Source organism: Sceloporus occidentalis, unplaced genomic scaffold (genome assembly GCF_023333645.1).
Source record: "Sceloporus occidentalis isolate IW3139 unplaced genomic scaffold, rSceOcc1.0.p SCAF_30, whole genome shotgun sequence".
Lineage (NCBI taxonomy): Eukaryota > Metazoa > Chordata > Lepidosauria > Squamata > Phrynosomatidae > Sceloporus > Sceloporus occidentalis.
Window position 1 is genome coordinate 9,939,913 of NW_028317010.1, and position 120,946 is coordinate 10,060,858.

General features: G+C 40.5%; 3 protein-coding genes across 5 annotated transcripts; 2 read left to right on the top strand and 1 right to left on the bottom strand.

Annotated features, from left to right (window-relative positions):
• The first annotated feature begins 27,933 nt into the window (after positions 1-27,933).
• Positions 27,934-45,613, top strand: LOC149299023 (multiple inositol polyphosphate phosphatase 1-like). Its single transcript, XM_089486830.1, has 7 exons — positions 27,934-27,985; positions 30,408-30,453; positions 30,593-31,128; positions 32,093-32,290; positions 32,916-33,016; positions 33,227-33,360; positions 45,214-45,613. The coding sequence occupies exons 1-7, from the start codon at positions 27,934-27,936 to the stop codon at positions 45,611-45,613; spliced, it is 1,467 nt and encodes a 488-aa protein (XP_089342956.1).
• A 7,996-nt stretch (positions 45,614-53,609) lies between these two features.
• On the top strand, positions 53,610-84,967 carry LOC149299024 (bifunctional 3'-phosphoadenosine 5'-phosphosulfate synthase 2-like). The gene is made up of 13 exons (XM_089486831.1): positions 53,610-53,676; positions 54,108-54,229; positions 70,349-70,466; positions 71,723-71,958; positions 72,995-73,133; positions 74,021-74,139; positions 74,524-74,637; positions 74,823-74,934; positions 78,445-78,650; positions 79,434-79,569; positions 81,346-81,614; positions 83,552-83,781; positions 84,826-84,967. Exons 1-13 carry the CDS (start codon positions 53,610-53,612, stop codon positions 84,965-84,967), a joined length of 2,010 nt encoding a protein of 669 aa, XP_089342957.1.
• A 6,927-nt stretch (positions 84,968-91,894) lies between these two features.
• Positions 91,895-99,518, bottom strand: LOC149299025 (outer mitochondrial transmembrane helix translocase-like). Of its 3 annotated transcripts, XM_089486932.1 has the most exons (10): positions 99,357-99,518; positions 98,179-98,277; positions 97,294-97,414; positions 95,914-96,114; positions 94,074-94,180; positions 93,777-93,866; positions 93,185-93,235; positions 92,706-92,826; positions 92,644-92,659; positions 91,895-92,012 (listed from the first exon to the last, which is right to left on the bottom strand). In XM_089486932.1, the coding sequence occupies exons 1-10, from the start codon at positions 99,516-99,518 to the stop codon at positions 91,895-91,897; spliced, it is 1,086 nt and encodes a 361-aa protein (XP_089343058.1). The 3 variants fall into 3 exon arrangements, with proteins under 3 accessions (XP_089343058.1, XP_089343057.1, XP_089343059.1); XM_089486931.1 differs by lacking the exon at positions 92,644-92,659 and having other exon boundaries at positions 92,693-92,826; XM_089486933.1 differs by lacking the exons at positions 92,644-92,659; positions 93,777-93,866 and having other exon boundaries at positions 92,693-92,826.
• Positions 99,519-120,946: the final 21,428 nt, after the last annotated feature.

Sequence of the window (120,946 nt, forward strand, 5' to 3'; positions counted from 1 at the left end):
CCGTGTGGCGCTTCCGCGTCGCTTGCAGGCATCGAACACTCGATCGCCGCTGCATGTCCACGGAGGCTGTTTACATTACCTCCCCTCGCAGAAGTAACACAGGCAGGAGGTTTTGTTTGGTTGCCATCTTACCTGCTCTCCCGCCATTGGCTCTATTTAAACTTCCTGGTCCTATGTTTCCTTGCCCGTTCAACGAGTCCATATTATTGTTCTCAGGGTGTTAGTGTTGCTAGTACTTTCTGATTGATTTCCACGTGTACCAGACCTCGGCTTTCGTTCTTCTGACCTTGATCCTGCGCTGCCCGTTCCGACCTTGGCTATTGTTCTTTGACTTCGCTCCTGTGCTGCCTGCCTCGATCCCGGCTTGTTTATCGGATATTCTCGCCATTCCTGCATCGTGGGTCCATCACCTGTGGTGCCTGATCCGGCGTAACACATACAGAACAGTCGCAAATGCCTCGTCATGACAACAGACTTTTCTAAACAGATGTCAGAGAGTCAGATAAGAACATTCATATCTACTGGATTTATATCCTTTACAAAATGTTTAAAGGTCACCCTAGTTCTGTGCCTTATTAACTATTACTGCATAGATACAGAATACATGGTGTGCGTTGACCAATGATTGTCGATGGAATTATGAAGCCTTGTTGTTGAAGGCATACTGAAAGCTTTGACAAATTGGCCAAGTCGTTTGCAACAAACTGTGATGCACGGTGTATTCTGACACCTATCAGAACCAGCATTAACTTTTTCTGCAATTTGACCTACAGTAGCTTCGGATTTGACCACACCGGCCCCCACATGCATCAATGAGCCTCGGCCACCCATGACCCTGTCGCTGGTTCACTGCTTTTCCTTTCTTGGACCACTTTTGTTACTGACCTTTACACACCGGGAACATCCCACAAGAGCTGCAGTTTTGGAGATTCTCTGACCCAGTTGTCTAGCCATCACAATTTGGCCCCTTGTCAAAGTCGCTCAGATCCTTACACTTGCCCATTTTTCTAACACAACAACTTTGAGGACGGAATGTTCACTTGCTGCCTGATATATCCCCCACTGACAGGTGCCATGATAAGAAGATTTTCGGTGTCATTCACTTCACCTGTCAGTGGTCATGATGTTATAGCTGTTTTGATAAAGAGAGCTTCATTGCAGAATGATATATTTTCAGTCTTGTTATTTCTCAATTGTCGGGTCTATTGTTTCATGGCATGTTGTGGCTGGTAAGCATCTAGTTTGGTAGGTTAGCAGTTATGTCTGGTGGCTCAGAAAGAAGGTCATAACCAGAAGTAAGGACAGAATTAGTACTAATAACCTGCTGTTGAATGATGAGACAAAGCGAAGGACACTTGTATCCGCAGGATAGAAGCAGAGACACTGTAATAATGAATCCTTCTAAAGGATCTATCATCACAGCTAACCTCACAGAGCACTACATTTCCATTCACGATTTTAGTCTTCCAGTTTTGACAGATACCCAAAGTTAAGAGGTTCAAGACTAATGGAAGTGTTGCTGCCTGCATGGAAATGTATACAAAGAGGTTGCCGCTACTAACAATGATCTGAACGAGAAGGTAGAGCTTCACTACAGGTGACCAAGCAGTCACAAGAGCTTATCAAGGTAAAAAAGACAAAGGGTGGTAAGTGCAGAATAAGATAAAAGTTATATATAATAAATAAGATGCACTGCAAATTATAACGTAAAGGGACAGTTTAGGGTCCCTGGCACCCCCCACTATAGAACAGTGCGTAATAATGTACTACAAAATGAAAATAAAGCACCTACTGGACCTAGAAGATGCAGTCCTGCTGCAGCAGCTGCCCTCCTCCTCCATGATCGGACATTTATTGCGATTGATTGGCTGCTTGAAGCAAGGGGCAAAAACATATCGTGGCTGTTTTTCTTTGACCATTACTGTATAATACAGTATGGCAATGACCGCAGACCTGGAGGCTGCCATTGTTGTCAGTCACGTAACATTTTTGAGTTGCAAGGGTCTGTTTTGGTGAGAATGAATGGATTTTAGCATGCGCACACAGCACGTCAAGCTGACGGTAATGTAAGTGCTGCACCATCCAAGGTAATAGCGGCACATCCACCCCCTGCTGATCATTTCAAGAGCTTAAGCCACAGAACAGTTCATTAAGGGTATCAATCAGGATACCCTGGGCTAATTAAAATCTTGGAGTGATAAAGGTTAACATTTGACAATCCAGTAAGATCTGCTTAAACAGTTTAATTACTATTATAAACAACCTTCAAGTTCATGATAATTAATATATCCCTCTGATGGACGTGACCTGCGGCATTTAGAATTGGCCTTTTGTAGATACTGTCACCGGCTAGTAAAGTGCCTGTGTGTGCCGACAACGTTTGGTACACGATATCTGAAATGAAGCCTTCCTTGTGTGAAATTGGTTTTGATACTGACTTTCTTGGGAGAGTTGAAAAGTTCAGGAACAAAGAAGCTCTGTTAAGTGCGCCATCAGCTGGGTTTTGAAACGCATAATCTTGGTTTAATGTTAAGGGGGGGGGGAAGTGTTTCTAAATCAGCTGGGAATTTGAATTAACCACTCTAATACCACAAAAATTCTCTATTGTACCCAGCGAGGTCAGATCCTTAGCTGTCAAAACTTATACTCTCAGGCTTCATCACTGCTGCAAGATGTATGTTTAATAACCATAGGGATTATAACAAAGTGATGTTGGTGCAAAGTCTCAAAAGGGCTTATTTGAACATAGCAGCTAAAAGAATGGCCCAAAAGCAGGTCAATGATGAAAAAGTGAAACTTTCAACCACAATCACTTTTAATGCGCGATCGTGTCCTTTAAAAATATATTGGGTATCTTGGGTTGGATGACAAGGCATGTGGCTCCCTAGGACTTTTCATGGGGTGGGTCAACATCAAAACAAATATAGGATGCATATAACATATCCCAATATTTCAGGTGCCCAGACATGGACACCTTTGTTGGACGTGTGACTAGATGTAGGCAATGCAGGGGCCTGACGCAAGAGGCCAAGGTTGGAGTACGAGTCTGGGCAGGACCTTACTTGGAGAGTTACCTAGCGGCACTCAGCTCAGAGCATCATCTGGTGGCCACGTTAGGGGAACTGAAGATCTGTGCTGCGACAGCTTAGACATCCATCATAATTACAGCTTCCCGTGCCGGTCAAGGGAGATCAGAGGACCTCATCAACCACTCCATAATATCGTCTGTCTGCAAACACGACTTAGGACTGTCCTGCATACAAAACGTACGCTTCGGAAAGTATATGATAATACCTTCCCCCTTATGTTATTTCTGCTGTTCCCTACAGAGACCACACAGATCAGCAAGATATGTAATGTTATGCATAACAAGGAGTCCTAAGGATTTAACCCACACCGTGAACTTTTTTCCCCAAAGGGTGAAACTGAATTTAACGTATTATCCGTAACCCCATGAACCCTTCTGCACGTTTCTCCACATCTTACATCACAACTGCGGAATTTGCCTTCAGCAACACTGACCTATGCTTCATGTCCATATAAATTCATCGTCACCAAAATCAGGAATCTGCACTCACTCCCCACAGGAACTCAGGTGCTTAGCTGTGCCAGGAAGGGCCAACTTGATAAAGACCTCATCGTGAGGTCGAAACGTTGTTGGTCGTCTCTTCCAATAAATCTGCCTGATGGAACCCATGAGTGCCTGGAGCCTTTTTCTATTTTCATATAAATTCATCGACACGCTAATATTATTATGGGCCGTATAAAACCAAGACTAAGTCTACATTTCCTCGAATACGTAACATAGAGCATTTTGTGAGTACCAGCGAGGCTTCAGCCATGGAGAGATGACATTTCATCTACGCTAGTCTAGTCAGGTGAAACTACACCTTTAATTACAAGATCCCTGAATAATTCATCACGCCAGACAGTTCTTAAGTACTGTGGTACACGTAATACGGAAAATGTGATTTTCTGTTAAAATCTTTTCTTTACTCTTTCAGAATATGATACAGGGAACAGAGACATTTTTAGCGGATATGATCTCTAGATTGTAAGCCTATTTGAGTAGGACCCTCCTCACCCTATTTTGTCTCATTGTTATTTTATATACTACTTGTCATGTCATGTTTACCAATTGTACGGCATTGCGGAATACGACGGCGCTATATAAAACAATAAATAATAATAATAGCTGAGTTGTTCCTCAATGGTAACCAGGCATTACCAACCAGAAGACGGATAACCACATAGTTTACAAGTAAACTCCAAGTCACTGATTGAAATCGGTGTCCTAACACAACTTCCCCAAAAACAACCACTATTAACCTTTACACGACTTCTGCTCCATTGTTTCATTTGTTCACTTTGTTCTAAGAAACTGTAGATCCTTTAAGGAAAGGAAGCGCACTGAATTATAAATGAAGTTATTCAGCAATCGTGAATAAATAAAGCTCGGCCTCTGTTGGGATGCCTGGTACCAAGGAGAGACAAGAGATGTCTGTCAAACACGGTTTTTACCACCTATTGTACAAACATACAGGGCTTCTTATCTAGGCAGATAGCACCATTCAAATATTCCCGCACCATGGGACAAAGGGAACTTGTATTAATTAGAAAAGGCACGCGGATAAAATCAGGAGGCACGCCGGCGCTCGAAAAAGGCTTGTTTTTTAATATACTGAAATACTGACTCCAATTTTAATTAGCCAATTGACGAGAAATAATAACCCCTTTATAATATGTTAATTATGCTGATTGCGATGTACATTTACGACAATACTTATGCAATCAAGCGATGGAACCTGAATAACACCCGCAGACTGGTTCTTCCAGAAATAGCTTGGGTGTGATTATCACCTAGCCTGTTCTAGATAACAGCGAAAAACTAACAAACTTCAGCTACAAAATGTAGAATTACAAGATTCTTAGAATTTCACTTTATTTATATTGCGCCGACAGATTCCGTAACGCTATTAAAATAAGAGGAGAATACCAAAATTATACAAAATTAACAAAAACATACAAAAGTAACACATACTTGTACATAATAGAGGATTCCACTTTTGTGAGCCTACAATCTATTAAGAGGTTAATGGGGAAATGGGATGGAAGGTAAGCGACTGCTTTGTGAAGAGATAAAACTTTTTGCCGAATGTAACACTTTGCAGTATTAGAAGTATCATTCCTATTGTCCTTAAAGACAACCGGTCCTTTCACGGAAATAATTCTGGAATCATGAGAATTTTTGCTTTTTTTCAGAATTGTTCTGGGAATGCTTAATTGTCACGTGACAAAAAAAAGCAGGCTGATGACACAAAAACTAATATGGAAATCATATAGAACATTTGCAAAAATGAATGTAAAAACTAATGTATTTTGTTACTTTTTGAAAAGCAAATAATATTAACAAAGATTATTATGTCTACTGGTGTTTCCCAAGTCCAGATCCTTGACACAAGAGTTGAAAATATCCCAAAATAAAGTAGAAAGAAACAGGAGAAGACGTTAGGATCTTGTTTACACCCCAGCAGCTGTAATCAGTGTGAGCGCTGAGCGAGAGTAATGTTACTGGACGTCATGCTTCATCATACAGTGCCACCAGCAGGAGTCCCGCTGTCCATACATCTCCGCACACATATCAGAGGGGAAGAAGGCCGTTCTCCCGAACTTAGAAAGAAAACTGTTTACAAAATACCTAAAGCCACATTTTGAAAACAAGAATAAAGTTAATTTAACTCGAACCCAAAGCTGGAAAACCAACTACCGTATTTGCTAGATTATAAGACGAGTTTTTTCCAGAGCAAATGCTTTGAAAAATACCCCTCATCTTATAATCGGGGTCGTCTTATAATCAGACCTCAAATAGGTCTGACTATGAGACGACTTAGATATAGATGCCCCGCAGCTGCAGGGGACCTGGATCCTCCTGTCTCCCCCCGCCCCACTTACCGGTACTTCTGTGTCCCCGGTGTGTAGCTGGGGCAGCGTGTAGATGTCTACGCGATTCGCGTAGACAACTTCCGCTGCAGCAGGAAGGAGGTGTGGCTAGCAGCGGGGGTTGTCTGCATCCATCATGCAGACCTTCCCCGGCTGTCAGAGATCAGAGTTCCCCGCACCGGTGCCGGTGCCTCACCGGTGCGGGGAACTCTGATCTCTGACTGTCGGGGAAGGTCTGCGCGATAGACGCAGACAACCCCCGCTGCTAGCCACGCCTCCTTCCGGCTGCAGCGTAAGTGCGTGGGATCTACACGCTGCCCCGGCTACATGACAGGGAAGTCAGAAGCACCGGTAAGTTGGGGGGGGGGGGCGGGGGAGTATTAAATGGGGGGCATAAGGCATTTCTGGAGGCAGAGTGCTCTGTGAAATGCCTTTTAACCCCCTTAATGCCACTCTGCCTCCAGAAATGCCTTTTTAACCCTCTATACACCACTCTGCCTCCTGAATGCCTTAAACCTCCCTATATGCCACTCTTCCCCATAATATGCCTTTTAACCCTCTAAATGCCAGAGTGGCATTTAGGGGTATAAGGCATTTCTGGAGGCAGAGTGGCACATAGGGGGTCAAAAGGCATATCATGGGGCACAGTGGCATATAGGGTTAAAAGGCATATCATGGGGCACAGTGGCATTTAGAGGGTTAAAAGGCATATCATGGGGCACAGTGGCATATAGGGGGTATAAGGCATTTCTGGGGCAGATGTGCATAACTGGGGGGCAGGTTGGAAAATAGAAGGAAATAAAACCAAAATATTTTTCTCAATCATAGCTTTTATTAAAAAAAAATAGTTTAGAGGAATTAACATTTACTGGTAAAACTTTTAGGTTTTTTAAACTATAGGGTCGTCTTATATTCAGGCTTTTTCTTTTTTTCCTAAATTAATATTCAGATTTGGGGGGTCGTCTTATAATCAGGGTCGTCTTATAATCGAGCAAATACGGTATATTCGCTTTTGTAACTGCCCATCACAATCATACATCCCAACAGCCGAGTTGCTGCGGTGCCTAAACGTTTCCACTTTCCAATAAATAATATCACTTAAAATGTGAACTGAAGAAAAAAAACAATTAAGATATATATATATATATAATTTTTTAATGGTACATGTCCATTCATGGGTTACTTTTTGGAGTGGTTGAAAGCTGTAAGCTACTGCTGCCCTGTCCCCAGACATGTCACCCAATGCCTATGCCTGGCCTATACTAAGGAGGTCATTAAACATGTCGCCGGTATTAGCTCTACTTGGTCCAGAGTGGAAATGAATACACATTAAACACAAGACCCGTGCCTCGCCTTGGCCAGAAACCAGTAAGTCCACGCAAAGGCGCTGACATCTAAATGCCGTCTGGTATAAACAGATGAACAGGCAACAGTGAGCGTGTAATAATTCACGCTGAATTATTAACGCGCCTGCTGAAAGCCAGAGCTCTCCCCATTAGTACTATAAAAGGAAGCACTCGCCGGGAGTGGGAGAGCGGAGTGCTGCGGCTTTGTGAATTACAGATAAAAATATTCGACCTGTCAGGATACCTTTAATGGTGACTGCAAACGCTCAATGAGACGTGGGGATATATCAAAGCATGAGAAAAGCAGTAACTGTGGATCTCTTCCATGTGTGTTCTTTCACCCTACAATAGCGAGATTCTATTTCATTCATTTTATTTTATTCTATTATTTAATTGCTTACAAACAGAGCTGAGGATACCCTTATATTAACACCTAGTGAAGCTCCAGATACATTGTGCAGCGAGGAAGAAAGCGCGTAGTCCAGATGTAGAAATTAAAGGAGCAGAGACACCTGCTATGGGTGGGGAGCAGAGCTACATGGCGGGATATCAGAGATAATATATATAAGAACCTACAATTCAGATAATCCGTAGCCTCCCATTTAATCTCATTGTCCCCTACATCTTGTTCTATCCTTTCTCTTTTATATCCCATGCCTCCCAACTGTCCTGCTTTGCGCGGCACAGTCACAATTTTGCCACTCCCACTTTTGGAGACATAGGTAGAGCTCGGCATGGGTAGAAGTTTGGGAGTATGACATTCCCTATCATACTTTAGAAACATATCACAATGATGATTTACTGGATCACTGTATTTTTCACAGAGTACATAAATACTATCATGCCATACACCCCCAAAAAAAGACTGAAGAATGGCGGACTAGAACATTTATCTTTCTTATTTCTGGCGCTGTAGAAATCTTTGATGCTTTTCCAAATTAATCTGTTCATGGTTCATGAGTACAGAGCCCCGTTCCTCAGAAAAGGGTATTATAGTAGAGCAGTTTAAAGCCCTTAGGAGAAAACGCAGCTATCAGAAATCCTGCGGTTCCTTTCCTTGACTTGGACAATGGGGAATCTTTGCGTACAGCATACATCTTTATCGCTGAACAATAAATCCTATTAAACCGTGAACCAGAACTTTAAACAGCTAAACGTGATAGGAAACCTTTCCTCGCTGGATTCATTTGCACAACACAGTCTCTTCTATGGCAACAATGACATAAAAAGAAAAGTTTACTAGACTGGAGGATTCTGGGTAAAAAAAACTATTTATACTATTAGTTAAGGTTATGGTTAAGGTTATGGGTACGGTAACATGCTACTTAATTATCTCATAATTCTGGGCAAAAAAGTTTGAAACAATCTATCCAGCAATAGGATGTACAGAAATAATCGTACAAATCTCAGAAACTGAGGAAGGTCCCCAAACCAAAACAACGAGCTCTGAATTTGCTTTTGAATTTCATTGTTTTTTTCACTCTCACCCACACTTTCATTCACTCTCTCAAGAGTTCTTTGAATGTGCCAACCGTTTCCCTGTACCGGTCTTCTTGCCTCACAGCTCAGTGTCTTCTCTTCCATCTTCTTGTTCTTCTGTCTTCTTTCTTTGCCCGCTGCTTGTTGTTTCTTCTTTCGCCATCTTTCTCGACTGATGGAACGGGGGGGAGAGGCTGTCCCTGTGGCTCCACCGTTATGTGGACGTGCAGGGAGAGGCCATTAAATGCAGTTCGATTCAAAGAGAAAGAGAGGTGCGAAAATGCTTCTCTTTCTTAGTATATCCTTCTATATTATGCTGCCCTCCCGGTGAACTTATGCAAAATGGGTCCAACCTTTTGTGTGAGAGAATGAGAGTGAGTGAGAGAGAGTGCGGGTGCGTGAGGGAGTGAATGAGGGCGAGTGACAGATTTAGTTTACGGATGTAAAAAGGCCTCTAATTTTTATCCGAACCGAAAGGGCAGAAAACAAAATTTGTTGTCCATTTGCACAAGTCTACTACTAATTGCACTGGTTCAGCGGATTCCTGTTCTGCCGGCCTCTTAAGGGACAGCGCGATAACAAATGAATTGTTATAATTCTTTTGGTTATTTGGCTCTATAATGCGTAATTATTTTGGTGCTTTCAGTTAATTTACTAAAATCTGCATGGTGCCGTATTGCATTTTTAGAGCCCTAGTGCCCATGAAACAGGCTGTTCCCCCACAGACAATGTTTTCTAGTCCACCCTGTCTCCTGCATATATGCACCGATGGATAGAGCAAGTACATGCACATCATAATCCAACCTAGATTTAAGCAGCAGCTAAGATCTTTGATGTGGTTACCATAGTAACAACCCAATTCAATTTTCCCACATTTATGCAAAGCTTTAGGTCTATTCAGTCTTTTCAATAGGATGCCAGAAAGTTGGATCGCTAGTCTCCATAACCAGTACGAACAAGAACACGTGCAAATGGGGCAAAAATGATTCAGAAAAAATTTTCAGTCAGTTTTTGGTTCATTTGTTTTGGACAACGATTTTCGTTCCCTGTCCATTCGGTTCAGCCAAAAATTTGGGGGCATTTTTTTTACTTGGAAACGGTATTTGTTACCCAGTGCCTACATTTACTCTCACTCTCTTGCGCTCTCACACTCTCATCTTCTCTAAATGTTTCCCTACCTCCTCTGTCGACCACTTCCGCCTCTGCTGACCACTTCCACATCTTGTTCTTCATCATCTTTAATCCGCTATCTTCGTCCGAATCTCCACGGATTTTTTCGGGGCTTCGTAGGAATCACCAAATTTACCAAAATTCGGGAAATTTGCAATTTGTACAAATCCGAATGCACAAGTCTACTAGGAACATCTGGAATACTGTCAGATGCTGCGTAAAGAGTTAGTGGCAAAATGAGGAATAAGGTTTTTAGCCTGGAGACTTAAACCTTTGTCACAAATTTGGGTTAAAAATATGCACTTATGTTTTCTTTTTAATTCTAAAGATAAAGCTTTCAGAATTACTCAAAACAAGGGTTTCTTTTCTAGTGTTACGTCACTTTCAATGTCAGAACAATACTCTTATATCTCCCATGGCTTTGAAGGACCATACATTGTTCTCTACCATACTACAGTGAAATTATAGTGAGGACCCATTTAAGGACCGCAGTTGGCCCGTTCTGTAAAAGGACCACTAACCAACATGCTGCAGAGCCCAGCCTGTAGAACGCAAAGGTAACCCTCTGAGAACCATCTATGGCATTTGACCAGTGTCCAAGCCTAAAGCGCACACTGCAGACACATCCTGCGTGCATTGACAACTTTAATAAGATGCCCTGGGTGTACTCATATTACAACATGAAAAATAAAAAAAATAATAAACTTCATTATCCAGATGTGAAATCCATCACGTTTCCAGCTTTCCAATTCCCGTCAAAGCTTATCCACAGCATTAACGATACGAGGCTGTCTGAAGCTGCAGCTTTTTCATTTGCTCAGAAAGGCTGCAAGAAATGGTACGAGTTCCCTATAGGGATGTCGATAAGATCTCAGCGGGACCTGATAACCGCAAGTATGAAATACATAGCAACTCAGGAGAGAACTAGGATCCAAAGGGAGCCTGAAGAGCTTTACTCTTTCATGGAGAGCTGTCATCCGATATCAAGATTATCCCTGCACCGGCTAGAAAGGGTATCGCTATTCAAAACACTGAACGCTCCTTCTGTGTGTCAATTAAAATCACCAATCCCCTAGAATCTCATCTAAGAAAAGAAGTGGGCAATTTGCGTATGGTTGCGTATAAGCAATATATTCATGTTCATGCATATTTACGTATATATACACATCAAAATTTGTATATATTTGCTACACGGAATATCAGATCAACTCTAATCCATGATATGATTAACATAGCGGCCGCACAAAACCCAGGCGTCAGGGGCCACCATGGTGACTAGGAAGCCATGTTCACCTGGTCTCACCTGCTGGACACATTCATTTCTCTGCTGGGAGGTGGGGGCTCAGAATGGTCACATGACATGATGTCACATGACTCCACAATAATAACATAAAGTATATTATATATATAGAAATATAGAACAAGAGCCAGCCATAAGCAGAAAAGGTCACTTTCTTGTTCTTGTTCACTAGAAGCTGCTCGAATTAGGAGGTAAGATGAAGACTCACCTTCATCACATCATCTGCGTGTGCTTTGTAGGAGTCCGTCTTCAAGACATTTCTGACTTGGCCAAAAGGCAACTTGTTGTCCTCGGTACAGTTATTGTCCTACAATTAAAAATCACAGAAGATCAATGTTATAATTATTATTTATTCATTCGATTAAATATGCATTACTTCATGAGAGAAAAATTATTTACCCCGGCTGGAGGTGAGTATACCACGTGCCCTACATGCTAAACACACGTGGGGTAATTCTGCAGAACGCCCCCATATTTTTGCAAGGGTAATATCATAAAAAAATCACAAGAACAATTTGATAGATTCTGTTAGAACTCAACTCCACTATATCCACTAACCCATAGGTGAGGCCGCCTCCTAGCATGGAGTGTACTCCATTGGCAAAGCAAACAAACAGACCAGTTCCCTTCCTCCAATCAGAGGAGAGGATTTGCTCTGCCATTTTGCAGAAGTTCACAGTGAGGTTACTTTGGCAAAAGGGTGGAGACTCCAGGCACACCCTCTCTTCTTCCTCCAATCAGGGAGAGGATTTGCCTAGAAGCTCCGCCATTTTGCAGAAGTTCACAGTGAGGTTACTTTGGCAAAAGGGTGGAGAATCCAGGCACATAAAAACGTCACCACCATGCATGGATGAAGGGGAAGTCCTGCGGAAAAGACGTATTTTAGAATCTTTGAGTCTTTAATACAGTATTGCATGCTATAAGAAATTGGTTTTATCTAATTTTGTTCCAATAAACTTTTCTGCGTCATTAAAAAGTTTCAAATATACTCATTCTCTTTCCTTTAATGTGAGAATATACCTTTTAATTAACCCATGCAAGCACGCATCCCTGCACCACGAGTTAACCCTGCCGTGTTTCAGCTATGAAATTTCACACGCGTGTTCTCAAGCTGGAAGACCTTATCCGAACTACAGCTCAGGCACAGGGTGCACAGAAGAGAAGATCACACGCAAAACACAGTCAGTCCAAAGTTGAATCCTACTGAGTGTCACGGTCGCTGACAAGAGGGATCTATATCCTCCAGAGTGTAAGCTTAGGGACCCTAATTTATCGCTTTGTCACGGTCTGTCAGTTCTAGATTTGTCAGCCCCTCAAATAGTAGAAGAACTTGGTAAATTGTTGCCGCTATATAAGTAAAAGATAATAATGTAGATGTATATGTAGACTGGAACAGGTTATCTGTCGGAGGGATCTAGAATAGTACACAAATGTGTCATCGTGATCACATAGGGAAAAGTCATTGCATGCAAGATGACCGGATTTGTGTGGAATTCAGTAGGAAAGCCGTTCGCCTTTACAGCGTGAATATTTCTCTCCACTTGACAAACATGATTAATATGCCAATTACCAAAGCCTCTGTTTTGTGATTTCCCCGTCGCCGCCTGCGGACTTCACTGCAAAACCCATCACCGCTGCTCATGCTTTCCACCTAAACACATCAATAGCCACTGCTAGAATCTCTCGCTTTGCCTTCAAAAATGTTCTGGAGCTTTTAACCAAATCAATAAATATCCGCAGACTAATTTCTGTTCAAAGTTTAGATTAACGTCCCATACGGCGCTTAACCGTTTCCTAACAGAATCATCTGCATGGACATTTTCTTTCTGGGATGAAGTTAACCCCTTAACGACAATCCACGTACATGTAAGGGCTGCCGTTAAATAGCTGCATCACCGCGATCGTCGGCTTTGCAGCATCCACGGAAGCCTCACAAGTGAGGCTGACCGTGGATCCGGGAAGGAAAGCCCTCCCCGGAAGAAAAATGGCCGTTGTATAGAGGCATGTCAGTAACACCACCCCCCTACCCCGATCACCTTGTGATTGCTCCGTGGACGGCAACGTCATTCACAGGATGGCATTAACAATTAACAATAGAAAATGAGTTCACAGAGGGTCTATCCAGGTACTGCATCCAACCATGCAAGGTCAATGGAGCCCAGCTCACTAATGAGAGAGAGAAAAAAAAATTTTGTTCAAAAATGTTTAAAAAAAAAAATATGGTAACATGAAAAAGTTTTTAATAAGCAAGTCCTAAAATTCTTTATCTTTACAAAAATTCCAGCATGGAAACAGTTAAAATATTGGCATTACAAATGCCCATAGAGTGTCTCGTATTAAAAAATGCATGAGTGGATGGGGTAAATTGAATTGGCCGGGTTCAAAGATGTCCCAAATATGGGACATCGGGGCAGTAGGATCAGATGTCTAAATGGCATAAAAATACACACCTCACAAAGGTGGCCTTTTACCTCCCAAATAACCCAACAAACCCATGCATGTGGGGGTATCACTGCGCTCAGGAGAGGTTACTGAACACATATTGGGGTGTTGTTTGACACGGACGTATACCAGGAGCGATAATTTCATACCTGAAGTACAACATGTGTGAAAAAAATACAAAAAAAAATGTACTACCATAAAGTTTCACAAAGGCTGGTGGTAAAATGGAAAGTGCATGGAAAGAGTTAAAATACCAGCATTTCAAATACCTTGGGGTGTCTAGTTTTTAAAAATATATGATTTGATGGGGTAAATTGCATTGGCCGGCTTTAAAGATACCCGAAATGGCACATGGGGGGCAGAATTAACAGATTTGGAAAAAAAAGGTTTTGAAATAGCAAAACGCTACCTGCACTTATTGCCCCATAACGTGCAGAAAAAAGCAAAAAAACATAAAAACATTGGGTATTTCTAAATTCAGGACAAATATTAGAATCTATTTAGCAGGTTTTTTAATTCGTTTTTGCAGATGAGTAAAAGTTTTTTGTTTAAAAAGTGAGAAAAAGTAATGTTTTAACAAAAAATCCCCATATTTTATATTTTTTTTATAGTAAATTAGATGATATGATAAAAATAATGGTATCTAAAGAAAGCCCTGTTTGTCCTGAAAAAAGACGATATATAATATGAAATGAAGAAAGAAGAAAATCACAGCTAAAACAGCAACACTGAAAAATGTTAAAAGAGCCATTGTCCCGCAATATACTACGAGTAAAAACCCCTATTGTCCTTAAGGGGTTATGTTATATGAAAGCTGAGCGATATAAATAATAACAAAAATAAGTAATTTCGCGTCTGAATGATCAGTCCCTGGCCCTTGCTCTGATTTGCAGCAATTATAGGCAGTTCTCTTATTAACTGCGCACAGCCGTGATAAACGCAGCATTTCTATTAATCAAACTTCTTAATGCAGGTTATTAGACAAAAAGTTTAAACGCTACAGGAAGAGATGCAGAATGTGCTGGATGTCATAAGTCTATTACCTTTTATCTGTCCTCTCGAGCAAATCCCCTGGTGAGCAATGGGCAGAAAATATACAAAAACATTAAAAAAATATGAATTTATTTTTATTTATTTTTTAAATGCCAATATTTTATTTCAATTATTTAAAGTACATATAGCTTTTTTGTTTGTTTTTTTAAAAAAAAGAATGTTAATGTTCTTTAATTTAAAAAAAAAAGTTGCTATAGTAAAGCTGAAATTTGTGGCAAAATATGGCAAAACTAGAATATCGAACACATTTACCCCTCTGGCGTTCCCTCTGTTCTCCTCTCCCACCCTTACCAAGGCTGCCTGAGCCAATCAACAACAAGCAGCAACTTAACAGAAGGGGAGAGACCCCTTAAGAGAAGTAACCGTTGGTTAGATCAGGAGAACGGGTTAAGACGGCGGCTCATGGTATCCATATTGCTTATTTTAATTTGTAAACACCATTTATTAGCAAACTGAACAGTAACATAGTAACATAGTTCATAAGGTTGAAAAAAGACCAAAGTCCATCAAGTTCAACCTATATACATATTGTGTCCCTACTGTGTTGATCCAGAGGAAGGCAAAAAAACCCTTATGAAGCAGATGCCAATTGCCCCATACCAGGGGGAATATTCCTTCCCGACTCCAAATATGGCAATCAGAATAAATCCCTGGATCAACGTTCTGTCCCTATTAATCTAATATCCATAACTTGTAATATTATTGCTTTCAAGAAACACGTCCAGGCTCCTTTTGAACTCTTTTATTGAGTTTACCATCACCACTTCCTCTGGCAGAGAGTTCCATAATCTCACCGCTCTTACTGTAAAGAACCCCCGTCTGTGCTGGTGTAGAAACCTTCTTTCCTCCAGCCGTAGAGGATGTCCCCTTGTTATAGATACAGTCCTGGGTAGAAATAGGTCCTGGGAGTGATCTCTGTACTGCCCCCTTATATATTTATACATAGTTATTAAATCCCCCCTAAGCCGTCTTTTTTCCAAACTAAATAACCCTAATTCTGATAATCTTTCTGGGTACTGTAGTCCTCCCATTCCCCTTATTACTCTGGTTGCCCGTCTTTGAACCCTCTCCAGCTCCACTATATCTTTCTTGTACACTGGTGCCCAGTACTGTACACAGTATTCCATGTGTGGTCTGACTAGTGACTTGTACAGTGGTAGAATTATTTCCTTGTCGTGGGCATCTATGCCCCTTTTGATGCACCCCATGATTTTATTTGCCTTAGCAGCAGCTGCCTGACACTGGTCGCTACAGGTAAATTTACTGTTAACTAAAACTCCTAAGTCCTTTTCCATGTCAGTAAAAGGTAAGATTTGGAGTACCTGGTAGAATTGGACCAAGGAGCAAGAAAATACTACCAGAATATATATATATTTAACCCATTGCCTCCTCTGTGTTTACTCATTGAGTGAAGCAACTCATCTTTTTAATGCATATGGTAGGTGAGTGCAGCCTCACATGTGTCACAGCCAATCAGTGTTGAGAAACATGGGACCACAAGTGGCACTGGGGCTGCAGCTTCTCCTGAAGGAGGTTTAATGCGGTATCAGATAATAATCGGATGCTGATTACTAATTCAGCTTTCCAGCCGGCACAGTCCATGAATCCCAAGGCCCAGATCCGTCACAAGATTAATATTCTCTGCAAACCAGCGTTAAAAAGCTTAATCACGTTTTAGCTCTACAAATTTAGGCCAGTGTTTCCATACAACATGACGGGGTGACAACCAAAATCTTTCCTTATGCAGAATCCTTGTTCACAATCCGGAAGTTATTAGCAATCAAACCAACCATCGTAAAAATGCCAAAGTGTCAACTACACAGCGTTAAAAAGTGGACCTAAACATTGGACACCTTTTCCCCCGAACAACTGTAATCGCTATGGCAGTAAAGTCAACATACTGTATCATCTTATGGTTACAATATAATTTCTAATGTATTTTAATATTAACTAGCAATTTAATAAGAAAATATGACCAAAGTTTCCACTCCAAATGCAGAGACAATAATAACAATAATAATAATATTACAAGTTTACATTTCCTAATTCCTTTCTTCTGATCTGCAAAAAAGAACCTAGGACCCGGCCTATCTGCAAGGTTTCTGCGGGGTGGCATGTATAATAAATAAGACGCCACTTGAATCAGAGATGAATGGAGCTGCCAGGAGTGAACACCCTGGGGCCACAGTTATAAAAAGGGACCTAAACTTACAATGGCTGATCGCGTTTATTCAATAAACCATTCATTCTTAAAGGGACTCCCAGGTAGCCCCTAAACAAAGACTGTGTATTCTTCATAAGTTCTTTCACATGCAGCGTTCAAAGCTGGGGAAAAGGAGAAAACATTTACTTGCCTTATGGAGAAGCTGCAGCTTCCCGCATCTGCAATGGTCTGAAGCAGCCAATCAGTGGCAGGAAAGCACTCTCAATGAAAGAAGAGGGAGAGCAATCTCCACACATGCGCACAGGGGTTCCCTACTCGGAGTATTCGCCGACTCAGTTCCTATGCTATATAATGTAGAACCTCTTCGCTCTGAAGAAGCACATTGGTCTCTATGGGTAATCTGGCTATAGATGCAGCATAGACTATATATATGTGTATATATATATATGTATGTATATATATATATAATGCAGATCTGAGTCGGTGCAAAGGCCACTGAGGATGTATTTAATAACCGATAAGTTCCCCAGGCTCCTTACTAGAGACATAATTGATAAATCTAGAGAGACTTTAGTGCTTGCATTACTGTCGTCAACATACCATAAAACGGCACGAAACGTGTTCAGCCGTCACAAATCTCACATGGCTGACGACAACGGCAGCCTCCGGGTCTGCAGATACAGAAAAAATTAGACAAAGCCTTGTTTTTGGCTATCCTAACATTACTTTACCCAGCATTGCATTTTATGTTCAAGGAGATTTCTTTTCTTCCATGGGACTCAACTGTCTGATGAGCAAGACTATAACACAGGGGGGTCGACGGATATGGTTGGGATCTAGGAGCACTACATATAATGAGTATACATAGAGGGGGAAACGCATGCCTGCTGCTTTGATACGGCGAGTACACACATATATATATATATATATATACCCACGGTATTGTAAAACTAAAGTAACAGAGGCTTAGATGAAATGTAAGGAAGTTCTGGAACCACTTCCCAGCAGAAGTGGTAGAGGTAACACATTAAGTATTGTGACTATAAGACAAGATCAAGGACTGATTAAGGTTTAAGTCTTTGAATCGGGAAGAACGGGCAGACTAGATGCGCCGAGCGATTCTCATCCGCCGTGATATTCTGTGTTTCTGTACTCGATCTAACGTGTTCATGCCCTTCGTTGCTATAATGTCCCTCCACGGCGTACAGATCTGTAATGTATACCTTAGCGTGTGCTCCTTCATCCTGGACGGACTCCAACAACCCTGGAGTACTAACACCGTGCTGTTTGGATTTCTCCCCAGGGATGGCTGCGCGCATGCATGTGACGGGCACGATACACTCCAATAAAAGGCCCATTAGACGCATTAAAGCGGCTGTTCCACTTACACAAAACATCAACACACTGCCAAGCAAAATCTCTTTAGCAGATCTGTCACGGTACTCCTTGCTCTGAAGGTTTAATCACAGAAAAATACATTTTAAGAAGCTTTTTCCCATATCCGTCTGCTTTAGTGTCTCGGGACAATTAAGTATCCCTGGCAAAAAGTTTGAATAAGGCAACAACCTTAAAAGGGGGCCCTCCAGTGGCCCAGGCAAAAAACATGCATATCAATGTACTTTGTATGTCCTTTAATAAATATTCTTCAAGCCTAGGTTATAAAATAAGCCCTTATCGCCAGGAGAAGCTGCAGCTTCAGAGCTGCAGAACAACCCCTCCTCTCTCTGCGTCCCGACGTTTTGTTTTTAAAGCAGCCAATCGGTAACACGAAAGGGCTCCGTAAAAACACATTTTATATAAAGCAAAGATTAAATAATGTTAACCCTATCAAGCAAAGACAATAAACATAAGATTCGGCATGGCTGAATTCTCATACGGTTGCTATGGCGACTGTGTGTTTCATTCCACATGTAACATACCTCCACACGGCTTAAACGTCAGGTGTTGATAAAATACATATTTCGCCAGCGTTCGGCTTGTTAGGACGCCAAGAATTAGCTGGCCGTTTGTCAAATTACACCTGAACTTTACACAAGTGATCATGGATGAAAGGTAACATGTTACACACAAGACGTAGTTACAATGTGATCGGCAGGGCCACCAGAACACGCATCCACCGAAGACACTGGCGGGAAGCATCCGGTACCGACTGCAGTCCATCAAACACTTTGCATGCCAATCACCTCCGTGGCACCGTATGGTAAGATGTTCTGCAGCTGCTTGGGTTACACGACTGACTCATAGGGCAACCATACATCATACGCAAAAATTCCAAACAGGGAGAAATACAGCGAGGCGGCTCTATACGATCTATAGGGGCTGGACCTATAGAATGAGTACATTATAGCATAACGAAGTTCCAGCAGCAGGTGCTGTAAATGCAGAAACGCACACAAGCAGCCAGGTACCCGGAGAGGGGGTGCGACCACTGATGGTGGCCTGGCGTCTGGGCCAGGCCAGGGTTCCTCACCTCCTCCCCAGGCGCGGGGCAGCTGTCAGTCTACGTGCCCCGGAGGCAGGCGGTGTGTTACTAGCAGGGGGCAGAATCTGGGCATGAGCGGCTGGCACTGACCTGTAACCACCACCGGCAGCCCGGATCATGGTGCCACCTGCCCCCGGCATGTATCCGGGACGGATGAGCAGGGATGCTGGCAGCATAGCACCGCCGAGGGGCTGATCACACCGCGGGCACTTCTGTGCTACTCACTTGTTTCCCCGGGCCGGAAGGTTACAGGTCCTCGTTGGGATCCGGCTGATGAAGAGCTGCGGGCTTTAGCGCTCCTAACGGGATTGGTGATGGAGAAGTGAAAGTGTCCCAAGCGGCCTGATGGGCTGGTCGGTAAACGGATTTCTCCCAGGGCTTCCCGGAGAGTGGGCGGGATGAGGGCGTCAAGATCTCGGCTGCCCACAATTCACAGCGTTACTATTACACGGGGAGACTCCGTGATGACAGCCGTAAGAGCCGCCGAGGGGGAGGTCTGCTGCCACCTAGCGGACAGCATCACTAACTGCACACACCGGAGACGGACCAGCACACGGTATACGGAGCTCCCATCCGCTCACTAACATAACGGACACTAAATACTACCGAGAACATGAAGGAGCTGCATGACATCATTTATTAACACATTCTGCGTAAAGCCAAAACATACCAGGCAGTGTAGAAAGCTAACGTGCTTACAGCATATACAGAACATTGAGGCTGCATTATATGTAAGGGACCTAGGTCATCAGATACCCATCCTGCTGATAGCAATGATAGATCGGACACTAACACCAGATCAACCGTCCGCAATATTTACTATTGAAACAGTAACACATTTTCCAAAGTGTGGCAATATATTGCCACGTTAAATATTCATTCATTCCCTATTGGTCTTTAAGAGTCAAAGAAGTCAAAAGGTATAATTTCCTAGTGACTGATGAAAAGCTAATAAAAGTTACTAATTGATAAAGATAAAAAACCAAAGCATTTTGACACCTCAGGAATTAGAACAGAAATATAATTCTGTTATTCCATTTACATTGTTTACAAACAAACACATTAAGACATTCTAGGGACAAACGGATCATTTTATTCTAAAGATTTCATATTAAAGTTGAATACAAAAATATATTAAATAATGATGTTTTAAACATAAATATTGATCATAAGTCTTGGTGCAATGGGCACAGTCCTCAAAGTAGTCATGTAGCAGTTGGAATGTATTTAATTACGGTTTATCTTCATACGTAAAGGAAGACAAACGCTGCTGCTGCTTATCTTGTTAAACCATTTCGCTGTAAACTCCGCATCAGACGGCATTTGGAACGATGTTAGGGCCAGGGTGCTTTTTGTGTCAATTTGCCCCTCTTCTCTCAATCCCTCTGGTGATAGATCTTCACTCATCAGCTAAAGAAAGAATAAATTAAGCCTTTCAATCCACAAGAAGCATTTTTTTTTTTTTTTTTAGGAAAGTCCATACAAAACACTAAGATGTTTTATCCATACATTTTGAGTCAGTTTTACGAATATTGAGAAAGTCGTGTGAAATACAGCAAAAAGTAATGGATCCAGTGAATGCTTAATTACATTTTCCTTGAACATTTTGCTTAATGCCAGAAGCACACCTGTGTGGATGTGATATATATATATATATATATATATATATATATATATATAAATAAATAATATTTGCGATTATGTATTATTTAACAATAGTAGGTTTTTTTTGCTACTAGTTACGGGAAAGAAAATGAGCAAGTTTGGAAAAGATGATTTCTTTATCGACTAACTGAACTGCATTAGATTCCCCTCTTTCAAGGCTACAAGGTGTTTTACGAAAAAGACACTCAAAAGCTTGCCGATGTAATTCAGTTAGGCAATAAAGTTAACATGTTTAAAAAGTTTGTTTATTAGCAGGGAGATCATTAACTTCTGGGAACAGGTTGGCCATCAGGTAAATATACAAATTCCAGGAATTTTACTCGCCTGCTACCTGCAACCTACTTCCCATTTCAAAACTCACTACACACAATACACACATAAGTTACACTTTAACCCCTTAAGGACCGGGCTCATTTTTCGTTTTGTACCCTGTGGGACCGAGGCTGTTTTGACACTTTTGTGGTGCTTGTGTTCAGCTGTAATTTTCTCCTCACCCATTTAGTGTACCCACATAAGTTATATATTGTTTTTTTCAGGACAAGATGGGCTTTCTTCAGATACCATTATTTTGATCATATCATCTTATTTACTATAAAAAAAATAAAAAAAACATGGTGAAAAATTGAAAAAAAAACACATTTTATGACTTTTATTTGAAAAATCTTTTACTCACCTAAAAAAGCAAGTAAAAAAACTAGCTAAATAGATTCTACTACTTGTCCTGAGTTTAGAAATACCCAATGTTTTTATGTTTTTTTGCTGTTTTTTGTAAGTTATAGGGCAATAAGTACAAGCAGCGTTTTATGATTTCCAAATCTTTTTTAACAAATCTGGTCAGTCTGCCTCCATCTCCTCTTTGGAACATCTTTGAAGCCGGTTAACTCAATTTAACCCATTCAAACCATATATTTTTGAAAACTAGACACCCCAGGGTATTCCAAATGCTATTTTAACCCTTTCCATGCACCAATTATACAACTACACTTTGTCAAACTTTGTAATAGTAATTTTTTTTATTTTTTTTCCCACACAAATTGTACTTTAGTTATAGATATACAGGTGCTGGTATATGTCACTGTCAAACAACACCCCAATATGTGTTCAGCAACATCTCCTGAGTACAGCGATACCCCACATGCATGGGTTTGTCAGATTGTTTGGCTGGTAAAAGGCTACTTTTGGGGCATGCGTAATTCAGGTGGTCATTTGGTCATTGTGCCTCCCTCTCCTCTTTGGAATATCTTTGAAGCCGGTTAACTCAATTTAACCCATTCAAACCATATATTTTTTAAAACTAGACACCCCAGGGTATTCCAAATGCTGTTATTTTAACCCTTTCCATGCACCAATTATACAACTACACTTTGTCAAACTTTGTAATAGTAATTTTTTTTATTTTTTTTTCCACACAAATTGTATTTTAGTTATAGATATACAGGTCCTGGTATATGCCACTGTCAAACAACACCCCAATGTGTGTTCAGGAACATCTCCTGAGTGCAGTGATACCCGACATGCATGGGTTTGTCGGGTTGTTTCAGATTTAAAATGCCACATTTGGGAAGTGCGCTTTTTTTCTCCATTTTGGTCAGTCTGTACCTATGCCCTATCTTTGAGCTAGGCCACTCCAATTTACCCCATCAGCCATTTTTTTTATATATTAGACACCCCTTGGGTATTTGAAGTGCTTTTATTTTAACTCTTTGTTGAGATTTTTGAGAAATTTTAGCACTTGCTCAAAATAATAAACTTTATTTTTTAATTTTATTTTATTTTTTTAATACTTTTTTTATATTTTTTTTTTACACATTTTGCTGGTACTGGATGGTTCATCTAGTGACATCACTGCATAATTATTTTTAAATGTTAGCACATTTTTTTTTAATTTTTTTTTCCATTTTTTATTTTTTTTTATTTTTTTTGAATATTTTACTAATCACATAGTGATTAGAAAGCTGGGCTCCATTGACTTGCATGGTTGAATGCAGTACCTGTATTCAACCAGCAAGTGGAGCCAGTTCTCTAGAGGGTCTGGAGACCCTCTAGCGAACTTTTTCGTCTTTATTGTTTTATTTCCCGGGCCGCCGCCATCTTGCTTGATGGCGAAGATCACCGGCAGCGGCGGCTGTGACCGCTCTCCGGAGCGGTCACAGCCCACCCAGAGGTAAGTGTTTGGTGTCGCTGGATGCCTCCTGATCGAGGCATTCCAGCGACACCATTTAAGTTTTTTAAACGCTTTTAAAACGGGCGTCCGCCGCCATACAATGTATGGCGGCTGTTAACGCCCCGGGGAGGGGCCAGACATGGCCGCCGATCTCGGCCTTTCTGAATGCCTCGACATCGAGGCATTGCAGCAAGGCCGTTTAAGCGAAGAAAGTGATCCTTGATCACTTTCTAAGCTTATTTAATTTTTTGACGGTTCAGGACCGTCAAAGGTCATTTAGTGACCTTCTTGTTATGACGGTCCTGAACCGGCAAAGGTCGCGAAGGGGTTAACCAGCAAGATCAAACACACAGATGCCACCTGGTTACCTAGAAAATATAATTTCCTTATAATTACATATTATTGAACTTCCGAACAGGCCTGATTTTCTTGCATAAAGCAAAACAATGAGTGTGTGTGTGTGGGGGGGGGGGGTCGGTTGCTTCTCACCTCAGCATCGACAAAGCTGGTAATAAAAAACAGTTTATTGATTTGTCTGGTAATTTATCAACTTCAAAGAAAAAGGCAGCTTTCAAGCTTTGTCCTTGGCATGAAAATGATTTAACAGCAGAAGCTGTCCTCAGCCTTAGGGTCACGGGGGTTTATGGTTTGCTCTCACTAGACTAGACTGTGCTTGAGAAAGAGGTAGCCATACCCACAACAGGAGCCTATAAACCAGAAGCACAACTCCGAGGACCAGAAGAAAAAAAAAAACCTGCATTCTTTTTTCCCCCTTAGGCTAGGTTTCCACTTGGGTTTTTTTAGCTAAAAACGCCCATAAAAACGCCAATAGCGCCACCTGGCGTTTTTTTAGTGGAAAAACGCAGCAGCCAGATGTAAGCTGTTCTTCAATAGGAAATCGCAGAATGCCATATCCACTTGGCGTTTTTTTAGTCCTCTTTGGCGTTTTTCTGCTTTTTTGGGCTCTGTGGCAGTTTTTCAAAATCGCAGCATGTTGACAAGGAAATCTTGGCGTTTTTCTCCAATAGAAGTCTATGGGAGAGAAAAAACGCCATGAAAAAGCCATGTGGGTTTTGCCTTGGCGTTTTTTATGGCGGTTTTTTTCCACAGTTACAATGCAGAGGATGGACCCAGTATCTGTGTGTCCTACGAGAAATAGGCTGGAAACAAACAGTTTCACACAAAACAAAGTTCATATTGAATTCTACACCATTTGGAACAAACATGCCATTAAAAACAAACCAACGGGATCCTGCCTGCCAAAAGCAACAGCAAACAATTTGTACCATCATTTGGGGCCAATCTTCCTAGAGGAGCAGACATTCGGAATAAAGCACGCCTTACAAACCACAGAAAAGTGACAAAAGGGTCCGCCGGGGTGTTTAAGTAGAACTCTACCAAGTAAATGACATCAGGGGGCAGATACTTGCCATTTATCCTAATCCCTTTTAGCTGGGTGAAACTTCTAACTTGTAAAGGCTGGAAAAACTGCCTAAGGTCGAAAAAAGCAATTTCCACAGAAAGGCTAAAACGCCAGAAAAAACTCCAGAAAAAAACGCCAAAACGCAGGAAAATGCAGTGGCAGTTTTCTTGGCGTTTTTCATCAAGAAAAAAAACGCAGGACAAAAACCCAAGTGGAAACCTAGCCTTAAAGATGCATGAGCTAGAGTTTACAGACAGAACACAATAGGCTTAGGCACTAGTTAACAGGGGAGCTGTGGTTTTTTGCACCTTTACTTCACTATATATTATGAGGGTCCAACCCCTGTTTCCGCTGTAGGAAGAGCTTGATTGACCCAGTTCTATAGGTAAATAAGCGGGGTTTCTTCCAAACGTCTCCTCCCTGAATGATGCATTTTACAGGGCCAACTCAGACTTTCTTCATAATCAGAACCCTACCATAATAAAACATAAGGCAGTCTGCAAAATAACTTACTTCACTAATTAACATTTGGGTTTCCACTTGTAGTCCAAGCATGTTCAACTGCTTTCCAATGTGCAGCTGAGCCGTCACATTTTTATCCAGTACAAAAGACGTTTGTTGAGGCTGTATCAGCTGCAAGAGAAGTCTAAAATAAAAAGCAAGATAAATATTTCTGCCTATTTATAAATACATGTTACTGTCCTTAGCATTGTATAGTTCTGTGCTATATGTTTTTCTTGAAGTTTTAATTGAACGTACACATTTGTTTTTTTGCAGGAGTGGTGAATAAGAATAATTGTTACCTTGCTCGGATGAAAGATGCACTTGCATTAATCCATAGTTGTTCTCTTCCTAATGCTGTGGATGTAAGTGTGGCCATTGCAGATTCACCGGTATGCCCTTGGAGCTGCGAATCTACTCCTTGATCAAATGCACCCATTCTACTAAACAAAGCTATGAAGCACGGCTGTTCTTCACTGCCCTCCTCAGCAGCAGGTGTGCAATTGTTCTCTCTATTAAAATTGTTAAAGTTCTGTGAAGTTTTGTCATCTAACACGGCAACATAAAGCCTCATGTAGAAATCTGCCAGCCTTTTCCAGATCCAAGGATTAAATGGGTGCAAGGAGACCAACTGCTGTAAACAGGATAGCGTTTTATCCAAATCCCCTAAATGGCTGTAAACTGTTATCTGTAGGTTCAGGGCACAAGTCAAGTGATCTGTGTTGCTTACAACTTTCTTCTAAAATAAAAAACAAACTTTAGGTCAACTTTTTTTTTATTTAGAAATTATGTTTAACATGTCTGAAACCTCCCAATTTTAGGAAATTGTGTTCTTGAGTGTGAAAAACAGCATCAAAACACATTCTGTTGATTCCAGACTACATGAGCAGTACTGTGATTTAAATCCTGAAGAGACTGCTCAATAATCATGCTAGCACATCTTTCTAAATAATACATTGTAACATGGGTTCTTTATATAAACACTTTACCAGTGTTTCAGAGATCTGTCGTGCTTCGGTATATCTTCTCAGGTGAAGCAAGCAGCGTGCTTGGCTCTCCTGGACATCTCTTCTCATGGCAGCATTGGTCCCTGGCAATACCATGATACAGTTCTGATATTCATCCAAAGCCTTCTATGAAAGAAAAAAAAATAATGAAATTTTAGCAGCCTCTGAATCTCCATCCTTAATATGCTATATTGCTAAATAAATGTAAAGCCATATCAGTAATTATTGTAGCTATTGCCATCTTCCCATATTTTGCATCTAACTATTCCAAATTGTATACATATGGCAGACATACTAAGCTCTTACATATACAGACCAGCATGTTTCACACTAATTATATATATTTATTACGAGTGGACGCAATGCCTGCACTGATATATCGCCGGCTTTAAGTTATACACTCAGTCTAGTACCTGAACATCGATACCGAGCCATACTTCATGTTTCATTTAAAGTAACTGGAAGCTATTGCAATCCACCTAACAGTTTGATGTTTTGTACACAAAGGGGGTTATTCACACACAGGAGAGTTGTCAGTGGAGCTTACAGGAGAGTTGTGGTTTTTGCGCTCTCACTTCAGTATTCATTATGATGGTTACCAACATGAAAGAATTAGCTGGCCCTATATAATGTTTGATTCAATGGGGGAGGAGACTGGAGAACACTCACTGATTTAACTATACATTATAAAGGGCCAGCATTAATCATCCTGCAGCAAAAGCTCACTGTGGTTGGCTCTTCAAAAACATAGTGAGTAAGTTGAAACCATAACGCTCCTAGAAACGGTGCCTTTAGTGAATTCACCCCAAAGACTACACCTAACACGTATGCCGGAGCGACGCTAAATACATTTTAGATACACATAGATTTTACATGTTACAAAAACATAAAATGCTATCCAGCAGTAAAATAAGTTGGGATGCAATGTGACGTTAATAATGGATTAAAAAGGATGTACCTGATAGTCTTCCTGTTTATATGCCAGGTCTCCTCGGAATTTCAGTACTGTAGTAATCTCGGTGCAATCAGCACTGTTTATGTGTTTGTTAAACCACTGTGAATAAAGCATATTCAAAAAAAAGTTATTGAAAATTTTGCAGTACATTCTGAAACAAATTAGGTGCCAAAAACAGACTTGGAAAAGGTTGGTTGTGGTGTTTTGGGGTTTTTTTTTTAGCTGAAATCGTTATTATTTACTTAATTGATGTTTTTGTTAGAATATAGTTTAAGTTAGGATATGTTATATTTCAAAGCATACTACTGCCGGTCATTGGACAGCACATTAAACACATGTATTGCAAAATATCCTAATAATGAACAGACTACTGGCTCCCAAATCTCACAGGACTCCTCGTACATTTAATACCAGGAGTAGATTAACAATCAGAGCCACGATACCCCTTCCACATACTAAAACATGATTTATATTCCAGACGTGGCAGCCCCAAACTTGAATTGCAAAAGTTCCACATAATTCGCGTGTCACAGAAAACAGCCCCGGACCTGCGGCTCGCATTGTCGGGCGGTGTAAGGTGTCCCAGATTGTGGCACCCGCTCCCTTGTCTCTGAAAACACCGAGTCCTCGAAGCAGCAGCCTGGAAATTCCATATCGAACCCGTAAAGACTTGGTGGTCCGCCACGAAATAATGCCACCGCGGAAACATTGTAAGCGCCCCAAACGTTCCGCTGGCTCAACGCTACGCGCATACGTACTACATTTTTTACGTTCTTGTAGGCGCCTTCTGGTTTTGGATGCGCAGGCGCAGTGGTAATGCCGAGGCGCTGTTCTTAGCGCGCATGCGTACGACCTGTATGGAGAAAGTTGTGGACATGATAGTGCAGCACACAGGTTAGACCCTCTTGATAGCCACACAGTCAGTGTGATCCGCATTCCAGCTCATTCTTCTGGCCTGCGATGGTGCACGATTCAGCGAGACAATTACACGGTTAGAAGAGATCCATGGTCCGGTATGGGGGAAAAATGCCATTTTTAAATGTATTTATATTTCTGTTGGAATTGGAGTTATAATTGTAGTGACAATTTGTACTCTTTGCATGTAAGCTGTAGTATTCTATAATTTACGGTGCATTCCGCATGTATGTCATTACAGAACTAACCTAAAACACACACAAAAGGCTATTTAAAGTTTTGTGTAATTTAGTGTAACAGAAAATGATTATAATTATTATGTTATTTATATAGCATCAATGTACTTTGTATCGAAAGCTTACGGGCAGGGCCCTCTTTATCTGATGTATGGGCTTGTCTGTCAGTTCCTTTTCTCCTACGCCTTGAATATATGTGTTATAAGGAGCGCTGCGTAAATTGTCGGCGCTATATCAATAAAATGTAATAATAAAGCATGGTTGCCATGGTGCTGATCCTATTGGAATTGTGTCATATTTGAATATGTTATTCATTTGCATGATCTACAATCTAGCAGGGCAATAAACACAGAGGAGAATGCATACTAACCCCTTAATGACAAAGCCCGTACATGTACGGGCTCAAAATGCATTGTTTTCAATGGGTTTAGGGACCCCCCACTGTCCTTAAGGGGCTAAAGGTGTAATCAGGAACTTACTTTGCTTAGTGTTGGCGCAGCCTCTTACTATCCCAAATATAATAATAAACGGATATGTGTATGGTGTAGATGTATGGTTATGGTGACTGGCGTTGATCTGTATAGACATAAATACACCTGTGTTATAAAAAAATATAAGAAGAACTCGATAAGCTACTTTGATCGTAGTAAAAGCCCCCTGGTTCATCCAACTTTTTTTTGGCACAAATGGGCCGCTTTTTAAAGTGATTCTGGTGAAAATAGCTTTTATTACCATAGCAATTGTCTCATTTACTATTTTATTGGTAGTCAGATTAACAAATTGGAAGGGGATCCTATTATTTTAAAGGCTAATAATATTATCAATAATAATACCGTATTGGCTCGGATATAGGCCGCACCCTAAAAGTTTGGTGCTTTTTTAAAGAAAAAGTTTTTTTAATAGATATGCTGCCACTCTGTCCCGTCCCCCCGAGATATGCTGCCACTCCGTCCCCCCCCCCCGACTTACCAGAGCAGACTCCCGAGTGTCTTGCGGGGCCGACGGGGGACATCTACGCAATACAACTTCCAGTGCCGGCACTCAGCGGATGTGCCGGCACCAGAAGTTGTATACGCATATTGCGTAGAGTCTGGTAAGTCTTGGGGCAGAGGTAAAACGCATCGTGCGGACGTTCACCGGCTGCGGCGATGCGCGTAAACAACCTCCGCTGCCGGCCCCTCTGCACGATGTGCTTTAACAATCTCCCTTGCCGGGACTCTCCTCGTGGGAATTCCCGGCAAGGGAGATTGTTAAAGCACATCGTGCAGACGTGCCGGCAGCGAAGGTTGTTTACGCGCGCGTCGCCGCAGCCGGTGAACGCCTGCGCAATGCGCTTAGACAATCTAAGGCTGAGCGTATCGGGGAGTAGGATGCAGGTCCCCTGCACCGCTGCGGGGGATCTGTATCCTAACCCCCGCTGCCTGCCCGGTGCCCGGAACTGCATGTCCCGGGCGTCGGGCGCTAGACCCCAAATATAGGCCCCAAACTTAAAGTGGGGGGGAAAGTGCGGCCTATATTCGGGCCAATATGGTAATTGAGTTTTTCTTTGTTTTATTTATACTTTCCTACTCAATATATTAACACTTAATGAATTTTTTTATTACATAATCATTTACTCATATAAGTATCTGGTATTTCTGTGGGGTCATTTCATAATGTACACTATTGTCTGCTTAACTCACAAGCAGAGTATATCACGATACAAGGGATCCCTTCCGTTGTTCTCGTCATTACAGCGGTGGATGTTGGACGTGGTATGGTGCTGTTTGATCGTTTTGGTTGTTTCATTGGCATAACAATATGGTTTTGAGGAAGGTCTCATAAACTTTTTGGTGGTACCTACATCTCTCTTTTGGCCAAAACCTTGGACTGGGCTAACTGGCTGTACAGTATAGTATCCAAACTTCTTACAGATGCTCAACGAAAGAATCGACTTCTCTCTAATTAGCTGTATTCTATAGTGAGGCACAAAAACATCCCTAAGAACCCCCTCCAGATGACTTTCATTTCCTGAACTTCCATAACATTTGTGGAATGTCTTTGCTATAGTACCTTCCATCCCACCACAACATGGTCAGTATTTCTTCTCAATTCAGGGTGTATGTACCAGATTGTCCAGTAGGTAATATTCTGTGTTGAATGCTAACATTTTATTTCCTCTGCAGGGTGTCGAGTGATCACAGGAAAACTGAACAACCAATACTGGTTCTGGTATAATAAGTAGTACCGTCAAAGACTTTTCGGGTACTCTTTCTGAGATTGTCATCATGAGCTTTGCATTCAGCACATACAGAAGATGTGCACCAAAGGCCGTTCAGATGCTTCTCATTTCTGTGACTTGGTTCTGCAGTGGAGGACACACTTGTTTAATCAGTCAGTCCCCTAGTCTAGCCTCTTACTTTGGAACCAAAACCAGGTATGAAGAAGTAAATCAATTTCTCCTGGAGAATCCAATTCTAGTTAACAGAAAGCAAGATCTTTTGCCTGACACATGCACACCTCTCAAGATCGTATCTGTAATCAGACACGGGACAAGGTATCCAACCAAAAACCAAATAAAAAAGATGAAGAAAATGTACAGTTTGATTCAGAAGTATGGCGGTGATGGGTCAGAGCTAGCCGGAGAGCTTCAGAAATGGGATATGTGGTATGAAGATTGGATGGATGGACAGCTGGTGAAAAAGGGAGAGCAAGATATGAAGAATCTGGCGATAAGGTTGGCCACTCTCTTCCCCTCGCTCTTCACCGCTGACAAGTTCAAGAATTGCAAAATGTCATTCCTGACCAGCTCAAAGCATAGATGTGTAGATAGCACAAAAGCCTTTATTAGCGGACTTGAACATGGTTATTTTGGCTTTCCTCAAAACTCTGACACTGAAATGGAAGGTAAATCATTTATTTTGAATATTTTGTTAAATTTTACTATACCTAATGTATTCTTATTTTGGTGTGATAACACAATATCTTGTTGTGGCTGCATTTGATTAGCATCACTAGAAAACTTTGCCAAAGTATTCACTCTAGGACTGTCATCATACCAGACAATGGAATATTCCTGCTGATTGCTAGACATTTCGTTGCAGAATTGTTCTTTATACATGCATACATCCATATGTATTAAAACTACAGTTATATACCTAAATATATGTACATATAGTAAAGTGATAGACAAAGTTTAATTGTCCCTTTAAGACGTGTAACTGCAGCAAGGGCTTGTAAATGGTGTATTGACTCTACCTGGTATGCAGCTCAACCCAGTAATGAGTTGTTAGACTACTGTGGACACTGGGCTGATGCCAAGGGAGATAGCATGGGAGAGGCTAAATTAGGACACAGGTAAGCAGTGCCTTGTACATTGTGGGTTTCATTAACTTAAATTGTCCATGTTTCTTCTGAACGCGGCATCTGTGAGATGAAGTGCTCTACATCCTTGTGAGGGTTCTTACCTGAGCCAACTCCATTGTGTTTCACGAGGTGATATGGGAAACGTTTAAATTCCCTCTGAAGCCCATTGTTTCCTGTTGATTTGGAAGTGAGATTGGGTTTTTATCGGGTTGATCTTGTACCACAAATTGAAGGAAACCAATTATAATATAGCTGCACAAAGCTAACACAATACAAAATGTATATTCTATTTTTGGTTGGTCCTGTTTTTTCCTCCTTAAATTTTGGTGACATCTAATATTTGACAGTAAATATAGCATGGACCCTGTCCGTCTACCTTTTATGCTTCTAAACATTTCTGCTGCATAATAAAAATATTATCCATATACATTAAAGCAATGGGAAATGAACAAATTAATCTTTGATCTGCGTCATATAACAGCGTAAGTTGCTTTTGCTTTGTCAGATGTGCCCTGTAGAGAACCACTCATCAACGACACACTGATGCGTTTTTTTGACCATTGTGAGAAGTTTGTGGTCCAAGTAGAAGACAACGACACAGCGATGCATGAACTGGACAAATTTAAGCAGGGTCCAGAAATGATGAATGTTATTCGCAAAATCTCAGCTCACCTGAATGTTCCCGAACGTGAGCTAAGCGCAGGTACAGTGCATGTCGATTATTGGCCCTTTCTGCTGCTTTAACTACTTTTCTTCATTGTTCTGTCCTGGCAATGAACCGGTCACCCCAGGACGGTTTGTATCGGCCCTGTATAAGTATTGGTTGAATAAGCTGAGTGTGAGCATTTTGGGATGGGGGGGTATGTATTAAAAATGATTCAAGTGCAAAGTGTGAAAAAGTAGTCTCAGCACCATAGCAACCACTCAAATGTTCCCGTCAGGGTTACTACAGTAATATGATCACTTTTTAAATGGTAATTTCTTTATACATAACCCACATTATATAGTAATGAAGGGCCAGTTTTCACAGGCAATGTTATAAAGGGATCACTTTTTATTGATTTGCATATAAATATGGCTCTTTTTCGATAGCGTAGCTGTTGCTTTTGCTGTTCATGTCACCGATACTTCCACATCAGCCCTCAAGAACATCACTATCTATCAGTTTCCTAGAAGTATGTATAATTCTTCTCTTTTCTTTTTTCTAAGCCATCGGTTCTCAAGTAAAACTGTTACCACTGACCTCAAAGTGTCTTCTTCAGCTGCCCACGATACGCTGGCGTTTTACTGATACTCCGAGCTAACGCTTTGGTTGTTATTGATTACAGATTTAATTCAAGTGGCCTTTTTCACTTGCTCGTTTGAACTGGCCATTAACAATGTCGCGGACTCTCCGTGGTGTAAATTGTTTGATGAAGAAGATGGAAAGGTGAGTGTTGAGCTTCATATCGAAAGTACAGCTCATCTTATATAAACGTTCCTAAGGCGGCATTGTTTATAGGATAAAGGTGGTGTAATATTTAGAGCATCTGATATTTTGATTATGCATTCATGTTTACGAGGCTGTTTAAGGCAATACTGCGTTTCTGTGAACTTTTTATGAGTCAAATGATTTTGTGTGTCTTTTTTCTTTCCCTAGGTCCTAGAATATCTTAATGATTTGAAACAGTACTGGAAACGTGGGTACGGATTTGATATTAACACCAGATCCAGCTGTAACTTATTTCAGCATATCATCAAACATTTAGATGCTGCAGTCGCTGAAAGCAAAAGGTAACGCAAAGCTTCAACTGATGAGCTGGTTTGTAGAGTTTAATCCAATTCTGAGGAGATTGAGAAGTAGAATTGTCACTGATGTTGAATCCACCACCGAAAATGAACAATCATGTGTGCTTATTATTATTACTAGCGTAAATGTCCATCATTTAAATATATGCACGTTTACTCTTCTCTTTTTCTTTTCTCTCCCTTGCTTTCCCTCTTTTTCCCCACTTTCTTTTTTATGTCTCTCCTTTTCTTTATCTCCCACTTTCTTTCTTTCTCCTCCTTTCTTTCTCCTCCTATCTTTTTTTCTTAAGTTCTTTCTCCTCCTTTCTTTCTCCCTCACAATCTCCACCTCTTTCTTTTATCTCTTTGACTTTATATCACTCAATTCTTCAGTCTCTCCCCCTCCTTCTGTCCCTTATCTTCTATTTCCCTCTCTCTCTCGTCCTCTCTATTTCTTTGTTGGTTAGTTCTGCTGGTGTAATAAGGGGGTAGAGTCACACCAAAGGAGGCAGGAAGGTGCAGGTCAAGATGGAAGGCCTGTGTATGAACAGAGGGGGCAGGAAGGTGCTGGGAGGATAAGCGGGAGAGAGGGAGCAGACAGACAGGGAGGGCAGCAGTAGATACTTGTCCTTGTGGGAGTTGTAATGCTGGGTGAGACAGGGACCAATCAGAGTGCAGCATGTGCTTTTGGATTAGACTTTACTTTAATCCCCGCCTGGTGTGAGCAAACTGCCATGGTAACAAAGCTTTTTTTATATATATATATATATGTTTTTCAGTTAGCGCTAACCAAATGTATATCCAGGGTTGTGGGCTTTGCCTTTTGGTTAAGGGGGAGACTCCCCCTTAAAGACTTTGCTGGGTCTTATTAGATGGTGAGTTCCATGGTCAAAACCACATGCAAGGCCCTGAGTGGACAGGGGGTGGCTTTTATCACTCGGTTACTCCCTTGTTGGCATGTTTTTGCAGTCGTTGTGCAGGCCCATTAGGAAGAGACACGTGCGATGTGGAGGCACAGATGTGACTTCTTCCCGGTCACCCTTCAGAGTTTTTTTGCAAACTGCAGCAGTTGCTCCACTTCGGTCTGCTGATGATTTGTTCCCTATAAAATAAGTAGGCAATTTGATTGTGTCAGAAACTCACTTCATGTATATACCATGGGAGTAGCTTTCTTGGCTTCTGCCTGATTATTTCCCCCCATAGTTATCGGTCCCCATTGTAGACTCGTTGATTGTTGATGATCGGCTGAGACAGCACTTGTAAGAATTGGGGAGGACGAAGGAGAGAACTTCGGGATGGGAAATTCATTGGTCATTGGTGGCTGTCACACAAGCTCCCATGAGATGAACTTTTTAAAGATATCCAAAACAATTGCAACTAAAAAACCAAAATAATAAGAAGATCCGGGTATGTTTAGTAAATTAATTTAGTTGGACTCAAAGCTTTGGGTCCCACATAAGGTGTGTTATTGCGCTTTAATAAACATTGATGCATATGTAAACAGGGAGGGTTGTGTATTTATTATTAGATTTGGGTTTTATTGCTTATGCATAAAATGTGTTAATTAATTTATATCGTCAGCGCTTGAGTAATTGGCAGCAGTCCAGCGAAGTAATAAAGTATCCGATCTCATCTGTCCTGGGTAATTAGCTTTTTCCCTGATGAGATGTATACTCAGTTGATGTAAATACAGAAGCAAATTATTGTCTGGGATAATCACAGCTGGCATTTCTAGTCTGATTAAATTAGCAACCCCCCCAAAACTTGTTGCCTCTAACGGTAAGCAATACAATTATATCACATAAGTACATTTATTTAACACCGTGCGCTCCACACCATGATGCTAAATATAAGGAACAAACATACTATTGCATGCTAAATGACTAGTATCATCTATATAAAAGTGCCTTACTGTATATGAAATAATAGAGGAAAGGAAATAAAGATAGGAATTTATGAAACAAAACCTTTCTATTTTATGCTTTTGTTTCTGCTGCAGTAAATTAAAAAGTTACACTTTCAGTGAAGACATTTTATTTTATTTTCATTAGAGTATAAATATAAAATTACTTCTGCGTCTTCATTTTACGGCTGCAATCTCCATATAAAATCTCCCGGGTTAGAGGCCCATGAACAATCTGCCAAAACAAGTCATGAATCTGCTTGATGGTAGGGATCCAGTGCCATCTAAAGGGTGATGGCAATTCAAGGGTAGGTTGGGGCAGGTTAGAATTCTTCTTTATCCATCCAAAATGATCAAGCAGGGCTTACCCAAAGTGACCTTTAGCATTGGGCCATCCACCTCTGGTGGATCATATAGCATAGGAATGCATGGCCCTATGGTGGTAGCACCGCACCTTGCACAAAGTAGGAGCAGGCGCAAACCCCAGTGCCGAACAGGGTTAGATACGTTCTTGAACGTGTAAATATAAGCTAAAAGATTAGTTGGGGCTTCATATCGAGCGGTGGAGGGAAGATACCACATTGGCTGAACTTTCTGGCAGCTTCATTGGTAGAGCTTAACTTTGAATCCGAACAACTAAATGCAGTAACGCTTACTGTGTAATAAATGAAAGTACTGCGCTGGTTATATGTGTTGAATTTTACACTTAAAGCTTATTTACGTGTCAGTGCTTATTTTGATAGTACTGAGATGTGATTTAAAAAGTCAAGGCAAACATGCGTATAAATCTTTAGCGATCCGAGGCATGCACTATGTAACAGTGTAACACAAGGGGGCAGCACAGACGATCTCTGTAGCATTATATACCCCATTCAATACATTTATACAACTGCGTGGCCTCTTAAAACCCACTCATTACTAGTTCTCAGAGGTGAACTTTTTCTTTATGAGCAGGTGCATCATAGGGACGTGAGGCAGGTGTGTGTGTATGAGAGGCTAGGGGAGGTGGTCCCTTCCTAAATATCTAAATGGATAATCTGTAACGGATAAAGTACGCACATGAGAGTAGCGGCAGTGGTCAGGCATCAGTGTCTCTAGCAATTGCTTGAGTACGTTCCTTCTAGTTGAAATAGTACTTGTTAACTTATTGCATGGACTGCAGGCACAGAACCCCAACTGCCTTAGAGTCACATTCATACTAGATTTTAAAACTTGTTGGCTTTTATCACCTCTGGTTTCACCTTGTGGCTCCTGACTAAGTGTTCCTTCATCTACCACTTTACTGCAGTTGTCACTAAACTTCAAATACACTCTTTCCAGTGATACATACTCCTCCAGGGTAATGCAAACTCATTTTATTTCACAATACACAAAGTGCATCACAGGGTACACAGTATCTTCTGATACCTGCCTATCTTCCTTCCTTCATATCTGAATATTGTCTTATGATTTTACTTTTTACTCCTTTATATCTCTAACTGGATCAGTAACGGCAGCTGTAAGAATTGCCTGCACGCTGCAGATAAGCCCTAGCTCACAGATCTCATAGAGATGTTTCAGACATTGTGCCTTCCACGTGATCGTAAGGTTCAGTCTTGTATACAAACATAACCTCTTAGTAGCTAGAAAAAAGACACGTGTGTTATTGACCCCGTGTAAAGATGTTTGGAACAAGATACATTTTGAAATGTATAGATATATATAGATATTTGAACAAACTGAGGGTCTGGTAGCCTGAAGGTCTCTCCTACTTTCCTGGGAGGTGGCCTGGAGTTGAGCAGGGGCAGGAGCCATGTGGGGGAATGGCTTCTGACAGGTACGAGAAGAAGGTGATGGAAATTAGTGTTTTAACCCCAAATATCTAATGACTGCCCCATAGACCCTGTGATCAGCTACCCCATGACAATTACTGAGAACTTCCAGGGAGGGCAAATTGTAAGTTTCAAATAAAGTTTACAAGACAACGTATTTTTGCTTTAATTGGTTTATTATGATAGCTTGGCACTGTATTGTTTGACCCTCGTAGTGGTAAAGAGTTGAGAACAGTATCGCAAAGTTCAGGAAGAAAACTTCAACTGATGGTTAAACCGGTTGTCAAGTGAAATAAAATCTTTTGCCTTATTATAATTGTACTGGAAGAATTTAGTTGTCAATTGTCCTGACAAACAAAACATTTTGTCCTTTTACTGTGTTATATGAGTTCGTAAGAACACAGAAACTCCAAATAAACTTTCAGTTATTTGTAAAGGTCAGCTTGCGTTGGGAGTGAACTTTGAAACCAAAATATTTTTGCAGGAGAAAGGCAACTCTGTTTAAGTATAAAGTTTAAGAGGTTTATTCACATGCTTTTCCCCATACAAGATTATCAATTGATTATATTAAATTATGTAATTCCAGATTTATTCAGTAAAATGTAAGATGAAATATTGAATCATACGACATCAACAATACATTATGTCAAAGCTTTTAGAATAAATGATTTTCTTAAGCAAAAAACATGTATTTTTAATTATCAATTATAATAATTTTTGAGCAGATTTTGAGTTGGATCTTTGTTGTAATGGTCAGGCGTCCTGATTCTTTTCTGCATATAGTGAACCTTTTTCTTCTGGCCTTTGACCTCCTGCTTATACAGTAGTTCACCATCTTCAGGTCAGTGTTTTGTGAATGTTGTTCAGTAGCGTACATCTGGACTTGAGATAGCCAGCGCAGAATGATTTTGGGATTCTACCAAGAAAATCAACAACAGTGAACTTTCTGGGAATTACCAGCATTACAAGCTGGTGTCCAAACTTCTTCTGGGTTTGAGCCATTGCTTTTTTTTTTGTTTGTTTTTTAAAGCTGATTTCTCAACTAATCTGTACTGAGTTGGAATGGAATTGTTACCTAGGTTGGGTCATACTATTATCTAATCATATGCATAATATAAGCAGTATTTGTACAATGAATTTGAATGGATGTCTTTTTGTTAAGTGCCATCTCGTCTCACAACTACAGGGATGGATCAATCATGGGCCAAAAGGGGGCAGTTCCAGGGGGCTACGGCTATAGTGGTTGGGGGACCCACACCCAGAGCAGAGTAAGGCTACAGAGATACCTTTCCCCAGAGACTATTTTGATCACTTAATTGACTTCCTTAATGCAGAACCAGATTTACAATTTATTTATTATCCATCCTCTAATCGTTCAGTGACAATATGTAATTTATAACCTAGCATGACCTAGAGACAACCATTTAATAAAAAGGCACTCTCTTGAAAGGGGAAGTCAGTGAAGGCTGAATACAGGTGGTAACGTTGCTCGTAAAAATTTGAACACATGCCAACCCCTCCAGAAACCTCCTATACCCAATCAGCCACCCCTCATTGTCAATGAGGCAGTGCCCCGAGGAAGTCCTAAGGGACAAAATTAATTGGCTGGATTTGTACACTCGAGGACACCATAGTCTGCTGCCAACAACTTGGTGCCAGATACCACAGCACACCTTCAGAGGTCTAGTGGAGTCCATGCCTCGACAGGTTGAGGCGGTTTTAGTGGCCAAACGGGGGCCGACAAAATATTAGGCAGGTGGTCATAATGTTATGGCTGATTGGTGTACATTGACAGTTATGCTCATATACACTTATAAGTAGACCGTACACCTGTAAATGATACCATCAAGTGGTTGTTTGAATGCTATGCAATTTACTGTGTTAAACTGCATAATCATAATTACAAATTAAGATTGTGTGTGAAAAAAATCTGGTTCTCAGATACTTGTAGAAGAAACGAGGAAATGAAACAAAGTATATCTGTATAATTATTATTCTGCATTGATTAACTATTAACCCCAATAAATTGTGTTAAGAATGCTATTGAACATAGAACGGAGCACTGATGAGATAACTGTAAGTTTACAGATAGCTATTGGAACACAGTAGTATAAACAATGCTATTTCTCAATTGTGTATGAGTACAAATGTGTTGGGAACGACGCATGGACTTAGGGGCAGGAGCAGAGGGGCAAATTGGATATGGAGCAGGAGGAGGAAGGGAGATAACACTGGGGCATGGAGAGTGGGTATTTGGAGAGGTGATGATCACCATTGGGTAGCAGTTTCAGGGGGCTGCAGCCCCTCTGTCACATAACTTGTGAGAAATTGCTGTATTGGGTGATCAGGGTCCCCAGATTGCCACTGCTGCATGAGCCAGTTGGACAGATCAGATATCTCCTAGTCGGCATAGCCTCCATAGTGAATGTTTTGCATGGCGCACATTATTAAAATACAGCACACCGAGATATGACATCATATCCTGGTGATCATAGAGGATGGTGGCCCCAGAGATTAGTGATGTGGTGAGGGTGGCTAAGAAGCACATGGCAAAGGGTTTATATCACATGGTACCAATACTCTTCACCATAATCACATGTCTGCTTTGAGACTCTAACAAATAAAGGTAACCGGCTTTTGATGATGTAACAGTTGTCTCGCTAAGGTAGACAAGTTTAAAGAGCGCATGTGAAAGCTAATCAATATTAGACTTGACTTTTCCGTAACCTTGACACGGAAATGGCTGAAGTTGTTTTTCAACCACGTTTCTAACTGAATTCTAAAGTACCCTAAAGGGGAAAATGCATTAAGCCAGCAATAAAATGAATGAAAATAATTCCATGCTGCATGTGTATAGGTAGATGATGGTTTTTATACCTAGAACTGAAATGTGGAGCCAGATTTTTTGTAGTAAAGGTATACGACAGAGTTGCCTACCCCAGATGATGTTAAGTTCTATGCAGCAAAGAGCTGTATTCTCCATGATGCTTCACATCAGTTCCAGCTAGTGCTGTTCAAGCCCACAAGTAACGTTCATTCCTACTCATGTCCCCACTCACCTTCCACCAATACACATCTTATGGATTTTCTTAATATTTTTCGGTAAAGAACTGCATGACACCCCAGATATTTGTACCTAGAGGTGCCTGGAAAGTTTTCTGTTTTTTTTTTGTCTTATTTCTTGTTTGTTTGACAATAAAATAAAATATTTTCAAAGTGGTAGGCAAGTTGTGTAAATCAAATTATACAAACCGCCATTTTAATTCCAGGTTGTAATGCAACAAAACTGTAATGCACTGTAGCACTATAAAACAAGAACTTGTCAGTACAATTGCTCAAGTAATCGGTACATGCAGATATCGTCTTTAAGAAAATAACGTGATGTGACTGTGAAGGCGACTTCTTGCGTAATGCGTTATAATATTGATGTATTTATGATCATAATGGGCCATTAATTACAGCAGATATCTGTGTCTTTGCAGTGCTTGTATCAGGTTTTTCCGGTTGCTTACACAACATAATACTGAATGAAATGTATTTTTGTATGTATATAGCTGAGTCATGATGGAAATGCATTTGCTCGGTAGCAAGTGAACTTTGTAACAAATCAAATTAAGGGAATGGGGAATAGTTTTACAAGTAAGCTTAAATGAGATGATTGATATCTTAATAGACCAGCAAATGAACTCTGTTCATAATACAATACATATCGTGCTGTAGTTTCACACCTAGGTACCTGAGGTTTCAAACCCAAAGTTACATATAATGGGACCATGGATGGCGATCTGTTAGCTACTAAGATTAGGCTGGGCCACTTCGCCCCTTCTTGGATTAGAAGTGAAGTTGGAGGGTTTAATGGACACTCCAGTGCCCCATGCAGATCCACCAATGAAGAATGCATATTAAAGAAGTTTGTATGCGACCAAACACATCTCCTGTAAGCAAGGGGACCGGGGCAGGGAAAGAGAGTGGAAGGGGGAAATGGAAAAGGGGCATTCTGCTGTCATGTGTATTAAAGTAAATCTGATGGTCCCTTTAAAATGGTTCTGGAATCTCAATATTTATGGGTTTACAATAAAAAAAATTAGAGTTATGCCTTATGAAAGACATCCTCTGAGTTTCTATCTAAGTAGTCCTGGGAGCTTGCAGTCCAACGCATATCAGTTAGCCAATAAATGAATAAATGAATGACTTTTCCTGTTTGATGCAGAGTCATGCATGGACCCGTGATATCTACGCTCATATATTCTTTCCACGCGTGCAATCTTTACATTTTATTAACTGCAGTGAAAACAAGAAGCACTGGGGCAAAATCTCTCCATACCTCATTCCTGAGGCCAAAGATTACTAAATCTACCAATTAAAAATATTATTAATTATTATTCACCCCCCCTCCCCCCAAAAAAAGAAAATAATGCAACTGAGGATGAACTGGTATTGGTATATGTATTTCTTAATTAATAGAACATTTGTCAGTTCTGAGAATAACTAATATTAGCAAAAAGGCGAATGAATCTGGTCCGACTCACACAGCTGCTTTTATTTGCTTTGATTAACATGAATAATCAACACAATTTGTGGCATATTAAGGACTTAAGTATTTAAAACGCACTTTCTTTTTTTTCCAATATTTATTTATATTTACTTCTCTCTCTCCAAGCTTTGTACTGTATTAATCCAAGAGTTGTGCTTATAGTATGAATCATTAATAACCTTATCACTTATTATTACTATTAATGAGCCTTCATATAAAATCCAACATATCATGTAACGGTAAAAAAAAAATAAAAATCAACGGCAATAAATTGTTTTACAACCTCAAGTTTTAAACTTTTCCCTTCAATTATATGAAATTACTAACTATCGTGTCTTACTTTTGGACTCTCCAATGCTTACTGTAGAAATATTTGTTCCTTCCGGTTTCTGTGCTCGTCGGCCATCATCATACTTCTTGATCTTCTCGGACAGACTTGATTACTGACTGCTGACTTATTATTCACACCAGACTGAACTTAAATTGCAAATTACAATACATCATTTTGAGGTCATCGTGTAGGTCCCATAAGCTTTGGAGACTTCAGAGGTCTTTTCTTCAGATGGAATTCCATGAGAAGAAGAGTCCTCTAAGGTCATGATTACTTAAGTGACTCTTCATCTTTTTCTATGTTGGCCCAATAAAAGTTATCAGAATAAACACAAAATCTTGATATTCATTCTTTACAGAAAGGGAGGGTATGACTGTAAAGCTAGATTAGGGATCACATGTAGCAGGTCTCTTCTAAAGATATATATATATACAGTTATTATTTTGATGTGTGCATTCTATATATATATATATATATATCTTTAGAAGATATATATATATACAGTTATTATTTTGGTGTGTGCATTCTATATTCTTGTGTTGTTTTAACATCTGGTATGTTAAAATGAATGCTATTTTGAAGGCAAGCAGTGGTCAAAAATCCTTGACTAGATACCATACTTTTGTCTTTTCCATAACTATATTTAATGCATGATCACCTTGTGCACAGGTACAAATTCCAGTTTTGTTACATTGAGCATGTTCTAGGGTTCATACCTGACATAAAGATAGAGCCATGTGTTTTATTACATGTCATTAAGTATTAGGTCAGTCCAGTTATCAATATCTGTTAAGATTGGAATATATAGTTATATAGGCTGAAAAAAGACATGCGTCCATCAAGTTCAGCCTTTCCTATATCTGTTAATTTGTTGCTGTTGATCCAAAAGAAGGCAAAAAACCCCAGTTTGGCTCTTTCCAATTTTGCACTAACCAGGGAAAAAATTCCTTCTTGACCCCAAGATTTCTCCTTGGATCAATAAGCTGTTTCCCCATAATTAAAGATTATATCCCCGAATATTATGTTTTTCCAAGTATCCATCCAGTTGCAGTTTAAACGTCTGTACAGACGCCGATAAAACTACCTCTGCAGGCAGAGAATTCCACATCCTTATTGTCCTTACTGTAAAAAACCCTTTCCTCTTCTTTAGACTAAATCTCCTTTCTTCCAGTCTGAACACATGACCACGTGTCCTATGCATAGTCCTGTTTATGAACAGATTTCCACACAATGGTTTGTATTGGCCCTGAATAAATCTATATAAATATCTATATCATTATCTATTAAAAAATGTAAAGACATTCTTTATAACTGTAGTAATTTGTATATACAGTTCTATCTTGTTCATATTGGCAGAAGACACTAAAATCAGAAGTGTTTTTCCCTCAAACATTTATACATGAAAAAGAAAACACTTTGTGTCTACAGCATAAGAAATACGAGGCTTGAGTCAATGACCTGACTAATTCTAGTCGCAGTCAGAAAATACAGAGCGGTCGGTGTGTACACGGTATTTACCAAGTCAGAGCTCCTGACTAAAGGCAAATGATCTACCATCCTCAGCCAAGATGCACATAAGCAGTACGCCGTCTATCACGTTATTACATGTCCGCCATGAGAACGGAAAACCACTTAAGCACCAATTAGATTGAAGGAAACCTCATTTACGTGCGCCGGTTGTCATGGGAGATGCCGATGCAGCTAACTGGGATGGGATACTTGCACTTGCATACATTCCATATAATCTATATAAAGAATTGTGTTAGGGGTGTGGTTAGCATCCGGGGGGCGGGTCCTTATATGCTGCTAATGTAATTTAGGTTCTAGGACGAGCGTACCTCCCAACATTCCTGGGAGTAAGAGGGATGCGGGATCATGGTTAGTGGTTCCATCCACCTCACAACATATTGAAGCAGAGCTCCGGAATACGCTGCCCCACATGGGAGATCTGATTGGGGTCTCTGCAAAATAGTTTCTACAGCTTGTTAAGGCGGTGCGGAGAAATCTACTGATCTGCCCAACCAGTCCATAATTACTACTGCCCACGAAAGCGTGACTGTCACATGCAGAACTATACGGTTGGGAGGTATTAAGGAAGAGTAATATATCATAAGTCCTCGGTATGATTTCTGAACATATGTACAGCAAAAAATCTGGGCTCCTGGTTAAGAGGATATCAGGTGAGGATTTAGGGACAGGGGGTTCGGGCCCTAAGCCCTTTTCCTAAAGAGAGTCCTCTACTACGTACAACTTGGGAGACGTGCATTAGAGAACTCTTAGGTCACCACTGATCTTAGAAGCACAGGACAGGGAAGAAAGTGTAACAACCGGGCGTTTCAATGTAACAGTCATCTCCCTCCCAAGTAGTGGAAGCAAAAAGTATATGTTATTAACCCCTTCATCGTGCAGTACAGTGCATTGCATTGCTATGGAAACCTGAAACGTTCCATTGTTATGACATTACATGAGAGTCTGATGTGAACTTACAGTGCTCCCTGTTCTTTTGTTAACTCTGATGTAAGATGATCCTGATTCAACTTCAGTTCATTATAACCACAGTGTTCTGAGTTCAATAAGCTGTTTGTGTAAAGACGTTCCCACGTGTATATTTATTTTCTTGTGTTTATTTGCTTATGATCGGCAGCAGGGAATGGTAAATAATAGTGATCAAACAAATCACTTGCTTAAAATCACTACTCGCCTTAAAGAGCCTAATATTTAAATTCTCAACTTTTTTTAAGGTGCTGTTCCACTTTGACAAATCATCCATTGCATTCTCTAGTATGTGAAATAACTCTTAAAATGTTTTATTCTATGGTTTAATCACATAAAAATAACGCAGAAGCTTTTTAAAATAAATTATTGGTATTATTCTACAACAACCTTTCACTGCGTGCTTTTGTGTCACGTGACAATTAACTGTTCCCACTACCTTTCTGTTTGGACCCAAGGTGCTTGCATTCGTGCGAAGAGGGATTTGAGTGCCTGTGCAGTCCAACCAGAGCCAAATGTGCTTTAGGGGCTTTGATTATATAATACTGGAAGAATAAGTGTCCTCTATTTCAGTTTGATGACGGTACAGTGGCGTATTTTTTAAGTGCGCTGACGGCTTAGAGAGCGAACACACTGCGCAGCTTGTACTTAAGTACCAACAAGACTTCCGTAGAGTAGAATTAGTCCAAAAAATGGATGTAATGCTCGTTCTCTGTTTACAGAATCATTGATTATCAACCTACTGTCGAATGCAGAATACTGCAGTGACATTGTATGTGTTTTCCAGGTCCCAACAAATTTCCACCCCAGTGGTAATGCAGTTCGGACATGCAGAGACACTTTTGCCACTGCTCGCTCTCATGGGTCTGTTTAAGGACGAGGAGCCCCTCACTGCCGATAGCTTCAGGTCACAGAGCGATAGGAAGTTTCGCAGCGGCCAGATAGTACCCTACGCTTCCAACCTGGTGTTTGTGTTGTATCACTGTGAGTTGGCGAAGACTCCTCAGGAAGAGTTCCAAGTCCAGATGCTGCTGAATGAGAACCTTCTTCCGTTTCCTCACTCACACGAGTCTGTCTGTCTTTATGAAGACCTGAAGAAGCAGTACGGCCACCTCCTCGATTACTGCCATGTTAAAGAAGAGTGCGATTTATTTAAAGCTATGCATGCTTCGGAGGATGAGCTTTGAAATGCAGATTAACTTGTTGCTGTGTGATTGCAGAACAAAAAATGTTATAATGTGTGTAATTTTACTTTCTTTGGTCATATCCCAGCTCTACCTTAAATGAATAGCTTACTAATTATAGAGGCTCAAATCATTAGTGGATCTGGCAACATATATGACCATGGGGGAAAAGGGTACCTTTTAAGCTCTACTTCTCCTAGATGTGAGAAAATAAGACCTAATAAGAAAAAAAATGAAACACTATAAAATGTATATTTGCTTTTCCCAATCACATAGACACAGATTATTGAGAATGCTCTAATCTATTATTAAAAAGAACTGTATAAAATATACCATGTGTAGGGCAAAAAAAAAAAGAAAATATAACTTTCAGGTAAAATTGTTAATTTTGTTTACTGGTGGAACATCGGGTATTCATTTAACCTTTATTGCCTCGTACAGCTAAACTCAGAATTGAAAACAGTGACCAAATATATTTATACAGAAACTTTAAGCACATTTTAGCAAACGACAGCATCAATATATAGAAAGAAAAGATAAGATACGCTTGGAAGGAGCTGCTACTGGTTTCCTTGAATAAAATTAGGAATAGGATAAGTAAGAATCGATGGTTTACATCTCATTCGCTTGCAGATATTCTAGATATTTTTTCAGTTTAATTGAGGGCATAAAGCTGCAGAATTCTTCATCCTTAAATTTAAAGGGGTAATTCATCAGGGTAAACCTTTACCAAAATATTTTAGGTCGTACAAAATGGGTTTCTAATTTTTTTTTTTTTTGTCCTTAATTATCAGACCGTATTATATGTTGTTCCAAGCTTTAATTTAATTTTCTCTTTAATAATGGGCAATTATGCCAGCAAGTGTGATTTTGTAAAACACAAAGGACCATTAGCCCAAATTATATTCCGCAGGTGCAAAATCATTACTACCTTTTGAAGTGGAGAGCTGCGCATGACCTGCTAGGGTTTGACCCCATCTAAGCGATCTCCTGCCTGGCAGACGTCGTACCCGCGCTCCCTTTGAAAAGCTGATCTGGTAATTTTATGGGAGCTAATGACCTTCCCTGTTTTTATATTTCGCAATGCAATGATTATTATTATTATTATCGCAGCGGCACGGAAGTCAGGGATTTCCAATGCACTCACTTGGTAATTATTTTACACGCATACGTTTTGCCTTTACACTATGCACTTCGCTACGTGCGAGTCCTGAAGACGTTTGGGTAGTGAACAACTCCCACAAACCACAATGTACAATCTTTATAGAGAGATTTGCATACCAAACATACCATGTGAAATGTGTTCTTACAACATAATGTGATATAATTTACAAGTATTACTCTTCCTATCCAAAAATAACTTGTTTGGATGTTCAATGCAAACTACAAAAAATTCTCTAAAGCACTGAAATTATTATTATTATTGTTATTATTATGTTTAAAATGGGTATTGGAGATGGTGCTTTAAACATCTTGAAATGCTGTTTCAGTTTGTTGTGATTTTTGTGAAAGGTTTTTTTTTTTTAAATTGTTATATTTAATAAAGTATGAATTTTGTGCCTCACTTATTCCAGATGTTACAGTTTAAATTTTGCACTTTTCACACCGTTATGATCAGAATGGATTATTCTAACTGGTTGGAGAAAAGAGACGCACATCAGACTGGATTCAGATCAGATGCGCAGTTTAAATATTGGGCATTCTCCATTAATACCTACTAGGTCGTATTCAGGATCATTTTATGACCAACCCAAACAACTGGCTACGTAAAGGCTGGAATCCAAAAATACTAACGCAGCCTCAACAACAGAGAGTAATGGTAGATAACAAATGCAAAAGGGTTATGATGCGGTTCCCTAATCAAAATTAGGTACCGTAGACCACATGCTAATGACTGCAACTACACCTTAACCTTGTACGGTAACCGAGTCACAAAATTGTAGCAGCCAGCACTTCAAAAATCAGCTAAAAATATATTTGTCACTTTTCCTAAATTCTACATTTCACAGTTCTGTTCACTGATTAAATCTAATGGTATTTATAGAGTAAAAAAGGAAAAAATGCGCATGAATTACGAGCACACCTTGCATACCTGATGAAAGGTATCTAAGGTTCTGATTGTTGTTTATTGATTCAGGCAGCCTTTGTAAAGTTGAGCTTAGGTGAAGGTGGATAACATCCAGACAGGAAATGAATAGTGCTGACCCTGCCACAGGCTGCCACCAGTGTGAGCCTCTAACCTCTAAGCACCTTCCTAACGCTGTCAATCTGAACATTCAATCCATTACAACAAACAACTGTTCTTTTTGTTTTACGTGGACACGTTGAGTCACTTTATACAACCGTTAAGCATGAACTAGGTATAGCTGCTGTTAATCATTACTTTAGACATAAATGCCAATTACCGTGAGAACAAATGTTCATTTTGGAAAGGATTCATTTTACCCTTATTCACTAATGTCGTGGTAAAAGCGAGGAAAAGCAGCACCCCGCCAGGTGTCCGTGGAAGTAAGCCATGGCCGCAAGTCACACTTCCAACAGAAGAGGAACTCATTGATTTATTTGGACCCTCTCAATAAGAATGATTGGAACATCCATCTAAAAACAAGGATTGGCAAGCATATAAATAACATCAGGAAGGGGTACAAGAAATGGAGACCCATGAGGCTCGAGTTTTGTGGTCATTAGTCACGTAGCACAAAACTGGAGGCAACTGTCTTTTCTGCTTTACCACACTTTACTGGATTGGGGAGGCTGATACAGTCATTCAAGGCCTAAGACAGCACGTCCAAGGAGACGTCAGCCCCTTTGGCACATTACCGAGCAAGATTGCCCTTATAAGTGATGGGCGCCTTGGTGCGCCACTTTCAATAAGGCCGTTGTACTATAGGGGGTTTGTGGCTAGCTGTGGCATTTTTTCTCCTATGCCGCCTGCCATTCTGAGAGTTGGAGCACAAGACATCATGTCCCAGGGTCCAGTACGAGGACATGAGCCACTTAGTGCGGTTACATTGTTACTGATTCTAAGACATTAAACACATTAAATTAGAAACGTTTGGCATGCTACGTTCATATGCCTGCAATATTATTCCATTGTTGGAGGCGCAGCATTAATCTGATTAAAGCCAAACGCCCGTCAAAAGCATTGCCAAGAAGAAACCTTGTTACCTGTTCATGGCCGTACATACCTACAGCTGGTTCCTAACAGGATGCGGATAATTGGAGCTGCTTTAATGGACGATTAAAGACAATGGATAGCATTTTTCTTATTCATTTTTTTTTTCTACATCGTTAACCTTTGTGGGGTGGCAGTGTTTTTGTAAATCATACTCCAAAGGTCCCTTGAGTGATTCCTGCAATTTTATCAAATGTATGGATCTAATAGATATTGAAACAGTTCCCATATTGTTCTAGATTTTTATCAGTACTGAAACAGCGCTGCTTGTTAACCTGCTTTTTATCTCAACTTCACTGAACAAACATTCTTATTAACAGAATTTGATCCTGATCAATATAGGCCAGGTCAGCATTTCTCATCTTTTTTTTCCCCATTATGTAGGTGACCACATTCAAAGTTTTTTTCCCCCATTATGTAGATGACCACATTCAAAGCGGCCGCCCGGCTGAGAAGTTCAAAGCAGCCATCATGCGGCTGTAAGACCGGCGTTGGCGGTTCATCCTATAATCAATAAAATCGATTCAACTAATCGATAATGAAATTCGTTTTGCAACGATTTTCATTATCGATTATTATCGATTTTATCGATTACTTGTTGCAGCCCAAACACAGAGTAGTACATCCAGAAATAATGTGTGAAATCATTAATTCCACGATCTTCACCTTGAAAAGAAATTGTGTTAAGTGCCCTTTTAAACATCTTGCTGAGTGTAACTTGTGCGTTCCATGGCCTCCAGCTGGCCAAACAGACATAGCAGCCTCTGTTGGGAACCCGCGGCCACCTACTGTGGTCCTCATAATTTACAGCTCCCTGATCTTGTGTCCTCTTACAGCCTCTGCAACCTCAATATTCATTCATATAACTGCCTTGCGCATTACCTGTACATCCCGAATTCTAACATCTTTATCTGTAATTATGTCTGGCAAGGGCAAGCATTTTCCAGGCACATCCGTGTCATACATAAAACAAAATGATGAATTTTGCCATTTACCTTTTCTACACCTTTTTAAACTTTCAGCAAGAAATACTTTACATTCAACACTAAATAGTACACTGTAAAGTCTTTCAAAGAAAATGTATACTTTAATTTTAATGAAACCATAGCCAATTTTATGTTCATTCAAACAGTTTACATACAGTATATCACAACCTAATGTTTCATTCATGGCAGTGGTCCTGAAGAAAAGTGAATTCTTTGTGTATTTTATATGTTATTACAACAAGGAGTCTTTCATTCGGCGATACTCCGTCTAGTGGTTTCAAAGGTTTATTCTTCATAAAAAATTATACAAAATAACACTAATTCCAGTTGCAATAGACTTAGCCCTTCTTATATTCCTCAGAATCTACTATCATTTAGCATCTACTCAAGAGTTGTAATTAAACAAAATAGCTTCAATATTCTATTAAAATAGACTCAGGACCGTGTCTGTGAGAGTATGACACTTGGGCTTGAATGTGGATGGGACATCGAGACACTGATCAAATGCCAGGGGGGTTTTATGGATATACTTGATAGAGCAATTATTATTATCCATAGTATTAGAAATGATACTAGACAGGGTTGTCCTCTATTCCCTCTCCTTTTTATTATATATGTAGTGCCCCTAGCTATAAACATAAGAAATAATGGTAGGATTAAGGGTTTTCCCATCAGAAAGACTTTAATTATTTGGGAATTAAAATATATAGGAATATTAGTAGGATCATGGAGATAAGCTTTTTGATTTTAATTAGACAAACTAGTAAATCTTTAAAAGAATGGAAACAAAACCAAATTTAATGGTGGGAAACGATAAACGTCCATAAATCCTATGAGCTTCCTAAATGGAATTTTGCCAAAGACTGGTTAAATATAATGCACGCTAGCTTTTGTTAAATTTGTTTGGAAAGGGTAAACACCTCTTATTAGTCTCCAGTGTCTGGCACATAAAATAGGACAAGGGGCTTTGGTTTTCCCGAGTATTAGACAACACTATGAAGCCAATATCATCTTCCATGTTTATATGATGCCGTTAGATGTCTCCAGACCTAAGGGGTTGTATAGTATAGAATTTGAAACTTGTATGTATAGAATTTGACTTTATATGTATAGGACAACAATAGTAGTATGTGCCTCAAAAGAATTGACAGATCAAATTATCTCACTGTGGTATCAAATCATAAAAGTGGATAATAAATTATATTTTTTATAGAAAAATATTGAGTTTTGGACAAATGGAAGAATAGGACTATTAACTATATTAACTTTTGATGTATTTTGATATTAAACCTTTTCCCCAATTAATACAGGAATATCAAGTGCTGAACTTGGAGGTATTTAATTACCTGAGGGTTAGCCCCACCTGATGCAAAGACCTCCCTCCGAGGCCAGTATACACAGGCTACAGAATATGAGTATGAGAGATACTGCCAAGGAAAACCAGTGGCAAACATTTCTACACTCAGTACAACCTTTTATCACAGCCGATAGGTGGTAAAGCAACTAATTACCGCATTATTGGAACTCAATCAGATCAATGGTAGCATTCATTGAAATCAGGTATGCAGATGACCTTTATAACAACTATACAGCTTCTTATCCACAAACCAAAAAAAACATAGACTTTGCCTCTCAACTACCTTTCATGCAGCTGTAAATTCCCTCTTGTACATTGTTCCTTGTGTTTGTGTGAAGCCTATATGAGACTTTACATTTTGTTCATCTTATTCTTCTGTTTCTGGGGTTCACTAAGTGGACATCATTCCTCGTGTCCCAACAGGCAAATATTAGAACGTGCTTTTAACTTTGTCCCACTAGCATATTTCCTGTTCTTCCAGATCATATCGGGTTAACGGCATCTCCAAAACAGTTTAAAACCATTTTAAAGTGATAAAATCAATGTGCCTGCTACATACAGCCCTTAGTTGTTTACTGTATGTAAGTTCATATGTTACGGAACCAGCCCACCTGAGAACAGGCTTAGTAGTTTGCCCTCCGGTAAGTTCCCACTCAGGAGCATGTTAAATGTTTTTGTGCCATTATATAATTAACCCCATGGATTGATTCAGTAAAAACGGAATCTTACCAGATCAATCAGCACCATCCTTCTCTACAAGCTCTCCAGAGGTTAGCGCTGACAGTGCCATCCTTGCTCACTATGCCTGAAGGGCTACTTACTATGTGGCCTGTGAAGTTCAATTGAGTACCTATGAGAAGGAGTAACTTTGGTCCTCTCGCCTTAACACTGACAATGGTTTGGAGCCCCCAGATGTGGTCTGAGACCCCCTTAATGGTGATCTCTCAGTGAGGCATATACCATGATGCACTCGGTGATGGGACTGGTATCACTGGTCTGGCCTGTGGTTGGCAGGTGATGGAGTTTTGATAATGCAGTCATGGTCTAGAGACAATTTGTCTTTTTTCATGTTTGCATGTTTTACTTTGTTTGTGCATTTGCTTTTTTTCATTGGATATGTTTGATACTGTTTTCATTTACTGGAAATGCTGCAGTCCAGTTGTAGATTTTCTAGTCATTTTCTGGTAGGAGAGGTGGTCTTCTGGCCATCACCTCCCCTTGAAGACTCGGTGGTTCCCCTATTTTGAGTTGGACCAAGAAGTTCTAGAAAACAAAAGAAGGGGGAAGAGTTGCAGGAAGATTGGAGACCCTGTTTCCACTGTGACCTTACTCAAGCACTACCACTCCACTTCTTACTCTATGACTGTAAACACAACACCTCTGACTTCAGAATAAGTGTGCATCAATGGTGCTGTAAATGAAGAGCGAAGTGCATGCAGTGAATAAATCCTGAAAAGACACACTGGGAAGGAATCTAAAGAACAATCTGTATTCTGCTCCAGAGAACCTGGAAAAGGTTGAGAAGCGTAATTCTCTTGTTTCAGGAATCTCCTCTTCACTCCCCCTGATGTAGGTGCGATATACCCAAGGTATGCCAGTGGAAGGAGGTCAAAATGTGGTCACCGACTACTACTGATCCCTCTACTCCCCCAAGTATGAAAGACTGGTCTGCTGCAGATAGATTTCTACCAGCGAAGCTATTAATCCCACAGGCAAAGCAACAACGGAGGATTTTTATCGCCATTTCTTTTATGGTATTACACCTCAGGCTTTAGAGAAAAATTAGAAAGGTTCTGCTAGATGTCAACGGTTCCTTCTCTTTGGAGGTCATCCAGGGAGGACATTCAACCCTCCTACTGGTCTTTTGGGGCCACCTATCACTATGTGGGGATCCAGAAGAAAAAAGAGGGCATGTGGTGCACCGTGACCTGACATCTTCACAAGTGAATATAAAACTAAATGCATCTCATGCCAGAATACATTTCCCAGCACTATTATCCTAAAAACAGCCAACAGGCGGATTTCCTACCTTATGTTACAGAGGCGGAAGCCATTCTACTATAGCTTCTGGCTATAGCCTACAACTCACATCATGCTCTGCCAGCACTCCATAGGTATTTTATATATATGCCTCTACCGGCAAATACATACAAAGTCACTCCTGCCTTTATAACAATATATATATCATTCACTGGCTGCAACAGTCCTGAACACTCACTATCCTAATCCAGGGCAAACCACCAACTCTCCCGCTGGGAGTTGTAGTCCCGGTATTTGTTATATCAGAGAGGACATCAGCCGTGCAGGAAATGGAGTAAAATTTCCCCATCGAGGAAATAAACCTTAAACTTTTTAACCCTTGCCTGGAATCGTTTTGCAATAATGGTCTCTAGACATCTGAGGGATGAGGTCATCGCCTTGTACGTGACTCCAGATGTCCGGGTGATTCCGAGTTCGTAGGGGGCCGAGTATATGATCGAAATGCCGGCTCTGCACCGATCGGGCATTTACCTTTTGGGACTCTCATCACAACGAAACGACTTAGAGGGTAAAAACCCGAATAAAAGACAATGAAAAGAAGTCAGGTGAGTTCAAGAATTCCGAGAGGGGCGGAAGAATGCCAGGCAGGGAGGAGCGCGGTGTGTGTGTGTTAAAGGGAGTCCAGTTTCAGGCCCCGCCCCTTCTCGATGCCGATTCGCACTGTGTGCCAGAGACCTCTGCGCTGTCACCCTGTCTCCGAGTTCCAGGGCATTGACCTGAAATGGTTAAACGAGGGGCGGGGACAGGGGAGGCGAGAGGCTGGTCCGGGGAGTTAGCTACGTGTCTCCCTCGCCTTTAATACCTCGTCCCGCTGCCCCGGCTGGATCCTCGCACAGGTCTCCGAGTACCGGCGCCGACTCTAAATCCGCTCCTGCCATCATGTCCAAGACGGTACGAGACTCCCTCACACCTCTCCTCTGATCTTTCACATTCTTCTAGCACCTCTCCCAGGCAGCGATCACCAAACTCCCCAGCTGGCCCCTGGGAGCTCCCTGGGACTGACATCCAGGCAGAAGGTGGGGATCGCCTCAGCTGCTGCAGAACTCTTTGTAAAGCTGCCTGTGAGTTCTGGGGGGGACCAAGGATTGACAGCTTTGCGTCCCAGGAGTTCTTGCAGCATCTGATGACCTCCCTGCTGCTTCCTGACTGCCTCCTCCATCCTCAGACACTGTGTGATCCCAACAAATTCCTGTAAGATTCTCTCCCTGACCCCCCCCCCCCCCCACACACACACACAAAACTCCTGTAAAGTACTTAAGGGAAGTGTATGAGCTTCTCCATAAGTGTCTTTATAGTGTTAATCGTAATGATACCCTGAGCACCCCTTCTAACCCTTTGTATGCCAGATATATGGATGTAGATAGGTGTAATAAATCTGTAAATATTTAATGCTATATTAATATATTATGTTTTACTAAACTATTAGTTCACTATGCAGAATACTTTAATAGATGTTTTGTTGATTAAATACTTGTTACATTTGTTATTTTTTTATATTTAATTTTTATTTTTTATCTTACTGGTTTAGATTATGATTTTTGGTTACGGTTCAATAATTTATTTTTCTTACAGCATATATAGGTTGTTTATACTACAGCATATATATATATATATAGTAATCTTTAACAATCATTGAAACGGGAGAAAAGATTCAAAATTTGGCATAATGTAAAAAAGTTACCTATTTTTCTGTTTGATATGCTCTTGGTAAACATATTTCTTTTTTAAGTAATATTGCTAATATCCAGAATCCCAAATGTTACATAGAGCTCAGAACTTGGATACTTTTAGATGTTTGACAGTTTTAGTCCAGGTTAAAAGGCAAAGTAAATATCGCTACCTGTCACTTTGTTGACAAAGAGGGCAGACAAGATGTGAAATTCACTTTCAAGGGTGTTTGCACAAAAAGTACTCAAGATACAAGTTTGAGCTTTACAAGAATCTGAGCTAATAGTATAAAGTATTTTTTAAAGAAAAATCCAGTTTAGATTTTCCCATCTCCAATCGCATGGGGCTTTAGTGTTCCCCGAGCAGCTGAGTTTCTTCTGACAGTCCAGACGGGTATGAGGTCAATAAAGTTAAAGGAGATTAATGGATTAATTAATCCAAAAATATGCAGACTGCGTTCCTCAACAGAGGAATATAAGAGGAACAGCTGGATGCCTAGAGCATTTGGGGTTATAAATATGGATCTCTAGAACATCTGGGGTTATGAATAGGGATCTCTAGAACATTTGGGGTTATGAATAGGGATCTCTAGAACATTTGGGGTTATGAATAGGGATCTCTAGAACATTTGGGGTTATGAATAGGGATCTCTAGAACATTTGGGGTTATGAATAGGGATCTCTAGAACATTTGGGGTTATGAATAGGGATCTCTAGAACATTTGGGGTTATGAATAGGGATCTCTAGAACATTTGGGGTTATACATAGGGATCTCTAGAACATTTGGGGTTATGGATAGGGATCTCTAGAACATTTGGGGTTATACATAGGGATCTCTAGAACATTTGGGGTTATGAATAGGGATCTCTAGAACATTTGGGGTTATCAATATGGATCTCTAGAACATCTGGGGTTAAAAATAGGGATCTCTAGAACATCTGGGGTTATGAATAGGGATCTCTAGAACATTTGGGGTTATGAATAGGGATCTCTAGAACATTTGGGGTTATGAATAGGGATCTCTAGAACATTTGGGGTTATACATAGGGATCTCTGGAACATTTGGGGTTATGAATAGGGATCTCTAGAACTTCTGGGGTTATGAATAGGGATCTCTAGAACATTTGGGGTCATACATAGGGACCTCTAGAATATTTGGAGTTATACATAGAACATCTGGTGCAAGTGGTAAAAATGAGGCAGTCTTCAGGAAAGCTCACTTTAGTTACTATGGTGATTACACCAATTTTGGCTGCACTTGCACTTAACTCCAAGTGATTTCTTCATTCTCCAGCTGGGTTCCACTATAAATAAATTATGTTAATCAGGTAATCCTGTTATCAGCCCTTTACCCCAAAAATACCTCCAGTAATTACTCCCTCAGAATTGCTTGGAGCCTACTTACAAATGATGGGTTATTATATAAGTATATGTATCATATTATTATGTAAGTATAAGTACTGGTATACTGGTATACTGGTGTATAAACACACGTCTTTGTGTCCTTGATTTTTTTTCTATGTTGCTTCCGTAGAGGTTACTAAGACCATCGTTACTTAACTACTAATCAAACTTAGCTTCTGTTCTGAGAGATGTCATTCTTTATTGTAATAAAATTACTTATAGTGTTAATTATCATTAATTAAGGAGGCACAGAAGGTATAGAATTAAAAAATATATATGTTTTGACTTTTTAAGTGTTCTTTCAGTGTACCCATATTGATGGTGTGGGTTGTGCCGTCTGCCGCTACATCATGTTTATCCTGGCAGTCGAATTTTCCATTACTGTAACATAGCTTAAGGATAATATGGTTGTAATTACCGTATTGTGAAGGTGTGACCACACTTCCAAATTGATTGAGGCACTAATAAAATTTGGCCGTTTTAAAGGGACACCCTGTGTCCTAGACAGCCTCTTGAAGAAGGAATGCTTATTAAAGTACTTCGTAAGTGCTTTTATATGCATTTATTAAACCTGCCCCCAAATGACTTCCCTTTAGGAGAAGCTGCAGCTGTAGAGCTGCAGTGGAATGCCTTCTCTGGGGTCTGATGTTTTGTGCTGCTGAATGGCTTCTTAAACCTCCTAAGCCAGCGCTGGAGATGACTGGCACCGAGTATACCACGTAGCAGAAGATGTGGTCAACCAAATACCTCTTGCTTGGGAAACAGCTGGGGGGGGGGGGCCGGGGGGAAATAGCCAAATGCATATTAGAGGATTTACTGTGAACATTTCAACGAACCACTCCGCTTTTATAGTATTCAAGGGCATATGATGGCCGCTGGGTACATTGGTGATTCTTTTTTTGGTTTGCTTGTATGCCATGACTTCACTACATGTGTGGATCACAGATAAAGTGACTTACTCAAGGTCAAAGCCAATGTCATGTTGTAAGGATCAGTTTAGTAGAGTCAGAGATCAGTTAATGATTCACCCAACGTTGTACACGTGGGATATCTTATTACTTATTTCTGTAGAATTATAACTTCAGGTAATGCAAGCTTTTCACAATTTAAACAAAAGGAAGATACTGTATTCCAAATTCCATCCTTATGACTCTAGACACCAATTTGGGATCATGCTTCCTACTCCGAACAGCAGGGAGTCGGAGGAATAGCTACACGTTTCTCTATTGGGTTTTGGGACACTTAACAGTGGTTGTTATCTTTTTTATTTGTTTTCCACAACATAACAATGACTCTGTTAGGCGGCTCAGATGACAGCGGCTGATAAAGAAGTGAGACTGTTGGGTATAAGGTATAGATGAGGAGAGAACAGTCTATGCTTAACAAGATGCTAATTTGCAGTATGCTTAGAGTTATCTGGGATTATGTGCTTTAGATTACAGAAACCCAAGTTTGCCTATAGTGTGCTTGGTCCCTAGCTAAAGAGAAGCATGTGTTCAGAATTTGTAACTCTGGACAGCTTTATCATATGTTGTGGATGGCATTAGCCTTTAGAGCTGCTTCTAGAAGACATGTCCTTGCACCCACCCTATTTGGGCTCAAGCCAGGCTTTAGTCTGACCTTTGGCTTGGCCTAATTCAAATGAGGAGTGAAAATAGAGCCGTCTAGAACACCTTCTTCCCTTTCCATTCTTGGGTCCTTGTCCAAGTCTGGGAGAGTGCTCGTTGGGAGCCTCCGTGTCTGGTGGACGAGTGCAGCTCGTTGAGCCTGAGTTAGAGGTCTGGGTGAACCTTATCATGTGCTTTACTTGGCAAACTTGTAGCTACTTGGTGGCCCCTCACATTTCATTCCATCTAACAGAAGAGCATGGCTTTCTACTAAAAGTATCTATCATGCCACTTTCCTCTAATGTCATTCTTTCTCCTTTTTACCTACCTGCATTCAGATTTGGCTAAGAAACCAAATTAAAATTATCATTATAAAAACACCCTCCTTTATTTCAAATAATTTTAAGCATACAAAGATACTTGGTAAGAAGTTGGCTACTCGGGACATTTATGCCAGTATTGGACACGTTCTCCGTGAAAGGCTCACTGTCTCTTGTGCAATTAAATAAAAAGGAGCACAGAGGACGCATACAACTTTCCATTACTTCTCATGAATTGGTTTCCCCACCTAACCATATTTCTCACATTGCGAGGAAGATCTGTGTAAGACTGCGAGCCTCCCAGTACGTCATGTCTCCCACTAATCTGTGGCCAAGAGGTATGTTGGGAGATCATCGGTTGTAAAATATACTTTCCCATTATAAGTGATTTAACCCTTCTGTTCTAGTGGGTTATTCGCCACTAGATTTTATTTCATAGCTCGTTTCTATGATATACAGGGGTGTAAGTATAACTTGTGTGTAGGGCTATGGAGAGCAGACACATCACTTAACCGGGGGGGTTTCTTGAAGTGTCAAGGACAACGCATTGGAGTATTTGCTTGGATACCAGCATACCATTGTTTAATGACATTTTGGATTAGACTGTCCCTTCATTAAAGCAAACAATTGAATAGAGTTATTTCCAGTTTGCTTGTTTGCTTAATTGTACTTAATTTTATAAATAGGCTTAGAAATTCTGTTCTTGAAGCGAATGGTAGCTTGACCCTGTTTGTTCCAGAAGCGAATCGAAATTCAAGGGATTATACAGTGATTAGCAGAAGAATTCAGGAATGAATGGTTTATACAGCGGCCTTCCAATGAATGAACTGCATTCTAGATTTAATCTTCTTCTTTTTATAAAAGAGCTTTTATCTTAAGGGTTTGGGGCAAAGAAATAGGAAACCATCATTTTGTGCAGAAGTAGGAAGCCATATGGACGCAGATGTGCCAATAAGAGTATCTTATATTGCATCATGCCATGTTGAATGCTGTGTCATTTGGGTGTTGATGATGTCATCCAAGGGTGTCACCGTCACATCTGGCACAGTACAGATTGAATGACTACGCCTCCCAGGGTAATAAAGTTAACCTTTAAACTCTATAAACAGTGGAAAGGTTGTGAATGGCTTTATAAATCTTTATGAATAGTTACTAGCACATACACTGCCTATATCTAAACTCTAGATCAAATTTTCACATATATTGTTCCCAGCCTGTTTCATCAGTTGACAGATGGGATTATTCATAGTCATGTAAACACGCCACTGTCTAATGTAAAGAGTCCAAGGATTTATTAATTTATGAACAGAGCTGGGCGAAAAATGTAATTTTCACCATAACATTGATGAGCACAAAAAGGGGCAGAAAAATCACATCTGTCATGATGTAACAAGTGGTCACAGGACATAAGTGTGGATGGAAACTGTCTTTGCTCTGTGACGGTGTCTATTTGGTGCAAAGCAACAGATTTTTTTTACATTCAGATTCCTTATTGATTTGATTTTTTTTAATTTTTATATAAAAAAGAGCCCCTTTAGGTAGGTGGTGGGGTACTTAGTATTTTGGTAACGGTCCCATTTCCTTCTGTTTTTTTTTTTAGTTTTATTCTTTAAATTAATTATTTGCTTTCTAGGAAGTGATACAGAGAGGTCAGTATGTATTCATGATTCAAATGTTCTGCCACGTCACATAGATTACAATATTCTGTCTGCCAAGCGTATCATTTTCATTAAATATGCCCGTGTAATGGGGTACTCTAGTGGGCATAACGCTAATAAATTCTGTAGGTACATACGCTAGCGCTCAAAAGTTTGGGGTCACTGAGCTGTTTTCACAGAAAACAAGGATCTTTCTAGCTGTGACATAATTGCAAAAAGGTTTTTATATTTTTTATATGGAATTTTTATATATAAAGTATATAAATATATATATATATTATTTAGCATTGTAAATGCTACATTGAGACCTGGATCCCTGAAGACTCAGCTTTTAGGACTTTAGCAGCTCCCTTCTTTTAAAGGTCCTGCCCTCTCCCCAGGGCCGGCCCAAGGCAAAATGCCACCTGGGGCGAATTTTAAAATGCCGGCCCCCCCCTTATCTACCCTTCCTCTCCCCCCACCCCCTGTATTTACCTTTCAGCAGTCCTGCGGCGAGTCTCCCTGTTCGGTATCGGTGCCGGCTTGTAATGCTGAGCGCCGGAAATCTTCCGGCACTCAGCATTACAAGCCGAAGCCCGCACCGAGACCGAACCGAGACCGAACAGGAAGACTCGCCGCTTTTAAAAAAAAAAAAGGGGGCTTGGGGCCTGGAGCGGGAGCCCCACTCGGCTCCATTGTCGGGCCGGCCCTGCCTCTCCCCTTAACTTCTAAGACGCTCCTCAGCAGATGTGACCATTAAAGAGCTCAGCTATCCCATCGTATCTCCCATTTTACTGCATACGTGTGTTTATGTATTAAGTAATGGGATCCAGCAGCGGTTGGGCAACTTCTTCTTGTCCAACTGCGGTACGGGAGCTGGGAGTGTATTGGAGGCATTGAGATTAAGCAGTGTGAAAAGAGCTCACACAGCGAGGTTTATTTCCATGGACACTGACCCATTGTTTAGACCCAAATCCGAGGGTAGAATTCCCTCCACACTCCTCTAGCTTGTCTATCAAGGAGCTTGGTTCACGTTTACAGCGAGGCCTTCACAGAGTGCTTACAAAAAGGACCATTGAGTTCTCGCTCGAAAAAAACAGCGCTAGAAACCACGCCTGGAACCCTGCCAGTCTATCCTTTCTTGAATAGGTCTGTTTGTTACTAAATTCTAGCCATTGGTCTACTCTGCCTTGGTTGGGTAAACTGTCTCTCCCGTGTATTACTCAGACCGTCTAACAAACATTAAGGAAAAAAGACGTGCTCTATTCTCGTTAATGATCGTTAGCTACACGTTGTCTGGCTATTGTAACCTTTTTGAGAACCCTATTGATTGAATGCTGCATTTTTTTTCGTCTTTCTGGCATTTTGAAACACACAGCATGCCCATGAGAACTAAAAATGTGACAGATTATTTCAGTCACAGGAATTAGGAGTCATTATACTTCAAAGGGGCAGTTGATACCTGTAATTGCCTTCCAGCAGATGTAGTGAAGGCTAATACAGTAAAGTAGATTGTAAGTTTGTCTGAGCAGGGCCCTCCTTACCTGATGTTTCTGTAAGTCAAATTTGTATTTAAGGGAAAAGATATACTACGTAGCCTTTTCTACCCGTGTGTATAAATCACATGTGTAGCACACGCTGTAAATGCTACCAGATTATCTCTACATTCTGTTCAAAGGGTGAAATAGAGAAGGTGTTTCCTTTAACGAGCGTAAATATATTTCAGTGAGCTCTGTGTATGCCGCACATCATGACATGAGCTGGGAGAAGCTTGTAAAGACACATTATTAATAATAGTTCCATAAAGGTTAAAGACAATAATCTCTCCAAACCTCATATGATATTATAGAAAGACACAAAAGCACAATTTAATCAGAGACAAGATGAGACATGAATGGGAAGTACAAGACAAATCTTCTCTTTAGGAGGAACCCAACATTCCAGCGTTCTTTTGTTTTTTGAAGGTTGAGGTTGCGCTTCCTGATGTACCATAAAGAAAGGGTGCTGGTGCTACTTGCCGAGGTGACATTGCAGCCACAGTGGACCAGGGTTCCCAATCTTCTTCTGGGATCGCCTTGGGAATATGTGGTCCCTTCCCTCCTTAGCCAGAGGGAGGGCTGGCTCTTCTAGGTCCCTCACTGAAGAGGGGATCTTCTGAAGCCTTCAAGGAAAGGTGGCAGCTAAAAATGCACAGCCCCCACCCAAAAAAAATTAACTTCAGTGATCTATCCAATGCCTAGCATTCTAAAAATGGAATTCCACCAGCAACTAGCTGCATAGTCTCGTCAAGACACATTGACGGGACTATGCACTTACCAGCTTCATATACAAATGCATGCATGTGCCCCAGCACAGAGATACCACTAGTGAGCAGCACCCTAATGGACATAACTGGGGCTCTGAGAACACCAAGCTTCAACGCATTCTTAAAGGACAAATGCTCCCTCTCTCTCCCTCTCAACCTTTCCCTCTCCCTCTCTCTCCATAAAGCCAATAAGTAAACCCAACATCCCAACTGATACAGCCACTAGAGACCCTGAGAGATATATAATTACATGGTATGTCTTGGCACAATCAGCAAAGAGTTTCTTGTTAATTTGCGTATTTTAGAAGACGCTATGAGCCATCCTCAAGAGTCATAGGATATTTCAGAAGTGGGTCTCCTTTGCTTCTTTGTAGAGTATGTAGTAGCACATTGCTGATACCAATAGAGGTTAAAGGGTTTGGGCATACTGTATCCTGAGCTCCATTAGTGTGATACGGTGATAGTTGTTTTGTTTATGATATAGTCTGTTCTTAGCTATACATCTTCAAGGAAAGGCGGTAGTAGTGGGGATAAGGAAAACATCAGTTATTCGGTGCATATAACTGTCTCTACTGAATTCTTACTAAATACGATTAGATTGTTAGTTTACATAGTTGTGTTGCATATGTATACTCTGTATATATATATATATATATATATATATATATATATATATATATATATGTTGGCGATATATAAATAAAAGATAATAATAATAATATAATGCCATATGAGTTATATGAGTTACCGTTTTGAGCTGTAAGAGGAAACCAACCTACACAGAAGTCCCGAGGGTCTGTAATTAAAAATGCCGAAAAAGGCTATCTGCACAGAAGCTGGCTAACATAGAGGCAGTGAAAGGACTTCTTTTTTCCTGTAAATCACTAAAATGTTAGCGTTATTTAGTTTCTTAAACGCTCCTTTTAATTGCTCATTGCATGAATAGATGATAGGCAGCCAAGCGAAATGGAGAGTGTATATTTTTGGCGCCGGGGGAAAGTTAGGACGTGATGCCTCTGCGTTTTATGAATGAGACAGACAAACATGGCTTGTTCTAGGGAGGAAAGCGGAGACCCCCTTTCTACTTCCTCCTGCCACATCATCACCAGCCTGACGTGTACCGGTTTCAAGCTGAATCCACAGTAGCCAATACATATTCCGAACATTTGCAGAATTTAAGAGCCAGCTTAAAGCTTTTAGTAGCCATTGGACATTTAAATCTATATGCACAGTGTATTTGTTTCTCGCTGTGGCATGTAAGGTGTTAATAGAGCTTTTTTAGACAATGTTAGAAAAAAGGAAGTTTGAAATTACTGACGTATATTAAAATACATTCAATGTTGTTTTATAGCAATCACACTTTGGGTAAATTCTGTATGCCCCATGACATTTTGTGTATCTTTTTTTATATATATTGTAACTTTCGTGTATAGTATATGTAATAATAATTGACTATATTCACCAGCACCAGAAAGTGACAAAACATCTAATTACTGATTTATTTACTGATCTGTTTATTAGATGTCATCCCGATCATAACATATTAATCATCATTTGGATTGCAGTACGTCTGCTATATGGATTCCAGTTACGGAGCCCACGTGCGGAAAGCTATAATTATCTCATAAATGATTATCCCACATATATTTACATGGGTGGCTATGTATAGGGGCGTTCACACATTTCTAGGTTGCCACTATAAATACTTTAATGATGTACATCAAACATTGATGAATATTCATGTGAAGCTAAAACTGGATCTAGGACATACTGAAAGGGCATTTGCGCAAGAGAAACTGGGTGTCAGGTGCCCAAAATGCATGGATCAAGCTTGATGACTCAATTTACATACAAGAAGCTGGCTGTATAGTGTGATTGTGTGGTGGTTATATTGTTTTGGATGATAGATAAGTGGATGCATGGGATAGGCATATGGCTCCTGAATCTTCATCCAGGGACCAATGACCGATTAAGGTCTGAGTCTTTACATCAGGATAAAATGGGCAGACCGGGCGGGTTTTTATCTCCTGTCTATGTATCTAGGAATCCTGGGCGCAGTATATTGCATGCGACTCATGCGAAAATGCTACAAAATAGTGAATTTTCAGCATGGGAGATATATTCTAGGAAAGTTGCGAGCCATGCCAACATTAAAGTGTCAATGGCACATGATTCGAACACAGCCATAGCACAAGCCCATTCTAAAATGCCTTAAAGACTTATAATTATAACCAGGTTTTTCCTCGTATACAGGATGTATAGGAGCGTTTCATGTGTTTTATTGGAAGATACTAGCTATTAACCCTTCGGTGGGATTGCATGCTGTCATGGGCTTCTGTGATGGATTATCGGGTACAATAACCATTAATACAGCAGATCTGGTTAGCTTTTCATGTAATTACTTTCTCGGTTCTAGCCGCTATTATAAAAGGGAAGCTGAATTGAATCAAATATAATCAAGGCGATGGTTTTATTGTCAGGTGAAATGCTGTTAAACTTTCCCCGCTGTAACCGATGTACAGAAAAGCGTATCAGCGTGAAAATTGTGTTTGAGTGACTCAGACTGAGCCCTATGCGTGTAGAAGCTCAATAATTTAGGTTTATTAAATAAATATTGGTATAAACGCACTTAATATTAAAAACTCTGGTGTGAGAGAAGAATGGTGTTTTTTTCACTACAGAAATACAGATTTTGTGGAGTTACTTTTGCCCGTGAATTTTCGAGAGTCCCAAAAGCTAAATAATTAATTAATGGATGAATTTGTGCTTCCCAGTAACAAAAGGTCTTGCAGAGTTCATTTGGTTTTAGAAACTTTTCCTAGGGGGGTCTACTCTCTACGCACATTGCATTCATAAAAATGCTCTGATTCTTTGAATGATTCACAGTCCAGAAGAGATAGAAGATGAGGAGTAATGAGTAGCTGCAAAGTGTCCTAAAAGTGCCTATTCTGCTAAAATGTAAACTTTTATAATTCCTAGATCCCTTTTCAGTTGACGCAACTGCAGGTACTGAGAGGTTGTTGCCATTGAAAGAAAAAAATGTGTGTTAAAAGTATTTGTGTTGCGGTTACGCAACTAAACCTTCAGAGAAAGGTTTATTTGCTCAGTACACTGGAGAGCGTGGTTAATGTTATGCGTTAGTGGAACAGCACCTTTAAATGCAGAAGTAGCTGTAGCCGCTGGCCTTGTAACAAAACAAATTGTGTAGCAAAAGTACTCAAGTTGCCATTTTTGTCTACAGCGCTAAAAAAAATAATTGGTAACGTTATTACAGATTTCACAAACATGCAATTTAATGTTAACGCGATATTGGGGAGAGGGGGTAGCTTTCTTTATGGCTTTACCGGTGATTGTAATATACATTGTTTGCCTGTACAACATACAAGGATAACAGTCACTCCAGACCATTTCAGATTTTTAAACATCATGCCTAGTCTTGTGTTGATCTCAGTTGTAGTATTTTGAATTTACAACATTGTTTTAGAACTTTCGCCTGTTTACGGAGCTGTATTGACAGTCCTTCCGAATGCATTGTAAAAGCAGATATTTGGAATTCCGCTGCGATAGTTACAAATAACTCATTTTAACCCCTACATTCCGAAAGAATTGCTCAGTTTCAGTTGATTGATGTAGAACATTTAAATTTGGGTGTTTTAAAACTTAGAATAACAAATTATAATGTGTGTATATATACATACATACATATATATATATATATATATATATATAATGATTATAATTCATGTATACGTTAACAGTAACACTGTAGGTATTAATTATACAAAAATGACTGGAATGTGTGTTGCGTCCCATAGGGCTATAAACAAATAAGAGTAACGCTGGTCCTATTTTCACATTACATGCATATTGGAGCCCATCTTGCATTGATTCGGTTCATTTTACTATATTCAAATGAGTGCAGGTATTCTTTATTATTGGATCATTTAACTCCGCCCCCAGCGATCACTACTGAAAGCAGGGGGCATTTGTCAGTACGCTCCTTGCACATGCTCAGTAGAACTCCCATTGGAATGTAAGGGAGAAGCACCAACCAAGCGCATGTATCTGAACACCAATGTTCTGCTTGCATAGAATCCCAAGATTTACATGCTAATGCTTCCTGGATCCAGTTTAGGCAATCTGGGGAGGAAATAAATGTGACCGAAGAGAATGAGACAGTAAAGAAGCCAATTTACATACGGTAAAATATAATTCGAATGACTTATGGCGTTGAGAAATAGGATGCTAGGAAGACCACACCTGCTTTTAGCTGGAGATGCCTATAAATCAAAATGTAACCAGAAAGAAAGTGAGCATTTTATGATTCATTTTCACAACAGATCAATAAACTTCAGTCAAATTCTACGAGTACTTTGGTTGTTATCATTGGAACTGATAATATAATGCATAAGAGATACTCAGTCTAGTATAATTATCCTTAACCTATTTTTTCTGCTGCGTTTTAACCTATATGCCAATTTATCATCCACCTCGTCGAACACAATATTGGGACATCAGTCTTTTTATTATTATGTACAAAACAAATTTAGACTGAGTAGAATTATAGGTCACGATTCATATGAAAAATAAGTACGTTGACTGTATAAAAGAAGACCTCACTGTGTCCTACTATGGAAAATAATATTACTAGCCTCGGAGAAGAACAGGAAATTTGTATCTGGGCTGCAGTTGGATGTACTAATGGAGATTTTCCCTCTATAACCCAGAAAAAAAAGATACAACCAAGTAGGGACTTAAAAAGGGGAAGCTTTTATTAAAAATATTTTTAAGGAGAGTGTGTGAGAGACCCCCTGAGTGTGTAGGAACAGGATAATTGGCCCCGCTGCCTGCAGGTAGACGGTGTGGTACATCTACAAGGACTACCAACATCACCAGACGTAGATGCCAGCTTAGGTCACTAACAGATATTATATTGAGGCCTGTTGTAAATAATGGCGACTGGCCTGTAGGAAAATGTTGCGGATGGACAGGACAGTTTTACCTTCTTAGGCCCAATTTGTAGGTTCTTTCTAGATAGATTAGACATGTATCAACACTATAATTGCAAACCCTGCAAAGTTATGATAGTTAGAGAAACGCGGGTTTCCTCTCAGAATTGTTAGAGCAAAAGCATCAGGGGAGCCGCTCAATGCTCCTCAAATGAATGGAAAACGCAACTGTTCCCTAGTTACTCCGCGTATGGCTGCCGGTGGGAGCCATTGTCGGCTGAAATTGGGAGCCCACAGGTTGCTTCTGTTATCCTGTTATGTAGACGTGTAAATGGATATTGTTGAGTGTATTTGTGTTGCTGGGTTGTGTTTGGGGCTCACTTTTCTTGTTTTAGTTCTGGAAATAGGGATATTAGTCAGCACTTATGCCTCTGACTCCATGAGTCTCAGACTGGAATTAAAATGAATTAAAGTTGACTGTACCCCAGGGTTACATTGTAGGGGAACCAATGCAATTTACTTGGAATAAGGTTATGACTTACCCCACCAGGTATACTCCACAGGAAAGGCTAAGATGGCCGTGTAGAATAAGTAAGAAACTAGAGGTCTGCAGGATCCGGTCTGGGGTTCCTATGGGGCCTGCATCAGGTGCTGGGCATTAAAACCCCCTGGAGCCTGTCGATCAAAGAGACTGTTGTGGGAAGAAGTTCCCCTGAGCTCCCATGGCAAGGAGAGGCCCCGAAGACGACCATCCCTGAGCCAAGTGAGGCCTGGACCTGTGTGTGCTGTCTGGGGGAGGTTTTCCAGAGCCTGGCTTAGCTGGGTCTGGCTTGGAGGTCTATTTAGTTGGTGTTTAGGCCGATCAGTCTGGGCCAGCATAGTATAGTTAGAGAGATGCCAATTGGGGGCTAGGTTGTTTCTTTTATGGTTCGGTTTTGGTGGGTTTTGTTTTAGCAGTTGAATAAATCACTGTTTGCTACAAGTCAGTGTTTCTGAGCTGTATTGCCCTAGAGGACTGTGCTGAAAATCCCTATGTGTGACACAATATATTTATTGAAATGTCATGCAATTTTCAGAAATGAGGTCAGACCCAGAGAGCTCGTGGATATAGCTATATGTGACAAACTTGCTATGAAGCAGATATATACATTACCCTACTGATCGCCCTCGGGCATATAACCTGACATTGGTGTTCTGCAGGTTATTTCATTTTTTTCCCCCCGCAGCTTGAAGCTAATAACACGTACGGCGGTACATACGTACATAAACACTCAAATCCAGGGTGCGTCATTGAGGATTAATTTCACACCTGCACACCATTTACCATTCATTCATTCTCACAAAGTCCCTGAACAAACAATTAAATTGGGCTGTCCAGCTACTGTCCATGCCCCATTGCTTGAATTTGTATTGTTTTGTTAAAAATGTTCATATTAATGGTTCATTGGATACATTATACCTGCAGTGCTCCTAATTAAGTTAACCAATAACGCGTGAAAGGTTGAGTAAATAAAGCAGCTCTATAATTGTCTTTTCTTTCTAAAACATTAAACAACAATAATAAATAAAAATAAAATACACATATAATAAAATAGTGATTGAAAAAGTTCAGGCACACTAACACTGCTCCCTTTATATTTGCACTTGGGAAAGGTCTCACTACTGCAATAAACTGTGCTGACGAATTTAAGGACCTTTAACCCCTTGACGGAGTATGTAGATCAGGGTTATTGGAAGAGATCTGCGGAGCATTGACAGTGGCTCTTGGTGTTTCAGGTGAATGGCTGTTCACGTCAATGTCACCAACTGGGACACAGATGTTTTACCGCCGCACCTTAATCTTGGTGTAAAGTTCAGGGTTCATCTCTGAAACAGTAGACACCATCATCATTTACGTCTTGTACTCTGTATCATCGGGGCAGTGAACTGAATGTGTAACTTATGGAAAAGAAAACGTTAATCGTTTAAGTTGCTTCTAATCAGTCTAACCTTAATATTTCTTAAATTAAGAAATATATTTCCAACTCTTAATGACACAGTGTTCCAAATCTAGAAGAAGAAAAATAAATTTACTGTTCTTCAATGCCTGGCATAGACCATTTTATTATTCTCTAATAATTATTGAATACTTTCATTATTGACCACATGTCTGCCAATACTAAGTCCACCACCTATGATTCTGAAGTTCTGGAGAATCAGTCAGTATTTGTACGTTTATTGATAAGCATTCTGATTCTCTAGTTCTGGTATATTGAAGCATGATGGAACAGTTTTTATAACATGCGCGTTGCCAAGACAGGTCGATAAACTCATAAAAGAACATTGAGCTCTGTGTTAGTGCGCTTGGTATTTTGTGTTCTGTGTGGTCAGCATCTCAAACGAGGGCACTATAGATCAGATAGCAGTTTATTTAGGATAAGCTTAAACACTCGGTTATCTTATATACTACGTGTTTCTCTTTCTCTTATATTATACTTCTTTACAGCATAGTTCTCTGGGTTAATGACCGATGGGATACACAATATGTCAGTATCTGCTGTCAATCTCTAACCACTGGATTGTGAGAGTTGTAGTCATGAAATAATTTTTCCAGCCGTCCGTAGCCATGCAGGTTCGGTATCTTAGGTTGAACTTGATGTGTATGTATATTTTATGTGTCTCTTTTCAAAGTGGAGAACGGTCTATGATTCTTGTTAGGCCACGCCATACCCACGCAGTAGTTTACTGTTGACGTTCAATGTGAGATTACCTTTATGGCCTGACATGGTTCCTGTCAATGAACTTAATGTCACCCCTATAAGAAGATGAGCGTGTAGTTTTCTTATTAATTTAAAGTCATGATTATAATAGAATTTGGCCCCTTATTGGACGTATTTCGATTCATCGGTTGAATGCCATAGCAGTTCAACAAACTCGTAATAAGTCACTGAACTATATGTCAGCGACCTTAGCGTTTTTTTGCGTCGGTGGGTCAGAGTTTAGAGTACAAAGGCAGCCTGATTTAGATAACATTTTATTATCAATATCTTTACCAACATAGCTCATCTGATATACATTAGGATTTAAAGCAATATATTACTATATTGTATACATACTTAGTTTTCCTGAATAGAAGTGATCTCCTGATTTATTTCCTGATGTCATGTCTGGTACATTTATTCCCCAACTGGCATTTTCTCAAACGTGTGTGTATCATCATTTATAGTTGGGCTAAGAGGAGGTACTGCTGAGCTTACAACAATAGAAAGGGCGACGCATTTCTAACAAGCTTTACATTCTCTTTTCTCCAGGGTCAGGTACAGAAGTCCACAAATGTGGTTTATCAGTCCCACCATGTCAGCAGAAGTAAAAGAGGACAAGTTGTGGGCACCAGAGGAGGCTTCCGAGGCTGCACGGTTTGGCTTACAGGTACGATTTACAGATCTATAAACTACCATGGCTATAATTTTATGCCGCAAGAAAAAAAATATGTATTAAAAATAGTAACTAATGTTTACTTCCAACATTTGTAATCTACAAAGTTGATATCTGGAAATCTGGCGCATATTTTTAAATGTATATTTTATTAATGCTGAATTCATGAAACAGAGGTTAGAGAGGGAGCAATCTAAACGACTCCTTATATTTGTGTCCATGCTCAATGTGCTGAGTATAAATACTTCCTCTTTATGTGTTTAGCGTTACTGTCTTTTTGTATGTTTGGTGGTAATTCCACAAAATAATCCCATTATATTGCAAATTAATTTTATCAGAAACTAATTTACTAATTTCTAACTTGTAACATTACTTTGTAACGCTACATCTGCTATCCTGAATGTAAGACAGGACCAAGAACTGACTAAGGTCTGAGTCTCTGCTTCAGACTAGATGGGCCAAAAGATTCTTATCTGCCGTTAAATTCTATATGTCCTGGCTCTACCTTATTTGATTGGTTTGATGCTTATACATCTAGATTTCAAGTAAACATTTAGAAATCCAGAGCCTTTGTGTCTGGACAGAAGCCGATATAATATATTCCAGTATGGCCTCAAAAGCCTAGCATTTTACTGTAGGTTTAGGCATAGGGGTACACTTTACTACTGCTGGGCTACAATCCCTATGTTCCTCGGCGCTTGAAGTCCAGCGACGGTTAGAAGTCCACAGCATTCAAAGCTCTGTTCTGTTGGAGCACGGTAATGACATCATAGCACCCATAGCCGTTTTATATTCCTGCGCGGATTTAATATACATTGGCAACATACTTAATGCCAACAGAATAAATAATTAACTTGGACAGCTAAACGGTTCTGTTGCTCAAGCTACCGGGTAAGATTGCTATTATTGCCAACACACAATGTCTTTATAATAAATATATGCATATTCCTCTGCGTCAGGAGACACATTAATAAAATAATAAGAGTGAACGAAGAAGCTGCTTGTGATTCTGTCTGATCTTTTCCTTGTTTTATGTTGCTTTTTTCTAGGAAGCCTTATCTAGTAACCATGTAGGTTACGCAACAGGGTAAGGATAAGCTGCATCCTCCCACTAAGCAAATGGAAATGTAATAACATTTGTTTTAACCCTTTCTTTGCAATGTAGCGCTTATATCATGTTTTTAGGGGGAATGGCGTCATTGTGATGAGGAAGGGTATTAACTTGAATTCATGTTTGTTTCTTGTTACAGGTTTGTCAGGTGCTGGTAAAACAACCCTCGGTTTTGCTCTTGAAGAATATCTCGTGTCACATGCCATTCCATGCTACTCCCTTGACGGAGATAACATCCGTCATGGGTTGAATAAAAATCTTGGTTTTAGTTCTGAGGACCGAGAGGAGAACATCCGACGTATCGCTGAGGTCGCCAAGCTGTTTGCAGATGCTGGACTTGTCTGCATCACTAGCTTCATCTCACCGTACATGAAGGTAACATTCATTGGCTTAGCAGTCACGTTAGGATAAATGAGCAGATCCGCAGAGATCCAAACGGTTCCAAGAAGAATTTTAGCTCGGGAATCTTTCTTCTGTGGCTTTTAAGAGAGTCCAGGGATACACTTGGAGCTGTAACAGAAGAGAACAAAGATATACTTCATCGTGAGGTCTTGCTCATTTGCTTTCAGCGCACATTGTTATCACAGAATTGCTGGAAAGTTGCATTGACATGTTCTGCCTCACATGTTGCGTTAAACAGGCCATAGATTAAACATCTAGAGATCTGATTACATTATCAGCAAAAGGAATGTGTAATGTTTCCATAATACGATAACATAACCTAGATATTTTTTTGATAGACATATGATGAGCATTGCTGACAACTTTAACAGAATATGACATTTGTGCCTGATTTTTTTACTGTGAAGTTTTTTTGTTTTTTTTTTGTTTTTTTTTTAATTTTCATTATGGCAAATGAAAAAATCAGACATAGAATTAGTAACTAATTGTTTTTCCAGTTAATTTAGAGTCTCTAAACCCAACCTGAGGCCTTGTTTTAGGAAATGGAGGCATTTGTTCAATATATATAACATAAAGCGGCTTTGTTCAGTATAGATAACATAAAGCGGAATTGTTTTTGCACTTTCTTAGCACATAATGCTTTGTTCTAAGTGCCAAATACGTTGGAGAAGTGACCTGGGGAGAGACACGAGACAGGAAAAAAAGAAATCAAACCTACTTTTGGAATTTGTGGAGATTCCTAAAATAATAACTCTAGATAAAAGATTAAACTTTACTTTATTATCTTTCTGTTAAATGATGTGTATTTGAATCATATTGATGCATCATGTGGACATGAATGTGTGAGTATATTACGATGAGTGTATTGCGAGTATACAGTAATATAGGATGAGTATAATAAAACTGGCCATACCCTTTAAATTTTATTATTCTCTCTGTTAAAAACCCTGAAGAAATTGCTTTTCGTTTATTAGTCTCATTTGCAGTTCTAATTTTTTTGGGTTGACAGGATCGTGAAGATGCACGTCAGATACATCAGGCTGCAGGACTTCCATTTTTTGAGATCTTCGTAGATGCCCCATTAAATATTTGTGAAAGCAGAGATGTTAAGGGTCTATACAAAAAAGCCAGGGCTGGTGAAATCAAAGGTAAGACCCTAATTAGCTACTCAGCAGTTCTGTGTTTTTTCTATCATTACAAGACAGAATGTTTTATGCGGGCCACTTGCTTTGGGACTGCCATAGATGTATTGTAGCTGCATTATAGAACAAATTGCCATCAAGACATTAGTGTCAGGGGTCTTAATTTGTCGTTGGTAGGTAAGACATTGAAGGATTTCTGGGGCTGATCTGGTACTAGAATTGGTGAAGAATTCCATCTAGTTTTCCATGGCCATTGTGAAAAATGTTCAGAAGCCCCCGCTATTATGCATTTTGTAATCTAATTATTTTGTAAATTAATGCAATAACTTGTACTGTTTGTACATGACTGTCCATGTATCGGGTAAATTATCATTTTATCAAAGTTATGGTTTATGACCCATTTAATGCTTTCTCACGGACTAATATTCTGGGTTAATACTCTTGCGACACGATATTGTATACTTGGGAGGAACTTGTGGCTAAAGGAGATCTAGAGGTATTAAGATGTTTCTCTGGAAACACCAGTTCAAAAACTCTTGAACTGCATTCTGGTAACAATGGAGAAACAAAAACAAGACTAATAGAAAACTATCAAAAATCAATGTTTTCATTTGTGTTTTTTTTATTACAAATATTTAAATAACGGTAGTCCTACCATTAAGCAAAAAAGCTAGAAATCCAGGTTTTTTACTTAAGAACAAAAAAAATATCAATTGCTATGTTACTTTTTGTCTCTGTGCCAAGAAGATACTCCAGCTCCCCCATTTTTTTTTCATTCTTGGTTTTGCAGCAGTGCGTTTGTAACGCGGTATCAATGTCTGATAGCCCTTTGAGTCGATACATTTGACAGAACCCTCTTCGTCTGTTTACCAAGACCTTTTTGTTGCTTGTAGGATTCACAGGAATTGACTCAGAATATGAAAAGCCAGAGGCCCCAGAACTTGTGCTGAAGACCAATGTCCACGGTGTGAATGAATGTATTCAGCAGATAGTGGAGCTCTTACAAGAACAGGTGAGGAGCATTCAGATTACTGCCTTGACTCAAAATGTGCCCCAAGAAATCCGATCAGTGTAACTAACTTGTTAGTACAGTGATTATTTTGGGGTTTATTCATTAAATGGGGAGTTGACAAGAGAGATTGCATGAGTTGCGTTTCAGCTCCTTCTCTTCACAATACATATGAAGAGCTTCTGCTGGTTGGCCCTCCATAATGCATAGTGAAATCAGAAGTCTTCTCACCCATTGAATTATACATTATACAGGACCAGCTCAGCCCCTCTGCCAGATATTTTTCTGTTTTAGTGCAGGCATTATAATTCTGCATTTTACATAAATCTTACTAAAAATATGTTTATCGTCCTTAGCATGAATTGATTGGTATCATCATTTTTTCAGTCTATTGTCCCATCTGGAGCCACAAAGGACATCCATGAATTGTTTGTGCCAGAGAATAAGTTAAAAGAAGCCAGAATTGAAGCTGATAATTTGCCTTCAGTAGAAATCACCAAGGTAAAGGTCCTGTCGGCCCCTGTGTTGCAGATTTGATATGTTTGTTAATATCTGGGGCAAATATGATCATTTTCTTCATTGCTGATTAATATTGTTTTAAATCGTCGTTAGTTTTGTATCTCTGTCTGCATATTATGTGATTGTGACTGTATTAACTCTGGGAAATATACATTGCTCCTTTCTAGGTTGACCTCCAATGGGTACAAATTCTGAGCGAGGGCTGGGCCACGCCGCTAAAGGGCTTCATGCGCGAGAGAGAATATTTACAAGTTCTACACTTTGATACCCTTTTAGACGGTAAGGTTACTTTTATCTGTATACTGTGTTATTTATTAATAATGGTAGGTCTGCGTTTTTTAATACCTTGTTTTTCTGACAAACACATAATTTTGTTATTAACTACCCCTCTTTTAATCAAAAATATATTTAAAGTACATGCTCTGTAAGAAGGTTACCTAGGATTATATAGGTACGGGGCCCCAGCCTGGGGCAATGGATAAAACATGGTTTTAGTGCTGATTTTGAAAAGTGCCCTTATTACCATAGCAGGGCGACATAGAGGCGAAAGTGCCTGGAGTAAGAAACTTGGCGGAATAATGTTTCTAAAATGATAATGTTTTTTGTCTGTAAACAATTCATATTTTTTTATGTGCCTGCGTGATGATGTATCAAAATGCACTTTTCTTTAGATTTGAAGCATAACTCTGATATATCAATGTCAAGGTACCTCGGTGAGTTACCCTCGTTTTATAAACTCGAATCCCGCAGTTCTTTAAAAAAAAAGAAACCGATCTTCACCTAATTTACCATCAACAAATGGACTTCAGTGGTTTGCACTTGTGGGAAAATGTTTCAAAAATTACTTTTATTTGCTGAAAAACAATCCAGTATAGAAAATGTGCAGCTGCATATTACAAGAACAAATGTTATAAAAAAAAAAAAAAATTCTATATGTGCAACCCACTAAATATTGCATCCTGAAAATATTCAATACGGCCAACAAAAAATGGTGTAATTTATTTGATGACGTAAATAGCGTTTAATTTTACTACCAAAAATTTTAAAAAAGCATCAGCACAACCGTACAGTGGTGACATTAAATATACTTATATACACTTTAGACTATGTTTTCGTTACTATTGGTCCTCAAGCTGCTGTAGACTATAAGCCCTATCATCCTTGGCTAGCTGGGCTAAGTGTGATATGCTCTGTGTTTGAGTAGCTGAAGGTCTAAGTTTGCTTCTTCTGTTTTAGGCAGACTGTATATTTAAGCTAAGGTGCTTAGTCTTCCGATACATACTTCAGTATATTAAATGCACCATCGCTGTACTTTGTGATCCGGTTTATGGCTCAGATTCATCAAAAGGTGACAAGGTTTGTGGTTCGGTATGGGAGGTTTACCAAGGAGGTGCTGGCGCTAAATGATACCCTACTTTAGGGTTCAGAAACTAACATCATCTGATGAATGTCTCAGTATCATTACCTACTTTGTTGGACCAACATCTTATGTGGCAACGGAGAAAAAACTAAAAAAGTATTCAAAAGTTGTGGTTTCCCTAAATGACCAACCTAAACTTGGCGTCACAAGAGAGTTGGTGCCTGCAAATCCAGATTGACCTTGGTAAACCTATTTACTGGTTATCCACACCACCCTTAGATGTATTTGTACCATCACTTTTAATTATGGTCATAAAGTTTTAATTTGTTTTTTATTTATTAGTAAGATTCATATTGTTATGTGACAAATAATTATAATAATAGACGTATACAAAGATTCTGGGCGTCTATCAACATTTCTATGCTTGGCACAATGGTTTGAGGAGATTGCAAAAAATCTCTACATTGTCCTTAAATTTAGGAGAATAGTCCAGGCTATTTGTATAAGTTTTCCTGTTGTTATATTTCAAGTGTATGGCTGATGGGGTTGGTGAAATGGTAATAAATTAGCCCTAAGACAAGGCTCTTAAATGCCTAAATTTCATGGAAAACCAAATCAAAAGAGCAGAATATTAATAAAGCCATTTCTAGACTCCATACCATGCACTATATGATGTACTTTATATGCTATTATTGAAATATTAATTTTGCATTACCTGTACATTTTACCGTATTTGCTCGATTATAAGACGACCCTGATTATAAGACGACCCCCCAAAATCTGAATATTAACTTAGGAAAAAAAGAAAAAGCCTGAATATAAGACGACCCTAAAGGAAAAAAGTTTTACCAGTAAATGCTAATTCATGTAAACTATTTTTTTAAATAAAAGCTATGATTGAGAAAAATATTTTTTTTGTTTTTATTTCCTTGTATTTTCCAACCTGTCCCCCAGTTACGCACATCTGCCCCCAGGCTTGCCACACCAATATGGCACTGTGGCCCATGATATGCCTTGTAACCCCCTATATGCCACTGTGCCCCATGGTATGCCTTTTGACCCCCTATGTGCCACTCTGCCTCCAGAAATGCCTTATACCCCTATATGCCACTCTGGCATTTAGGGGGTTAAAAGGCATATTATGGGGCAGAGTGGCATATAGGGAGGTATAAGGCATTTCAGGAGGCAGAGTGCTCTATTAAATGCCCCCTTAACGCCACTCTGCCTCCTGAAATGCCTTATACCTCCCTATATGCCACTCTGCCCCATAATATGCCTTTTAACCCCCTAAGTGCCAGAGTGGCATATAGGGGTATAAGGCATTCCAGAAATGCCCTATGTCCCCATTTAACACACACACGCGCACACACACACACACTTACCGGTGCTTTCTAATTTCCTGCTGTATTGCCGGGGCAGCGGGTTGACGTCTCCTTCCGCTGCAGCCAGAAGGAGGTGGAGTTGGCAGCGGGGGTTTGTCTGCGTCCGTCGCGGATACCTTCCCCGGCTGTCAGAGATCAGAGTTCCCCGCAACCCCCGCTGCTAGCCACACCTCCTTCCGGCTGCAGCGGACGTTGTCTACGCGGATCGCGTAGACATCAACCCGCTGCCCCGGCAATACAGCAGGAAGCACCGGTAAGTGTGTGTATGATTGGGGGGGGGGGTGAGACAGGAGGATCCAGGTCCCCTGCAGCGGTGCAGGGGATCTGGATCTTAGTCTCATAATCAGACCTCTATTTGAGGTCTGATTAGAAGACGACCCCGATTAGAAGACGAGGGGTATTTTTCAGAGCATTTGCTCTGAAAAAAACCTCGTCTTATAATCGAGCAAATACGGTAATTTTAGGTAAATTACAAAGATTTGATGTGATTACTGATTTATCTTAATGTCTCTCACTTTTTTTTCAGCATTATGTACTATAGAGCAGTACAAACACTAGTTAATAAGGATCATTGAACTACAAGACACTAATGTGACATAGAAAACAAAAAGACAACACAGAGACGACAGGGTTCCTGGCCCCACCATTTAATTGCAATTATTTTCAGCCTTATATCTGCCATACGGTGATCCAAGGGCCATCTCATTGTTTAGAAGAAGAAGCAATACATATATCTTGGGGATGTAGTTGAGTGTAAATCTAATACACAATTCTTTATGAACGTATTCATTTTAGAATAGATTTTGGTAGCAATTATATTGATGCCCCAGTATTCCTTGAAATCAGCCCATTCCTTGTTTTCGTGTTCGAGTTCGACTCGGTGGTCTTTGATCTTTAATTCTAACACCCCTGTATTTCTCCCTGAAGATCTTAACCGAAGACAAGTTAGTGGAGTCAGCTTGATAGCTGTACAGCTGCTTTCATTCTTTTCACTTATCCATTGCTGTCTATACCCTATAGATATTAATGTACAGGTTGTGTTTGCAGGAGGAGTAATCAACTTGAGCATTCCTATTGTGCTGCCTGTTTCCACTGAAGACAAGGAACGTCTGAGTGACACAAAAGCTTTTGCTCTAGAATATCAGGGGAGGAAGGTCGCCATCTTAAGAAATCCAGAATTCTATGAGCACAGAAAGGAAGAGAGATGTGCCCGTGTTTGGGGAACAACTTGTGCCCAACACCCTCATGTCAAGGTACAATTTGTGTTATCTTTTTATCTCAACATACACTGGTGGACAGAACATACCAAGATAGAACATATATGTACTTTTTGAATGATTCATGAGAAACTCTATTAATATTTGCTGAAATTATTCTCTAAAATAGATGATGGATAATTTTGGGTTCATGTTATGTCACCAAACTGGGTTCCTCTTATGTCACTGAAGTTTTAGGTCATTGATTTTGACAACATAATATTTTTGCTATTATTAATCTTATGAGAACCTCCACATTGCTAATGTTGATGGATCCTCCAAAGCCTTAATGTGTTCTACAACTGGTAACATGCTAATGTCTCCAGGAATGTCCACATTCCTCAGACACTGACTATGTGGGGAATTTAGGTTCTTCATCAGTTTCATTGCCTCCGGTTGCTCAGCCCTGCCTAAGGAATTGGTGTGAATACAGGTTTTTGGACACACAAATGTATTCCTTGATAAATGAACACTCTATGGTCTTCCAGCCCGAATATTTCAACTTGTCTACCCCCATCATTCCTTGGCTTAGAAAGGTGATAATGACATTCTTTCTAGAGGACAGACATTGTTAACAGTTGCCACTAAATTGCACTAGTTGCTTCCCAGCATCTGCCATTTTGAAAGGAAAAAGAATATTAATTGTAATGCATTTTAGTAGTATTTGCTCAATATAAAATGGGTACCCAGAAATAAACGAAGTGCACAGGCTACCCCGCCACAAATAAAATCCACATTTCGTAAACCTTGTTTTTATGGCTACCCCTTTTCATCTTTAAGATGGTGCTGGAATGTGGCGATTGGTTGGTTGGCGGAGAACTTGAGGTCCTGGAAAGAATAAGATGGGTTGATGGCTTGGATCAATATCGCCTTACTCCTCTGGAGCTGAAGCAGAAGGCCAAAGAAATGAATGCAGGTAAAACAGTGTGTCCTGACAGCCTCATACAAGGGAAATTACGCAGAACCCTGACTGTACAAAATAACCAAGACTGAGCACTCGAGTCCAGAATGGAACAACAAGGAATAATTACCATGTCACCCAACACCCACTTTCCAAAGAAATCCACAATAGTCCCATAGTGCAGAAGAGTTATTAGCAGTGAACATGGCCTCCATCATTTCTCCAACAGTGCAGAAGAGTTGCTAGCAATAAAGATGGTCTCCATTATTTTTCCCATAGTGTGAAGAGTTACTAGCAGTGAAAATGGCCTCCATCATAAGCCTGCTGCTGGGGCTTTCTTGCCCCATAGTGGCCCCTCTACGCACTGTTTATTTTATGTCAGAAGTTAATTCTTTATTTCTGCTTGTGTGTAAGATGATAAGTGGTCCCAGATGTGTGTGATATACTAGGGCATGCCAGTTTCTTGTGACGTCTGTGATTACATATTATTTGAATGAAACCTAATACTCTGTCAGGGATCAGAGCCCATGGTGGATTCCTTGAGCAGCACTTCTTGGAATGGTGAGAGCCGAAATGCATTCTCTAGAGGCACAAAATGGGTAATAAATTACCACTTTGCCATGTTACTGTAAAGTAAGACCTATAAAGGATGCAGCTGAATCTTCGAGCCATCATATTTTAAGAAAGATACAGTAGACGCGTTCCTTTTGTAGCGTGTGTAAGGATGGTTACAGAAGCTTGCAGGATCTCCCTAGCTGCTGGTTAATTGGTTCTGGTTTCCATGTAGATGCAGACCTGATAACTCACGTGAGTTAAAGTAATTATAAAAAACACAAATGTGTATCCTGAGACCAGAATGATTCCACGGTCTGCCCTCGCTGATTTACAGCAGAATACAGAAGGAAAGCGCATACTGTGACTCTACCGAAAGGAGACTCAATGGGCCGTACCTATAAAGCACAATTAGGGGGAAATGTTCAAAAAGCATCAAGGTATTATCCGGAAACTAATGCCCGTCATGCCCTAACATTTTGCCCCAGTACTCTTTATGAACATGGAAAGTGTGCTGTACAGCTCTAAGCATATTATCAGACTAACATATGGTAAGCATTAATATGTGAAGGGTCTACTTGTGGTTAGTTCGGAGTTAATGTTACTTAAAATGCACTTCTACTCTGCTTAATTTAAAAAGAGTAATAAACCAGACACCCTGCAACCCATCCACCCATGTTTTATTGACCGTTGGCGACAAATTCTGTCTGTCTTATTTCCTGTAATTCATAAATCAGTAACATGTTTCTGTGTATTTAACTTAATTATGGGGGCAAATAATGTTACATTCTTGTCACAGCAGGAAGCTGTCCTTACTTTCATTGTTCACCTTGTGTAGGTTGCGTTAGCCGCTAATCAGCTGTATTGTTTGCCAACACACCCTGCTTTAAAAACACGCAGGCTCCTATTTTATGCCCCGGAGGTGCAGACATAATTAAAATATGCGTATTCTTCCAAGGCCAGTTATATAGCTATAAGTGAATCGCTATATTACTTAATTACCGTGCTATGTGTTCCCGATACAATCCCAATGAAATACGTAATGCGGTAAGAATTTGGGGTAACCATCATTTTCATTGGACACAATAGGGCAGCCATGCAAAAGAGGGTGCATCTTGCAATAAGTGACCAGTCTAGACATCACTGTAAACTATGTGTGCTTTGTGTCTTTATGAATGAATAATAATTGTGCAATATACCTGAGCGGGTCATTAAATCTGCTCTGTCCATCTCTTCCAGATGCCGTGTTTGCGTTTCAGTTGCGCAATCCGGTTCACAATGGCCATGCTTTGCTGATGCAGGACACCAGGCGCCACCTGCTGTCCAGGGGCTATAAGTGCCCCGTGCTTCTGCTTCACCCATTAGGGGGATGGACCAAAGATGATGATGTACCCTTGGACTGGCGCATGAAGCAACATGCCGCAGTACTTGAGGAGGGGGTTCTGGATCCAAAGTCAACCATTGTTGCCATATTTCCATCTCCAATGCTGTATGCAGGACCCACTGAGGTAACTTATTTCCGTATTTTTATTGTACAGTATAATTACCTATGAATACTGTAAAATTACATTAAAATGCAGAACACTCCATATATTAAAGAAATCCCTGTGTGTATATATATATATTGCCATTATTTCTGTGAGTAATGGTTTCCATGGTTACTGCAATGGGATTTCCCCAAAAGGCTACTTCATCTGCACATCAAAAGGTAGACGCTCATCTTGAAATAGTACATTCCTTGACAGTGGGGTCAGGTTTGTTTTGTTGAGGTAACCTAGGATGAGTGTCAAAGGACACAATGGAAGCCTCCTTACAATAGAAACGATGCATGCGCCTCCTGGAAATTCCCACAATCCACACCCAGTAGCCATGATGGCCGGATCAGTCAGTGTGTTTTATGAAATGCTAACTAGAGACATTCTTCTGTTTATCTGATGAGAATCCACAAACACGCTCAAGAAATATCTTGTTAGGAGGTACTGGGTGTTGATGGAAATGGTAACCCATCTACATTTTTAAGTATTTTTTTATAAAGGCTAACAGTCCAATCTCTAATCACAGGGTGTAAGCAGGCAGTGCTGGTCTGCTTCCCAGAAGCCACTCCACTTGCAGTTGGCAGAAGAAACGCTCCCTAACATCAAATATTGGCAGCCCCTACAAGCCGAGAGAGCCAGATTCTAGCAGTCTAGCTGCCGCGGGCTACAGGAGTTTGGGAGGGGATGATGGGAGATGCCTTTCATTTCCTCATGTCCTCATTTCAGAGTTAACCTGTTAACCCATGTCAAGCTGTCTACCTAAAACCCTGCAGCTTGGATTAGTCTCGTCAACTCTATATTAGAGACCAATCTGGTTTGGGCTCAGTCCAAAATGTGATTAAACAAATAATTTAAGTTTCATGTTTGTTTTAAAACATCAGATCCGTGGGACAGTTCTCATTTCTAGAAGGTACAGCTTGTCGGGTTTTTTGAGGCTTAGATCCTTTGTAGTTGTGTATCTATCTATCTATCTATCTATCTATCTATCTATCATCTATCTATCTATCGTAATCAATGGATGAGTAGTTGTTAAAGCTATTTGTCTGGCCAATCAACTGATGGCTGTAAACTTTACAATGGTGTTTTTATGGTTGCAGAACTATGCCTATAAAAGCCACTCTAACCTTAATAAGTTTGCTATTTATGGCCCAGGTTTATTTTGTCGTTTCTTGTAACGCACCTAGTGCCAGAAAACTCCGCACCTTTCTAAAGCTTTTCTTCTATCAGGAGTAATATAAAACTAAAGGTTGGCACAAGGTAGCTTTTTAAACTATCAGAAAGCAATAAAAAGGATTTGTGTCCTCCTTACATGACGGCAGGTAGATCTGTCTGAAAGATTCAAAGAAACCGTTCTGCTGGGCAGATTCGGAAATTCTCCATGAACTTTAGGCCTGAAGACCTGGAGACGTAGAATTATTTTACCATCAGTCTTATATCCACCGGCTGAATCATCACATATCACCTGCTTGGACACAGGTCAAGCCACGGCTCAAATAAAAAACGGGTCACATCAAGTAATTTAAATTTAGAAGGGGGATTCACTTACTCGTCCGGGCGTCCCCAAGGCAAAAGCCTGCTTGTTTGTCTAATGATGGAGAGGTCACAATGCAACAACTGCCTTCGTTTTTTCACCATCGTAAAAAAAAAGTTAAAGGGTCATTAACACCACAAAGTGAGAAGAGATGTGCGAGGAGTTTTATGAATTACTGTTACATGTTTTATAGTTTCTACAATGTATAAAGTCCATACATATAAAGTGTGCCGCGTGTTTTCATTGATTACACCGCATTGTTTTGTGTTTGTGTTGCTTTAAAACACAGTACTTGCCACATCCATTGCTCATTCTGTCTTATTTTTTGGCATCTTTAATATGAAATGGTCTCACATGCCCCATCGTTGCTTTGCTGCAGGTCCAGTGGCATTGCAGAGCTCGAATGATTGCAGGGTCCAACTTCTACATAGTCGGCCGCGATCCAGCAGGAATGCCACATCCCGAAACCAAACAGGATCTGTACGAGCCAACGCACGGAGGGAAGGTACTCAGCATGGCGCCAGGACTGACTTCCGTGGAAATCATCCCGTTCAGAGTAGCTGCTTATAACAAGACGACCAAATCCATGGAGTTTTACGACAGAGAAAGGTACAATGAAGCCTTTTAAAACAAAGCGCCCCAAGACAGGTCACATAATAAATACCACAAGGAAAAACGAATAACAAATCCAAGAGGATAGTCCTTAGTCCTGATTTATTCAGAAGACTTTTACCATCTTTGGTTTATTCAATTAAATACAAGATTTAAGGAGCTTCAACTTTTAACTCAATGACTTAAAGGGCAGACCCTGGTACGTTTCTTCTGCAGAAAGGTCTGAGTTGGCCCTGCACGATGTCTCCTTCAATGAGTGATGTAGAATTGCCACCAAAGTATATACTATACAGAACTATGTCCAGCGTATACTCTTCTTGCTGGAAAATCCCATTGGGGACGGCCCTTCATAATGCATAGTGAGAACGCAACTCTTCTGTAAAATCCCCTTGAATGAATAATTTAAAAATTATTAAATTTTTTCCTGTTATGACTTCCTCATACTCTACCAAGGTATGTTAGATGTCACATGCCGCAATGGCCAGGCATTGTATACAATGCATACATTGTTTACTTTGCCTGTAAGACATGGAAAACACGGCCTCAAATGATTCTACCTTAATTCAGCGCAATCAAACCGGCCATTAAGAGGTTTACGATTTAAAGCCTTTTTAAATGGATAGATCAATCATTGAAATTACCTTTCTTAAAGTTTCCCAAACAATGGTTTTGTAATTTCCTCCCTCAGTTCATCATTTTCATCATTACTGGTAATTAAAGATTAAGAATTTATAGAGAAGAAACAAAATCGCTTTTTACAATTAGAGGGGGGAGTTCCAAAGGAAATGAGAAAACAAAATATTGAATTAAAAAAATATAGCGTGAGATTTAAGAATTAAAATGTCCAAGTACAATGATTTAAATTCAGTTCCAGATATATTTTATTCTTAGCGCAAAAACTTTTCTGCAATACAGACAAATAGAAAGTGGAATGGAATAAGAACAGAAACAGCTGTTGGCCACATGGGTTTCTCTTTTATTTCATTAAAAGTGCCCCTGTCCTATTAACCAGAATAATGTTTTTTTTTGTTTTTTTGTTAGGCACAATGAATTTGACTTCATCTCTGGAACCCGGATGAGAAAACTTGCACGTGAAGGAGAAAACCCACCTGATGGATTCATGGCTCCTAAAGCCTGGAAAGTCTTGACTGATTACTACTGTTCTTTGGAAAAGAACCATTGACCTGAAAGTGCAGAATACTGAAGCTGTAAGCTAGTTATTTTATAAAAGAAATGATTTTATATCCTAATTACAAAAAAAACTAATATTTTATAGCTTTTTTTAAATAGTTGAATAGCTCTTTTTATACAAAATAAAATAAAATACATAGCACGCCAATTTTAAAAAACAAACAAAAATCTGATGCTTAACCTTTGTGATACTGAAGTTAATATGTCAATCCTGGGTGATAAATATATATACTTTTACTACCTACTATGAAAAATATATACATTTGTAAATGTTTAGCTTTTCATAGGGAACGAAATGATATCTCTCTTACTCAGTCCCGTCTAAAAATAAATCATTAGAGTGTCCGTGTAGTCGGAGCTTGTGCAGGACTTGGTCTTTCTGAAAACTAAGGCTTAAATAAATTTTCTCTACTATTAATTTGTAAAATTATAGTAATCTCTACTATACACCATTGAAACGCATATTGAAGTTCATGGTCTTTATAGCTCTTTTTCACATCAAATCCTTTCAATTTCACAAAGTAATTTATGGCAATCATACTTATAACAATAAAGCGTAAATACATTCTAGAGTTAGGGCTTATGCTACCAATATATATATTTTTATTTTAGTAAATGGCTAAATTTGTATCAATCGCTACAAAGAGATTTTACATAAAAATGCTTTTTTCTTATATAATGATATTTGCAGTTAAAGGAAAATGCATATTTACATGCAGAGGACCAAAATTAGTATTTTTTTCAAATGAAGAAGCTAAAATTGAAATGTTCAAGATAGTTTCTGGATAATCATGAAGGACTTGCTTTTCTTGTAAAACAAACCAAAACTTGCCTTCTCTGTATAGTGTGTTGATTACGTTGTAATTGGGGTAATTCTGTAAAACTTTTTGTTTTTCAAAGCTATTTATTAAAGATGAGACTGGACTTGTCAATGTCTAACGTAATGCTGGTGTTACTATCCACATTTAATGTTAAATAAATATTTCTATATTTCTGAATGCTTGTACAAGTTTTGTGTTTTTTTAATTGTTAAATACATGAACCCACACATATTGAATTATTTAAATACATTTCTTATTTTTATTCAACGGAAATTATGGCTATTGCTAGAAAACAATATTTCCTCCTTAAGAGTCGCCAGGGACTTCAATCGTGCTGTAACTACCAATCTGGATAAAATCTACTGGTATGTATGCCTACTTAACAAAAATATAAATAGAAAAATATATTCTAGTCAGCAACAAGTATAGCAAATTGGGTAGACAAAGCACTTCACCATCTAGAACAGCACACTTTCCACCGAAAAGAAGCAATACATGAATACTGATAACGATTGTGAAGTTATACCTGCCATATGGCAACGTTTTGCCGGAATGTATACAGTGGTGGAGAGAAGGCTGATATGGTCTATGAACTGATATAGGAGAATGAATGAGTATGTGTGATTGAGGGAATGAATCTGTGAATGAATGAATTTGTGTGTGTGTGTGTGATAGCATGGATGTGTAAGTGCTGGAACCTAGGCATGATGGGACTGTGATTGCTGTTAGCAATCACACTCCTATCATGCCAAGTCAGCCAGTACATGCTGAAACCTGGCTAGCTGCCCCCTTTTGTATTGATGCTGCCAGCAGTATGGGGTCTGCACTTACAGCCACCCTGTACCAGCATGTACTGGCTGATTTGGGATGATAGGAGTGTGATTGCTAACAGCAATCTGCTAGCCGTAATCACAGTCCCATCATGCCTAGGTTCCAGCATTTACTGGTTGTCTGGGTATAAAAGAGTGTGTTTGCTGTTAGCAATCACACTCCTATCATGCCAAGTCAGCCAGTACATGCTGAAACCTGGCTAGCTGCACCCCTTGTGTATTGATGCTGCCAGCAGTATGGGGTCTGCACTTACAGCGACCATGTGCCAGCATGTACTGGCTGACTTGGGATCATAGGAGTGTGATTGCTAACAGCAATCTGCTAACAGCAGTCACAGTCCCATCATGCCTAGGTTCGAGCATTTACTGGTTGCCTGGGTATAAAAAGAGTGTGTTTGCTGTTGGCATGATAGGAGTGTGATTGCTAAGTCATATTGTTGATTTTTTTTTCCAATTGTGGTGTGTTAACGCACTAAAATTGGACAAAAAATACAACTATTAATTTATATATGATTGTTGACAGCAATCACACTCCTATCATGCCCAGCCAACCAGTACATGCTGGAATCTGGGTATGCCTGAGATTGCTGTTAACAATCATAATATACCGTATTTTTCGCTCTATAAGACGCACCTGCTGATAAGACGCACCTAGATTTTAGAGGAGAAAAAAAAAGGAAAAAATATTTTGAGCTAAAAAATGGGCTATAAAAAAAGGACATCATCCTCCCGTCATGCCTGCACAGAAAAAAGCTGGTCAGACATGATGGGAAGTGTAGTTGGACTACAAGCGCCGTACTGCGCATGCGCCGGCGCCATACGTGACACGGCGCTTGCGTCAAATCCCCCCGTCCTCTCCATCCAGTCCGCCCTTAGCCGTCGCAACGGACCAGAGAAGAGGAGAGGCGGCGACAGAGGCGGCGGTCTCCAGATGAAGACCTCCCCTGGACGGCGAAGAGAGACAGAGACTGTCCGGGACACTTTTGGTGAGTACCGTATTGGCTCGGATATAGGCCGCCCCCGTATATAGGCCGCACCCTAAAAGTTTGGTGCTTTTTTAAAGAAAAAGTTTTTTTCTTTAAAAAAGCACCAAAAAACATACTGCCACTCTGCCCCCCCCCGCCCCCCGAGATATGCTGCCACTGTCCTCCTCCTCCTCCCCCCCGAGATATGCTACCACTGTCCTCCCTCCCCGAGATACGCTGCCACTGTCCCCCTCTGCCCCCCCTCCCCAACTTACCGGAGCAGACTCCCGGGTGTCTTGCGGGGCCGGCGGGGGACATCTACGCAATACAACTTCCGGTGCGGCACATCCGGCACCGGAAGTTGTATTGCGTAGACGTCCCCCGCCGACCCCGCAAGACACCCGGGAGTCTGCTCCGGTAAGTCCGCGGGGGGTGCAGAGGTAAAACGCATCCGCACGATGCGCTTAGACAACCTCCCGTGCCGGCACCCCCCCCCGTGGGAAGTGCTGGCAGGGGAGGCTGTCTGAGCGTATCGGGGAGTAGGATGCAGGTCCCCTGCACCGCTGCGGGGGATCTGTATCCTAACCCCGCTGCCTGCCCGGCGCCCGGGACTGCATGTCCCGGGCGTCGGGCGCTAGACCCCGAATATAGGCCGCACCCCCACTTTAAAGTCTTAAAGTGGGGGGAAAAAGTGCGGCCTATATTCGAGCCAATACGGTATATCGTTGCCCCCCCCCCCCTCCCTGCCTGCATCTTCGCTCCATAAGACGCGGCTGATTTTTCATCCTACTTTGGGAGGAAAAAAACTGCGTCTTATGGAGCGAAAAATACGGTATATTTTTTTTGTACAATTTTGGTGTGTAACTTACTTTTATTAAAAGTGTGGGATTTTTTTTATTAAGGTGAGGGTGGGGGTTATTTTCGGTTTCGGCTAAGTGAACCCTGAATTTTCGGTTTTGGTCCAGAATTTTCATTTTAGTGCATCCCTAAAATAAATAGAACTATTTCATTTTTACTTATCCAGAATCCTGAATTTGTAGTCACAAAACTTTCTAGGCCCAGAAATCAGTGAGAGGAAAAGTAAAGGTTTTGTGTCATTTACTTTATTTTAATCTACATATCTTATTAAAGGCCATATTTTCTCACAGTGAAAAAAAGAGTGCGGCCCTCGCACGTATACAATTCTGATGAAGTGGCCCACTGCAGAAAAAACTTGGACACCCCTGCCAAAGAACATGAGGGTTCCGGGCAAATTACAACACCGAGAACTGGATGCAAATCACACCTTAATGTCGCTGCCCGGGATAGGGTCACCTATGGTTATTACAGAGCTTTAGTTGGATTAATTAACCACAAATATGCTGACAAATAATTGCCTTGAGTAGATAACAAACATGGAAAATGTTTTCTGCTAACCAAATCACTGGCATGTCTGCAATGACAAATAGTACTTAGTCTGTGACTTGAGTTCCAAAGGACCATCGATAGAAATTGATTCCTTGAGACACCAGCAGCATTAACAAAGGTGTTTTATCAGCCCATTTTTTGAGTCACTATTGCTCAAGGAGGCTTATCTAGAAACACTGCTTGGGGAGGGATTAATTAACGATCAATTCAAAGGTGACTGACAAAATCCAGATTTAACTATAAAATTATACAGGGCCAGCCAAGCTTTTCTGGCTGCAAACACTCACACGGGTTGGGCACTTCATTGTGAGTAAACCCCACAGATGCATAATACTTGGCAAAAAGGGCACATTATGAAAAAACTTGTGTATCAGCAAGAGGGAAACCTCAATTATTTCCTTTAAGTAGCTACCACTGCTCTGAGGCTTGATATATTGCATGAGGACTCTTGTTAATGGTTTGACGCTCTGTAGGATATCAGGCACCATTAAGGTTTGATGGACCTTGCAAATGCAGCGATGATTTGATGGACCTGTGCCACAATTAATCGCACCATTCAGCAACGGAGGTTGGAAAAATATTGGACATCAAAGGGAACCCGGGAGCAATGTAAACCCACAGACTGTCAAGTAAAACATTCACTTCATGGTCAGACTGGGCCTACCGATCATCAGAACAAGATTTAAAAACTGCAACTGTTCCATGTGTACAGTGCTTTTCCAAACCACATCACACCTACTCAACCTAATTGACCATAATCATTAAGGGCCACAGTTTGGCAACTTTTACAACATGACTAAGTGAACTTCACACCCAAAGCATTCTTTAGGCACGGCACAACTAGCCCCTTAAAATCCAGAGCAGACATTTTGGGACACATTAATGCAGGCGTATATGAACATAACCACCCAGGTGGCATGTTTCTCCGATGATCTGGAACATCCCTTGGGCGTCTCTAAAATATTTTCAACAGGAAACATTAAAACGTCAGAGTAAGACTCGATTCATAGATCACTCCATAGATTTATCTATTACTGGACCCCTTATTTCTATGCTTGAAAACAGTTGCCAAGTCCGATGGGTCACTGACGCTCAAACAGACCCTTTTTAGACCTGTACCAGCATCGTTTAAGTTTGTGCAAATTATTGTTTTGTATATTGTTAGTTTTAATGATATAGTTGAACTTGTATTGTTCCCTTGCTGTAATAGCGCTATGGTATCTGCTGGAATTTGACACAGAAAATGTAATAACAAAAACCAGTGTCCTAAGAAATAAAGTTATAAATCTAAGCGGGATGAGAAACTGTGATTTCTGTAATCATTGCAAATAGCATGAGGGTGGTAGGCAGATTATAATCTCGTTTTTAAATGATACAGAATTACGCAAGATTACACTTGTTTCCCAATAATCGTTTAATCAGCCCATAAGAACAAATGTAGTACAAGTGTAAAAAAATATACTTGTGGATGTTATTCACAAAAACAGGAAAATTCAAACTGAAAATGATCACCACCTTGCAGTATTCTGCGTTACTCAAAGCCAACTTGGCCTGGTAGCTAACTCATTGAGCTTCCACTTAGGACAGGATCATGGCCAACATAGTACAGTAAAAGCCTCCCAAAATGGGTCCATAAAAAGAACCCTGGGAGACATATCGCTACATAATGGGGCCGCCGAAACTCTTGCATCTTATGTAAGTAGCCAAATGCAATTGTCAACATTGTCTATAGATCTTGTGGGTGAAGTCAACCAGCATCTCAACAAGGTCAGCAGCAAGGGTCTAGCCACTAAAAATTCCAAGGTCATTTTTCTAACAAAAATATTTGCTTCAGAAAAATTTAAAACAGAAGATTAAGGATAAAAACTGGGTGCCTAAAGGTTTTCACAGAACCAAACCTTGTGGGCCATTTTTACACACCTCCACACACACAATAATTACAGTGACAGATTTTATTCTCTCACGGGATATCAGAGGCCATCTAATCCTAAACACGCAGGAAACATGCCTTTAAAACGCTCAGCAAGACGAGACGATGGACAGGGAGAAGCCGTTGACATTCTATGCGCATTTTAGTCATTTTGTTGATATGTACAGACTATGTAGACATACACATACATGCTATCATCACGCACATTTCCCAGAGTGAGAAGGTATATTGGATTTTGCTAACGAGCCAGACTCTTTATTATGTCCTTAACGTCCGCAATCAATGCAGACTCAAAAATACCTTCAATTACTCATAACACCAAAAAAGCTGTTATTGCAAAGTAAAAAAAAAAAAGAACATAACAAAAAAAGCCTAACGCTCGTGATAAGCTTTATAAAATTCCGGACCAGAAATGCCCATTGTGTAGGTTAGGCTGTGTTTTATCAGAATTGCGTACATGCATGAAGCTGACTCGGGACTGGAAATAGTGAATGATGTAGAATGGTAACTGGTGTTGCTTTTCCTTTTCACGATCATCCCACTAGTGTTCCAGTCTCGTAAAATAATATATTAACACACACAGGTTTCTTTTTTCGTTATAAACATGGAGGAATATACCGATGCATACATCTTTATACACACAGCAGGAATACACCCGACAGCATTCTTTCCCCCCCCAGAATAAAGTGCGTATGTTTTCAGATTATTAACTTTGGGGAAAAGATATTCCCGCTATTCTGTGGAAAACCCCTTGAATAAGTGGCATGATGGTTAATGCGCCGGGGAAACATAGCGCTATTGCTGTCTGCGTCTCATATTGTGAATCGTCATCACTAAACAGTAGAGGTTTTAAGCTCATATAGTTTGGAACTGCACACAAGGCCAGACTCTCTCCCCTGCCCGATGTTCCCTTGTTGTCTCTTCTGGTTAGCTTATTCAGCTAGGACGGCGTGCGTTCAAACGATCTTAGTCCAAACTGACGTGCATCAGAATGCTCTGGTTCGATGCTTTTTTGGATTTCTTCATTTTGTCAATGGCCATTATTAAATCCTGCTTTTGTATAGGTCGAAAGTCCTCATAAAAGCTGAAAGGAAAGAAATAAAAGCACTTTTGTCACTATTCTGTTTACAAATAGAGATAAAGCAGGGGCATGAAGCTACATAACCGGACCACTGAACAGCGATGCTCTATGTAACCATAGATGATGGTAAGATCTGAACACTGATTGATGTAGAGTCTTAGATCTTAATCAGTCCTTGGTCTGTCTTAAAATCAGGATGGCTTTATGTCTATACCATGCACCTTTAAATCATCTCACTGCATTAGCCTTTACCACTTCTGCTGGGAGCCTGTTCCACTTATCTACCATCATCTCTGTAAAGTAAAACTTCCTTACATTGCATTTAAACCTCAAACTTTTTAGATTCTGACCTCCCAAAAAAGCAATCAGCAAGGCCATGCCATTTTAATGAGGGGGGAAATAATCTAATAAAAATAAAACACAAATCTTGCTGCATGATACACTGCACGTATGTAGATATTTTGTTACATCCAGAATACTTATGGGATTCCCTAATCACAGGAATCACTGCTTCTCGACAAAGAACTTTCTTTTTCAGCCCAGAACATTACAGTCAGCGGACATTACAGAGTAAGAGGAGTATTTTGTGTCATTTCTGGTCATAGTACATAGTGATTAACGGTGTAAATGATGCTTGGCTTCCTCGTGTGCTACATGTATGCAAAAAGGCATAGATCACATACCCATCTTCTGAACAATTGGCTGCGTATTCCCGGACGCAAAGCAGAGCGGCATCGCGACACATTTCCTTCAGGTCACTGCCAGAGAATCCTTCGGTGTGGTTGGCAATCTCCATCAGGTCCAAGTCTTCATCCACCTAAACCATATGAATACACATGTAATAAGTCATATTATTAAATAGAATGTAGATTTTCCTGGCGCTCTTTGTCCAGTGTAATTGAGATTACTACCGAAAGATCCAAGCTGAAGGGATACAGAACCACAAGGATGAAATAAGGGTATCTAGCCCTGGCAAGGCAGAGAAGAACAGCGTGGTGTTATAGCAATATCCCAAGAATGTCTACATTACGCTTTAACATATAACAGAGAGGAGGCATGATTACAAGGCACTGGGTGGGAATAAACGCATGGATCAAGGTAATTATTACGGGCATTGGAGGGATAGCCAACCATCACATACAAATTGGCAAGTATGAAAGTAAAAGCACGCTTACATTTTCATTTTTCAGGATCAGACCAAGAATTGCCTCACGCTGTGCGAGGGACTGAAAACAAAAAGAGTAAAATAAAAGTTACTTTTATAAAAATAAATGCATAATTAATCCCTACAAAAAATATTAGCTATCCATAAGATAAAAAACTGCAAAACACGTCCTATGGATCATTGTCCTCGCACAGTCATGTCCGCTGCATTCATTTTCTTGGAATTAACTACATTTTAAATAGCGAATAGTTTGACCTATCCATCACTATGTAAGAGAACTGCGTGTTCAAATTATATTTGCTTCAAATCCAAAACAGATCAATTAAAAATGTCTGAAACCATAATAATCAGGTGAAGACATCCTCAGGTTGCTTGCCCATAGAACACATTCATGCTGACAACACAGATTCGTATTAAAACGGACTGTAAAATGGGTCATTTTAGAAAACTTAGAACATGGATTTTTTTTTTTATTCTGGCATTTCCCGAGGTCCGTCTCACATCCTGCAAAGTCTGAGACTTTTTTTTTTTTTAAACATTCATTTACACCACGTTGACATTAAGATTTCCCGTTCATTTATTAAGGCTTTTTTGTTACATACCGGTTGACTGATATGGAATCTGGTTGGCATTCTTCGTAATATGGCTGCATCGATATCCTGAGGTCGGTTAGTGGCTCCCATGACAACAACCTAAATAAATGTCAAAAAGTGAAAAATGCAATATTGTGGAACTTAAATAAGACATGCTTGAAAAAGTGGTTTCCAGTTTCCTAATTCTCCTGACTTTAGAACATGAAAGGACAAAGTGTTACAAAACGTAGATCTGAAAATGTGTTCCAATTCTGATGTGAATGAAAAGAATATTCCTCGCTTCAGATAGCGGTAATAAGGCAATACCTGACAACTGTGGTCTGTATCCAACCCATCCCAGAGACTCATGAACTGAGCTTTCATCATGGCCGTGGCTTCATGGTCGGAGCTAGAACGGCTTCGGAGGAAAGAATCTGTGTGGCAAGAAAGAGGTTATGATGATGGATTAATAGGAATCCAATAAATTGCAAATGCCCAATTATCAGCTTTTACTATATTCAGTCAAAGCGAATATTAACCCCTTCGTGACAAAGGTTTTTGTACCCTTCGTGACAATGGCCGTTTTAACATTTCTGCGCTGCTCGTGTTTAGCTGTAATTTTCTTCTTTCCCGTTTACTGAACCCACACACATTAGATATTGTTTTTTTCAGGACAAGAAGGGCTTTCTTTAGATGACATTGTTTTGATTGTATCATATTATTTACTATTAAAAAAAGTTTCTAACTTTTAGTTGAAAAATCTTTTACTCATCTATAAAAGGTAATGAAAAAACCTGCTAAATAGATTCTACTATTTGTCCTGAGTTTAGAAATACCCAATGTTTTTATGTTTTTTTGCTTTTTTCTACACGTTATGGGGCAATAAGTACAGGTAGCGTTTTGCTATTTCAAAGCCATTTTTTCCCAATCTGGTAATTCTTCCCCCCACGTGCCATTTCGGGTATATTTGAATCCGGCCAATGCAATTTACCCCATCAAGTCATATATTTTTGAAAACTAGACAGCCCAGGGTATTCCAAATGCTAGTATTTTAACCCTTTCCAAGCACTAATTCTACCATCAGCCTTTGTCAAACTTTATGGTTATAATTTTTTTTGCATTTGTTTTTTCAGGTATGAATAAACAGGTTCTGGTATATGTCACTATAATAAAACACCCCAATATGTGTTTAGCAACATCTCCTGAGTACAGTGATACCCCACATGCATGGGTTTGTCATTTTTGGGGGGAACTAAAAGGCCACATTTGGTACGTGTGCATTTTTCTAATTGGAAATTAGATGTGTGGCCATCCCCCCCCCCCCCCGTGTTATTTGGGACATTGTTGAACCCGGTCAATTCAATTTACCCCATCAAATCATACATTTTTAGGACTTGCTTACAAAAATATATTTTTTCTATATATATTTTATTTTTTTGGCCTTTTTTTAAAAAAAAAAAGTAACATTTTTTTTTCAACTTGACATCAGTGGGAAATTATTTTTACATTTTACTGTTTTTTTTTTTTTTACTATTTTTTTCTAATTATTATTAATTTTATTTTATTTTTTTATTTATTTTTACTAATCACACTGTGATTAGAAAGCTGGGCTCCTTTGAATTGCATGGTTGACTGCAGTGCCTGTATTCAACCTGCAAGTGGAGCCAGAGTTCTCTAGAAGGTCTGGAGACTATCTAGCGAACTTTTTCGTCTTTATTGTTTTTTTTCCCGAGCGGTCACAGCCCGTCCTGGGGTAAGTATTTGGTGTCGCTGGATGCCTCCTGATCGAGGCATTCCAGCGACACCATTTAAGTTTAGGAGGTGATCGTTGATCGCCTCCTAAACGCTTTTAAAACAGCCGTCCGCCGCCATACAATGTATGGTGGATGTTGATGCCCTGGGGAGGGGCCAGAGATGGCCCCTAGTGCCAATCGTGTCGAGGCATTACAGCAACGCCGTTTGGGTGCAGAAAGCGAAAGTAGATCGCTTTCTGCACCCGTTTAAAGACGTGCCGGTCCTGGCACGTCAATTGTCGTTAACGACTTGATTTTCCGTGACGTGCCCGGACCGGCAATTGTCATCAAGGGGTTAAGGATGCTCCCATCTCTGTGGGTTCATACAGCTATTTCATATCGCTAGGGTTTAGCGATGTTCTAGAGCGCCTTACCTATTTCATCAATGAAAATTATGGCTGGCTGGAGCTTTACGGCCAAAGAGAAAACGGCCGCTGCCAGTTTCTGAGACTCTCCGTACCACTTATCCGTCAGAGTGGACGGCTGAAGATTAATGAAGCGGCATCCGGCTTCTTTGGCTGTGGCTTTTGCAATGAGAGTTTTACCGCACCCTGGAGGGCCATAAAGAAGGACTCCTGAAATAAATAAAAAAAACAGCATGTAGTTGGTATTTTATTCAAACAATCAATAGAAGGTCCTTATGGAAGGCTTTGGTAATTAAATAATTCATAAGATTAAACATAACAGGCTATGAGAATCTAACTTATTGGAACACAAATTATACGCAACGCACATAAAGCTTTCAAGAAGAAAACTGGTTGGAAGCTGTACAGTACGGTATAAGAATAAAAAAACTACAGCTACAGTAAATACATTAAAACAGATTAAAGGGTTCTATGTAGGGCTATCCTAGTTCAGTGTGGAGCATTGTTATTAGCACATAATTATTTTTGACTTGGGGATCAGTTCTTTTTCTAAATCTAGGTACCAGATTCACACCTAGTTACGCAAATCTATTTAGGGGCAAGTGGGAAGATGAGTTTATCTGATCCAATTGCTCTCTATCGCAAATCCGGTGCTGTGGGAAAGGGACGTTGATTACTGCTTTCTGATTTGGAGTTCCAATTAGTTGGATGTATTCATTAAGTATTTAAACCATAACCCACAAACACATTGAATTTATCTGTACAGGACACTGACAGAAATATATAATTTCATAATTTTGCAGAGTATATGAAGGCAGCTCAAATTTTAACTAAACTCTGGTTGAGTGTAATAGCTATATTCCATACGGGCAATTTAGGAGATTTATGCAGAAAATTGTGGGAAAACACTGAGGAGTTCTTGAAGGTGACAGACTTGAAAGATCTGATGACTAAACATCCAACTTTTTTAAGCCCCAAAATTCACAAAACACTGTATGAATAATGTCTTCACTAACATCTTCTAATGCTCTTTTAGTAATAGTCACAAGATGAGAGAGACAACCCAATGCTCCTCAGAAGGACATTATATTTTTTTTCAAACCCTGGAGAGAGAATTTCATATAGGTTTTATTTTCAATGAAAAGTATTACACCTTTTGGTGGTTTCTGCTCCACCTGGTGACACACATGGGAATGCATGTAGAACTAGAAGATGATCTTTCTACGGAGGTCTCACAGATTTTAGACTATGAAGTCAGTACCGACAAGTTTCTTTGTTCTGTACAGCTGTAGCATTCCCTTTTTGCCATACTTTTGTTTATTTATGATTTTGGATATATACACTTTAACATCACAGAGTGAAGTGTGCACTCTTCTCTTTCAATAATACCTTTAGGGGGCTGCAGCAGTCTGGAATTCGCAAACAGGTGTTTCTTTCTTATAGGAAGTATTACGGTGTTTTTCAGATCTGTTATGACATCATCGAGACCTGCCACATCACTCCAGGTTACCTACAGGGAACAAACGGAACTGTAAAACTTCTTCTACAATGTTGCATTGCAAACTTTAAACAAAATGGAAAAAACACTACAAAATAAGTAGATTAAAGGGCAAGTTTGTTGTTTTTTTTTTTGTTTGTTTGTTTGTTTTTCGGTGACATGCAAAGATTTCTTCATTGTCCCAGTCACTCCTAGTTTTACTTACTTCATACAGCTTCCCGATGTTGTGGGCTAGGATACTATAATGCAGGGGTGTCCAATCTGCGGCCCTCCAGCTGTTGCAGGACTATATCTACCATAATGCTCTTTCAACTAAGGGGCGGGCTGTGGAGGATGGGAGATGTACTCCTGCAGCAGCTGGAGGGGCGCAGGTCGGACACCCCTGCTATAATGTATTATTGGAAATATATTGCAAACTGAATAAAAATAATTACAATGTTGATTCATGTGTATTTCTTTTTTAATTTACACTATTTTTTTGGTAAATTACTGTTACTGCATTTTCTTAATGAAGTACCTTATGATAATAAAAAATAAAATAAATAAAATATGCATTTGATAGTTTTCATTGGAATTTTTAGAAATAAATTACAGAGACCAAATGGTAATCTGCAAAACACAAAGGGCGTATAGCTATGATCTAAAAAACGTCACACTCATGACAACGCCTTAGAAGGTAATGCCCAGCTTCTAGTGATGTATTCTAAAAGTTGTCAGCTGTTGTACCGGTTCATCAATCTGTAGTAATGACTTTATCCGTACTTGTTTTCCCTTACCTGCACACTGAGCGGGTCCACGAGATGAGCCGCGATGCTCAGTTCATATTCTGTGAGTTTCACGTTCTTCACGCCAATCTGCCGCATCAGCTTCTCAGCCTATGGAACACCAAACCATTATTCACGAGGACAACCCAACACAGTCTGATAAATACACGCATGGACACACACCAGAAAAACTTACAATATTACCATATGGAAAACTAAACACTTTTTATGCTGCTTCAGGTATGTTTTTGGCCACCTATCCATAGATCCCACTGTAGATAAAGAGTCAGTGAACATTGATCTCATTTTATTTTACTTTGTAACCCAACACATTTTGGAAAGATTTCAACATTTACAGGAAACGTTACTAAAATACTGGGTAAGTGACATCATTTGTGATACTGGAGGCTTTTGATATCAGCTAAAATCACGTGTTTCTGCATACACTGCGGCTGGGGCAGCTTGGAAGTTATTACTGAATATTAGGGATAAAAAAGCCCTTTAACAAAATACATTTGTGTGTGATAATAGCGCCTCTGTAACCATTTTTCTCTTCTGAAAACCAATAAACAAACTTTACTTATATTAAAACCAAAATTTCCATAATTGTGACCCAAAGATAATCAATAAAAGCAAAATAATTTCTTGCGGCGTGCCTTCTGTTTGCCCTGGTGGTGGAGGTACGGGCACTGGCAGCATTAGGACCACCAGGACAGCGAGAAGGCATACCGTAGGAAGTGACCGTCAATGGTTGTGGAAAAAGAACCTTCAATACAAATAAGATTTGCATTTGCTCAAGGGTCTCAGATGGTCTCTGTTTTTCACCCTGATTATGAGTATTGCATATTTTTTTATTTACATGCTGTAATAAAAGCTTTGCTTTTTATAGTATTTTTTTGCTTCAGCTTCACCTTCTCTGTGCTCTTATGATTCTCGTCACGAACTGCTTGAACGGGTGAGTAAAGGAGCCCAAGCGTATGGGGGGATTCTGCAGAACTCCTCCATGCATTTGTAAGAGGGGCAACATACTCATTTAAAGGGACCTCTCAGCTATCATACACATTTAAGTGCATACGATGGCTCGATTGCCCCTTTAAGCTTTACATCTGAAGTGGTCTCGCTATCATGCATTTCTACACACTTTCATTGTATTTTATAGCCTTAAAGTTATGAAGAAAAAAGAGCCGTACCTGTTTCTGGGCTTCGACTTTCTGTTTTCTGGTCGGATCAACAGCGTCTACCATCCATTTTATGGTATAATATGTAACGGCTCCAAATATCGTCAGTCGGAAAATAAGACCAATGACTTCATTCCGACTCAAACTACGAGAGAAGGCATCCGTAGGAACCATTTCCTAAAGACAAAAAAAGAAATTAAAACAAATACAAACATGAACGTATCTGGCCATTTTATTCACATGCCACAGCTGTATAGAAGCATCTTGTATTACCTAAATAGTATAATTTATCCCCTTTCTATAAAGCGATGAATAATAATACTGGATGCCTTTCAACTATACTATACTATAAACTCTGATAGAATAAACTTTTTAAACTTGCTGACATGCCCGTAACATGTTTTAAAGAACCTCTACAGATCCAGGTATTTTAGACTTCAATTGGTTTAAAAGGAAACCCCTCTGATACAAAAAAACTACATTTTGAAAAATATTTTTAAAAAGAAAACGGCACTAGAGTTTGCATTATATAATGTTTTCAGGCAGCGGAATATTAGCTGATTCTAAGTGTTCTAAATCAGTTAATTTACCCCCATCTACTAGACAAACACCCTGACTCGTTATCACACTGTCTGGGGTATACAATATGAATGGCTCGGTGTTAATCACTCCAAGGATTAATAAAAGTGCACAGGGAGGACTTCATTAGCATTGTCACAAAGAATCAGACCAATGTGTTGTAACAGGGAAAGTCACCCAAAATATGGACAGCCTGCAGGACTGCAGATAAAGAAGTACTATTTGAACAAAATGAAACAAAACCAGTTTTTTGGGGGTCTTTCTTCAGGGGGTCACCTTCTTCAAAAGGAGGCACAATCACTTTCCTTCCTGGACTAAAAGACCAGACAAGAGGGCTGGATCTTGTCAATTCCCTACCAAGAAGTGAGGAACCACGGCCATCAAAGTCTACAACTAATACCTGGAGCTTTTACGGGCCGTCCATTGGGTCAAGGCTAGGTTAACACACACCTAGGTGCAGAGGGACGTGGGCACGGCCAAACATGCTCCCCGGCCCGGGATAGAACAGACCGGAGACCTGGGGAAACAGGGCTTTACCCAGAGACTCCACGGCAACCCCCCACCCCCAATGTCAGTGTTCAGGGGCCCAATTTACTATACAAACACCCAGCTCCTAATCATACTGCCCTGTGGTAAGCGACATTCTGTCTCATACAACCTGACATTCCGACTAAAGAAAGTCTATGGGAGGACGGATTAGGCACTAAGAATGAGCTCATCGTGGTGACTGACAACAATGGCAGCCTTCCGATCTGCAGATAATCACAGTATACAGCCCTGTCTTTTATACTTAAGGAGAAAAAAAATCTTTATTTTCCAATGAAACCCCCAGTTAAAGCAGTGCTGATACATGAGAATATGTATTTCCGCATTAAATCGTGTACCCCCGACGATGCTAGGGCAGTCTAGCGGTCACATGGCAGCTACTCGAGCTGCCGGGGATCCTGTGACCTTCCCATACTCCCAGCTAAGCCTGCTGAACACTGCGGACCGGCTCACACACCGACATGCCCTCCCACATATAAGACTGTTAACGCCGATACGGAGCCCGTTAATATACCGGAGCAAGACGAATAATAACACGAGTCACTCACCGGCTTTATGACACTGTCAAACCCAGGAAGAGAAAACCAAAAGCAGCGGCTACGCACTGGTGTGCCCTCAAAATGATTCCCTCACAGAAACAGCGTACGCGACAAAAACGTTCCGCCTCACACTAAGAGGGATACAGTCAGAAGTCAATAGTAATTTCAGTGATAATATTAGTTGGCGATGTTTTATAAAATGTGTAAAGCTATGTGTTATCGCCCAAATTATTTCCCATTGTATGTAGAAACCAAATCTGTACTCAGGCAGATGTATTTAAGGTATTTTACATTTAGGGAAGTTTCTCAGGTTGTCAAATTCTTCTGTTCCTGTTTGAAAATTTACTCTGAAAAAAACCCATAAACATTAATCTTAGAAAGTTCCACCAATATTTTACTAGTTTCAGATTAAATATGTCGTCAAAACATTATACTTGAGTTTATTTATCGTTTTGCTTTTTTCTGTTATTTTATTGGTTTCTTTGCGCCTACTGTTTAGCGTTGGCGTGTACTTTTGGTGCCATTGTCTTGTCATATTCACTGATGTATATGGTTTAAAGTTGATGAATGTAAAATAATGCACTTGGGACGCAGACATCACAAAGCAGAATATATTTATTTATTTCCAAAGACTTGTAAGAAGGCAATGTAATAAAACGTCTGAAAAGCGAGGTGCTGGCCTGTATGGCTAGAGGCATTAGTAGCAGGAATAGGGAGGTCATTCTGGCCAGTTTCATAGTTGCCAACTTTTGGGGGAAAAAATCCAGCAGCACATCCTCTATATCAGGCAGGTGAATTGTATCGTCTTTAGGTGGGTTGGGTATAGTAGGTGACGCTGTTAGTATAAGTATAGTAAGACCTTGTGTGGATGTGATCCAGTCAGAAAACTCTACACCATAGAAGATACATTAGTTCACCAAAAAAATGTAATAGGAAATTAAAGGTATAATGGGAGAATTTACAGAATGGAATTAATGAGAGAAATGGGAGCTCAGCCACACAGCATTGTATGATGGCCACATAGGAGCTGCAGTGGAGGTCTGTGAGCTCCATCGATTTTACATCTCCTCTGATCTCCCCAACTGGCTCATGATCCCCACTGCCCACAAAAGCTTTGTAAGCAGTCATTTAAAATGCATGAGGTTGTGACGGATCGTCCTGTGCCCCAGACTGGACACATCCGCCGGTCAGCTCCTTCCCTCTCCCAGTAAGCGGACACGCTGTGGCTGTCCGAAGAAAGCAGTCACAGACCAGCACTTCCCTCAATCATGAGCCAGAACTTCATGCTTTGAGGTTAAAACAGAACTCTCTTTATTACAAACACACAGAACTTATATAGAATCTCCATTCACTGTGCACCGAACCCAACCCCCAATCCTATCAGCCACATCCCCTCACAAATCCCATCAGTATACAGGGGATGTATCAAGTGAGTGTTATCACCCCTGTAGTGCGGGTGCCGTCTGGGCAGACAGGGCTGTGCTGGCTGATTAAGAGCCCCAGCCAGATTATAGGATCGTCTCTTTGAAGGCCGGAGCTGCAGCCACATTCAAACAGGGTACAAATAAATATAATAATAACAGAGAAGATCAGACATGGTTCTTCACAGAGGTTACTCACAGTAAACACTTAAGAGCATCAACCATCTTTAAACCAAGAGGATTGCCACATTAAAATGAATATCAATTAATATAAAAACATATCAATTAAAGAAGTCTTGCCAAAGTGAGACTGCATGTAACACAGTAAAATACAGAAATGTCTAAATGTATTAATAATTTTTTTTCTATCATTAAAAATTTAATAATTTACCAATTAAATATAAACATAATAGACTAATAGATTTAAATTCATGCAAATTAAATCAGTGGATGGTTTCCAAGTTGTCCAGAGACTCCAGGTGAACTGCGACTTCTCTGGGTCTCTTGGTCACAGCAGGGAAATAATAGGTTCATAAAAAATGGCATGTGTCCCGCAACGTCCGCAAAACCGCAAGCAAAGTCAGCAAGACTCCCAACCAACATCAGTGGGACCTCCTACCTGCATCCTGCAAGCGGGGTAGCCGAAGCCAAAGAGTCCCCAGGTATTACAATCACATATCCAGACACACACATGCTATCATACCCAGACACACATTCAAACATGCTCACGCCATGAACTTACCCCGCTTCAGCCTATTCTTCAATGTAGCGTGATTGAAATGCAAATGTGACTCAAAGCAGACCACGAATTTTGTCTTTTTTGTCTTTATAATAAATACTGAAAATATAATATTTAGCTTATGCTAAACTGTCTTGAAAGGAGTTTAGCCTTTTGGCCACCATCTCTCCGTGAAGACTTCAGTGGGTCTCCTCTTCGAAGGGACAGAAGGGGCTGCATATCCGTTTAGGAGGAGTGCAGCCTCACAAGAAGAAGATTGTGGACCTTTTTTACCTGTTGCCCTGAAACCACTTGTCAGCTTTTCTTGTTCGACATAGCTAGCATGATTAACTCAGACATCACAAAAAAACAGGGCATGCAGGACTCCCACTTGAATGAAGTGGAGCACCTGATATATGCCATCTTATCTCAATTAGTAATCGTGCTGAACAGTTGCATTGTAAGACCTTCCTAAGTGTCAGGCCCAGATGGGAACCTAACTTACCTCTGCCTGTGTTTGTCCATTATACAATGCTTTATGATGTAATGGTCCTATATTGTATAATCAATAATGATAATGATAAATCCCTTGCCTTTTAGCCATTAATGCTCTTATGAGTGGCACTATGATAGATTCCCCACCTGCCCCCACATGACCTACCTTCAGGAGGCAATCGATACTAGAGAGGCTTGTTGTGCCTAAGTCCTAGTTATAAGACACATTTCTGATTTTCCCAACCAGCCTATTGACCTGCACCCCACTGAGGAACTCTACATGATCTACAAAGTTTCCACACACAACTCACATAATTCATTATTATCAGATTACATATTTAAAATGGCGGCCCTGGCCAAATATTTCCAGGAGGTTCAACAGCTTTTTGCCCTTTTATACCTGTAATGGAGGCAAATGTGATTGAAGTGTCCAAAGCATTTCATGACTGCTCACTGATGTTATAAACCACGGGTGAAATATAAGGATGTGGGAGAATACGGGACATAAGAGATTAAATATGCTCTGCATTTGGTGAGAGAAGTTGGAGACCCATGTGGCAGTATCTCTAGACTCCATTGACACATCCATGCCGCAACATTTTGCACCATACAAGATAAATGGTGAAAGGAGCATGTTGGTTAAAATATAGAGGCAATAGTGTAAAACAACTTAACCTGTATTGGTTTAAATAAACTAGTGAAGCATTTATATTATGGTGCTACAACAAATCCCCAAGTTATTTTCCAGATACTTGCTTAGATCAATTTAAAATGAACTATCTAGTATCTCTTTACCACTAGGAGTCACTCTTGACTGTACTGCAGTGTAACATTGCAAAAGGACAGTTTAGTGTTCTTGACAGCCCTTCTAAAGAAGAACCCATATTGACCCCCTTCACGATGCAGGGTGTACTATGATGTCTAGCAATTTCTACCATTGAGGGTGCAGGATGTAATAACAAGCGCCATGTTTAAATCTCCTCCATGGCAATTTTCAGTGGGGCTGCTGGTGCTGGCTGCTCGGATGCCAGGGAGACTATCTCTGGGGTCCTTCCACACTTTTTTGTTTTACTACGTCACACGAACAAAAAATTTCAATAGATAAAGCCAATGTTAATAATCAAGATGTTCGGTCGCCTCCTTTAGATAATCATTAGAATCTGAGTTAGGTTAAAATCTAGAGATCTTAAACTCGTTTTAAGGAACTGGACCATTAAAGTAGGCCAGAATCAACTCCAGGATGTGTGCTTATTATTATTAAAACCCTCCCATGTTATACATGTTAATATTGTGTAGGTTCAAATTATTGCCTTTTAAAGCCTTTTTTACTAATTGTAACAAATTCTACAGAATCTATTGAGGCATCAATATTGTTTGTTTGTGGGTTTATTTATGGAAGTCCTGTTGTGCCTCTCATTATTTCAATAATATATATATATATTAGTAAAACTGTCAGAACTGCTTCCCTTTGTGCAGATATCTTTGCAGTTGCATGTATGCTCTTGTGAACCCTTCTTCAACCATTTCAATTTTCCTGTAGAGAAGGATTAATGTATTTCTCCATAGATAAATAAAGGGTTAAATGCCTGACATGGCCAAATGTGGTAATTATAGGAAAGAGCTATCCAAGGTAAATGCCTCTCTGCCATAAAATCACGTAGATAACAGAAAAGCAGACTTATCTGAGCCTTTGGCCAACCAGTGGTTGCGCAATTCCATCGAGATAAAAATGTCTGCTTAAACTGTGACTCATTAAACAATCTAAAGGGTGGTATTCTAGAAAGATTATTATGCTTAAAAGTCAAACAATGAAAGAGCTTTAGAAAGTCTGTATATGAAGCTATGACCAGGTGATTTGAATTATGAAATGCTGCTTTGTTTGATATTGTTTAACAAGCCGTAGTGTAATAGTCTTGGTTTTCAAGAACCGGCTGACTTATTTTCTTACATTTCAAATAGCTATACAGACTAATACAGACAAGGCCAACTAACTGAAAGTGCTTAATATTTTGCTTTGTCTCAAGTCCTCACATTGTACCATTATATTATGCTGGGGTCAGGTGAGGAAACCAGTATGCAGGGATAGGGGCGAAGTGTATAGCCGAATGTAGGTAAAGTCCAGTAACACGTACCAGAACCAGAGCAGCCGGATAGCAAGCGAGGTCTGGCAACAGGTATTAAGTCCAGCGTATCCAGGTAGCAGGTGAGAGTAGTCAGGTATCAAGCAAGGTCCGGCAACAGGTATCAGGTGAGAGTAGTCAGGTATCAAGCAAGGTTCGGCAACAGGTATCAGGAGAGAGTAATCAGGTATCAAGCAGGGTCCGGCAACAGGTATCAGGTAAGAATGGTCAAGTATCAAGCGAGGTTCGGCAACAGGTATCAGGAGAGAGTAGTCAGGTATCAAGCAGGGTCCGGCAACAGGTATCAGGTAAGAATGGTCAAGTATCAAGCAAGGTTCGGCAACAGGTATCAGGAGAGAGTAGTCAGGTATCAAGCAAGGTTCGGCAACAGGTATCAGGTAAGTAGACATCCAGGACAAGGTAATAGGGAGCTCAACCGTTAAAACAACCGAGCACTGAATGAGTGTCAGTGCTCGGCTTTTAAATGTGCCGCTTCCCAAGACCCCGCCTCCTGTCTTGCCGGTGTCCAATGGACATCCCGGCGTCTCCACAGGGGTATGAGAGAGGAAGGGGGGCGTGGCGTGCAGTACCACGCACGTCCTTCTCTCTGTGGCGGTTCGTTGTTACGAACCGCCGAGCACCGGTACCGTGAGGCATCGGTGCCGCGTCGTCCCGCTGTATCCGGGGGATCGTGGGTGTCGGAGGACCGAGGAGGTAAGTATCGAGTACCCGCTAGTGGCGGGTACTCGGGGGACATGCTCCGTACGGGGCCGTGACAGGCTCCCCCCCTGAGGAGAGGTCTCCGGCCTCTCAAGGGACCAGGCTTGCGAGGGTGACGTAAATGGAACGAACGGATTAGGTCGTCAGCGTGTACCCCTCGGGCATCCTCCCATGAATTTTCGTCGTCATCGTACCCTTTCCATTGGATGAGGTATTGGAGACGTCCTCTGTGGTGTCTGGAGTCCAGGATCTGGGCTATTTCATATTCTTCGGTATCATCACAGCGAACAGGAGCAGGGGGATCGGGACGTCTCCCAGGAAAAGGATTGGCGTGCCACTGCTTTAATAGCGAGACGTGGAAAACCGGGTGGATCCTCATTGTTGGAGGCAGACGTAGTTCGACTGTCACAGGAGAGAGGACACGAGTCACAACAAAGGGGCCGATGAACCGAGGTCCCAGTTTCCTCGAGGGACAACTTAATTTGAGATGGGCGGTGGAGAGCCATGCTTTGTCACCTGGTTTGTATATGGGAGCCTGGGTGCGATGCTTGTCTGCTTGGGACTTGGATCTCTCTTGTGCCTTGGTGAGGGTGCGGTGTAACGTTTTATGCATGTCGATCATTCGTGTGATTCGTTCTGTCACCGAAGGAACCATACCGGAGATCGGTGAACCGGGGAGCATGGAGGGATGGAATCCATAATTGGAGAAGAAGGGAGACATTCGCGTTGAAGAATGAATATGGTTATTATATGCGAATTCCGCTATGGGTACCAGGTGGTACCAGTTGTCTTGCAGGTGGGTGGTGAAACAACGGAGGTACTGTTCAAGCGTCTGGTTGGTTCGCTCCGTTTGTCCGTTGCTTTGGGGATGAAACGAGGTGGACAATGATCGATGGATGTGGAGTTCTTCACAAAACGCCTTCCATACCCTGGACGTAAACTGCGTTCCCCTATCCGATACGATAGTTTCCGGTAGGCCGTGTAGACGAAACACTTCCCGAAGAAAAAGAGAGGCCGTTTCGTCCGCCGTGGGTAGTCGTGTTGCGGGGATGAAGTGAGCCATTTTGGTGTACCTGTCAACCACCACCATGAGGGTGGTGTGGTGGTTTGAGGGTGGCAGGTCTGTGATGAAATCCATAGATAAGTCCGTCCATGGCTTTGTGGGTATGGGAAGCGGGCACAGGAGACCAGCAGGTCTGGTACGCGTGCTCTTTGCCTTGGCGCAAACGGAACAAGAACGGATATATTCAAGGACGTCGTCATGGAGGGTAGGCCACCAGAAGGTTCTCTTTATCAAGTCCGTGGTTTGGGTGGTGCCCCCATGTCCCGCTGCTGGTGTATCATGGTGATGTTTCAGGATCTGTAACCGTGCTGGAGGAGGGACATAGATCTGGTTGTCATGGTAGTAGAACCCGTCATTCAGTCGTAGGTTCGGGCATCAGCCGGTTTTGGATCGGAGGTATCAGGACGTAGCGCGTTCCAAAAAGAAGGAGTGGTAGCCAGAAAATGTCCGGATCTCAGCACTGTGTTATCATCCTGCTGCTGGAGTGTAGGGATGTCATGCATGCGGGAAAGCGAGTCTGCTTTGGTGTTACAAGAACCAGGCCTGTAGGTTATGTGCAGTCGAAACCGTGAGAAGAATAGAGACCATCTGGCGAGTCTGGGTTGTAACCGTTTGGCTGTTCTGTAGTATTCCATGTTTTTGTGATCTGTGTATACGGTTATGGGATGGAGCGTTCCTTCTAGGAGGTGTCTCCATTCTTCCAAGGCTGACTTCATGGCGAGCATTTCTTTTTCACCCACTCCATAATTCCTTTCAGCAGGGGTTAATGTTCGGGAATAAAAGGCGACGGGATGGAGCTGATTGTCTGTGTCGTCTCTTTGGGATAGGACGGCACCAATTGCGGTATCAGAGGCATCGACCTCAAGTGTGTATGGTTTTTGAGGGTTCGGGTGGATCAATATGGGGGCCGTGGTGAATCTGTCTTTCAGGAACGTGAAGGCTCTTTGTGCAGCTTCGGACCAGCAGAACTTTCTTTTGACTGATGTCAATGCGGTGATCGGTTGTATGACCTTTGAAAAGTTCCTAATGAATCTGCGATAGAAATTCGCGAAACCGACGAATCTCTGGATGCCTTTTCTGTCTGTAGGGACAGGCCACTGTAGTATCGCGTTGACTTTTTTTGGATCCATCTCCACTTGGTTGGGGGTTAAGATGAAACCCAGGAATTCAACTGTTTGGGTTTCAAAAACACACTTTTCGGGTTTGGCATATAAATCATTGCTCCTTAAGCGTTCCAATACCTTGGACACGTGTTCCCTGTGTGAGGATAACGAAGGTGAGTAGATCAGGATGTCGTCCAGGTATACTACAACGAAATGATCCAACATATCCCGGAATACGTCATTCATAAAATGTTGGAAGGTTGCTGGGGCGTTACACAACCCATAAGGCATGACCAGGTATTCGAAGTGTCCGTACCTGGATCTGAAGGCAGTCTTCCATTCGTGGTCCTTCTTTATCCTCACCAGGTTGTACGCTCCTCTGAGGTCTATCTTGGTGAAGTAGGAGGCAGACCTGACACGTTCCATTAACTCAGGGATCAGAGGCAGAGGATAGCGATTTTTTATCGTTACGTTGTTCAACTCCCTGTAGTCTACGCAAGGACGTAAGCCACCGTCTTTCTTGGACACGAAAAATATGCCTGCTCCAGCAGGGGAGGTGGACGGTCTTATGAAACCTTTGGCCAGATTTTCATCAATGTAGTCCTTTAGCGTGACAAGTTCGGGATCGGACATGGGGTATAAGCGGCCAAACGGAATAGGAGCCCCTGGAAACAAGTCTATCGGGCAGTCGTATACCCTATGGGGCGGTAGCCGACTTGCTCCTTTCTTCTCGAACACGTCGGAGAAGCACTTGTAATGGTCTGGTATGGTAGGTATCGGTAGAGAGCTATAATCGTGGGCAACATTAACGGACATAGGCGGCTTACAGTGAAGAACACATTTATTAGACATGAAGCGCACAACACTCGTCTCCCAATCAATGACAGGATTATGTGTCCTCAGCCAGGGGAGTCCCAATAACACAGGAAAAACGGGAGAGGGCACCACATCGAATATCAAGTCCTCTACATGGTTAGGGTTGATGTGTACACGCAAAGGAACGGTCTCTGTAGTGATGGGACCGGATTTCAGTGGACTCCCGTCCACCAACCGTAACGAGAGGGGTGTTGTTTTGTTTCGTACGGATATACCGTACCGTTGGATGACGTCAGCATCCAGGATGTTGCTACTGGCTCCAGAGTCAATCATCGCTGAGAGTACTATAGACTCTCCCTTCCACTGAAACGTAACGGAAAGGGATAGGTGAGAGGCATAATAAGTAGACGTCACATGGTTATTTGAGGCTGATAGCGAGGGTTGCTTACCCTTGGGTGATCGTCTTTTGTTTCGGCACTCGTTGGCATAATGTCCCTTGGTGCCGCAGTACAGACACAACTCCAGAGCCCTGCGCCGTTCTTTTTCAGCTACGGACAGTGGGCCTCTGATGAGTCCCAGTTGCATAGGCTCCTCAGGGTTGTCTTTGGGTGTGGTTCTGTTTTGGGGTCGCACGCTAGGCCAAGAGGATGAAGGTGATGATTGGCGTTCCGCCCTTCTTTCCCGTAATCTCCTGTCTATTTGAATGGACAGTCTGGTGAAGTCCTCCAAAGAGGATGGTATGGCGGTGCGGGCTAATTCATCCCTTATGGGGTCCGATAGCCCCAACCGGAATTGGTCGTGCAAGGCAGATTCGTTCCACGTTGTCTCCAGGGATACACGTCGGAATTCTGCTATGTATTCCTCCACGGGTCTTCTACCCTGTCGTAACGCCCTTATTGCGCTTGTAGCGGAGGTGGTGCGAAATGGCTCGTCGTATAAGGCGTCCATGGCCTGTCGAAACGAAGCCCATGTCTCAAGAACTGGGCTGTTGTTGTGGAGCAGGTGATGGGCCCAGAGTTGGGGTTCGTCCGACAGCAAGGAGATGACCGTTTGGATTTTTACATAGTCCGAAGGATAGGACCTGGGTTTCAGGTTGAATAATATCTGACATGAAGTTATGAAGGTCTTGTATTTTTTGCGGTCCCCGGAATATTTATCAGGCATGGCTACCTGTGGTTCTGGAGCGGTTGCCCCCTGTATTACCAAGGGACTTGGTGGTATTTGTTGTTGCAAAAGGTTCTGACCGGTTTGGACCTCTTGTAACGATTGGGTGAGCGCTGCCATCTGCTGTGAGAGGGCAGCAACAGTCTCCGCTAACCCCGCGGTTTCCATAAAGGCTCGGTTGTTATATTATGCTGGGGTCAGGTGAGGAAACCAGTATGCAGGGATAGGGGCGAAGTGTATAGCCGAATGTAGGTAAAGTCCAGTAACACGTACCAGAACCAGAGCAGCCGGATAGCAAGCGAGGTCTGGCAACAGGTATTAAGTCCAGCGTATCCAGGTAGCAGGTGAGAGTAGTCAGGTATCAAGCAAGGTCCGGCAACAGGTATCAGGTGAGAGTAGTCAGGTATCAAGCAAGGTTCGGCAACAGGTATCAGGAGAGAGTAATCAGGTATCAAGCAGGGTCCGGCAACAGGTATCAGGTAAGAATGGTCAAGTATCAAGCGAGGTTCGGCAACAGGTATCAGGAGAGAGTAGTCAGGTATCAAGCAGGGTCCGGCAACAGGTATCAGGTAAGAATGGTCAAGTATCAAGCAAGGTTCGGCAACAGGTATCAGGAGAGAGTAGTCAGGTATCAAGCAAGGTTCGGCAACAGGTATCAGGTAAGTAGACATCCAGGACAAGGTAATAGGGAGCTCAACCGTTAAAACAACCGAGCACTGAATGAGTGTCAGTGCTCGGCTTTTAAATGTGCCGCTTCCCAAGACCCCGCCTCCTGTCTTGCCGGTGTCCAATGGACATCCCGGCGTCTCCACAGGGGTATGAGAGAGGAAGGGGGGCGTGGCGTGCAGTACCACGCACGTCCTTCTCTCTGTGGCGGTTCGTTGTTACGAACCGCCGAGCACCGGTACCGTGAGGCATCGGTGCCGCGTCGTCCCGCTGTATCCGGGGGATCGTGGGTGTCGGAGGACCGAGGAGGTAAGTATCGAGTACCCGCTAGTGGCGGGTACTCGGGGGACATGCTCCGTACGGGGCCGTGACACATTATGGAGAACATAACCTCATCAGCAGCCCCCAGCTGCCCCCGCTGCATCCACTATCTTTACTGATGAGTGCCGTGATATGACATATAAATGAATAAATATGAATTTCTCATAGTCGATTATGTATCTATGTGGGTCAATGCCCTATAACTGACACCTGAAGGAACCTACCATCTGGAGTGCATTCTCTTCCTTCATATGGAATGCAACGGAGGATATGCTTATTTCTCTACAGCGTAAATAGAGATGCACCTGGTAAGCTGCGGTAGAAAGTCAGGGTGATCCCGGACCTACCACTCTAGAAAAGAATATGAACTTGCTCTCTATTGGCATATCAGACTAATTCAACCCTTGAGGTCAGTCTCAAATGCAAGAAAAATATCCTATGCTTGAGCTTATTCAAAGACAGTACATCAATGTCATATAGAAGGCAGACTAGGACATAGTGAAGAAGACAAACATCAGCAGTTTGACCAGTTTTGTACAGGCATAACATGTGTATACAGTCAACAGCTGAAACAGTATACCTGAAACATGAAACAATCAATTATACATTGACATGAAACACAGTACACAGACGCAACAGCAAAATCATCTTCCAAGAGAAATGAATAAGGGGGGCCAGGAGAATGCATTGCTTTTCCTCAACACCGTTGATAATGGAATACTATTTAAGCCTACTAAGAATTAGCCTACAACAGTCTAGGGCAGTGTAATAGAAAACAAGTTTGAGATGAACTCTCCACGCATTGAAAAGACACTTAATAGTCTATCTTACAGTGCATCCCTGCTTGGGAGTGCCTCAGGCTAATACAGATACAGAGGACCAATAGAGAGGGAAACTATTTATGAACATACCAGTCTGGTCCTACCACAAGGACCTCAAACTTCCTCTGCATGAATGAACCAACAAACCCAAATGTATGTTTCAGCCTTCATGGCCATTATCAAAGTGTCCAGTTGGTACAATAGAGCAAAGAGGTCCACGTCTGGACTCACCTTTTCACTTGCGGTTGGCCCCAAGAGGTCTGTCCTTAGTGAGTTGGTCTCAAACTTGTTTTGTATGGTAGTTTGTCCTTCAAGCATTTCTTCAGGCCCACCCCAAGTATAAAGGGGAGTCTAAACATGGATCTGCTGGCCCTCTTTTCCCTAGAGGGATACCAACTGCACCCCACTGGTGAGGTCCAAGAAAGCAGGAATGTTCATCTGGGAATGTTGGTTCCCTTGTGCATAGGAAATTTGCCTTGCATTTTTGATCTGGATCTGTGGCGGGATCAGACTTATAGGCTTTTTATAAGATTTTTATCTTTTGTAATGGCATGAGAGTGAATAACAAATGAAGTTGTTCCCGAGTGGGAATACACCATAGGACATGATCTGTCCTCAGTGAGTTCATCTGAAACTTGTTTTGTATTATAGTCTAGCACCCTACAGACCTTAAAACAACACACAAAGCACCAAACCTCTTAAATAGCATCCTCTATGTGCGTTCCTGGAAGAACTCCATACATAACAGAGTGCTAGGCGAAGAAAAAAGTCTGTGCAAAAGAACACTGCCAGGGCAAATCCTTATACTCTGCCACAATGCACAATAGGCAGTGTATTAAAGCAAATACAAAGTAGTTTATCATTATTTGTTGATCAAGCTGCATGAAACACTGAAGTGTCTAATAAATAACAATTTGGACCTACAGAAACAAAAGATGAGAAAGTTCCTGTTCAAATGAGCTTATGATCTAGACCCGAATTGATGTATTAAAACTATCTAATGTGTCTGAAACAAGGAATATCGGGCCTATCACTTGGAAAAATGGACACTTGGGAGGTACAATATAACTTGAGTTTGGCAATCAGTATAATTGTCTGGAAGGTTTTATTTTAATACACTTATTGTAATCACAATAAATAAACTACAACCACAATTTTTTAGCTTATATATTCATAAGAATAATCCTTTATGTATGAGTGATACCTTGGCTATAAAGACATGATGTTAGACAATGGCGTTCCGCCTTATTAGTCATTTACTTTTAACTGCATATGCCTTTGGTGACTCAAGACAGCCATCTCTAATGGGTTCATGCGAGGCTTATCCAATACAGCCCTCTCCGAGTACTATATAATAATATTGCTATACTTTAGCGCTGTAACAGGGAAGTTCTGTCTCTGCTTTGAGGATGAAATACAGCTTCATCCGAGCTAAGAACTTAATTTAAGGATCCCTAAAACTGTCAGATAGGCATTTTACTCTTCAGTAGAGTCGAGGTCACCCGTCTCAGAATATTAGAAACGGCATGAATGATGTTCTTCAGTTCTCATGGGTTATGCCACTACTGCTGGAAAGATATTCTATATATCAAATATCCTCTCCAAAAACTAATATTTGTCATATTACATCAAAGTCTTTGACCGTCTAGTTTTAAATTGTGACCTCCTATGGATGCTCTTGAATCATACTTGAACGCTCTCTGTCTGCCTTGACCTCACATCATATAGCCTTGTACTTTGTACTTACCCATAAAAAACTGCAGGTGGCGCAATACACCAGAACAGCCCATAAAATGTCATTGTATCCGCTGCATCACTTTGCTTTAATACACAAAATACATTCACCTTCTTCTGTTACTTTGGTGGCACCGATCCAATAGCTAAATGATTGCAGTGAAATTTCTTTATTTAGTGGAAACATTAAAGATAAACACATTACAATGGTTTTGTTACTATTTGTTAAATGCTATGACTCACCTATTAATCCATGACATTTTACAGTAACAATTTAGTAATCCTAGGGATCCATGCCACTTATTCTACCAGTCACGTATATGGAGGTTAGTCCACCAACAATTTAACTTAAAATGTACATTATACACAGGGCCGATTTACACTGGTAGGTAATGTAAGTGTAGGCTTGTAAGCCGGGCCCGCTTTATATTTGTCATATTCCTTAAATATATGTATTGTAAGAAACGGAAATTGCTGGCGCTATATAAATAAATGTTAATAATATTAATTTTTTTGCTATATATTGCTTAGAAAGTGTTTTAGCTACTACAATGCTTAAAAAGTATATTCCTACAGCAAAATAATGTGCATATACTGCTTAAAAATATTCCTGATTGAATATTCTCTCTGCTCCCCAAATTTCTTTTGTATTCCTATCATATTTTTCTTACATATTCTCAAAAATAACATTACCGGTAACTATTCTACATGATTGTTACCCAACCTTTATATATATATATATATATATATATATATATATATATATACACACACAAAATAAAAACATCTATTATATAGTTGTTTAAGTGTGTGGCAAACTGGACATTACTATATTTATTTTATATTGCTAATTTCTTGGTGAATACTCTGGAATAGCTAGCACCCTATTGCTTCATATGAGGAAAAGGGCTAGCTGTGCATGTGGTATGGCTAACTGTTATTACATCACACAGGGGTAAGAAGTAGTCAAATGACACCCCCACACACACACACACACACAATAAGGAATAAAGTATTTCCCCAAGAGGCCTGGTAATCAACCTTGAGATCTATAAATTCCAGAAAACCGCCATATCTTAAGCTCATGCCCAAATACACCCAACATTTTTCTAAAACTTGAAGTATGTACCTCAATTGACAGAGAATTTGACGTCAGATCAACTGTTTGGTCCATCTAGTCTGCCTGTTTTTCTTGATGTAAATTAAACAGCATTTGGAAAAAAAATCTTTTCTATTTTCCAGTTTACATGTTTAAATACGGGTAACCGTGCACTGTTACTTCCTTGCCAAACCTAGCTTTTATGGACGCACTAAAATAAGTCGCCTTATCAATCTTTCAGCTGTTGATGGAGGTGAAGACTGATACTGTAACATATTTACATTCCGCTGTCCTTCCTGGATCTTTTCACATTATTTATACTTGTCTTGCAATGAAGCATGTGCTGTGTCATGACCCTGGCAATAGGTCTCTCATGTTTATCCATCCACACTCATGAATACATGACTCCAAACGTATAGGGGCCAATGTAGGTTTAACCCTTAGAGTATAAGAGGGTCTTAACTTTGCCTTCCATTCCACCGGTCAGCACCAAAAAACACACTCAATGGGCCTTTTAGGAGCGTAACGTATCAAAATAAAAAACAGTTCTGAAGCGAAAAAAACCCAGTAGATTAACAATATAAACTAACTAAAAAGACAACCAAGCTGTAGGTTTACAATGAATACCATAAACTAATTCTGAATCTCACATAAAGTCATTGAAGCATTAATGAGAGGTCTCATTCAAAAATGTATATTGCTTTGTGTTAAATACACCGAAACACTGAGAACTGTAGAGTAAGAAACCATTATTTTTACTTTCAATCTTATCAGCCAGTCTAGAAGTTATGTGATATTTCGGTGCCACCACCTACTCACAGAGCATACTTTGTTGTTTGCTTTATGGCTGAGCCTATGAAGGTCCAACTCAGTCCTGTCCCAAAACATTATTTTGGGACAGGGAGTTTTTAATTGTTTGTATGTTAATAAAGTAACATTGTTTGTGCACTAAATATCTTCCACTCAACCTATGGCCAGGAACGAATTGTGAAAATAGGTTAAAAAAATCAATTATATAATTTTATAGACATTGTTGATTTGATATGAATTTATATGTTTTATTGGCCTATAGGTGGCACCACCATATAAGTCCTCTAAATAAACTGCTTGTAGTCCCCCTTGGTCTATTATTATTTTTATTATTAATGTGTTTATATTACACCATCATATTCTGCAATACTGTACAACAGGCAAAGGAGACATAACAATGTGTACACCACATAATCATTGAAAACAAAAGATTAGGAGGCCCCTGCTCAAACTAGCTTATAATGTGGAGGATGGCGTCCATGTGTGAAGATGAAAGCAAAAATATCTATCTAGCGATATATTATTATGAAATAATATATAGATAAAGAAACACATTCATTTATAAATTGTGTGGCTTAACTTGTGCAATTAAATCAAGGGGAAAAAAACGAAAAAGTGTATTTTTTGGTTCTTGAGACAGAATAGGGAACATGAAAAAAGGTGGGCTCTGCTGAACATGTTGGCAGCATGATTTTAGTTTTCTTTTAGCAACCTCAGTTTATCTCTATTTTTTATCTAACAAAACACAAAGTTAGTGAACAGAATAAATATAAATCAAATCAATATTTGCCTTCAAAACAGCAACTATTCCTCTAGGGGGCAAAGATTGCCTAGACAAACTGGAGCAAATATGGCACAAGTAAGCTGTTTGGGGACAAAGGTGGCACTGTGTGACATGTTGCTTGTGAAGGTGGGAGGAATTTTCCCACTGGGGCCCTGTGGTTCAAAGTTAAGCCCGGTGTTAAATTGTATGTGTTGAATGGTGTTGTTGAATATAGTATGAGTATAAATGGGTATCCTAAGGGAAGGGTATTGAGATGATGGGAAAGGTATGTTAGGGAGCATGAAGATGGAGTGGGTGATTGTAGGTGGTATATGGTAGGTATACTAATATGAGGTAAAAGTAGGGGATGTAAATGATGGTGAGAGGGAATATGATGATGGGGGTATGAATATGGTGGGTATTGGAATGAATTATATGATGGTCAGGGGCAGCACATACAGCCTCTCTAACACCATAAACGTACATAAATATATACATATACACATACCCATATACACATACACACACGCATGCAGACTCTAACACCATAGACTTAAATATACATGCACACACAATCCCAAACCATCCACTTACATACACACACAGCCAGTCTCTTATAATCCATGCAGCTCACACACAGTCCTCCTCCCTCAGCCTCCCTCTTACATTTTTAGCTGTAATTTTTTTTTAAGTAGAGCTACACGTTTATTTGCAATAAGACTAATGTGTTTTCCAAACATACCGTATTTGCCCGAATATAGGCTGTACTTTCCCCCCCCACTTTAAGTCTTTAAAGTGGGGGTGCGGCCTATAACCGGGGTTTACCAGAGGGATGCACAATTCGTATCGCCCGATGCCCTGGACGTGCAGTTCCGGGTGCGGGGGGTTCTTTTTAATTTAGCCCTGCTGTGCAAGCAGCAGGGTTAGGATCCTCCTCTCCGGCAGTCGTGGACGTCTGTGCTATGTGTGTAGACAACCTCTGCTGCCGGGGCTTCCACCGGGGCTTCTATGGTGGAGCTTGTCTGAGCGCATTGGTAAGTCTGGGGGGGAGCGGCATATCAGGGGGGCAGAGTGGCATTTCTAGGGGGCGTAAAGCATATCTTGGGGGGCAGAGTGGCATTTCTAGGGGGCATTAAGCGTATCTGGGAAGCAGAGGGCAATATCTATAGGTAAGGTGCATTGTGAATTAATGGGGACCTTCAAATGGCCATTGGTTTTTCAAATTTCTGTTTATATATAACATATGCTGACTAACTGCATAATAGATACCAAAAATGTTAAAATACATGTATTCCCGTTCATTAGGTAAAATACTGTTTTACCATTCCACTTGTGTATTTTTTCTTTTAAAAAAAATGTTTTCTCTAAAATAGCACCAAACATTTAGGGTGCCAATATGGTACTTTGAAATGAAGGATTTATCCCTATTTTAAACCAAAAATATTGGGGTCAGAACCCAACATGTGCAGTGTGCCCAAAAAATGGCACCATGAACTATGGGGCTTGTATTCCATACTTTCTGGGCTGGTTTAATTTCTGAACTTCAACTCAGGAAATATGCGCTTCATAATTACATTAATAAATTGGGTTCACTCCATTTAGAATGCTATTTAAAGCCGTTCTTCACTTAGGGAAACCATTAAATGCACTCTGGAGCATGTTGCACATGCAGATCTGTCACATTATTCTTTCCTCTGAAAGTACAGAAACTTTTAATAAGTCCTTTTAGTTTCAAAGGCCACAACCTACTCTATCAGTACATGCTATACATCAATCAAGGGTTCCTTTATGAGACAAAAGTTTACTTTATTAACGGGACACTCCGGTCACCGTATACACTTTAGTGCTTATAATAACTGAGTGGCCTACAGGTATGTAACTAATCTTTTTTTTCTTATAGTTTTAATGAAGGCATATTCAAGTGCTTACAAAATACTTCAAGACGCATCCTTTGTTGTTAAGCCTGCATGGGACGTTAGAAGTTTCCTTTAAATAATTATTTCTGGAAATTCCGCATTACTAGGAATCGTATTTATAATATTACATTTAATTGTTGAATTAAACAAGTAGGCACAGTAGGTGGAACAGCATCTTTAAAAAAACCCACAATAATTCACCAAGGTAATCTATTTAATGAATACCAACACATGTACTATGCCCGTTTTAGCTGATGTCTCTTTATTTTCCTTTTTGTCAAGGTAGCATAAAATACAATCCCCCATTAAGTAAGAAAAAGATACACTTTTTGCCTAAGGCACCCCAAACAGCCTACAGCTACCCGTTAGTTTGTTTGGGCTGGTAGCATGACCAGCTAGATTGGTTCATTGATTGAGTGAAACATATCGGTAACTAGTGTACACTGTATTTACAATTGATGTATTCACACCCTAAGGTGGAATTAATTGCCACTGACTTGAATAGTGGTTAAACTGGATTAACTCTTCTATTAATCTCAACTGCCGTCATTACTCCAAGGGAATGAACACTGACTATAATGCCCACCTTACTCGCCCCTTTCCTTTAGAATGTAAAATCAAATAGTTACGCTGTTCAGAACCAGTAATGGGACCATCATTGCATTATAATGTGCTGCATAATGCAGAGGTTCAAAGCAGTTTGATATTTATATTGTTAAAGTACTACAATGAGCCCCCCGCATCTATAAAACAGAATGCCATAACTAAGGATGGTTTTGCAGAAATACATTTTTTAAACCCATTGGTAGACAAAGATGCCTGCAACGTATCTACTTTCAATGGTGTTCTGGTTGCTCTGCCAGCAAAGGGATTAAACCAAATGCCAGCAAAGCTGTTTCATGAGCAAATGGACAGTGTGATGGCGACATGAAAGCATCTAAACAGAGGGGCAGCTTAAGAACATACGCATAATGAAGGAGCGGATAGCCATATACACAGGTATATGAACATGTACACTACATGACCAAAAGTATGTGGATGCCTGACCATCACACATATATGAGCTCGTTGGAAATGCCATTCCAAAACTATGGGAACAAATATGGAGTTACACCCCCCTTGCAGCTATAACAGCCTTCACTCTTCTGGCTTTTTGCAAGAGTTTAGGGGGGGAAGTTGTGCCCATTCAGCCAAAAGAAGTCAGGCACTGATATTGAATGGAAAAGACCTGGCTTACAATCGGCGTTCCAATTTAGCCCAAAGGTGCTCAGTTGGGTTAAGGTCAGGGCTGTGCAGTCCTCTCGATTTCCTCCACATCAAAATTGCCAAACTTTTCTTTATGGACCTTGTTTTGTGCACAGGGGTGCAGTCATGCTGGAACAAGAAAGGGTCTTCCCCAAAGTGGTGCTACAAAGGTTGGAAGCATATAATTGTCTGAAATGTTTTGGTATACTGTGGCATTAACATAATCCTTCACTGGAACTAAGAGCCCATACTTTACAATAGGCACTACGCATTCCAGTAGATAGCGTTCCCCTTGCAACTGGCCATCAAACTTGTAGAGCGTGGCTTCCACTGTGATGCATCACTTCCTAGCACGCTTCCACTGGCGATGTGCTTTACGCCGCTCTAGTCATTGTGTGCAGCTGCTGGTTGATGGAAACCCATTTCATGAAGCTCCCGTCACACAGAGCTTGTGCTGATGTTGCTTCCAGAGGGAGTGTGGAATTCTGTTGTCGGTGATGCTACAAAGGACAGGCCATTTTAATGAGCTCCGCACCCGGTGGCCCCCACTCTGTGTGTGCGGTGTATCGCTTTGTGGCTGATGTGACTCTTCGGCGCTTTCATTTCACAATAATAGCACTCATGGTGCATTGGGGCAGATCTAGTAGGGCAAACGTTTCATGAACTGACTTGTGGCAAAAGTTTTCAGTATGGCCGATTCTACTGCCAATGTGTGTCTATGGAGATGGCTGTCTATGCGCTTGATTTTATAAACCTGTAAGCAATGAATTAGGAGGGGTGTCCACATACTTTTGGTCCAATAGTGTATATGAAAAAGTATTTTTCTATTGAACTGGAAGGGTCAGCATTGGCGATTCGGGGCCTACAGGTTGAGGGTACTCGTGAGATCATACTTCTCACGAATGGGGCAGGTTTTGGCATAGAATGAGACATTGTTGGCCAC

Coding starts and splice junctions, on each gene's coding strand:
- LOC149299024 (XM_089486831.1), top strand. CDS start 53,610: ATGCCGGCTCTGCACCGATCGGGCATTTACCTTTTGGGACTCTCATCA. Junction 73,134..74,020: donor CAGGGCTGGTGAAATCAAAG/GTAAGACCCTAA, acceptor TGTTGCTTGTAG/GATTCACAGGAATTGACTCA. Junction 74,638..74,822: donor CTTCAGTAGAAATCACCAAG/GTAAAGGTCCTG, acceptor GCTCCTTTCTAG/GTTGACCTCCAATGGGTACA.
- LOC149299023 (XM_089486830.1), top strand. CDS start 27,934: ATGCGTACGACCTGTATGGAGAAAGTTGTGGACATGATAGTGCAGCAC. Junction 27,986..30,407: donor CATGATAGTGCAGCACACAG/GTTAGACCCTCT, acceptor TTTCCTCTGCAG/GGTGTCGAGTGATCACAGGA. Junction 33,361..45,213: donor GCAGTCGCTGAAAGCAAAAG/GTAACGCAAAGC, acceptor TGTGTTTTCCAG/GTCCCAACAAATTTCCACCC.
- LOC149299025 (XM_089486932.1), bottom strand. CDS start 99,518: ATGGTTCCTACGGATGCCTTCTCTCGTAGTTTGAGTCGGAATGAAGTC. Junction 94,181..95,913: donor AATTTTCATTGATGAAATAG/GTAAGGCGCTCT, acceptor CTTGCCACACAG/ATTCTTTCCTCCGAAGCCGT. Junction 92,827..93,184: donor TGATCCTGAAAAATGAAAAT/GTAAGCGTGCTT, acceptor CATATGGTTTAG/GTGGATGAAGACTTGGACCT.